The sequence below is a fragment of the Agelaius phoeniceus genome, chromosome 3, assembly GCF_051311805.1.
Source record: "Agelaius phoeniceus isolate bAgePho1 chromosome 3, bAgePho1.hap1, whole genome shotgun sequence".
Lineage (NCBI taxonomy): Eukaryota > Metazoa > Chordata > Aves > Passeriformes > Icteridae > Agelaius > Agelaius phoeniceus.
The window spans coordinates 90,421,372-90,565,550 of NC_135267.1; the positions used below are offsets into that span (position 1 = coordinate 90,421,372).

General features: G+C 40.0%; 4 protein-coding genes across 12 annotated transcripts in view; 1 reads left to right on the forward strand and 3 right to left on the reverse strand.

The window, feature by feature from the left end:
* The window catches only part of CAMKMT (calmodulin-lysine N-methyltransferase), a 212,623-nt gene extending 206,530 nt beyond the window's left edge, over positions 1-6,093 (reverse strand). For both annotated transcript variants that reach the window (XM_054629736.2, XM_077175840.1), the window contains exons 1-2: positions 5,962-6,093; positions 417-607 (exon numbers count right to left, since the gene is read on the reverse strand). In XM_054629736.2, the coding sequence (XP_054485711.1) occupies positions 417-607; positions 5,962-6,060 (290 nt within the window). In that variant the 5' untranslated portion in view covers positions 6,061-6,093. The remainder of the gene's footprint in view (positions 1-416; positions 608-5,961) is intronic.
* Positions 6,094-6,439: 346 nt separating this feature from the next.
* PREPL (prolyl endopeptidase like) lies at positions 6,440-27,862 on the forward strand. Of its 6 annotated transcripts, none has more exons than XM_077175838.1 (15): positions 6,440-6,568; positions 7,057-7,318; positions 9,910-10,110; positions 10,632-10,698; positions 11,354-11,557; positions 13,593-13,716; positions 16,001-16,217; positions 16,789-16,974; positions 18,483-18,686; positions 19,425-19,600; positions 20,996-21,212; positions 21,404-21,553; positions 22,500-22,626; positions 23,521-23,603; positions 24,484-27,862. In XM_077175838.1, exons 2-15 carry the CDS (start codon positions 7,100-7,102, stop codon positions 24,562-24,564), a joined length of 2,256 nt encoding a protein of 751 aa, XP_077031953.1. In that variant the 5' UTR covers positions 6,440-6,568; positions 7,057-7,099; the 3' UTR covers positions 24,565-27,862. The 6 variants fall into 6 exon arrangements, with proteins under 6 accessions (XP_077031953.1, XP_077031950.1, XP_077031952.1 ...); XM_077175835.1 differs by lacking the exon at positions 6,440-6,568 and adding an exon at positions 6,653-7,005 and having other exon boundaries at positions 7,087-7,318; XM_077175837.1 differs by lacking the exon at positions 6,440-6,568 and adding an exon at positions 6,653-7,001 and having other exon boundaries at positions 7,087-7,318.
* On the reverse strand, positions 26,076-38,804 carry SLC3A1 (solute carrier family 3 member 1). Its single transcript, XM_054630315.2, has 10 exons — positions 37,854-38,804; positions 36,974-37,153; positions 35,875-36,029; positions 34,702-34,827; positions 32,533-32,652; positions 31,694-31,818; positions 30,376-30,574; positions 29,515-29,661; positions 27,348-27,464; positions 26,076-26,516 (listed from the first exon to the last, which is right to left on the reverse strand). The coding sequence occupies exons 1-10, from the start codon at positions 38,248-38,250 to the stop codon at positions 26,076-26,078; spliced, it is 2,007 nt and encodes a 668-aa protein (XP_054486290.2). The 5' UTR covers positions 38,251-38,804.
* A 10,144-nt stretch (positions 38,805-48,948) lies between these two features.
* PPM1B (protein phosphatase, Mg2+/Mn2+ dependent 1B) lies at positions 48,949-110,979 on the reverse strand. Of its 3 annotated transcripts, none has more exons than XM_054628708.2 (7): positions 110,273-110,465; positions 85,315-85,459; positions 69,621-70,484; positions 67,635-67,752; positions 61,767-61,878; positions 58,511-58,568; positions 48,949-50,808 (listed from the first exon to the last, which is right to left on the reverse strand). In XM_054628708.2, the coding sequence occupies exons 3-7, from the start codon at positions 70,464-70,466 to the stop codon at positions 50,779-50,781; spliced, it is 1,164 nt and encodes a 387-aa protein (XP_054484683.1). In that variant the 5' UTR covers positions 70,467-70,484; positions 85,315-85,459; positions 110,273-110,465; the 3' UTR covers positions 48,949-50,778. The 3 variants fall into 3 exon arrangements, with proteins under 3 accessions (XP_054484683.1, XP_077031956.1, XP_054484682.1); XM_077175841.1 differs by lacking the exons at positions 48,949-50,808; positions 110,273-110,465 and adding exons at positions 51,397-52,591; positions 110,832-110,979; XM_054628707.2 differs by lacking the exon at positions 48,949-50,808 and adding an exon at positions 51,397-52,591 and having other exon boundaries at positions 110,273-110,468.
* Between the last annotated feature and the right edge of the window lie 33,200 nt (positions 110,980-144,179).

The window sequence follows — 144,179 nt, forward strand, 5'->3', positions numbered from 1 at the left end:
AAAAGCACTAAGAAGAAAACTGAATAAAATTACCAAAAACCTTTTAGAACATTATTAATAACATCATGTCATAAAAAATTTTAAGACCATAAATAACTATGTTCAAGTTTTTTATATCCTATGTATAGCTGAAGAATGTCAAAACAGGAAGCTGTTAAAATATAAAATACATGCTCATATTTGCATTCTGTTTTAGCTACAAGCATCAGTATTTTCAGTCAAGCTCTGCCACTTCAGTGAAATGTACCAGAAAGAAGAGTCAGACAAGCTGCTTACTGTAACAAACAACTAAAAATAACATTTACCAGTTTATTTGTAAACTATGCCCTAGTTACACAAAACGGTGGAAGAACGACTGATGAGTTTTATATTTGAAGACCATTCAAGATCTTACTTAAAATTTAAATTGTGGTTACCTTAAGGAGACACTGTACTTGGGATAAAAGATGCTTCTATACTGAACCCAGGTCCCAGTTTCCTCTTCTGTACTCTGGTCTTCTGGTCCTCTTCTTGTCTGGTCTTCTATTGAAAAGAGATTGAATGATGCAAACCTTCTGACAGATATTTGTTGGAGATGCACATCTTTCAAGTGCTTTTTCCTCAGAACCTTTGAAATGAAGAACAAGTTAAATATTAACAATAAAACAATAAAATAACAAACCCTTTTTGAGTGAAGAGGGAAACCATAATGGATATGCTATCAGCTAGTAGTTATGAATAACAAAGTAAGTCAAGCCTGAACAAAATACAGTGGTATTATTGGTAGAGTCAAGAGATTGAGTTATGAATTATGTATTCAGTAACTAAAGCAAATGTACTGTATTCAGAAGTTCACAAAGTTGATTTTTCAACTCAAGCTAAAGCAAACCCATGCAAAAATTAGAGGGCCAAACTGGGTTCTTCCCATCCTCTCATTTTACCAAGTTTCACAGCCCAAGCAGTGCTCTCCCCAAGCAATTTCTCTGCCACTCACTGTCCCTATAGAGGGGGGAAATAGGTCAACAACAATCTTTTTTAGAATTAAAATGACAAACCCAAAACGTGATCATCAGGTGCCAGAGTGCTGTGTGTTCCCCTGACAAGATTCCTTCCTAGCCTAGAAATCTTCTGCTGCACACTTGCAGAGATGCTGCCAAAGTTGCCTAAGCTGAGAAAATTGCTTCCTATCCCAGGCCCCAGACTTTCAGACACCACAACTGTATATTCCCCAACCAGGCCCCCACAAGGGGACTGACATATGAGCCAGACTTCAGGTGAGCCCCAAAACACTCTGAGAGCACCAAGTTCAGTGCTAAGAGACTGAAGAATTCAAGGCAGAGACAGAGACAGAATGTCATCAGCATTTCTTAAATGATTAAAACACTTGTTCAGGAAAGTGAAAACGTGGGCTCTCTGTCCTGCCTAGTCTGCTGCACTCAGCCATCTTCAGGGAGTGAGGTATCAACCCCTCTGTGTAGGAGAACCCAGCACTCAGCTGCTTGAGCTGTGCCATTGCTCAGAAGACAGCCAGCATTTCCCTGCCACACAAAAAGATTTATTTCTAAGGGCTGTGATGTGGAAGGAAAGGTGTCCTAGATTTAACTTCTTTCTCCTAACATTGGAGAGAATACATAAATAATTGCCATTGCATTTTTAAAATTAAGGTGCATATGCAGTCCCCATTGATGGATTAAAAACAAAACAAAACAAAAACAACAGAGCAGAAAATAACCTCATGCCTATAAATTGATAGGGGTGCAAGGAAGAGCTTCATTGAGTAGGACAGCAGTGCAATTTACAAGTTTTTGTCACCTAGAGATAAATCAAATGAGAAACTCTCCAGAATTATGAAACTTGAAATAGAAGCTTTGCATACAGGATGTGTACAAAAAAAAAAAGAGTCAGTGATTTTTTTGCTGTACCCAACCATGCTTTAACTGAAAATGTACTCATGTACTCCCATTTAAAAGCCTTACAGTTTGGGGCCATGACCAAACTGTCATTATTATTATTTTGCAGGATGTTTGGAAGTACTACATATGTGAGCAGAACAATTGTATTTGCTACACTTTTGGTACTTAACAGCAGGTCTGAGACATCAGGCTTACTGCTTTTGGAGCTATTTTCATTGGCAGGTCTCATCATATGAAAAGCACAGGCATTTTCCATGAAGTATTAAAAATGCCTGGGTGCTGTCCACACTACTTTGTAACACGTGAGAAAAATACACACATGAAGGAAAATGCAAAAATATTAAAGCAGAGAACAAAATTAAAAGACCAGCAAAATTAAGACCTTCATGTAATAGCTGTGTGCCTGAAAACAAAATAGACTATCTTGTCATCTAAAGAAAACCAGCAAGACCTAATATGCAGAAAAGTGTGTTGTTTGGGGACTTCTTTAAAGCAATAGCAAACCATTACTAACAGGAAAAAAAAATACAGTGGCAACAACATTTTCCTATTTTTAGTTTTTGTTGTACAGAGACATCTTATAGCCACTCTGTAAAATTAATTCTCTGGGTTAGCAGAAAATCTCATGAGCATTTGAATACTCAAAAGAACATTTCTCCCACAGCCTCAAACAAAAATCAAGTGGTCTAATATTTGAAAATTACAACAGCAGGTCAAATATTTTAAAACCCTACTTATAACTGAGAAAATAGCACAGATGGAAAATATGTTGCATCATTTATATCTAACTGTGTGTTTTTTACATATGGATCAAAGGGGGTGTTTTTCAAGTCTATTCCTAAAAGGACCACAGTTGTGTTAAATAGGGTACAAAGATAAATTGCTGCTATAGAATAACCCACTGATAAAAACAAAAGGTGACAAACCTATCTTAACTCATCACCAAAAATGTTCTACAAAGATTCTGGCAAAATATTACCACAGATCTCAATTTCAATCCCCTTGGTATTTAATCACAGTATTAGTACCATGTTTAGGACTTCCTATAAAACCTAAAACTGGTTGATATCTCTTAAAAAAAAAACCTCACCAAAAAAGAATCTCCCACAAACAACATGGAGAAAGGCAGCCACCTGAAATTCTCTGTACTTGTATATCCTTGTGTTAGGCCTAGTTGCACTAAGAGCCAAATTCAGTAACAGCTTATGGTCTACAGACCTCTGCCAGTTCTCTGGCAGTGACTGCAACATGGTATTTTGTACATGCAAGAAAGTTTCTATACAATCAGCTACAACATAACCTGTAACTGCACTCTAAATATCATCCATAGGACTATAGTATTTATTTTTATAAATAATTTATTTAGCAAATTGTTTTATCCAATTGTAAATAATTTACAAGCTCAAGACTAACAAAAACATGGAGAAGAGATCTGAAGCACAGGCACCCTTCACAGAGAGAAGAGCATGAAGAAATGAAAATTAGTTTTAGAAATGCTTCTCTTCAGGAAAAAAGTGTCACTGACCTGTCCTCACTTTAGCTTTTATTTTTGAATTCTGGAAGTTAAAGTACATTAGCAGGTGACAACATACTCCCAGGCATGTGGTGTGGCTCTTGGGGATGGCCCTGTGCAGGACCAGGAAATGAACTTGATGATCCTTGTGCCTCCTTTCCTGCTCAGCATTATCTGTGATTCTGAGACTTGTGTGAGAAGAGCAAGAGGAAGGTAACAGGCAGGATAAACAAAAAAAGCTTACAGATTTCATGAAACTTTCTCTAGGGAGCAAATGTACATATAGGGAGGAACCTAAAGCGTGCCTATTGCTCTAACTTCCCTGCTGAAAACCACTGACTGGATAATGCCTTCAGCCACAGAGCCTGGCAGAGCTCAAAACACAGGTTTAGAGAACTTATCCAGTCATTTACAAATGCACAGTAAATGGGTAACTTCCCTCAGCATTTTTTTAAATGCAAAAAATACTTTTCTTGATTCTGACAGACTAAGTTTAAAAATATTGTCAAACTTCAAACTCAGTACATACACAAAACATTTCATTGATAAAGAGCACACAAGTAATTATGCAAACCCCTGGTTCTTTATGCTAGCTTCATAGGATACCTCATAAAAGGGCTTTTTTTTCTTAATTAAATCAGCGAGCATGCACTCAAGCATCCTTACCATAGTAAATCAATTTGTGTGTGCATTGAATGAAAGCAAATTCAAGATATAAACACACCACAGAACTGATTTCATGTAAGGCATTATTATAAGCAGTATGAAAAGTGCTTTTAAAAGCACTGTAAGAAACACTTTGACAGTGCTCCTTTAAAAATGGATTTAAAGGGAGGTTGATACCTTCTTCCAATCCATAGATAGATCTGAGCACCACTGCAGCAAAGAGCACAGAACTGATTTTTACTTCAGATGTACCAGTAAGATTAAATTGATCCTTGCTCATTGTACCATATAAAAATCAACAGAAAAGCTAAAGAACATGGAAAAACCAAGAGAATCTGCAGAGGTAAAGGTCACAGATACATGTAGTTTGAGAAAAAAAGAGAAGCCTTCTCCCCAAATACCTACATGCACTCTTCCACAACCCCACTCTATTGTTAAGAGACAGGAATATGCCAAAGGCAGTATATGTTGAGAAGGAATAACAGCTAGTACAGCCACTGAGTGCAGGTTACATAGGCTGCTAGAGCAGAAACCTACAAAGACAAACCTGATATTCCTACCAGTAACTTGGACGTTTCCTGCTTTGGAATATAATAAAACAGAAGTTGGTCCTGTTGAACAGGACTGGCAAATTTTGAAACCAAAAGCACACACAAAGTGCAATATTGATGTCCCCAGGCCTCCCACCGTGACCCGGCTGCAGGTAGGTGCCCCTTCCAATCCGGCTGCCATCACTGACCCAGTGCCACCCCTCTGCCCTTTCAGGGACAGCTGTCCACAGGCAGCTCCAGATGTCCTCTGCACAGAAACAAACACTCAAGTGAGAGCTGTAAATTTCACATCCCATAACAAACAGCCATGAAAGAGACTAGAAGTTTTAAGCCTTTATGCCTACACTCGTCTGAAGAGGAATCCTCTCCAACCTTGCACTGCTCTGTAAGGGTCTAAAACAGTGTGGAGGGCTGCAGCTGAGGAGCTGCCGTTTACCACAGCACAGGTGTCACCACTTGCTCCTTCTTCCTCCTCACCTTCCTCCAGGCACAGCCCCTCAGCAAAATGCAGTTTTCACTGCCAGGTGAGCGGGGTCTCACCCCAGCTCCCCACCTAAGGCAGACTGGGGGAGTAGGGAGCAAAGAGTAGGAATGAGGTGGCAGCCACGACAACCAGCCCCAGCGGCATTGATGGAAGGTGTAAAACCATGGCCTGAAAATCCCAAGGTGCCCTCGGGCAGTGGGGGTGCCAGTGGGATGCTGATCCTCCTCCCTTAACACAGGCCATGGACAGTTTTGGGGATCTACTGGAGGCACACTTTGGAATCATAAAATCACAGAACAAGCTGAGTTGGAAGGGACCCATCAGGACCATCGAGTCCAGCTCCTGGCCCTGCACAGGACACTGCAAGAGTCACACTGTGTGCCCCAGAGCGTTGTCCAAACTCTATCAGGCTTCAACTCTTGTCAGGCTTGCCTGACACCGCTTCGCTGGGAAGCCTGTTCCAGTGCCCAGCCATCCTCTGGCTGAAAAACCTTTTTCTAACATCCCACCTAAACTTCCCCTGCACAACTTCAGGCCATTCCCTTAAGTTCTGCCACCGGGTCCGAGAGTAAAGTGATCAGTGCCTGCCCCTCCGCTTCCCCTATCTTTAGAGAGGGTCGGGTGCATATATATATATATATATATATGTACATATTTCTATTATCATATTTCCCAGGGAGAGTGCTGCAAGCCCCTTTACATGACCCCCCCACATGTGCCCGGGACCCGCCGCACCGCCGCTGGGGCACGGCCCGGCCCGAGGGAGCACGGAGAGCCCCCGCGCTCGCTGCCCTCACGCTGCGCCGCCGCCCGCCCGCCGCGCCATGCCGCCCCCCGCCCGCGGGCTCCCCCTACCTGTCCGAGCAGCCGCCAGCGGGCTCGGGCCGCCGCCGCGCCGCTCGCCCCGCACCTGCCCGCGGCGGGGCGGCGCGGGGAGCCGGCAGCCTCGGCCATGCGGCTGCGGGAGCGCTGGGAGCTGGCGCGGCGGGAGAGAGGGAGGGAGGCAGCGCTGTCTTGGGCGGCGGGGCCGCGCCGCTGAGCATCCAGCGGCTGCGGGACCGGCCGGGCTAGGGATGGAGCGGGAGGAGGGGCGCGGCCATCTTTGCTAAGGGCAGCGCCGAGCGACTCTCGGCGGCCGAGAGGAAGCGCGATGCTCTTCAGGCCCGGCACGGCGTGGGTGCGCCTCAAGACAAGTCGCCGGTGGCCACCGTGCCCGGGGACGGGACTGGGTGTGGCACGGCGGCCACCTGGGAAAGGCGCCCCAGGGAGCGTGCCCGCCCCGCTGTGGCTCCGCGTCCCGGCGCTGACATCAGCGGCGCTCGGCCGCCGCGGCTGCTGAAGCGCCCTGCCGCCATCTTAGTGACGGGCAGCGCCCCCGGGAGCGCTGCCGCCCGCCCGGCCGGTGTGTGATCCCGGGCAGCCCCGGCCCAGCGAGAACGGCGGGAGCGACGGCAGCGCCACGGCGAGTCCTTGCGCGGGCCGCGAGCGGACGGGCAGCGCCGGCGGGGAGCGGGCCCGTGCCGGGTCCGGCCGGACGCGTGGGGCCCGTCCCCTGCAGTGCTCCTGCGAACGGGGCTCAGCTGCTGCTGCCCAGGGAGCCTCGGGAGAGAGCGTGGGTTTGGTGTTACATGATGGGGAACTGAGGGGGGACGACTTCTCCAAACTTTCCCAGTGTTTTGTCCTTCAGCGTTTGGACGTGCGCGGTTGCAGCTCCCCTTCTCCTCATAGTTTCATTGGAGTTAAACTTTGGGCCGCCCGGAATGTTCAGGTTAAAATGTGGGTGCCAGTTGTAAACAAACAGACTAAGTCTTAATTATTTTCTTCTCATTTGATTTACCTAGTGAATCAATCACATTTCTTTGGAAGAGGAAGTTTACGCTGTGTCTATTTCCTCTGTATGTATGTATATTTACATCTGCTGTTTACTTTATGTATATTTCACACGCACAGTGTAAATGATCGGCAGTTCGGGATTTTCAGAATTTTTCACGAAATGAAGGCTAGAATGTGCTGCACTGCACTGCGGAATCTTCTCCAAGGGCTGAGCTTCAGTGCCAAGTACTACTCCAAGCATAACCCTCCTCAAACAGTGTGTCCTTTCAGTAAAATTGGACCAAAAAAGTGCCACATCCTGGGCTGTTCAAAAAGCACATGCACCCACAGGACTGCACCACCTGGAAGCATCCTGCCATGCAGATTCTTTTCCTGCAAGGTATGCTGTTAAATACAGACCTAATACCATCAACTACCTTGGCACATCTATAAGGGATCCAAGTCATACTTTTCACATGTTGAAGAAATATATATTTCCCAGAGGATTTTAAGCAGAGGAATAAAGTTCAGGATATCAGTTATGTTTAAGGACATGTACCATTGTTCAGCTTTCCTATGCTGTTTTGACATAAAGATTCAGGTAAAGTATCAGGAGAAAACTGCAGGGAGAGATCAGCTAGTGTAGAGGCAAAGTGACCAAACTGATTTTACCAGACTGTGAGCTGTCTCAAAAAACACTTGACTTTTCTGTGTTGACCAGTAAGGCCATGGTTTCCATCATATTAAAATACAACATGATGCTCACATGTTCTAAACTATATTTTAAAAGGTACTCGCATCGATTTCTGTAAATAAATATTGTGTAATTAGATGGCAGTAACTCTCATGCACAGAGTCAGAAAACAGTCTGAAATAATTTTAGGTCTTCTGTCTCAGTGTCTCTAATACAGATTTCGCTAGAGGTATTATAAAATTTACTGCAGTATGACAGCCTAGAAACTTATTTATATGCATAAGTATTGTTTAAAAAGATGCTTGTTTTGGTTTATTTGATCCTTAAACATGTTTTCTGATGGGTGCATGGTTGTCCTAAAATTGTTTCAAATTGACAGTGTTTCTTTAGAGGTGACACAAAGGTGGTCTTGTTGTAACTCTTTTATTTGTCACCCTGAAGTAAAGAGTTCCTAAATCTGTGTTGCAAATGTAAGCGAATGTTTCAAGGAGAGCACAGGAGGTCTGGAGGGATGAGAATGTGTGTTCAGTTTATTCAGTGGACCTTCACTTACACAATTGTTACAAATGCTGCTCTGTGTCACTGGTCCCAGGATGCAAACATGGTTTTCACCTGAAAGGAGGCTGTGCCTGTTTGCTTTGGAGCAAGTGTTTGCACACTAATTGTCACTGAGATCCTCTGCTATCCTGAAAATCTTTCAAGATTGCTGGATTTTCCCCAGGCAGGGAGGTGTACTGTACCTCTTAATACATCCCTACACTGTGACCACCAGCTGTGTATAATATTTCCAAATGAATACAATGAGTATTGCTGAAAACAAAAGGAGGGCAATCATCAAAAGATTCATAAAGTGTGGAACTTGTCAAAATAAGTTGTGGATGCTAAAATTTTACATAGGTGTAAGGGAAGACATATATGAGATATAGATATGTCATGTATGAGAGAGACGTTTTGAATATCCAGAAACCATATTCAGGTTAGGAAATTCCTGAGCTAAAATTGCTTAAGGCTGGGGAAAATCATGTGTCTTGTCCCATTATTATGCTTTCCTAAGTATCCATTTATGGCCACTGTGAGGTTTTATTTGGTTGCATTGTTTTTGGGGCATGGTGTTGTCTTACAACAGTTTTGCAGTGACTGGGGGTGAGGTGGTTCACCTTTGGTATCCAGCATTTTGTTTCTCCTGACCAGTCACTCACTTGCTCTAGAGCTTCTCTAAGAGCCTTCACAATTTCTTTGCCTTGTGCCAGGTGACAGGGAGGACTGGTCTGAGCCAGTGACAGACACTCTCAGCTCTCAGCAATGATGTGCTTTATGTTCATAGGGAGTTTGGTTACTGGAGCAGATGGTTTCCCTTCAGAGTCTACTTGGAACATTCACATTTGGTTCTTACGTGTCTCTGAAGACAAACTAGGAACAAACCAACATTCCTTAATGGAAAATGGGGACAGGATATGAAGCACAGGCTGCTTTTTAAGCTTAGACACATTCAAATCATACCTTGAATGTTATAAAATGCTACTTTGTATGATCTGTGCAGTATTAGGTAGTGTAATTAATATAAATTGTGAAGCTTACTACTTGATCAAGTGAGATTTCACAGCATGCAAGAGGAGGTAGCATTGTTCTAGCAGTTTTAACATGCTTTTAACATTTTTACAATAGAGGACAGCTTGTTGGCAGTGAGGTAGCAGTAATCTCACATTTCCTGGAAAACCAGATCCTTAAACTTATTCCTGTTAAAATTGTTGTGGAACCCATATCAGTTCACTTCATTCTGCACCTTATGAACATTTATATTAACACTTCTGAGGAGGTGGAACAAATCCTGAATGAGCTGCTGGGACCCTGAGGTACAGGGACAGAGGTGTGGATGCTGTTGTCTAGGAAAGGAAACGAGAAGTTACACTCTAAAGACAGGACATTATGAAAGAAAGCTGTGAAGAAGGAAAAATAATAGAATTCCATAAAAACTAAAACCTAGTTCTAGAACAGGAACAAACATATTTACTTATAATCAATTAAGAGCATATATTAATAGTATCCTAAATTTTGAAGAGAAGACCTCAATGTGTTAAGTAAAGCACATTTGACAGTGCCTCCCCAAAAGATCAGGAAGAGTTAAAATAAAACACATACCAACTACTGTTTGTTTTTTGTTTTTTTTTTTACTGTCATATACTTTTGTAATAACACAAAGGTGGTTTTGGGCCTGTGGCTCAGGGGATATACCTCAATATAGTCAGATTGGTGTGCAGAGTGCTGGCTTGTAGCCATTGTTGTCTTTCCTTACTTAGCAGGAAGGAAAAAAAGTCCTTTCCAAAAGGAAGCAAAACACATCCAGAGTAACTTCAAACCTTTTGCCCAAGAGCCTTCTGAAATCAGAGCAAAAAAAATGGAATAACATTTCACCAATATACGAAGCTATGACAAAGAGGATCAAAGAAAAACTGGAAGAATTGCACAACATGTATACACTCAATTCAAGAAGCCCAAGGGTAAGTGGCAAACAATACAAACATTTCCCATCACTGACTACAATAAAAGACAGTGAAGCTGTTCCTGCTATAAAATGCTAGTTTACTCATTTTTTTACAGTAGAAATTTTGAATATTTTAATAACTGTGCATAGTAACAGTTTGTGTTTAGAACAGCTTATACTTGTTATGACAGTGAATTTATCTTAATTTCTCCATAGGCAAAAGCATTTCTCCATAGGCAAAAGCAAGTAAAGATAAAATAATCATCTGACTTTTGGATAAAGAATACACAACATTGTAAGTTACAAGAGCAGTTGCAGGTGACCTGAGCCTTCTGTGAAATTTAGACCAGGTAGAGGTAGATTCAGTATCCTAACTGAAAAAACCTTTCTGATGTGTGCAATTCCTTCTTCAGTATGGAATATATGTTCTGTCATTTGTTACATTTGTTACACTTCTGCTGTACAGAAGAATTACTATATAGGGATTCAAAGGAAATAGTATGATGGACTTGAAATATTTTTCTTTATATTGAACAGATAAGGTTTGGAGAGAATGTGTACTTTGAAGAGAATGGCTGCATATTTATTGCAAAAGCAGATGATGGTAAGGGATTTCTCTTCCTAATATGGTAGGATTCTTTAAAAAGGTATACATGTATCACTTAGTGTTCTTTTCTTGCATTAATGTTTAACTTGTCTGTTTCTTAACTAAAAATACTTTTATACAATTCTGTACTAGAGTAATAATTTTAGAATCCTGAATCTGAAAAGGTGAGGTAAAGAGACTTAGAGAACAGTATATATTGATACTAAGGAAAGTTGTTGGAGAGGAAAGAGATAAGACATTTCTTTGCAGAGCCCTAACTTAACATTTTGAAGAAAGGAAAAGAACATCCATGCTTTTGTATTTCTGAGGGGGGGTGAAAGAATTTTTAATTTTATTTATTAGAAACAACCATGCTTTAGCTATCTGAGCTTTAAAATTCAATATGTTTATTAGAAGCCAAGATCTACACTTTTGAAATATTTTTAGTAATAACTACAGGACTTTTTTCTTTGGAACTGTAATTTTTTGTTTATTTTTACAAAATGCATTTGCAGATATCTTGCAAGACAGGTATTTGTTGCTGATAAATTCCAGTAGAATGTTTGTGAATATTGGAGACAGATTTGTTAAATACAGACATTAAAAATCACCATTCATTTTGACAGTGGTGTAATTATAGGATTTTTTGCTATCTCTTTTTCTTATGTAATAGGTGAAGGAAATGCTAAGATTTTATTCAGTGTTGAAGATCTTGGTTTTTCTGATGCCTTTATTCAACGCATCAGAATTTCACCAGATCAGAGATACATGGCCATCAGCTTAAAAAGTGAAAATTCTGAAGAGGCAACCTGCACTATTATGAAACTTGGTGATCTTCCTGTAGTGGAAAAAGTAATTCCAAGTGTATTTAGCTTTGGTAAGTCGTTTTTAAATATCCTGTGGATCACACAAGCTTTCAACACAACATTTTTCTTAGTTTAAAGATAATAAATTTTTTTTAATAAATGAAAGCAACATTTAATCCTTATAAATGTTGATTTTTTTTCTTATGGTTTCTTTAATGCTGCATGATTACAGGCACATACAGGCTGTCTGATATGGATGAAAGGGACTGCTTCCTGAATACAATTTGTCCTTCATTGCAAAAGCATTTATACACATTACAACAGTCATAATTTTTTCCATTGAATCCAATATGCTATATTCAAAATATAGTCATGTGACAGTTTGTCATATAAAGATGGTTTTGAGGGATGTTCTAGTTGGTAAACCCTTGCAGCTACAGCTGAAGTCACTGGTAGCTGTAGACAGTTAGCTCCGTTTGAAAAGTGTGGAAGTACTTCCTACCAGTGAGTATTGGCTGGAATTTCAACTGGAATCCACAATGTGGGTCACACCTCAGAGCCCAGTGAAGTCAGCCAGGCCTTGAATCAATTCTTTCGGAATAGATTACAGAGCTTTACATTGCTGTTAAAAGAAGCAGAGGAAATGGAAGTGAATGGGAAAACATTCTTTTTTTTATAGCCTGTAAAGAATATAGCAAAAAGAGTATAATAGTATGTACACAGTGTTCCACATCCTGTATTTTGGATTATATTGCTAGATGTCATCAGGTATATCTAGTGCAGTAAGCAATTTGCCTGGGCAGAGCAACAAACTAAAACTCTATGTAAAACTTCCTTGTTAAAAAAATGAGGAGTAGCAAGAATTTAGTGATGTGTTTCCACACTGAAGATTATAATACCTGTTGAAAAATAAACATGCAAAATCAACATACTTGATTTGAACGTCTATCTAGGTTGATCCAGAAGAATCAGGGCAGTTAAAAGACCAACATCCTGTTGCCTAGATAGGTGTGACAGATAATGAAAGTACAAAAGATGACTAACAGAATGGTAAACTCCGTAAAAAGTAAAGGTAAGGCAAGGTGTGTGTAAAGCTAAGTCAGGTGTTAGTGAGGTACAGCAGTAGTGCAATGAAGCACAGAGATGCCTCAGTCATGAGCAAAAGAATTAGGTCTTAAAACCCCTTGCAAAGTTTATGGGCTTGTATTGAGTGATATAAAATAGCAAGGAGACAGACAAAAGCTCCTGAAAATTTACACCTTGATTTTTCTGTAGGCTAGGCTATAGAAAAGTCTAGATTTGCCCTCCAAAGGCCTGTCTTCATAGTGGATCCTCAGCTACCTGTGCACTTTGGAGCCACATTGCTGTTCAGAAAGCAAAGTGTTTGTGTTATTTGGTGTTATGAATTCCTCGGGGTTTGTACTGAAAATCAGTATTTATGCATAAGACACATACAGCAGCTTTTAAAAGCACATGTGTTAAACATCATTCTGTTGGCTGTAGGAGCAGCAGAGATGGCAGGAATGTGGCTGGATCAGTCAGAATAACTTCAGAATAACAAGGTTCCTGTATTTATGCCTTTCTATGTTGGTGAACACATACACAAGCATAGAAAACTGGAGAATTTTTATCTCAGCAGTACCCATGGGGCACATGCATCATCTCTTTTCTCTAAATGGCTTGTGTGCAGTCACATGCAGCAGTGCAGAGCTTATGATGTCTTTATTATCTTGCTGACTTCATGTAAACCTTTTTCTCTGCTGTTTTAAACGGCCACGTCTCCTATTTTCCTATTACCTCCAGAACCCACACAGGGTCAACAGCTTCCTATTACTGGGCCCTGCAACGTTGACCTCTGCTTTTTTTTTTGCTTTTTTTTCAATGCATTATGAGATTCTTGTTCTGTGGTATTCAAAGAAAAAATTCATGGAAAAACCTTTTGGCTCTTACCTCAGTGCCCACAGGATGCAGAAGTGCTGTCCTCAGTTCCATACCACCTGCAACCCACCTTTTTCAGCACTGGGTCCAGGGTCCATGGAAGTCCCATCTTCTGTCAGTAATATTATCTTCTCTCTGAATTTGATATGCATTTGTCTTTTTTTCCAGAATGGGCTGCAAATGATGTTTTGTATTACACAGCTCAGAAGAACCTTAAATGCCAGAATGTATTCATGACCACTTTCACTTACCAGAAACGTACTAAGTTAGTTTATACAGAACAAGATGCAAGGTAATGCATACGTAAAATACAACAAGTCCTTTACATATTTTAGAGTATTTTATATGTAAAATATAGCTGGTTTGGAAAACAAAATGTTCCATATTATATTTCAAATAGTAAAATTCATTTTTGTGTTCTGTGGTCAGTAGTGCCTTATGCAGCCTGAGAATGTGCTCTGTTCTCCTTTTGATATGTGATCAACAGAGATTAAACTTTCCTCTCTTACCTCATGAGTTCAGCTGAGTTTATAAATGTCAAGGTCACTCTCGGGTCAGGGTGTCCTTTAATGAATGTGTGACAGTTTCATACAGGTAAATCAGACCGTGGACTTCATTTTGTTTTCTCTGCTATTGATGTCTGATCTTTTAAAAAAAATACATAAGTTCAGGCTAATCCTTGCTCTGGGTAATGGATGAGCAAAATCATTACAACATTCCAAGAGACAGAACTATTGTTGACTGAATACCCTCTCAATAACCTTTCTTTAAGCAGTGGTTTAGGAAGACAAGAAGGCTCTTTGCTAAATTGAGCACAGAACTAGCTTTTCAGCATTGTAGCACATGGTATATTTATACAGCATTGCATAAATATTTGTTATTATTCTTAATTCAAGTTACATATTCAGTAAAGAAATGCCTATTATACTTTCATCAGAAAAAAAAGAAAACAAAAAAATCTGCAACGGAGATGGAATAAATAAGATCTTTTTTTCCAGCTGCATTTGATGCATCGTTTTGGAAAATCAAGTTGCACTGACCTGGCACTTCCCCACAGGGAAACTGTTGGCATAATTCTGAAGGTCACAGTCATTACAGTAGATCTACTAGAAACTTACTCTAAAGGTTCATGTGCTATTGCAGCTCATAGCTGAACTCCTTCATCGGAGATGGCAAGACATTCTTTTGTATTGCCATTGAGCACTTCTGTTCTGCATCTCACCAGCTCTTCTAGTTGCAATCAAATCTTTTTTTAGAAGCTGAAAATTTATTGACTTTTTTTTTAAAGCTACAAAGAAAAAAAAAATGTAATATCAAGGTCATAATCCTTGGGGAGAAGTGTGACATGCATTTCAGCTCAACCCTCTTAGAGGCAGGATCAGCAGAGCTGAACTCTTGGAATCTCTGCTGAATGCAGTGCCACATTCTTGCCAAATTCATGGATATTAGACAGGCAGGAGGCTGATTTTTCTTGCAGACTTTAGCTCTCCCAGTGTGTGCCTGTCCTAAAGATGTCAAGAGGGTGCAATTAGAAAAAAATAATAGTACCAAAAAATTTGAGATCCTCCACCTGCAAATAATTAAAGGCACTGAAAATACTATCTAAAGCATATTTTTCTTCACCAGTCAAATACTCTGAATCCTAGAGAGATCATCATTGCAATCATGTATCTGATCTGTGTGATGCAGATTATGGTACTCAACCCAACATTTTCTTGATGGAATCTGGATCTTCGTGTTGGACAATTTTGCTATTAGAGACATCCAGTCTTAAGGGTTCAAAATGGCAAAGAGACTGTTCTGATCCAAGATGTGACATTCCACTTAATTTGGATGACTCACTGAAATTTTAATCTGAATTTCAGCCTGAACTTCTCTACTATTAGCATCCAGGCACTGGTTATCAGTCTGCTTTCTGTTTCTAGATTTCAGACAGATTTAAATCCAGTATGCAGTTCCTAGTTTCTTAGTTCCAAATTTTCCAGTTTCCAGTTTTATCACTTCAACACTGTCCTTCTTGCCTCATATAAGCCTCTGTGCTTTTTTTCTTTTTAAGTAGTACTTTTTGTCTTATTTGCTTCATTTGACAGTCAGGTCAGTAGCACATAGACATTTTATCAATTTATTATTTTAATAGCTCTTACTTTTGTTATTGCTGTTCTCACATGATGTCATTCCTTATTTTAACTATCCATTACTACTTTTTTATTTTAAATAGGGTTACAAGCTCAATAAAAAGTTCTACATTTTGCCCGAATTTTAAAGCCTGTATGCATAAACAAGCTTCCAGTCTAGCTCAATAATACAAAAACCTGGATTTAGTTGGGCAACAACTAAATTGCTTTCCTTGCAGATTTCAGGTTTCACACACAAGATTGAAGGGTTTTAAATACCAGGGTAAGTGCAGCAGAAGTGGGTCTGGGAGCCAAGTAGCCTGAAATTTCTCCGGTCTGCTTACAGAAATGTTGTTTCTTACCTTGAAGATGGAAGCCCATGATTCTGAAACAACTGATGTATTTTAAAATACTGATACAATTTAAGTTTTTCTTTTCTTTTTTTTCAATGATTCCCTACAGATTCTTTGTAGACCTTTATTGCACAAAAGACAGGCGTTTTCTCACTATCAACAGCAACAGCAAGACAACCTCAGAAGTTTGGCTGGTTGACTGCAGACATCCCTTTGAGTCACCTGCTCTTGTACAAGCACGAACCACGGGCCTCATTTACCACATTGAGCACAGGAAGGACCAGTTGTACATTCTTACTACATATGGAGAACCTGCAGAATATAAGGCAATCTTGACTGATAATTACATTCATAGGATTAATTTAGATGCCTATTGTAGTTCGTATAGAAATAGTAAGGTTGGCTTTGAATTCTGTTCATCATAGCTTACTGAAATAAATTAAGAGAGAGAACTGCATGGATTAAAAAGACTGATAGTGCTGCATGGAGTCTCACCTGTAGGAGGCCAGTTTGATCCTAACTCCTTTGACAGCAGCAAGAAGTTTCTATGCTTCAACAGTCTTTTCCCCTGTATCAAAAGTTGGTGATCTCACTTTGTGTAATCATACCCACCTACAACTGTGCTGGCCACACTGAAGGCGCTTTTTGCATTACAGTCTTCTGTAGAGTAATCTTTGAGACTTTGTCTTCTCCAAATGTTACTGCATTGTTCTTCCATTTTGCCTAAGTAAAGGGAGTTTAAAAATCTCCAGTTTTAGACAGTCAAACACCCCAAATACAAATAAGTATTTTTTTGCAAGAAAAATGTATGAGATCGCCTATAAGTCTGTACCTCTCATTTGTAACTCTTATTACATTTTAGTAATACAAGGTTGTTTGGTTTTGTTTTTTTTATAGTTGATGAAGGCACCAGTAGCTTCCAGTGGCAAGGAGAACTGGCAGTTAGTTTATGCACTGGAAAGGAAAACCAAGCTAGTAGACTTTGAGATGTTCAGTGATGACTGTATTATGTTCCTGAAGAACGCTGGTCATCTTTACTTAAATGTGATTTCTTTTGTTTCACATTCAGTTCAGTCAATAAAGGTATGTTTTAGCTTGGTTTAAGCAGCATAATATTTTTCCAGCTTCTTTTTTTTTTTTTTTTGGCATAACATACTGAAAGCAAAGATAAATTCCAAAAGCAAAAAGCAGTTTAGAAACTATTAATACTGGCAATTTCATCATTATGACTAATTGTACTACCTGTGGCTGTTCTTCAGGATTTGATGTGGTGGCTTATTGCAGCATTTAGAAAGTTAAAGAGCAGCTATCCTGTGAGCCACTTCTTTCTTCAACAGATTACAGTCAAGCTCTTGACAATACAGCTGATTCCTAATGTAAACAGGACTTAGTTCCCTAAATGCTCTACTTAGTTTTACTGAGCCTTTTTTTGCCTACACTCATTGGTGTAAGCAAGGCCCCTCCCACAGGAGAAAGAAATTGGAAATCATACTTGTTCAGAAAACAAGTATGGACACTGTCCCATAATAAATGGGAAGAGTTGATATTGCAGTACAATTGGTGCAAAGGATTTGCTTCCATTCTCTAGTTATTAAATACCTGTGGATTAAAAACAAAGTGACTTAAGCCAAATCCAATTTCTGAACATCATTCAGGTGAAATATTTAATTGATTTGTTTTCCTGAAAAATAACAGTCTGAACAACTCACAAGTTTATTGCAACAAGCTGCCAATGCTGCACTCTATAAAACTGCTACAGAAAAAGGTTTTTGACAAAGTACACTGTATGGTCTCCAAAATCTTCAATTTTTTAAAATGGCCATAGTTTATTTATTCAGAAAGGGCCTGTAGTTACTCAGGAGAACTTGGACTTCTGCTGCCTTTTCAGAAGCCTCTAGCAACCTAACCCAAGTAAGTAATGGTCTGGCAGAGGGTTTGGCTATGTCCCTGCTGCTCTCAAAGAATGAATCTTGATTTCTTTCATTCTTAGCAGAGTTAAAAACCTTAAATATAATAACAGTAAGTATCTGAGGGTGAATGTGCCAGGAAAAGGTTTTGTTCTTCACAATGGCTGGCACTAGGAACAAAGTTAAGAGGCAGGGGTTTTCAGTGGCTTAGCATTACTGAGCTAACTCACAGTAAAAGCATAATAGCTGACATGGACTTGGCTGTATAACGTGTTGAAGTAGAACTGGAAATGCAAGGAAAAATAGGATCTAAAAAATAAAACTGATGCAGAATAATTTCAAATGTTTTCTTTTAAAAAGTCTGCACTAATACCCATTTTGAACTGAATTTGAATTTATTTTTTGTTTTTAATTCATTGTCCAACTTTATCTAATGGTTTTGGGGGAAAAGTTCACCAGTCTTTCACTTCTTGACTGTTTTGTTACTGGATTTAAATGAAATACATACATACAAACTAAGATAATTAGTTAATATCCAAAGCTACACACAAACTAAGATAATTAGTGCTACATACAAACTAAGATAATTAGTTAATATCCAAAGCCTTTTACTCTGAAGGACATATTAAGCAAAATTTACAGAAGCAGTGTAAGGGTCTCACTTGAAATGCCATGTTTTCTCAGCTACCTACGTGGGCCTGTGAATTTGAATTGGAATCTCATCCTGAACATAGCACCAGCACCTGCTATTTTCAGCTCTCCTCCCCAGTACACCCCCCTAAGCGTTTTGCATATTCATTTAAAGAAAATAATCTCATTGAGCAAGCTGTGCAAGAGGTACCAATTATTACAAATTGTCACACTACACGTTTACTAGCTAAAAGCAAGGTAAGATTTTTCAGTCTTTTTCCCATTCCTTTTATTCTTTCCTTCCTCCCCACCCATTTAAAGAAAGTGCATTTGGCAGGGAACAGAGATTAAAAAATGTAAAGAGCAGTTGGTGCTATAGTTATTAAACAGTGGGTGTTTTCTTCAGTGCTACAGAGAAGAACAAGAAAGAGTCGTGATTTTTTTTTTCCATTAACCTGGGTATTCCACAGGAGATAACAGCACACGATGAGTCAAGAAGCTTAGTATAAGTGAGAATTGCTAGTTGATGTAATGGTATTGTACTCCACATGATAAATGAAAAAGGTGCCAGCTGTTGAAAAGAACACCCCACAACCAGCTGCACAGTGCAGATCAAGAAAGGAAAGTTTTAACAGCCTGAGTTTAAAAATTTGGAGATGTTAATAAAGAGTTTGTACTGTGGTAAGTGGTAAACTCTATTGATAATAACATATATTCTTGGTGTTAAAGGGGGAAGGAAGACTTGGGTACTTTGGTATTTTAAAAACTCCTCAGGTGTTGCACTTAAATGAATTTATACTCTGCATCTGTAAGCCCACACAGCAGAGGTTCAGTCTCAGGCTTTATTTTTCAAGAGTGCTTTGTACACTGTAAGTGAAAAAAAATTACTGTAATCAAAAAACCACATTTTAAAATAAATAATTGAAGTTTTCATTGCCATGTGTCATTGAGATTTCTGCAATGTCCCTTATTGTAAAACTACTCCTTCTTTTCCAGGATGAAACTTTGGTGCCAATTACAGTTTTTCATAATAAGAATTCTAAAGAACTACACAGGAGACCACTTCTAGTTCATGTATATGGAGCTTATGGCATAGATTTGAACATGAGCTTTAAAGAAGAGAAGCTGATGTTAATTGAAGAGGGTTGGATATTAGCATATTGCCATGTTAGGTAAGTCAAATATAAAATGGAAATAAGATTCTGTTTTGCAGGATACACAGGTACTTGTTCATGTACAACTGAAGATGCACCTTTTTTTTTTTTTTTGTGTACCTATACCTAATTATTCATATTTTCTTAGATTTTTTTATTTAGGTAGTTTTTAAATTTACCTCAGGGAAAAAAACCACAAAAGCACACTACATTTTAGGTTTCCTAAATCTACATGATGGCTGTATGTACCTTTTAATCTTTTCAAGTCTCATTACTTCTTGTCTCATCTTTGCTCAAGAAAAAATTTGGTTAGATGCTCAAATTGCCATGACATGTTATCTCCCTCTCCTTCTGAGAGCATTGTGTGCTAATGCTCAGTCTGTGTCTTCTGAAAGCGATTTACATTCCACAGCAACAACTTAGCATTTAACCTGCAGCCCTTATTCTTTTATTGGCTAAATCATCTGTCTCCAGTTTAGCTACAAATCTACCAGTTTTATCAAACTGCAGTGCACAACAGGCTTCAAATTTTTCTCAGTAGCTAGGGAAGATAACAAAAGAATCACTTTAGGGAGGGGAGGCAAGGGGAGGAATGAATAATTGTTGGAAATACCAGCCCCAAAACAAATTCAGCAAATATATTCAGTCTGCTGTACTCAGTGGCAAGCATTGTGCTGTTCTTCCTCACACCCCACTAAGAATCTTAAGATGCAGGTCAGTCCTACATGAAGATGGATTTGTCATCCAAAGATGGCATCAATCAAATCAAATAATCCATTTGAAACTTGAAACCAGAAGAAGAAGCCTCAGGTGGCTTAGAACCAAAATTGTGGTTGCATAGAAAGAGGTATAAATTATTTTTATAATTCTGTACTACAAAACATAACATTTCAAGTAGCATTTGAAATTCACAGATTAGGGGAGGAAAAAAACCCAAACCCAACTTTCTAAGAGTCTCAGAATTTAAGCTAAGTGGAAGACAATTCCTGAGAGTCTGGTGTGGAGCTCAGAAATACTATTCTACTGTTTTTAATAAGTAATAGTGTTAGTAATGGAAGTATTTGAAATATTTTTGTAGTTTCCTGTATAAAAAGATAATATTATCTGATTTTGTATTGCCTACAATGAAAATGTCATTTCCTAAAGTGTTGCTTTTCCTGTAGATTCCAGGACACAAGCACATGTGCCCTTCTACAGTTAGTATTTTCACCAGTCATCATGACTGGATTTATTTTGCCTTCATGTTTTCTCTTTTAGCCATAAAGAAGGGTAAAGGCAAAAATGGAGAAGAATTAATTGGGAAAGCAAACTGTGATGTGCCACTCTGTGGCTGCTGCTGTTCCTTGGTTTTCTGAAGCTATGCCATGTAATGTTTTCTGAAGAGACTCCAACTTGAATTGCATTAAATTTCAGGGGTGGAGGAGAGCAGGGCCTTAGCTGGCACAGAGATGGATGTCAGCATAATAAACTCAAAGGTCTCCATGACCTCAGGGCTTGCATCACGCTGCTGCACCAAGTGGGATTTTCTCAGCCCAAGCACACAGCCCTGGCAGCTGCCAGTGCTGGGGGAGTTCTCGCTGGAGCCCTGTGCAACACTGACCCAGCCCTGCTCAGAGCTATGGTTTTACAGGTGAGCTGCTGCAGACCTTGTACACATTATAACATTATACTGTGCTATCTCTGTTACTGTACCACTTTCAGAATTGGAAACATTCCAGTTCAAAGCTCACTCTCCTCATTTGTTTGAGAACATCTTGACTCAGATATTCAAGGTCCTCTGTCCTATTTGCCAACTTTTTTTTTTTTTTAATGACTTCTAAGGCTCCTTTCATAGATGTTCTAAATACAATGATGAAAACTCATCTCCCACTGACAATTGAGGAACAAGAAGAATGGGGAAATCCATTAGAAGATGAAAAATGTATGAAGTATATCAAAAGCTATTGCCCATACCAGAATATTAAGCCACAGGTAAAACTATGCTTTCTGTGCAGAATACTTCAGGCATAAAGTGTAGTGGTTTATAAGAAAACCAGAAGTAGATCACTGTTTTTTTTTAAAAAACTCCAATATAAATTATTTCAGTAATAATCTTAGCAATAGTTGGAGTCACGAGTGACTACTGAAATTAACCCAATGCCTTCTCCTAAATGATATGAATTTCTAAACTTGCTTTTGTTTTAGGACTTAGGAAGTAATAGATTATTGTGTAGCAAATATCAACATGCAAAATGCCTTCTTTTGTGGGGGAGTTTTGACATTCTACTGTGTTTTACTGGATTTTTTGCACACACAGGAGGAAGGAGGTTTCCACTGGAGGTATTTTCCACTGATGGAAACTACCTCCACCTGAGGTATTTTCCAGTGGAGGTGGGGGTATTTTCCACTGATTTAATACCTTTCTAGAGGTATTAAAACAAACACTTAAAGGGAAAAGGACCTATAGCTTTGACTTTGTCATCTCAAGGGAAATCTCTCTTTATTTGACAATGTGTTAGCTGGGTTGCACAGCTACCATAAGTAAAATTCTTACTATTTAAAAACCAACTTCTTGGCAGAAAGATTGCAAAAATAAACTTCCAACTATTGTTCTAAGGTAAACTATTACATGATTATTACTCCCTTTCTTCTTTTTTTGCAATCATCAGCAAGCAGACAGGCATCAGGCCTTTATCAGTGGGAAGAGGATGTTTTTATGACCTTTTGCAAGTGCATTATGCGTAACTGTGAAGTCATTTTTCAGACCAAAATACTTTTTGCAGTTAGAGTGATAAAACTCTTAGAAAACACTAAGTAATTATGAAATAGATGAGTTCTTAAATAAACCCTAACAAGTTGTATAGTAAGAGAAAAATGTGTTACTGTTTGAGAAAGACCAGTTGTCAAGTGTTTAACTGGTTTTGGTTTTTAATCTCAGTGCTATCCATCAGTTTTTATCACGGCGTATGAAAATGACGAACGGGTACCACTAACAGGAATTTTACAGTATGTTCAGAAACTCAGAAAGGCTGCACTAGATCATGCCAGCAGAACAAGTAAGAAAGGTAAGGATAAGAATATCACAGATAAATGGAGTTAACCAAAATCTTAATAGTCATGTAAATTAAAGACCACAGAGATTGACTCCTCCTTAAATGAATTCAAACACAATCCCATATCACCAGCTCCACAGCAGACTCAGAACACTCTCTGAGATGCAAAACCAAAGACTGGAAGCCTGTCAGGGGGCTCACTCTTTCCTAGGCCTCCACACAGGGCAGTTGTTGGATAGTGCAGAGTGAACCCACACTGTCACTCCAGCTGCTGACAGGGCCAGACTGCAGTTCTCAGCAACCCTTGGAGAAAAATCTTACTTTTGCTGCTATACAAAAACCTATTTTTCTCACTTTGCTAAAGCTGCAGGTCCTTAGTCCAAGCTAGAGTGACAACAAGGCCAAGGCACAGGTGCTTTTATACCTGAAATTTAACCCTTGCTTTGGGAGTTTCCAGCAAAAGGTACATTCAAGCTTGACAAATTTCTTGTACCATCCAGTCTGGGGAGAGGCTTTTACCATCATTACCAAAAGAGATCTTGAATAACCTTTTCTACATTTCATGATGCCCTGTCTCTGAGCAGCACAACTGCACTGGTTGAGAAATTGCAGCCAGTGCTGCAGTTGCTGTTGTGCTCTTTGTGCAGGAAGAAAAGAGCATGTCTTTCCAAAAATACTCAGAGAGAACAAACACACTAAATAGATTAATATTTTCCAAATATGCAGTTATTAGAAATACAAATAATTCATTCAGAAAGCCCCTCTACAATTCTCTTTTTCTTAAGGAATAATAGAAATTCTGTCAGGACAAGAAGGAGAATTAGCTATCCTTAAACAATTCACGTACCCACTTAATTTTTTCCTTGTCCATTCAATGTAAAGTGATCATCAGCTTCATTGTTCCAGGAAATTGGATTCCTAATATCATCCTAGATGTCCAGGCAGATGGCAGTCACTGTGATTCATCCTGGGAGCACTCACTGAATGAGGTATGGTCCCTTTACTGCACAGCTCCATAACATGGTGCAGGGGATATTTCCCCTCAAGGAATACTTCAGCCTCAGTAGTTGGGCAGACATTGAATGTATGTTTAAACTATAAAGAAAAACTGCTAGAGCAACTGCTGATTTTACCTATATATATATATATAATTTTAAAACCCAGCAATCTTTATATATAATTATATCTATTTTTATACATATATATATATACTTGTACAGATATAAAAGAGAGTGACAGAGTCAGATTACTGAAATAGCCTTAAAATAGTGTTCAATTCCCACTGTAATGTGCTAGGAGATTTGAATGAAAGGTTCCAAGTTGTGCAAAACATCGTTCCAGCAGGAAGAGTCTTGCTCTGTGGGGTATTAAGTGCTTAAAACTGTCATACTATTTACTCCTATCTTCCTCATTGTGTAAAACATACATGATGGGTTGGTTCTTTACATTTTGAAATGCATGATCTGTGCTATCAAAGCTGTTACAGTTAGCTTTCAAGAATTTGCACTTTTTACAAGCATGCTTGTTAAAAGCAAAATACTGCCAAGACCTAACATATTTTTACTGATGTCTCAGACTGTCACAGTTGGATACTAATTTTATTACTCTTAATTTTAACAAATCCTAGAAAATGTTAATTTGGTGATTGTGGCAGTTATTCCCAAGATGTATTCTTTCAGGAAAAGCTCCATGCTGTCTTAGGACAAGGTATTTCTAAGCATTAGTATAGAAAAGGAAGATTACTAGAATGGCTGCACAAGAGCCTGAATGTTTAGAGTGTGAAGAACTTTACCTTGTAATAAAATATTACCTTGTAATATTTTAATAATAAAATATTTACTTTGTAATAAAATATTTTCATTATTTTAGGTTGCAAGACACCTTGCTTTTCTGAACAGAGAACTTCAGGAAGTGTGCCATCCCCAACATCACAGCAGATCCTGCAAATAACTCCCAAACACACTGACCACCTGAGAAACTTACGGTCAGATTTGGATTTGTACAGAAAGCAAACACCTTCTCCAGAGGATCTCTCCTCTCAGATCCCTGCTTTATGGGCACAAGCACACAGAGCTGGGTGTGGCACTGCCTTACAAAAATACAGACCAAGAACTGGAATTCTGCCCTGCCAGGCTGTACAGAAGCAGCTGCCAGCAGAAATGAGTTTGTGCAGCAGCTCTGTTCACGTGAGCCAGCAGAGCAGCAGCACACAGAGCCCCACAGGAGAGCCACAGGCACTTGGCACAGGCAGCCTTCCTGTCCAAGGCACATCTCACACAAGGCAGCAGAACTCCTCCAAAGCATCTGACATTCAAGTCTCACTGCTTCCAGGACTAATCCCCATATGTAGGTGATGGGGGTTGCTGCCCTCTCTCTCTGCACAGCAGCCATGGTGTACTGACCATGTGGTGGGACTGACCAAACTGCAAAGAAAAGCACTCTCAAGAACAGGAATTTTAGCAGAACTCTGATCTGAATACATTAAAAATCTTTCAGTCCCTTACCTAGCATGGTAATCTTAAGAAGGAGGTGCCACATCTCTCAGGAGGACTAAATCAATGTGTCAGAAGATGCTGGAGTATCTCCAGAGGGTAAAACAAAAAGAATGCCCCCACTAGAGTAGCCTGATTCATAGCTTAGCTGCCCTCTGAGCAAGGCACGAATCTGCTGTGCTTTGCTTGTTAAAAGAGATATGTGGTGCACACCCAGGGCCACATCAGCCTCTGCAGGTGCAGTAAATGCAAATCAGAGCACCTGTACTGACATTCAGTAGGGTTGGTTCAGCTGCTTCCTCTGAACTAAAGTACACACCCCTCACCTCAGCCTTAGGGCAGGAAAAGAAATAAGAGAATGCAAACATATTCTAACTCAGCAGGGAAGGGGAGAATCAACTGGAAATGCAGTTATGAGTGTGGAATTAAATATTAGCTACATTTTGTTCTTTTTCTTTCTAACTTTGAGGACAATCAGAGTTATTAGATTTGACAGAAGAGGTGAAACATCACAACAATATACACTAGTCCTGCTTGTGTTCACCTGTTTTAGCAAATATAGAGCCACCCTTTTGGAATAATTTTTACAAATCTGCAGAATTCTAAAAAGTTACAATGAACTGCCACAGGCTTGGGATTCCACAGGAGCACTTACAGACTAGCAACCTCCAGGGTCAGCAGCCAGAAAGCAGCTGTTCTCTCTCCTCCCAAAAATACATGCATAACAGGACAGTTTTTAGAACAGGTTTACTTTTCTTCTCCACACATCCTAAGGGGGAGTTGATACCATTCTTTTTCCTTTTCATCACAAATACAGATACAAGACAATTATGTATCTGATTTTTCAGGACATTTATTCTGTACACAAATAACGTTTTAAAAGCTGAAGAAAATGGAGTATTTTTAGCATTTCCCTGAAGCTAATATCTTCTAAATTAACATGAAAGCACAGGTATTCTACTCCTCTACTTAACAGTTCACATAGAGTAAATTGAGGGCCTTGGAATAACAAGCTTTTTCTGCCACAAAACATTTCCCTTGAAAAGCTTCCATAGTATGAACAGGCTTTGCTGTTGTATATTCTAGGACCAGGCCTTCTCCCATTTCAGTTTTAATAAGTTTGGTATTGACCACTTTACCAGCATTGCTAAAATGAGTACTGAGTCTTACTACAGCTTCAGAGGGAAGGTTAGGAACTCTGGCCTGCAGGTCTGTTGCTGCCTCCTGGCCGAAGTTGAGCACCATCATGAAGACTCTGTCCAGCCCATCCAGCTCCCTGACGTACACGAACACGTTACTGTCATTCCAGACGTGGCACATCCACCCTCGGTTCATGGGGAGCTCCTCGTTCCGCAGCTGAGTCAGCGCTCTGTACAGAGCCAGGCTTGAGTTGGACCAGGCGCTCTGCATCTGCAAGAGTCAGCACCAGCAGGGTCAGCTCCTGGCTCTGCAGGGAGGAAACACAGCTCCCTTCTCACACCCACCCAGGCTGCTGGGAACGTGCCTGTCAGAATTCCGTGCTGACAGTGATCCCTCTTCAAATCTGTCTGCAAATTTCACTGAAAATCTGCTTTTTCTGTGCGCTTCTTGGCACGTGTGGAGTGGCAGTCACAGAGTTTATTGAGCATAACATTTCCCCAGCACTAAAGCGATTGCTTCCTCCCCCAGCTCCCTTTCAGTACTGGTGATTCAGGAGAAAGCCACAGCCATTCAAAGCTTGACACTGAATCTTTTTCATTGAGTCCAGTCTACTGCAGTCACTGGGTTTATTTCATGCTTTATATTTCTGCTATCTTAGCTTTTTTTTTTCTGCCTTCAATTTTGGGCAGCACTGTAGGTCAGCAAAATCTGTTTGATTCACTGCTCTACTTATGTTAGAGTCAGTCTATGTCAAGTTCTTGTTACAAAACCTGTGCTTTCTATAGCAATAGAAATGGGGGAAAAGAGACCAGTTTTCAATTTAATATCAAAAGGATTAAAAGGATGTTAAATAGCCAAATTGCAGCATCAACATCATAATTGTAGTTACTCTGCTTAAATGAATATAGATGAAGTAGGCTCCTTGTTGTGCAAGGATTTCCTTTTCTAATAAAACTTGTGAGGATTCAGTGTCTTTTTTTTCCCTTGAGTTTGTTCCTGCTACCAATGCTCACTACTACAAGGAAGCCAGAGCAAAATAGATACATTAAAATAATGAAAATATTTTGAGACCATTAGTTTGTTACACATGTAGATACCTACTTCCACATTTACACTTTGGTAGTCGGAGTTAACCGGTAACCAGCTGCTGTTCCCTTCAGTAAAACCAGCATTAACTTTTCCATCCCACTGCATGGGGGATTTCTCTGGGAGGGTTGCCTAGAAAATAGAAGTGGTGATTAGCATATTAAAAATTATTCTTTGAATAGCATGTTCTCACCTCTCCCAAATTATCTCTCTTTCAGTATTGCTTTCTTTGGTTTAAGTTAAAAATAATGAGGATGTAATTGTGGTCCAAATCTAAGGAGAAAATGAACCAAGACAGTTCCTGAAATGCAGGGGAGGGGATAATCTCAGATACAGCATTGCTGGGTAAAACGTGGAATTCCCAAATGACTCTTACTGGAGTTGCCATCCTTTGCAACAGATGGTTGAATAAAAGTTTACTGATGACAGCCAAGATATTCTGATAAATATCTAGACATGCAGAGAGTGAATATGTGAGGTAATGAGTCCTTAGAAGAGATGTCATTAAAATAACAGTAAACAACAAGTAATTGCTGTTCAGTGTCTGTTATTTTCTAAGTATTGCACTTTTCACCCCAGAACTCTTCAAGCTTACATTTGCAAGGGGTACAATTTTGACAGGACTGTTTGTGTTAGAAAGGTAAAATTATTATTTCCAAATGCAAAACTATTGAAAACTGGCTTTTAGCTGATTAAAAAGTGTCGATGTAGAAAAAGTCTGAAGTTCTCATTTTGAAGAATTCAGAAAAATTCTGAAAAAGCTTCTTCATTGTTACTGAAGAGCTGCCAAAAGATCTGACACTTAAATTTAATGATATAAGAGGGCATAAAATATTTTGCACATACTTTGAGTGTTTGTTTTCCATGAAAACTGTTTTTCATATAAAGGACACTTTTCAATACAATCTGTCAGAGCAGCAGCCTAACAAAAGAAATTGTCACTTTGCTTTGTGACATTATAAATAATGGGTTTCTCCTTTTTAGCATATTCTGAAAAGCAGGGAAAAAAATCCTAAGTTTTCAACACTGGTAACACTGCCTCTCATCTTTACCTCTTTCAATGTCTCCTGAAGTGTTTGAAATGCTGGGACTAAAGCCTGTATAATCCTGAGCAAATACTCTCCATTTTCCTAAGACACCCCATTAATCAGGGAGCCTTCCTCTCCAGCCTGGATGAAGGGTGGGTTTGCATTTGTTCCAAAGCCCTGAGCCACAGGGTAGCCACTAAAAGAGAGTGAACCCTGAGGAGCTCAGGGTGAGCCACTTTTCTTAAGAGAATCACTCTGTCAGCAGTAATCAGCAGCAGCAAGAAAATGCAGGAGATACTTTGACCTAGGGTTTTCTCAGAGGAAACGAGATTTCCTTTTAAATCAAAGAATCACTTCCCCATATCTGAATCAGACAAATCTGGAGATAATCCTGTGCTTTAAGTACTTCTTTCCCTTTGATACAAAGCTAGCCAATGCCATGTCTAACATTGCCAGCAGCTGCCTCATTCCCTAACAGGCTTTCCACAGGAAAAGCAGCATCTGCCGTAGGACCACGTTCTCATGGTGCTCAAATACAGTCAGGAGAGGCAGAGGTGAGCTGCTCCCTTTTGGCACAGACTATGCATGATGACCGAAAGCCACTTCTGCTTGCCACCAGGTAGCCTGCCCTTCGTGCAGATCCCTTTTTCTGAGCTTGGGCACACCCATGACAGCCATGGCTGGGACAGAATCAGAACCATGATTTCCTTTAAATAACAGCCAGGAAATAATGGACTCTGGCACGATGATGAGGGCACTTCCATGGGAGGAAGGAGATGGCTCTGTTATCTTCCCTCATGTGTCTGCAGCACAGCTCTCCTAACCCCTGGCCAGGCCCAGAGCTGGCACGTGCTGTTCCTTCTGCTGAAGCACCATTGCTGGAAACCATGCAAGACTGATCCAGAGAAAGACAGAAATCAGCATCCATAACTGAAGTCTACCAGTTCAGACACACATCCAGGCCTTGGTTCTTGTCTCTGGCCTGGCCATTTCCACATGCTGTACAGAGGTTTGCCATGAGGAACATGGAAAACCATTTAAGCAGTGAGAACGACTGTGTTTGGTTAGCGAAACAAAAGTTCTTGTGTTTTTGAGTGTTCTGTTACTTGGAACTAAACAACAGCAGGACCAGAGTTTACATGCTCTTCACTTACATTTTCTGATGCAATGTTCTCCATGCCTATTTCTTCACCATAGTAAGTTACAGGAGTGCCAGGGAGGGTTAAAAGCAGCATGTTCATGACGTTGATGTACTCCTTCCCAATCCGAGTTGAAATCCGATCAGCATTCGGACTTCCAACCTGAAGAAAATGTCATTCTGTTAAACACAGATTATAAAATTTCATGCATATGTGAAATTGATTAACTAATTTAACAAGGTAGTAAATGTTTTGGGGTTTTTTCTTTCCCTTCCAGGGCTCTGAGGTACCTTGATGCCATTACAAACTTCTGTTCCAAAAAATTTAATACACAGAAGTCCTGCCAGCAGCACATGAGGCAGAAGTGAGGAAGAGATGACAAATAACAACTGTCCCTGCTTACAGTTCTCTGCTATTTTCTCTGTTGTGTGAGGACTGCTCTGCTTGCTTTAAAAAGATCCTTTGCACATTCCAAACATGCTTCCTAGGAAAAAGAGGAGCAATGTTTTAAGTTAACTGCTCTCCACTGCCTGCTCTTCTCTGCCCTAGCCCTGGGCGAGTTCCAGAATCCATTGCAGTGAGTCAGATTATGGTAAAAGATAATTATCCCAATTCCATTCTCACTGGTGGTTTAGCCATTGGAGACACTGAGGGAGAGGCATGATCATAAATTCCCTTCTGTCATCCTTGCAAGGGGAGTGGAAGGGCAGCAGAGCTGGACAGTGTCAAGGACTCCAACTAGAGCAGCTGAGAGTTTTCACAAGCTCAGCCACAGGCCCAGGCTGCTGCTGATCCCACTGAAATCAGAGTGTGTGTGTGGTTTCTGTCCCCTACAGGAACAAGCCCTTCCTATGAGAGTTGGTCTAGAACTCTTACTGCCCAGTTTGGCCATTTTCCTGCAGGCATGTTTTTCATCCACGAGTTGACAGCTTCAGAAACACTGTTGCCTGATAGATTTTTCATGTTAATTAGGTTGAAATTGAAGGGAAAATCTGCTTCTTGGATAAAAGTCGTTCCATAATACATCATTGTTGCTTCAATATCTTCCTTTTCATCATCATCAGAACCCATAAATCTAAAAAGAAGTACACAAATAGCTTTTTTGGCTCATTTTTGGTTACACAGAACACAATAAAGCTAGAAATGGTTGGACACAGAGCATTAAGAATTATGGTCACTTCCCCCTCCCCATCTAAAAAAGATTAATACAGAGAAATGGTAAGGCAGACAAGGAATCAAGGAGCAGTACTCCTTGGAAATTGCTGGAGAAAAATCTACAGGAGTCAACACAATGCTAAAGTATCTGACTGAGGTTTTATCTTTTTGAATCCATGTCCACACACTCCATTCCAGCAATTTCCATGCTTTCCTTCACAGAAGAGGACCTGAAGGTCCCTCAAGCTGACCACGAGCCCCTGGGCTGCATTAGGGGAGCACTGCCAGAAGTGAGGACAGTAATCCTTCCCTTAGTCTGCCACTAGGGCCATTAGGGACTGAAACATCTCCCCAGGAGGAAAGGCTGGGGCTGATTAGCCTGGGGAAGGGAAACCTCAGCGGGATCTCATCCATGTACTGAAGGGAGGGTGCAGTGGTGACAGAGCCAGGCTCTTTTCAGTGGCGCCCAAAGCCAGGGCCAGAGGCAATGGGCACAAACTGAAACACAGGACAGGTGCTTCCCTATGAACATCAGGAAACTCCCACCAGCCAGGGTGGCTGAGCCCTGGCACTGGCTTTTCAGGGAGGATGTAGAGTCTCCATTACTGGAAATGTTCAAAAGCCATCTGGACAAGTTCCTGGACAACTGGCTCCAGGTGGCCCTAAAAACCAGGGGGTTTGGATCAGAGAACCTCAGGAGGTCCTTTCCAAATTCAACCTTTCTGTGATTTTAACACTCTCTGACTGTGTGTCTCACTTCAACTGCACCATTAAAACTAAAGAATAAATCAGTCACAGGGTTGATAAATTAGTACCTCTGACTAAAATGTTTTCTTTTTCTGCTCTACCCTTATACAGTCCACAGATGGAGCAGAGCTAACAGGGCCAATTCCTTTCTGCTTACACTGGGGAAGAGACAGTACAGCCTCTGCACTGGAGGATTTGCATTTCTGTGGTGTATTATGTTAGTAAAAAACCATTTTCTTGCTAGCAAGAGGGAGATGAATATTAGAAAGGACTGGCCAGCTGTGCTGGTTACCTGTATCTGCCAGGCTCTCTGCTGAACTCATCCATGGTGTGACGGAAGCTGCGGACGATGTCATGCAAACCAACTTGGGTGGTGGTGTAGTCATGGTAGAGCTGGGAATAGGCTGTGATACTCTCCTTAAAGCAGGGTATAGTACTTCACATTAGTTCACCAATGTTCTAGGTTTCACAGTTCTCCAAATTCTCCCCATTCTTTCCTGAGACAGTGCACCAGTCATGAATTTTTACTGAAATGAGTTCAGCATGCTAACACCAACAGCACAGAGCTGAACTGCACTTGAGGAACTCTGGAGTAGCAGAGGACTGATAATTCTGGATCCCATCCTTCAGCAGGGAAAGCCCAGCCACAGCACTAACCAACAGAGCCCATCTGGAGCAGTGAGCACAGCATGAGCTGTGGCCTCAGACCAGGCTGGAAAGATGGGCAGTGCCTTGACAGAGTAACACAACATCATCACCACCTTGGAGCTGGCCAGCTGCCTGTGACTCCCAGCTCCACAGGAGAACAGTCTCATGGTGCTGGCACTACCTGGCAACAACATCAAGTTCACTATCAGAGCAAAAGCAAGTAACATAAACAACAGTGAATGTGTTTAATCACCTCTCATTGCCACACATGGCCTATACCAGTGGTTTTTAGTTATGCTCCCGTTCTTACTGGGGCTTCCTGGCGGTGAGTGCTCTTTGTGCAGAGTGCCTGGGACCCACCCGCCTCCCAAGGCTGACCTGATTTTCCTACAGCCACAATTAAGACCCAAAAGAGTCAAAGCAGGCACTCTTGCCTCCATAGGAAAAGCAGGAAAGAAAGCAAAGACAGAACATAAACATTACTTCATTCTGAGACTTGTTCACTGGAGGCTCATCCCGGAGATGTGTTGCTTCTAAGAGAAATTTAACAGTGCCAAAACTAAGTCCATCAACTCCTTTGCCGAGCCAAAATTTGATAATATCCTAGATAAAAGCAAAAATTGAAAAGTCTGAGTAAGCCCACTCCATTTAAAATAGTATACTGTTAAAAAGAAAACTAAACTTGTAAGGAGGTGTTAATACATAACAATTCATTTTTTGATTTGTACTTCAAATTTTTCTAGAAGCTAAAGTGAATCATGTTGACCTAAGGTCAAATTAATAGCTAAATAAAGTATATCTTACTATTTCATTCATACAAAAAAAAAAAAGACTGGTCTCTAACTTCTCCCATAATTCAGGAGACCAAAGCCAGGGCATGACTCACTAAAAGCAGTTTCTAATCTCGTCCCTCAACACAACTGGGCTCATGCTAAGTGATGTTGTTGATGAACACTCATGTCATGGGTGCACAAAATTAGAACACATTGATTCAAATATGCAGGAATATGTTGTTCTGCACAAACCTTGTGCCACCAATTTTATTTTACACAATAGAGCTCTTAAAACATTTGTTCTTTCTTACTTGACTGATGTAATTTTGAAAATTTTTTTCAGACTTATTTGTTGATTCTCAGGAATATAAGAAATTATTATCCAACAATTACAAATGCTATTAATTTGAAATTTCACTATCAAATTCCAATGTTAGTCACTATTAGTAAAACTATATCCTACTTCACTAACTATATTAGTACAGTTTTAATTGCCCCAGTTTTAACAAAGTTCAGTGCCTCTTGAGTGGTTTCTGCAAATGTCCTTTCAGCTGTAATACTTGTCTTCATCAGAGGAAAAAATAAATTTTTATATATATTTTAAAAAGTCTATTGACTTGCCTTTTTAAAACATATGAAGTACATTTGTCTGAACAGGCTGGAGTAGAATTAGTGCACACTTAAGCTGTACAGATTTTTGTTTGGCAAATAAAGACTGCCTCACTGAGCTGCACTTTCTCATAGCACCATTCTGAAAGCAGCAGCTCTCAATATGGTGTCTGTCCAATACTGAATCTACCCAAAAATGTCCATGCTTAGACCTGTGCTCAGCACAAAGGCAAACCCGGGTATCAGCACTGCAAACACCAAGCACTGATGTGTTTCTCACTGGCACCAATCTACATCTATTTACACATGAAAGCCACAACATGCTGGTTACTGAGTGTGGCTGTTCTTGGGTGCCCTTGTGCTGCTGAACCAAAGACTTGAGTTTCTCTGCAGAAGTCCATTTGCTTCCTGCTCAGTTCCCTTAACCTTCTGGAACAGGATTCTGAATTAAAACACTAGATAAAAATTATTCTTTAACATGATGTTCATACACATTTACCAAAGGTTGGTGTTACCAGGACAAACTACCCAGCTCTCATGTTTTCTTTTTTTTTTTTTTTTTCTTTTTTTAATAGGAAATGCAGCATCTCTTTGCTACTGGAGTTTCGATAGTTCTCACTGTGTGCCCGAGTTAAAAGGTGTGACCAGAAGCGTTTTGTCTCTTCAAGCTCACACCCCGTGGTGAGGGGAGAGGCCCGCAGAGACCATCCCAGGAGGACTGGGCAGCTGTGAAGACCAGCGCCCAAGGAATGCACCACAATTCAACAGAACAAAGTGACAAACGCTTACAGATTCAATTAAACACATGACGTGGCTGTACTACCTGCTGAGGGATAACTTAGAGAAAGGGGAAAAAGAAGCAGCAGCTGTCCTGCTCCCCATATTTTAATGAATTCCACATTGTCAGCAAGGAAACAGTGCAAACAGGAATGAGATTCCATCGGAGCAGCACCATCAGCACCACTCTCACTGTGAAAACACTCATGTTCCCCCTAGAAAGTCATCAGACACGTGGACAGATCGAAACTCACTATCTCCCCCTTATCAACAAGCCCAGGCATTCCTTGTAATTCAAATCAGCATTGCCTCTGCTTTCCCGAAAATGCAAACATCTCTCTGCTAAACAAGGGCCATCCCTCCATTTGACTGGCTAATTAACAACTCTTTGTATCAACAGAGATAAAAAACTTCTCTGCACTTGCCATTCTACACAGGCTTCAGTGCAAGAGCTGCTCTGGGTTGGCTCAGCACCTGGGGGTTCCACACTTACATGGATTTCTTGTTGGACAGCAGCGTTGCGAAAATTTAAGTCTGGCTGTTCCTTCCCAAACTGATGGAAATAGCATTGTTTTCTCACATCGTCAAAATGCCAGCTGGAATTCCCAAAGACGCTCACCTGCTCAGCCAAGGGAGAGAGACAATCAGAACTACTAACTTAACAAACATTTCCTCCTGTGCACATATTAAACTGTGTGGCATTACAAGCACAGAATAAAGCACAAAATACCTAATCAGTGGGCCACATTTTGAACAGATTTTGGTAGCTATGATTTTCATTTCTTTTTGCCACCAGCTGCTCTCCCTTTAGTTGTGCTTTACCACACCTATTTCTTGTTCAGTATTATAGATTTTGAAAATTTTTTATTAAGTTAACTTTCATTAGGAAATATCTGGAATAGAGGGGAAAACATGCGTGGGAACATTTATTTTGGAATTACTTCTCCTAAAACTTATTTAAAATAGCTTTGGTTAACTTAGAGCTTTCTACAATTTAGTATTATCCCTTTGAAGGGCCAACAACAGTCAGCAAGTTAAAAATGTTAAACTTTATCACCATCTCTCTAATAAAAGATTCCAAAAGCTAAGAAAGTTCTTTAGACTCTTAAGTTTAAAGAGAAACTATACAAATTGGTACAAAGTATTAACTCCACCTGGAGTTTTTAGAATATACAAGTTCCTAATCATGCACCCACTGGTTCTAATCTAAAATAAATCTATTTGAAGTTGGCAACACACTTTCTGGCCTGAGCACTTTCCAGAAAAAAGGACAAAAGCCAAGACCACATTGTTTTGTTGTAACCAACCATGACTTCAGAATACCTGACACAGTTTCTAGAACAGAATACCCATACACAGAAGGAACAACTTGTGCCCAACCTTTTTTTTTTTTTTTTTGTGTGTGTGTGTTTGTTTAATGAACTAAGATTTAACACTGAGGAGAAGAAACAAAAGTAATTTTTAAAATTTCACTTTAAGTAAGAACTTTTCAAGTGATCTCCCAACCTGGTTTTAATCTTAATCTGCACTAACTCAAGTAGTAACATCAGTTTGTGCCTCTCACCAGTCACTTATAACCCCGTGTACACCAGGAGAATCATGTTACAGCTGATTCTGCCCTGTGGCACCCAGCTTGGGATGTGTGTGTGTCCCTTCCCGTGTTTACCCAGTTGTTGGGAGGGATGACTGAGCCAGCAGCCTGCCTGCAGTCCTGCCAGATGTAGTAGTCCGTGTACTTCCCTGTCCGATTGCGGCTCAGCTGAAACCACCGGTGTTTGTCACTTGTGTGGTTTGGTATTAAATCCATTATCACCTTTAGCCCTTAAAAATAAAAACAAAAACATAAAAAACCCCATCAACCCTCCCCCTGCACTACAACATTACATTTAGCCTTTTAAGACAACATTCGTATTTTTTCTAAATGCGGTATCAGCGGTATTTGGGCTTCCTCCACGCCAGAGGTCTGGTGAAGGACAGTGGCACAAAAACCCCACAAAAAGTACCAGACTACCAAAACAGTTAGACCTGACTGGTGTTTGCAAGTAGCTGGAACACAGCTTGGGAGGGAAAGGAGAGTGGAGAGAACAATCAGATTCCTGCAGTTATGAACCACTTTCACTACCTCTGACTTCAACATCTGTCTTGCACCTCCCAGGTGAGAAAGGCACTTCACCAGTTGGACTGAAACACACATTCTACAGTAATCACACATTCTTCATCACCCTTCCTAAATAACAGACATTTTATTGAAACCTCAAATATTTTCAGACTTGCAAACCATTTTCTGTTCAGTTCAGCAGCTGTAAGAAGAAACACCTGAGCAAACATTTGGTTTGAGGCATAAAAGCACCAAAGCAAGGATGTGAGGGCAGGAAAGAAGCATGTCTTCCCTCATGTTCAGTCAGACAGAAGTGCACTCAGCTTGATCCCAGCCTTCCAGTGCCCATAAGACAGGCCTCAGGGAGCATGGATGGCTGCCAGCCCACCACCCACAAACATCCTCCTTGCAGAGAGCATGCAGCCCCCTGTGCTGCTGCTGTAGCTCCCTGTGCCCTCTGTCCTGCTTTCAGCTCTGCCCCAGAGCCAAAGGGCAGGAGAAGGCAGCCACAGAGCTCACATGGCTGTGGAGCTGTCTTGTACCCTTTGCTGGCACCTCCATCTGCTCCTGATTAATGCCACCATGAAGGCAGTGCCAGGTGCACAACCTGAAGTCCCCATGAGTACCCATCTTTTTATCAGTTACTTTGCTTGGAGGTGCAGCTTACCTTTGTCATGTATGGCTGCAATCAGATTCTCAAAATCTGTCATTGATCCAAAAATGGGATCAATGTCATAGAAGTCTTCAGCTCCATATCCAAGGTCTTTTAAAGGGGACTTAAAGAAAGAGGTGATCCAGATGGTTTTAATATTCAAATATGTAATATGGTCCAGTTTTTCTTGAATACCTATTTAAAAAGAAAAGGACATCATCTGTTCAGGAAAGACAAAAGATTTTTGTTTGTACTCTGGTCCCTTTATCTTCCTGACATGTTACTATGGTATGCAGCTACAGGAACAGTTTCTGCCCTTCACCTGCCAGTACTGTACAGTGTGGCTATCACTCCTTGTTTATAAATGCACTGTCCATTTTGGTGCCAAGCCTCCCCTTTCTGCAAGGCAGTCTCAGCTCAGCTACTGATAAGTGCCATTGCTTCCTTGCTACCAGGTGCCCCATCTCCACGCATTTTTACCAGCTGATAACACCTAGAGCATGAAGAAAACAAGAAGTAACACATCTTTCTCCCCTCTTTGTCAGTTTTAGTTTTCCTTAGGAGGAGCAGCCAGCAAACATGACCAGGTGCTCAGCACCATTCATCCTCCTGATTTTGTGGAGGTGTCTGACTCTGGCAGCAGCTGTGCTGCTGCTTGCTCTCAGCACCATCTCTCGACTTCCTTTCTAATTCCACACTTAGACTTGACTTGAGCAAACAGCTCCTGGATTTATTCACAACAATGTGAGCTGCTATTAACGTTGCCTGACAACTTCTCTTACTTCTCTCCATTAAGGTGGCTTTGTCCATTGGACTGTACTTTTCCACTGGTTTTCCTTTTCATATAACACATACACACACAACTGCTACACAGCAAGAATGAAACCTGACTCACCTTTCAGATCCCCATTCCCATCCATGTTGCTGTCCCTGAAGGAGCGAGGATAGATCTGATAAATAGGACTGGCCTGCCACCAGTCCAGGCACTTTGGAGAGAGAGCAATGATGGCAATTGTGGCACACACCAGCACAATGGCACCAGCAATCACCAGCCAGAAGAGGATCTCCCTGGTGACTCTGTAGCGGGCCTGGCTGGAGAACTGCAGCAAGACCTCCTTTGGCATCCCAGCATAAGGCTTCAGCACTGTCTCCTCCACAGCCCCCGGGTCCACATCAACACTGCACGTCTTTGGCGTTTCTTCTTGGCTACCGGTGGCCGTTTCCTTGTCCTCAAAATCCTCATTTTGAACAAATCCATTGTTCTGCACGCCTCCCTTCTCACTCAGCTCCATAGGTAAGCTCCTAGCTCCCACCTCAGCTGTTTTACTTGACAGTTCTTGTCCTGGAGACTCTGGCCACAGCACCTTTGTTCAGTGAAATGGGAAACAGTGCAATTAGCTATTCTGGGTTGATAAACAATCCTGACCAACTGGTCAAAGTTCAAAAAGGGACAAAAAGGGCAAAGTGCTCACGATGTTCTGCATATTCGGCATCTTCAGCAAGATAACAAAATGCTAGGAGAAAGAGCAGTCCTCCTGGGAAGTGAAGCCTATTGTTGGTACCAGCTGAGCACAGTTATGTTTACTCTTGCTCTCTCCACACTTCTCTTCCTTTTGACAGCAAGGGGAAATTCAGGTTTTACCAGTATCAGATCTAGTAAATATGCAGCTTTCCAGACTGGTCATAGTCTCCCCTGCCTGAAGCAGTCTGAATATGGATAGTTTAAACACAGACAGCAAGAGACTGAAGTGTTGGCAACACTGGCCCGAATGCAACAACACAAACTAAGAAGAAAAGAGTCAAAGGCTGGTTGTGTATCTTTTTCACGGTTTAACTCAGCTGCCCCAGCCCACGCCCAAGCCTAAGCACTACCAATGCTGTGGTACATACCGATCCTGCGACTCACAGCCGGGTATGTGGGGTGGATGGCTACACCCAGAGCCAGCCCCGGGGCAGGACAGGATAGCTCTGCACAGGCAAAACTCAGGAGAAACACCCACTGCCCACTATTAAAATCAATCCCTCCATTAAAAGAAAAAAAAAATTAAAAATTAAAAAAAAAAGTAAGAAGTAAAAAAGGGGGGAAAATAAATGTGTATAAGAATCTTTCCCTTCTCCCTCTCTCCTCCCTTTTCTGCTACTCTAGGCAGGAAAAAGCACTGCCCAAAGTCTGCACAAACATGCACATCTGTACACATCTGTGTGCCCTAAGCCCCAGGTGCCTAAAGTCAACATCAAGATATCCCTTTCCACCAGCACCCCCTGCCCAGCATACCAAAGGACACACCAAGCAATACAGATTTGCCAAGGAGCTGCCTTATCACCTGTAAAACTCCTACCTCTGACCATAGGGTCAGGGTCCTAAGAAAACTCTTGGACAGTGCAGTGGAAACAAGGTTGGGTTGTGACTCAAAAGAAGTGTTTATTATGTTTGCCTCAAGCCATGAAAGAAGTTTATAAACTATGGACTGTAAGAAGTCCAGCATGCAATATTCAAATGACTCAAAAAAGTGTTATCTCTTCAGTAGCTGAGCTAACAACAGGTACTGGATGCCGACAGATTTAATCCTTCCTCTTCCTAGCAGCAGTACCTGGCAGTGTCAGGCAGCTGTGGGACCATCTGAGATAACAGCTGTAGTGCCAGTGCCTGTAATCCAGTAGTGCCAGGAGATCCAGAAGTGGGAAATGATTTGACACTGTTTCACTCCCATTTAATGACTCTACAGTCTTAACATCATCATATCAGTAAGCTGTAAAAGTTTCCAGAGAGGCACTGTGCACTCAGGGCGTGCACTTGTATTCAACACAATGCCAGTGACTCCTCACTCCATTTCAATTGTTTAATTTCAGTGTCTTAACTTGTAATGAAAGTACAAAATGTGCAAATACAGAATTTTTGTTAGACTGCATGAAATACACCTCAAGACCTGGTACTCCCCAGCTTGCTTTTTCCCCCAAACTCAGAGGAGTTTAAAAGCATAAGTATCTTCCTGCATACACAAAAGCTCCCTCAGTCACCCAAGCACAGCAAAGCAAGTCAGAGGCAAGAGCAAATGGTAGCCAAAATACAGTCATCTGCCACAGATGCATGGGTCTCATAAGCCGAGGAGACTGAGGACAGTCAGGTATAGAGTATTACACCCACCAGTACTGCTGGAATCAAAAAGAGGAAACTAGCTCCAAGTATTTCAGCTCCATCAGTAAGCCAATAAACTCTCTGATGATTATTGCCTGCATGGACAAGTTTATTTGATCTAAGGACACAGCTAGCTTACCCTTGACACACATACTTTTACAACTGCTAAAGGCCAACTGAGCATCTCACTGGTCAGAAGCTGCCACTGCTCTCTGTGTGCGTGGTTGGGAATCCATTCCCTTCCCCTTATTCGAGCATCTTGCAGGAGCAGCCTGCTTTGTGAATCCTGCTGTGCCAAAGCCGGGCCTTCAAAAGAGCCCCTCATGTCCTAATGTAATCCCCAAGTAACATTAAAGGCTTATTTATACCTTAAGTAGGGCAGATCGGGTCTTAATTGCCAAGCGTCTGGCTGAAAAGAGGAGGATTATAGTGCTCTGATAGATAAATGCAGCAGGCGGGAGGCGGAGGCCATGGATAGATGAATCCAGATGAGTCCATGTGGCTGCAGGGCACACAAAGCTCCAGCGACACGATCACCGTGAGGGTGAAACAGAGCATGAGCCACGCTGGAATGACCAAGTGGCAGTGCTGGTGAGCACACAGTCTGTAGAGCCGGGCTGAGCGGGCTCACAGCCGCACCACAGGCGCATCCCACACCAGCTCTGCCCTGCTCCACGAGAAGAGCTGAAGCGCAAGCAGGTACCAGCGGAACACAGGTACACTTAGGGTAGACACCCGGGCCTTAAATCCTAAAAATTCCTCCTGAAAGCTTGGAGAAAATATACAGCCAAGGAGCTTAAAATAGGTCTGGATGATCAGCTACCAAAGACCCAGGAGAACGAACACAAGAATCTGGGATTGTCTCCTGTATGATTTTCCTCACAGACTAAAAATAAAACCACACAGGTATTTTGTTGTTATTACAGACCTACTTTTTTTCCTCTCCTCATCCTGAGGAGTTGCTTGCCTTAAAATTATTTGATAAAGGAATAACGTAAACTTCATCTTAGAAAGGCAGATCACCAACAATTCCCACTGAGCTTTAACTTTTTCCTTTTAAAACATATTTTATGTATGCAGGCATTATGCATCTGGCTTGCTCTCAAGCAATTCTGAAATGGTTCCCTCCTGAGCTATTTTACAGTTTAGCGGGAGTAACTAGCCAGTGTAACTGTGTTAGCAGAATCCACTGAAAGGCATTAAGTAGTAAAGAAAACACTTCATATTCTGTGCCAGTTACTCTGTTTACCTCGGGGTTAGGTAGGGAAACAAAACCAATCTGTATGTGGGCAGTAATAGCTGCTATCTCCACACAGATTGCCATGGTTATTTCTGTAAGATGGAGGGGTTAATTTTCACAAGTATTTCTTATATATAATTATTTAGATGCACTGACTGACTTAGTCATCTACTGTTTGATGCTCTACAAATGCCAAGTAGCTTGCCAGTTCCTCAATACCACACATATTATGCCGAAAACCATGCAGAGGGGTGATTATGCACCCTAACGGGCTAAGTGTAGGAAGACATTTATTGTTAAAAAGTTCTCTTGCTTTATGCTTTTTCATTAAAAGGTTTGTTACCACTGGAACTCTTCTGACATAATGCACTTTAAATATAACCTCATTATTTACAGAACCAGGGCCAGATTTACAGGTATGTAAAAAAGGCAGACACCTCAGCAGCAGCTTTACCTCCCTCAGCAGCTCCCACAAGACTGATGGATAATCTGACCTTTAAAGCTACCTTTCACTCAGCACTAAGAAAATCCTCCCTTGACCTGGAGGGCAGCTGTTAAGAGAGAGAAGGACTAGGGAAACAAGTTTCTGACACAGTATCTTTTACCAGGAGCATGTCTGAAGTTTCTGCCATCAGCCTGAAGTCCTGGAGGTGGAAAAACGTAATTGCACAGGACACCTGTGACAGGCTTTGGTGGGGGTTTTGTTACTTTTTTAATGCTCTTAGTCCACTATGGACAATGTGATTAAAGGTTCATGTCATTATAAACGCTGTAATTAGCTACTGCTTGGCTCAGGGGATATTTCAGGGGTAGGTTTCAGGGGAAGGAGGCACCCAGCCCCTGCCCCCCAAGGCTGATCTGCAAGGCTGGCCTCTCCCACTATTTTTAATGAAAACAATTAACCACTAATTCCTGCTGTTATCATAGCTGCAAGAACAAGAGCACGCAGCACTGACTCCGGGATGCTTCCCCCAGAGGGTCAAACACTACATACAACCCACAGAAAAACAAACTCGAGGTTTGTTGCTTCTCCAGGAGGACGCTCACTCACATAAACTGTGCTCATTTCAATTTATACTCTTATCTTTGTGGCATTCATCTGCCCCATTTCTGTCCTAGAGGATGACAACTTCCAAAGGATTTTCTTTTCCAACCTACTCCTCAAACCTTTCCCAGCAAGAGACCCAGACCTTGCTCTTCCCCTTGAACGAGCTGGAGAGGTTCAGCATGGTACTAAATCATGGCAGCCTGTTGAAGTTTGGATGGCTGTAACTCAAGAGTGACCTTGTGTTACTGAAACAGCCCTGAAGTGGGAGATCTGCAATACAGACAGCACAGCCAGGCAGCCCAACAGGAAGCCAAGGAGAAGCTCAAAAAATAAAATGGCATTGCACTACATCATCACCACACCCATCCTTTGGGCTACCAAAAAGACAGCACCCCACATGCTGCATCTGCCTTTGCCAAGGCTTATCTCTGAGAACAATTCAAATCCACTGAACAGGAATCTGAGGAGCAGGTTTTGGTCTGCTGAGCACAAAGCACTTCTTCTTATGGAAGAATGAAGGATTTACTGGAAGGGGTTGTCAGGAACCAGCTGTCACTACATGAGCACACCTACTGCCACACTATACAAGATGCACAGCTTTTCACAGTGCCTCAGCTTCCCCACCTGCAGGAATCACACACACAGTATCAAAGATATATTTGGTTCTCCATATAAATTTACTCCTTTTCCCTTGTCTCTCTCAGTGCATCATGATAGGCCCTCCTGCAAACAATTTGCTTTTTCACAGGTATCAAATCAGTGGCAGGTATTCCATGATGAAATGTTCTCAGGTTGTGCTCCTGTGAAATAATTTCCTCCTGGAAGAGCTCAGTTCATATCAAAAATCTCCAGTCAGTACAGAAAGCTTCACTCTCCAGTACTGAATTGCACCCCAAGGTTCTTACAATGGCTGCTTCTGACCAACAGTTCACGGACTCCACACCAGACTATTCACAGTCTAGCAGCAGTAATGGGTGTCAAAAACAGAGTGAGCACTGGAAGTGAAACCAAAGGACTGAAAGCACACATTCTGTAAGAAAACCCCAAATCAACAAAAATCCTATTCTTCCATCCAGGACCTAGCATGCTGCACAGCAACAGCTGGCACATGCAAGGGTCTGTACTCAGGGAAGGGGCTCTCTGACCAGCACAGACTAGACCTCTGTATCAAGAATTAACATTCCATAACTACAAGAAGTATTTTCCAGATATACCATTCAGTGTGGACACAGGTAGCAGAACTTCACCTTAATTTCACATTCACCTGAATGTGCTACAACTGAATGAAGACAATCTTTACTTCTCTAAGTTGCAAGAACTGCTATAAACTCTAAGTACTACCCTCATAAACACTGCCTAAAACAAGTTTTGTTTTGGAACCATCTGGCATTCAGGATCCAGCCATGTGGGTGAAAGCACTGCTTGGTGCAAGGTGAAGAAAGCATCACCTGCAGCGAATACCAGCCTTTCCATTTTGAACTTCATGAGTCCATGGAACTGTGTGGGCTCTTCAGTGCCAGATCTCACACTGCTTATCTGCACAAAACAGCTCTGGCACCTCACTTGTTCATGCTGGTGAACCAGAGGCAAACAATCCCACATCCTGCAAGCACTCACATAGTGCATTTAAATGCCCACTCCATTCTCTCCACTCTAACAGAGAAGCAATTCAGCATCACACACACCCAATCCCCCCTCCAAGAATAATCAAAGTACATTTCTGCTCCTCATTCCACATCTATCATGGCAGTCTCTCACAGCTCTCATGCTGCTAGCTCTGCTATGCTCTTTGGGAGTCGGTTCTACCAAGTACAGGGGAGGAGTGCAAACTGGTTTTATCCTGAGTGGATGCCCTGCTTGCATTTCAAAGACACATCTTTCAAATATTTGAATACTGCAGGCTTAACTGGAAGACAGCTGTACATCTTCAAGTCAGTGATAACACAACACCCATTTGGTACATATTTTTCTCCTTTCCCTTCATTTAATACAAAATCTTTTTATTTAATGCAGTTCAAAGCATAGGGGCTACTAAGATCATATGAGAAGTCACATCTATAGTCACAAAGCTATAACTTTGTTGGGTTTTGCTGGATTTGGGGTTTGTTTTTTTTTTTTTTTTTTAGTTCACAGAAACAGCACTTGAAATATGGTAACAGCATGTAAAGAAGTTGCTGCAATCAATTACTCCCATGCTTGGACCTCTGGGTTTTTTTAATTATTGAATGTGAAGTTTAATGCAGTAACTGTAATCTCTGAAGCAGCAGCATGGAGCTTCCAACATATTTTTAAAGGTAAGGACAAATAGGAATGAAGAGATGAATGTAAAATAGATTTCACCATTTTAAAACTTCACAGCCAGCGTAACGTAAAAAGTACTAAGAGACTGAGAAGTTCTTGTAAAGCACCACACTTCCAAACACCTTGACACTGTTTGTGTTGGCAGTGTATTTCCAAAAACTATCTCCTTCCAAAGTAAATGCAGATTTATTGGAGCTGGAAAAAAAATTTTGGTTTCATTTCATACATTTTCTGCTCCCAGTGTTGAAATATTATTATTTAAAATACACTAGAAAAACATATCTGCTTTACATACCCAGGCCAAAATCCTTCCTATACCATGAAAATTAGATGCATTAACGAAGATGACCATTGGATAGAGGATTAAAAAAAACCCCTCATATCATGCAGTTTCCCCAAATAACAACAAGTTAAATAATGTAAATTATTTGACTATTAGGCAAGCATCCACCATTTTGCATCTGAATAACCCGCCAAACAAAATAAAAACAATATTCACAAAATGAATTTGATGGGAATGGTGTTAAGAAGCTTCCTTACAAAATTAATGGGAAATATCTCTTCATTAATGCAATTTAAATATGCATTTTACTTCAAAGTTAAAATGCATTTACTTCAAACCTTCCAACTAACTTCTAAATGTAAGATATTTACTAACCTACATGTTCACTCCCCACAGAAGTAGCTAAAATACTTCAGTATAGAATGGTGCATTTTCGCCACAGTTTCTCTTTTTGCAGTTTTTTAAAAAGACAATTCAGGGATTATTTGAGAAAATGTAAGTCTTGCAAGGAATGTAACATACACAAATATTTTTAGGTTCTCTTTGTAAGTCCTGGACACTAACTTCCAAAAGTAGGGTTTTATCTCACAAGAGAATTTTCCTTCTATGAATTCCTGCCCAATTTCTTTCACTTAAGCTTTGCAACTCTTTCAAAATGATAAAGGCAAAACACATTTGGTCATTTTCTGACAGAACCTTGCACGTAAGCTCTCTGAACAATGTTTGTTCCAAAATATCCTGTATCTACCAAACATATTCCAAAAGCCACCTGAAAAAGGTCAGAAAATCACTAATTCTGTATTTAAAGCTCAGAGAAACTTCCAACACCACCATCACACTTCCAACATCATCATTCAGGGGTCTCATGAATCTCATTCCAGCTTTTTAAAGGTCAAGGGCAGGGTCCTTACAACACTAAACACTACTGCACCATAGACTCAACTTCCCCACAACTCACCTTAGATTCCAGAAGTCTGAGAAAGCAGAAAACCAGGGTCAGAGTTATTTCTGAAGCAGACTTGACACAACAGGAAAAATTATATCCAACGAGACTGAATTATTTGCCACAAGTCTTTAGTATGTGTATTCATTCGTACTACAGTGTTTTTCATCCTTTACTGGGAAGGATAACTGCTTTCAGAGAAAGATTACCCAACTGATGGAGAATGTCCACTCTTTTCTCCTATCAGCCCATCCCCAGACCTGAAGCCTTATCAGTCTTTGTTAGGTTTAAAAGCAGGTGCTGATGCAATCATTAGTTGACGATTCAGCCATTAATCACAGCAACCACTGATCAGCACAGCAAGGATTTTTCTCTGAAAATTCCCAGTCAAGCTGCACATATACAAATAAGGAAATAAGGAAAGCCAAGAATCAGAAGGAAGATCTCAGTAACCTCAGTCAGTATTTAAATCCAGACATCACAGCAAAGGAGAACTTTTTAAGATTTTTGAAGACAGAAATGTAAAGTCTTTGGGAGAACATGACCTTTGAGACGTCCAAAGAGCCAAGCACAGCAGCACTGGTGAAGGGACAGAGTGAATGATGGAAATGAGAGATGAGCACCAGCAATGAGCTGAACACAAACAGGAGGCACAGGCATGCTAAAATGCAGAAGTTGCTCCTGTTTCGGTCAACAGAGAAGCAGCCAGGTACCAACATGAAACAGCACAAAACAAGCAGAGCTAAGTCAGGTCTGTACAGCAACAGCCCAAACAGAGACAGGACAAGTTCAGATTGGCACACAGAGAAAACAGGTCACAAAGATATGAGAGGTGGAGCCTCAGCTGCATAAATTGCATACTTACCTGGATTAGACTGCATAAATTCAGTGACTTTGGGTCCTTTCTTGTGGTTTTGTCAAATTGCCTTCATCTCTGGGAGTATCCCATGGAGTTGCTTACCTACACCAGTGCAGCTCCTTCCAACTTCATTTCCAGTTTAGAGCTAAAAAAGAACTATAAAGAGCCAAAAGCAACAAGTCTTCAGACAATCCTCAAGCCAACAACTGCAAATTAGGTGATAATTGAAAACTGCTTAGCATTGTGGCCTTTTTTTTTTCCATTATAGGCCTAGATCTAATGATAGGCAGCATTGCTTTTAGCTTCATCTTCCAGAGACAAAAGTTGCCTACTATAATTTAGTTCAATGCTGTAACTAATTTGGAGTTCCTATTGTTTTTGATTTCCACTCAAAGTGCCAAAGAAAAATGACTGGTTTTCTGGGGCTAATTTTACTATTTAAGATTTAAGCTAGTAATTATGGCTGATACAAAAGTTCAGAGATGAAGTGGCTGACTGAACTCCACTTTACACATGATACCAAGAAACTACTTAACCACTAACAGCCAGCCTCTGATGTGCTAAAAGAATCAACAACTTAACAGATTGTTTGGTTTCGTGGGTTTGGATTTTTTGTTGCTTTTGTGTTTTGGCTTGTTTTGCTTTAAACCACCCAAATAGCAAAATCAGCATCAGATTCACGTTTAGGGCCATGAAAAATATGGATATTTTGGCCAGGTCTTGCAAAGGTTTGCATGCAGGCTTGAATAACCACATGAAGATCCAGCCTATTAAGAGGAGACTGTCATAACATGAGACTTCTGAAGTCAGAGTGACATCATTTATATTTGCATCTACTTCATTACCCCCTATTCCATTTAAGATGTTAATAAGGAGCAGTTAAAACGGATCTTTATGCTGTTCAGAGAGCAGATTTGAGAACCAACATGGACTACTTTGCCTCTGTTACAGGAGGACATAAAAATAAAATCAAGCCGAATTTGATACAACAGAAAGACCCCAGGAGGAAGAGGTACTTCCCACTCTCAGTATTCTACATAACTATCTTTGTATTAGTTACCAGGTGGCAACAAAATTAAGAAAATATTATTTTAAATTGTGGACAAGCTATGGCAAATACAGGAAAAAATTTCATCATTCATTCAGATTCCTCACACTAAGAATACAAAGTCAAAAAGCAAAGTTTTTCCCAGGCTGCTGAAATTTACAAGTATTTAGATTAAACTAAAAACACGACTAGAATTCATAACCAAGTGGATGCATGAATGGCAAGTAGTGATAATTTAGGGGGGAAAAAGCTGTCTTGATTTACATTTTGTTGTAGCTTTTGTTGTGCAAGCCATTATCCTTCTCTCTGAAAAACCTGTGTGTATGCTGCACTTCAATACAAGGAAGCATCAACCCTTGTACTTGAGGGAGATTATCCCCTTAATGTAAAAAATCTACACAAAGTAGTGTTCATGGGACTGGAGCCCATGGAATACCAGAAGTCTCACCAGTGGAACAAGGCCTTAAAATTGTAGCTCATGAAGAAAGCACGCAAGGGTTATGCTGTACAAGCAAATCCAACAAGAAAGTTTTAAAGTTACAGATGTGTAGACTCAAAAATCTTCAGGTTGTTTGTAAAGATGTCCATTCTACAGTAACACTAACTATTCAGGCAGGTTATTACCCTGCAGTATCAATACCATGGAAGATTCCATTCGCCTTTTCAGCTGAAAAACTGTATTAGTAAGTTGGAAAAAAAAATCTGTAAAAGTTCTAACATTAAAGCATTAACATCAGAGAAATTTCTATTCAAAACTGTGCAACAGTGAAATGTCGTAGGTTTAAGCTCAGATCTTTAAGAAACTTCAAGAAATGAGTTGACCAAAAAGTCTAGTTGAATCTGAATTTTTAGTCTTTAAATGAATACTCTCCCATAGCTGGACTAAGACTCCAGCTAAACTTGGGATGGGGACTTGCCCTAGGAGCACTAAATGTTGTTCGCCCTTTCCTTAATCCCACAGAGAAGCCCACTTTGAGGCTTGTGCTTTTCTGGGATGAAGGGGCACATCTGCTACAGAATAACCAGAAATCCATCAACCAAGAGACCTCATAAATCTTACTGGGTTATCTTTTCATATGGAACACTTGCATCCTCTTAGTAAGTCCTTCCCAAGAAAATAGAAAGCATGTCACACTGTTTTAGCAATCCTTTATTGAAGATAACAAGTTGGTTATGTTCACTGTATTGTATGAAACATCACAATATCATACTGGGAAGGTACTATCAGTACAGGGTTGGACCAGAGCGGACAGTCTGAACAATAAACCATTTTGCATTCTTCATTCCCTACCTTGTAACAACCCCAAAAAAACCAGTAAAGGGACAAATACCTGTTAACATCATCATTTAAAACACTTTAACTTACAAGGCTAAAATCTAATGAATAAATAAAATATACTGTGGCAATAATCCTCTCTAGACAAAAAAAAAAATAATAAATCAGATACACAGTGAATCAAAATGACTGGAAAAGCTGGCCTTCGGCATCAGTATGAAAGAGCGTGTGGTTTTTACAGACTCACCATGGGGATAAAGTTACAGAAAAATACCATGAATTTAATTTCACACAAAACCAGTTGATGACTGTCATTAGCTTAAAACTACACACAAGGGCAATTACATCCTCGCTGAAACACAGTTTAAACAAATAGGAAAATGTTTACAAGGCATCCACAGCATGTAAATCATGTACAGATGGATACATTCATTGTTTCCCCTCCCCAATAGCTTTTATTTTAGATAAATACTTTACTCTTCCCCATTTTCAGCATTTACTGGACTCATTACATGCACAACTCAAAGAAGTCAGAAAAAAAGTCAAGGTTATTGCAAAAATAGAATTAAACTAAGAATCTTCAAGTACCTTACATGACAGCCACTCTGTACCATGCCCATTGCTTATAAAATGAAAGGTCATTGAACCCATGAAAATATCTCTAATATTTTCTTAATTTAAAATAGATAATTTTAAGTGTATTTATAGTAATCTCAAAGTGATAATTTGAACTTCGAAAATAATGCAAACAATTAAAAATTATACCCATATTACACAAGACTTCTGTCTGTATCTTAAGCTGAAAAAAAAATCAAAAAACTATAGAAAACCACATATAGAACAAAAAAAAATCACAATTTACATTATAATAAAGGCAAATTTTCAGCATTTTTAAAAAAAACTGCAGCTGTGAAAGATGTCAAAGCAAGTCACTACTAACTATAAATTCACCAGTTTGTTTTTTTTCAAAAAGATTTTCTCTAGCAAGAGTTGAAGGGTGTGTTGTACACATGCGTAAAATTCTTACTGGTTTTAGATGCCTAGAATCTTCATATATTATTGCCAAATAATACACTTATCTTCAAGCAAGCAGTAGGCAATGTATCACAATTTGGACACCGCAGGGAAACCTAACGGTCTGGTAATACAGGTAAAACTGGAAAATTTAAAAAAAAAACCCAAAAAACCAAAAAATACACATCTGATAGCGTATTGCCCAATTGAAATTACTTCCAAGCCACAGAGCTGCAAAGCCTTCCAACTTGGTAAAGTGAAATAAGAAACATCTCAAACAATTACTTGTACTCTCTCTCAAGCTTGTGTGTTGCATGTTTCATTTAGCCACAGTGTATCTTCAGAGTAGGCCTACAATCCCGTGCACCTCAGGTACACACACCGATCTGCTGAGAGAATATTCCTTCCTTCCTTCTTTATTAGGGCCAAAGTTCTTTACAGATGTAATCAGTATGCCTGAGGCTGGTAAAAATACTGTAGTACAGGCAATGCTAAGAGTGGCAATATCAGAGAACACAAAAATGAACAAATGATGGAAAATTCTATTATCTTTCTGCCCATTTCACAAAATGTTGGAAATCCACCAGAAATTTTCCCTTGTATTGAAGAGATCAGATTTAAAAGTTTTTTTCCCCCTTTCAGAATCAAAAGCATTTTAGCAGATTTGTAAGGCTACCACGGATCTTCTAGATCTCCAGAACCCTACAGGAAAAGAAGAGGAGAAACATTACTACTCACCAATACAAATGAAAACATTTTGTTGCACTTTGGATTTCAGTGGCATAATTAAGAAGAACACTAGCGTTAAGACAGAAAACATTTTCCTTGTTTTCCATACACAAATATTTCCTGTTTGTCAACATCATGATGGAATTTACTTTTATAAAACATGAATCCAGTAAAGCTCTTATAGCAGAATGACTCAAAACCAAGATTTACCTTACTAAATCACTACTATCAATACATACTATATCTGTGGACTACAAACTCAAAAAAAAGCTCTACAAAATACTATGGAACTCAGCTTGTCAGGTATTCCTGGTCCAAAAGAAATTCCTGCAGGGTCATTTTTTGTTAAGGCAGTGAAATTTGTACCTGTTTTGAACAATTATATTTTTCTGCATGTGTTATGTTATGAACTGACAGATGACACAAGCTTAGAGATTTCACTTATTAGCAGATGAGCTACCACTACTGCACAGTCCCAGTATTACCATCAACCTACCCAAATGGACATACGTGTATGTGCTGTACCCCAAGAGACAAGAAAAGATGTGGCAGAAGGCAAGCTTTAGAAGAATAGTTTATTCATTTATATGGCTGATGTTTAGCTTGAACCTGAGAAATGTTGCTCAATACAGTGGGCAATACAAATGCTCCAAACCCAAAATCACTCCAAGCTTTGTAGAAACTAATGAACACCATGAGTTCACATCAGAAGCTATGAAAAGTTTCAAGTCATGTCAGAGTGATAACACTTCAAAGAAAGTTTATTACTCACTTAAAAGAGTCAATATGCATACAGATATTATTCCACAGCATATTCTTTATTTTCACTTATTCACAAATTATTGTAACTTGACACTATGTACTAAATTTAAGTACATTTTCATTTCTGGATATATGCTATGCTACAACCTGAGAAGTAATAATACCGTTGTCTAGAAAATCAGTATATATGATGAACACTGGATACAATCTGAACTAAAAAGAAAAAAAAAATATCAAACATTTCTTAAGTGACAACCTAAAATAAAACAGCTTTTGTAATTTAGCTGTAATAGAAACTATATACAAACCAAACACAAACATGCAGTACATAATGCTGGGGGAAAAAAAAACCCTGAATAATTTGTATAATTCAATTAAATTGCACAAAAGATACAACTAAGATGCAAATTACTTTACAATGAACAAACATATACCATCAAAACTATTATTTAATAATGTTCTCAAAAGAAAAAGTTTTAAAACGCCTTTTTGTGTATCATGTTAGACTCCTGTTGTTGGTGACACAGGATTTGAAAAAAGAAGATCAAAATCTCAAAGGGGAAGTTAAATCTCGCTACACAACTTAGGATGCAATAACTGTAACATCCCCCAGCAGCTGAACTCGTAAGGAAGTACGAGCTCTGTATGAACAACCTGTCCACGTAACTAGAGTAAAGCCAACCAGTCTTCCAGGCTAGCAGTGCGGCGGTGCGATGCGAGCAGGGAAGCCGCGGCGGTGAAGCGCAGCGCTAGCTGGCCGCGGGTGTCACGAGTGCTGCTGCCCGCTGCGGTCGCTGCCCGGGGCCGGGGCCGGGCCGGGGCCGGGCGGGGGCGGTACCTGGCCGGCATCCGGTACCTGCAGCTGCGCCAGGCGGTACCCGGCCAGCATCTCCTCCAGCAGGTGGCGGTAGTTGCCCCTATGATTAATCCGCATCTGCCTCAGCGCCTCCACCAACCTCCCCTGCGATCCGCCTTCCTCGGCCGCGCCGGGCTCCTTCGGTTGAGATTCAACACCCCAAAAAGATCAGTAGTTAAACTAAAAGTTTTTCTAACCACATTTAAAAAAAAAAAAAAAAAGCAAACCGAAAAACCAATCTTTTTTTCAAACTGAGAAAGCAACTTTCTATTTGAATGTAAAACACCTCATTAGCAACATCCAACTTAGAACTATGCATTTCATTTTCATCCTTTTAAACAACATAATTTAAGAAATGATAACTATTAAACCAGCATTTTCAATAATTTCAATTCATTTTGAGCCAGTCAAAGTACCCCTGCCAATTAACTCCATCTTTATTTCAAATGTCTTAGATAAATACAGATGATACACGCCCACAACTTTTGGACACTTATCAGTGGAAAATTTTGAAAATTTAAGCTTCTTTAGCCACCAGGTCAATATATTTAATTGTGAATTTCTGCACAGCCAGTAGCAGCACAGTTCTGTGGAAAACTCAGAATAGCTAACTCTACTGATAGATAGTAGGTTAGTTGAAGCATCACATCAAAATAAAGGCTCAGTGTTTTAGTGAACACTCTGATTTTTGCATGCATGATGCCGCCAGAAAAGCAAGCAGCTACCCATGAGCGTGGGGAATGCTGGTATTTGAACAACATAAGACACACCTTTGGGCAGATTGTGTATTGCCTGGAAAAACTAGCAGGTAGAACAGTTGTTTAATGTCAAACCTAAGAACCTTCAGTACAAAATCTGATCGTTGAGTGCTGATTAAGGAATGGAAGTCTCCTCAGCAAATGATCTGCTTGGTTACAAGCCTTCAGTTGAAAAAATATTGTGCTTTTTGGTGATAGACTTACAGTGCTTTGACACTGATACTAGGTATTTTCACTTTCAAGTGCTAAAGCAGTACTGTTGCTTTAAGGGAACAGTACATTTTAAATTATTAATATCTAGCAACTTATCAATCTAGACAAATGAAACTATCTCTGGAAGCTGGCAGATTTTCAAGACATTAGAAGCACAATCCAGACTGCCTTGTTTTCATGCTGACCTCATTTTATTGTCATGTAATCCAAAAGCTTCCTAAGTACAAGTACTGCTGTCATTCATTTACAAGCTTAATAGCAGTATTGAGAAAATACCTTGGGATCAGTAAGATTCTGCATGCTCTATGTAATGTTGATGGAATAAAGGCCCCAAGACTGATTAGCACAGTCCAAGTCAAAATGGGGACAACTTTACCACAAAAAGGAGTATTACTGCATATAATAATCCCTCTAAGTTTAATTTGTTCAGGAAATACAAGACAGACTTTCACAGTGGTTTGCTGGTCTTAGTTTGAGATGTTTTGGCTCCCATGTACTAGAATTTTCACATTCAAATATGAAAATATTTAAGAGAATATTCAAGAATTCAGTACTCTCTTGTCTTCAAGAGAACAGAGAGAAGCAAGACAAAGGAGATAGTTTTAGTGCATGAAATGGGACTGCTTTAATACCTTACAAGCACAATGTCAGCAAAAACCCGGAGCACCAAGAAGAGGCTACAGATGTATCCTGTTTCTTGGTTTGACAAAAAAACCCCTGAGTTATGTATATACCTAGCTAATATTAAACAGGGCAACATAGCTGAAAGACTTCCAGTTTTTTAAAATTCAGGGAACATTTAAATTCCATATTTCATCTACTCCATCAGTTTTGCTCTGAGGTTGACATTAGCACACGTACACCCTGAAATTTCCACATTTCACAATACCAAGATCTTTAAAAATTCCTTTGGCAGACTGAAGTGAATAATTTTGCTCCATGCAACACTGAAGAGTAAAAGCAATAAGCAATATAATAGCAGCCCTGAGGCTCCTAAGCAATTCAAATGCTGGTAGGAGTTGAATTAGCAATGCTGTTAGCGTTTGATATTCAAACTCACATCCTGCATGGCATTGCACCCTATTTTACAGCAGGCTATTTCGTGCTTCCCTTGTGTCCCTCAGTGCTAACAGACAAGAAACCCCACATACAGTAGGACAGAAATTGCCTCTTTTATATATTATATGCTATATAGACAGAGATTTCTCTCTAATGATGTGTGGCTAGAACAGGTCCCTGAAAACTATGGTTATTGTGCAAGGTAGCATTTGCCCTCCTTCACATTTCAATTCAACTGAAGCGCTACTGACCATAAAATCAGGAATAAATTTGTGCTAGCTATATTCGACATGAACATTGACAATTTTTACACAAGTTTTGTGCTATTAAATTATGTGTATGAAAAGGGCCGCTATGTATTGAAGACTGGATTTATAATGTTGTGAGAATGATGTAAGAGTTGTGTCCATCTACATTTTTTTATGTGTAGCAGCCCTTAATGGCATATGATTTGGTTCAGCCAACTGCCAGAGTGTACTATTAGTAAAAACAAGAGAGAAATATGATTGATTTCAACTAAGACTCTCAAAGGCAGCTTTAAGCAAATGCCACTGAAACTATTAACACACTCACTGCAATTTTAACATTCTTTCTTGTGTTTAAGGATATATACATACAGTGAAGTAGCCTAATCAGATAGTAGTCTCCTAGTCTCACGAACACATCAAAAAGTAAAATGGTCAGAGTAGAGTCACAGAGAAAGAGTAGTACTTTAGCACAGGAAGTAAGAACAACTCTTCAGTGGTATTGTAACATCACAGCACTAACAATTATTTAGCTATGAAAACATTCTTTTGAATTCCCTTTAAAGATCTGAAAGCATCAGGCCCCAATACATAATAGATTTCTGTGCTTTCACTCATATTTGTAAAGGCACAAGATACCTCATTTGTAGCAGAAGTCTCTGCTCAAACAATGATAAAGTTGTTCATTGTGACCACAGTGCAGGGCTCTCTCCAGCCCTGGATTTATAAAATAATTGTAATCTGCTGAGATTGCTAGCAGAAATAACTTAGGACTGCTATACCCTCAAACCAGACTAGTGATCTCTGGATACTGCTGTAAGTAAGGATTCTTTTATTTCTCAGACTCTTGTTCTGCATGGCATCTCCTTACTTAGGCTCTATGTTAAAGTTTCTCAGGAAACAAGTGTGAAGAATAAAAATCTACTATCACTAGTTTGGATAACCAAAAAACAAAACCCAAGTGCAACACTACCTGAAACATTTACGGTGCTGAGTAAAACAAAGCTAACCTAGAAACAGATAAAATCAAGGTTTTCATTTATATACTAAGAACTAACTTGGAAAGCTATTATGATCCAGTTCACAGAAACTCATGGTAACTATTTTAAAATTGTTAGACACTAAAATGCATAGTCTTTAGAAGGAAACCATATTCTCAATTGTAAAAGTGAATCTGTTTGTGTTGTTGGGAGAGGTTTTTTTATCATTTGCATTAATATTTTAGCAACTAACAACATTACTATTTTGATATGATAAAAATTGCTTTAGTCTTACATACAACCATAAGATGGTAGAGGACTGCCACAGGCAGAGTTTCCAGTCAGTAACAGAAGTGTTCTCCACAACACCCACTCTCAGCAGACACGGGTGCACTGCTAACCACACTCAGAGAAGGATGCTCAAGTGCTAGGGTGCCTTTGTGCTCTGCAGACTCAGCATCCATGTCTCTAGCACCTCATTTTTCATATGAACATCTGCTCTAGCCTCATACTAGTTTAAACAGGAGCATCTTGGCCAGATTTCAATCTCACTTGGCAATGTCATCATTGGGATATAGTGTATGTTTCCTTCCTGCCTTTGCTTCCTGCTTAAATGTGAGATGTGTAGCAACATTATCACTGTGTGTAGACATTCTGAAGAGTCTGATGTTGAATAACTGAACAGCTTCCTTCCCTTTACATCTCTGACACTACAATATCCAGTTCAGAAGGCTACAGAGATCACCACACATACACCTGAAACTGAGTAAGACCAGCAAGAAGGTCATGTTTTCATTGTGTCAGATGAGGCACAGCAGATTCATCCACTTCAAGGACATTAAGATAACTTGCTGGGAAAATGCAACCAGGAATTGCATCCTTCACCAAAGGGGAGTTTATCCTCTCAAATTGCTCTGGGCTAGTACCACTTGGGGGGAAAAGAACAAAGATGCTGACTGGCAAATGACATGCTATCACAAGCTCAAACGAGAATTTAAACCACTCTATTTAAAACACATATCTGAGATTTGCACGTCTATATCAACATAAGAAAAATTTAGGAAGCAGACTGCAGTCTACTGTTCAAATCTCTTTTTAAAGAAACCAAATTAAAAGTAAACCAGCTACTCAGGGATTTTAATGGCAACAAAGGTCAAAGCTGTTAATGGTATATTCTCTTATGAGCAAAATGCATATTCAAGTTAGCTAACTCATTTTATTAAATTAAAATGGATGATGCACAAACATTTCCTGAAAGGAGCCAATAGACAAACAGATGCTGTACTACATATTAGAAATTTCAGCAAACTTGCACAGCTATTGAGAAGTAAATCTAGACTTAGAACAGGTGCATCATAAATACAACTATGGCATATAATACTTCTAAAATGTAACCATTAGACAAACATTCAGGGTTTTTTCTCAAAATACCAATTAATTTGAAAAACCTATGCTGTTTTTGGTTTTTTTTTTAATTTTTAAAGAAGCCAAATATACCAGAAACTTTTCCCCAAAAAGCAGGGGAAGTTCTGGCTAAACACAAAAAGTAGTAGCAGGCTGATAGAAGTGCAGAGTTTCCTGAAGGACTAAAGAAGCTGAAAAGAGGAAAATTTTGTGTATCTTGGTTTGGGGTACTGTGCACACTTTCTTGAAAGTGAAATGAAAAAAGCATATCCTATGACTTTCAAACTAGACAAAGGAACAAATCCTAAAAAATTAACAAGTTGAAAGATTTCCTCTCCATTTGTACACTAACAGAAAAGTGGCCCCTTCCACCCACACAAGCTTTCTGACTGAAGATAATAAATCAAATCTAGGCAGATAAGAAAAGAGGACAATGGAAAAGACACAGTAACAATTGTGGTGAGACTGTGTATTTACTATCTCAAGGTGTGCAATTGATAATTTCAAGGTATTTCAAGTGCAACACCATTCACTGTAATAACTACCTGACTGAGGGCCTTGTAGCCATCTCAGAAGAAAAAAACATTACAAAGGATTGACTAGAATAGGAACGGTATTTCCACAAAACAGTTCACATAAACTGCACAGGAAATGACAATATGTACAAGCACTGATGTTTTTTATCAGTTCTTCAGTTTTCCAGTTTTTAAACAAATTTAACCACAATTGATAGAAACACCAGTTATTACTTACACTAATATTAAGAGCTACCTAATAATCAGGTTTAGGGGTACAATAAACCAGATTTCAACATACAATTCAAAATTCAGCTTCGCAGGAAATGGGAAGAAGAATGTAAGCCATTTTAGAAATCATAACTGAAGTAATCTAAAATTACTTTTCCTTAGACCAGTAGAGATGGGACACGAAAAGATAGTGTAAATGCTATGAAAATAGTCAATATTAGTTTTGTAGTCTTTTATATTCAGTGTACCAAGGCCTTCTTATAGAAGACAACAGGAAGTGTGTTTGCCCCTCTTGTACTACATTTCTGGACAGTAGATATAACAGCCAGTTGGGTAATGGATTTGCTGACTACTAATTTTTTACAATTATAAACCACAGTTTAGAAAAACCCTGCACTGTTGCCTCACAGGTTTGACTGAGAAAGTGGTAGTCATTTAGATGTTTAAAAAGTCTTTCAGAATTAGGTGTCAGTTTTCTGTCTTTTAAAGGAAGAACTTCTATATCAAATCCATCCAAAGCAAGGTAAAAATCAGAGGTCTGTTACAATATGTATCTTGTATTTCTAATATTTTATTCCCAGTGACAAACACTTTTGCTTAATGTATGACAACTTTGATGTTCACATTAAAAAAGAGCAAAATGGGAACTTACCCCCTCATTGTCTCTGTGTGGATTCAGCCTAGTATACACACTTTCAATAATATTACGCCTAAAAAGAGAAGTTTTTAAAAAAATTAAGCAAAACAAAGGATTTCAAAACATTGAGAAAAGTTTGATCAGAGTAGGCATTTTGAAGTGTTTAAGGTATTTTTCTTTTAATCTGCCTTTTAAAAAGATGAAACCCACTCTGTGTCTTTACTCACTTTCAATAAAAATTTGGGGATCTAGCAACAGGTTAAGATTTGTAAAGACTCAGCAGAGTAAAACCATTTTCTTACCTTACCCTCTGTATGATCCACCTCTTTTTAGAGCTGCACACTCAGATTTTGTCAAGAGTAGCAGTTAAATCTGTATTTTGCTTGTTATGAAAAAATTCTTCCAGTTTGCTGGTTTTCTTGCCTTATTTCTGGATGTGGAACTTCAAGACAGTTCAGTTTTCCCCCATCTTTATTACATATATGCAGGTTACAACCCATCTACAAAATGTTGAAGTGTGGTATGCAGCATATATGACCCCTGAGATGTGCTTTCTATTGTCTAGTCACACTAGAAATTAAAACACAAAAGCCACTAGCTAGACTTCTTTTGTAGCAGTGCCATTTAAGGCCACACTTTCACAGGCAGTCAAAATAAGCACAAAGAACTTCACAAAAAATAAAACCCATCATATAAACAGACTTCTGATGCAAAAAAGGTTATGTACTCACATTTCAAATCAAAGTTACAAGTGGCAAACATTCAGACAGTTATAATAAATATGATCAAAGTTATTGACAGCTTCAACAAAAATGAACTGCTACATGGACTAAGACTTAAGTCTGGAAGTGACCAAGATCTCTAAAAATTTTGTCTTACAGAATGAGGGGCCCCAACTGTTGACTCCTCTAAAGAGCACAAAGGCATCAGATGCCAAAACAGCAGCAAATGTCTCAAATACACATGGCTCTCAATGCAACAGAATTTTCTGCCCCAGAATACTGAGGATGCTATAAGTTTGATGAGGCTCCTTTTGAACATATTTCAGAAATCTGTAAAGGCTGCATATTTGAGGCAGTATGGGATCCATTGGAATTGATGGAGGGTCTTCCTAAGGAAAAGAAACTGAATCTTTGTGCCAATGCTAGAGGAAAGGGCTCTCTCTATTTAGTTCCAAATTTCGTGAGAGAGGAATGGCACAATTGCGACTAAATGTCTGCACTACATAAAGCAAAGGCACCTTCAATGTAACAGAAAACACCTGGACAGTCCAAGCAAGACTGCTACATGGGTTTAAAAAGACATGAAAACAAGCTACTTGGGAATTCTCCAATTTTTTAATTCACTTTTCTTTCTTTCACCAATGTATTTCTCTGTGCTTTTCTTTGATGGGAAAACTCAGGGGGAAGATTTTGAGTGGAACTACTAAGGCCCAGGTGCTAGAGTAGCTCAGGGCTTTTGTTTACTTCAGCAACAAAACTCCATTCTTGAGGCAGCATTTGAAATCACAAGGGGATTGGAGTCAAGCCAGAAAACAGTCTTTGGAGAGTAAGATTTTCTAGGATAAAACAGCACCATCAGCTGACCCATACATCTCCTGTCTCAAAGAGTGGGCCAGCAGGGGCTTCTACATAAGTGAGAAGCTTGAAGGAAGCAATTATACAGTGCCAATATAAATGGAGCTACTTAAGGGGTTCCTAAGGTTTGCAAACACACTCTAGTCATAGTAACACTGAATTGCAATTCTCCAGCTCAGATATGCTAGAATTTGGGAACAACTTTCACTGATGCTAAAACTGTGGATTACAGCCACAGAAAAGATCTGGTTGCATTGCAACCTGTTTGAGCAAGGTCTTGGGAGTTCAAACACACGGACAAAGTGTAACCTCTTTGTGATCTGGTAACACCACAGGACAAGGACCTCAAGAAAAAGAATATCCTCTTGTTAGGACAAAAGTTTTAAGTTACACAGTACGTTGATTTGGCTTGTGCAGAAGTATTTTTTTCCAATACTTCTATTAATTTCCTGCAAGTAAAATGAACTTACATATTGTCTGTCTTTGTCCCAAGTTCAGAGGCCAAGAACAAGTTACCTAATACTTAATAACATTAAGTTACTTAACATTTTCTTGAAAGAAACTGCAGGTACACTCCTGAAGTCAGGGGACTTTAAAAGTCAAGATGAAGAGAAAGGCACCAAAATGCAAATTGTGAACCAAGTCTATGAAAAACAAAACCTGGTTCACAACAAATTAAAACAGAATTTATATGTCAGGCGTCCAGAATAGTGCAGCAGTACGTGATGTAGTTATTAATGAGCAAAACAACAAAACACAGTAGTTGGGAGGCACCAAGAAGAACAGGCAAACCAAAACTTCTCTGAATGCCTGGAATGTACACAAGTGGAGAAAAAGACCCAGAATGATACTTCCAAGGCCAGAGAGATATAATCATGGCAAACAGTGCTCATTAACAAGTACATGCAATCAAAATAGATGTACACATACACAAATGCTCAGAGGGCAGGACTTCGTATTTTGTAAAATACGAATATTCCAGAAACAACATGCTCTATGCCAGGGAACAATGATCAGTCCTACTGTCTGGGGAATTCCAGATTAACAATTGTTAATGCAATCCTGAATTCTTTTCATTAAAATCCTCAAGTTATAGGTTGCCAGAACATCACCACTGGGCTCCCCACAAAGCCAATGTAATTGCTGAAGGTTTATTCCTGTTGAGTTTTAAGATGCATATTCTAGTTCAATATTCTCAGTTATCTACCATTCAGTTTCAGACTAAACAAATAAAAACAATTTTCTCATGAGAATGTTTGCTGAGCAAATAAGTACTGTTCCAAGCTTATAATGGACATTTCCACAACCATGTGGTTGGGAAAACATGACATCAGGAAAACTGATCTCCTGGCATTTTTGATATTCATTTTGATATGTCTGATAGCTCTTAACAAATGTAGTAAAGCAGTAAAAAGCCAAGAATATATATATTTTTCTTTTAAATGGCCACATGGAAATAATAAATTGTTAGGTATAAATTAATATGTTGTGTATAATACGATTATGTGTTTCCTCTTTACCATTCTAGAATGGGAACAATGACACAAAAGTCTATATACTGCAAAAGGTAAAACTAAGTTCAAACATAAAAAACTTGATTTGAGTATAGCTATTACAATAAGAAAACTTTAAAACATTAAATGAAAGCATGTCAGTGAATTTAACAGTTCAAGAAATTCTAGTACTGTACTCACTTGCCAGCTAAACCACCTCCTGGTGGTAAATTAGGGATATTCTCTGCAGTTAAAATACGAATAACATGAGCAAGATCAGGCATTCCTTCTTCACCTGCTTTTTCCATAATTTCTAATTTAAAAACACAAGAAATCCTGAATTAATACCACCCATTGGCTAAGACACTGAAATATAAGATATTATCACTTTTTAACAGAGGCATTATGGAAAAAGTTACACGTAAACAGGAAAACATTGTTTGCATTTTAGGTTAACAATCTTTGCACGATAGAACAGAGCTTAAATTCATAGTCTGTCATTCCAGTATGCATCAAGCCTTACTCTCTAAGAGAAATTCAGAAGGAGACTGAGAACTGAATGAAATACCCTGGAGATAGCAGCCTGTTCTCTCTGAAAAAGACAGAACAGCAGCTGGGAGTCTGTTTCAGTTAGCTTCCCTTTGCAGTGCAACACATTGCATGCCATAAAGCCAGTGCTTCCCACGATTCTGGCACGCTTCCTTGTCAGTAACACCTTGGATCCTCAAAGGCTCAATCTCCAGTGCACAAACACTGGGACCACCAAGCAATCCAGAGGATACATAATGGATAGATAATATTAGCACTCAAGTGGCCCAAACGGAATATGGAACTGATGAGGAATAATTAAAAATACTTATTTTTATAATAATTTTAAGTTATAATCCATTTTCAAAGTTGACATAAGTCAAGTCCAGTGCTTCTAGCCTCTAAGTTCTCCTAGCTTGGAAAAGAACTACCTGAAGTGAAGTAAATCTTCACATATTGTCTTTCATCAGGGTTGCTATTAAGATGAATGTATAATATCTGTATATACACTCACACAGGTGTAATGCTACCAGCTTCCAGTCATCAGCCTCTACTCATTCAACCATGGCATAAAAAGGTTTCGAGTTGTATGCACAAGTCTTCTATTTTTAAGAGAGAACATTTTTTCTGAAAATCAACTAAATTAAGGAATGGAGTGCTATTTCCTGTTGACATTGTTCTAGATAAAATTCTCTTTAAGAAGAATTAAGAATGAACCCTCTCAAGTATCATCCTAAAAAAACTTCAGTCATTCCGTATCTTGGCTACTATCCAAAGATAAGAAACAAATAATTTCATTTCTTACAATTGACTATATTCTGGATGACTGACATGGAGCCTGCAGTTTATGAGTTTCTTAAGTTAGCAGAAAAGCACACCACCTACCTACCTCAAACCCTTCATCCTGAGTTTCCTAGTATTTAAATCTTTATTGATGTCTATCACTTTTTAAAGAAGCAAGTGGCATTCAGGCTTCTCTCAGGACTACCAAGGTGAACAAAGTGCTCGGCAGGTACTCACCCACTTTGTATGGGGCACATCTGTAACCCCTCAAAGCAATCACTTGTAGGATAATTACATTACCTTCTAACAAATAAGGCACTATTAAGCCTCTGTGTCCCAATTTTAAGCCAGCACCATACAATTTTTGCAAAGAATAAGATAACTGCACTACTACTAGAAGTGATTAAAATTAAAGACTGTTCCATGAAACTTGGATGTGTATTATCATCCATCCATCCATCCATTAAGGATAAATCATGGCTAGCAAAGGAAGTGATAGCTGAGTAAGTATGCCAAAATCTTAGGATTTTGATCACTTCTTCCACACATGCTCACACAAATTAGCCACAACTCCTCTTATAAACTGCATCCTTTTGTTCAGTTCTACTTAGTTAGAAGTAATTGTACTGTTATAATATAATTTTGCTGAGATACATTTGACAGGAAACATTTCTAATGAAAATATGCTTTTTATACCAAGAACAAATCTGGTTCTATACACAGGAAAAGTAGACAAATAGCAAAAATTAGTAATAAGAAAAACTAAAAATCCAAGAAATTTCTAAATATTTATCGCAAGCATAAGGGTTTTATATCTTCTTAAAAAGGAATGACACAGCTAAAGATTGCTGTATGTTTCTTGGTGCTAGAAACATATACATTTATGCTGCATAACAACTTCTCAGGGAGCGCTGAACTGAACCATAAGCATTTCTCTCCATTTCTACAAGGTGGCAAACCAAGAATTCTGGATGAACTAATCATTATCTTTTTATTTTCCTGGTATTAGAGTGAGTAATTTTATCCAGAACTTGGTTCCTCTCTTAAAAAATAAAAAAGCTTCCTAACAGAAAATTGAGAATAAAGCAAATGAGCATGCATGACCCACTGTCATTACACATCAGTTAGCAGGTACACACTGTGTGTGTGCTTGACAAAGGACACCAGAGAAAGAAACCAAATTTTTTCAGAAACAGATTTATGGCTATTTACAATTTTCAGCTTAACCTCTGTGATGTTAAGAGTAACCTTACAGTTAGCCTTGCATTGCTAATATAATTCAGATACTTAAAGAATAATTCCTGATATTATTAAATATGAATATTCATCAAAGTCCACATCAAAGTCTACTACTTCATCTCTGAAGCACTTTTCACTAAAAGCCTAACACTTCATTCACAGATAGGCATTACAAGTTCTCCATGTAGAAGCACCTCCTTTCATGCCCAGCTATCAGATTATGACAAATGAGTTTTATATACAGTATATTCCACATATGTAAAATGCATCATCCAACTTAGGGGATAAACTGAGTATATCAGTGAGACTGTTTAAGCCTACACAGATCATGTGCTCCTACTTATGATTTGTGGGGTTAATGGTTTCTTGGGTTTCGTGGAGTTCTGTGGTTTGTCTGTTATTAACTGCAATTCTGATAACACCCTTTCAAATAAACTGAAACATATCAGAGAACTGAACTGACTTCTGTACCTGGTTTTCACTTTGTGGGACCAAACTTTGGATCTCTTAAAAAGAGAGCAGAAAGTATTTGCAAGCGGCAGTAAGAAAAAAGTGACCTAGCATAACCTCACAACTGCCCCAAACACCTGTGGAAGGTGCCCCATCCAGGGCAGAGCCACTGGAACTAGATGATCTTTAAAGTCCCTTTCAACCCAAACCAGCCTGTAATTCTGTGACTGTGCTTTAGAGATGGATCAATTAAATGACTCAAATGAGAAACAGGGCTGTGCTCAGAGTCATAAATGACTCAGGCACAAGCTTAACCTCATTAAGCATTTCAGTATAGCCTACAAGTGGCAGCTTTGGAATGCAGTCATTCACATTCCGTCAACCTCAAAACCCCAACTAGCAACAGAGCACGGGTACATATTTCTTCCACTGGAAATCTCTGTAAACAATGACTTGCTGAGCTTGTTTTTAATCAATCTGTTAAAATAAAAAAGTATCTCGAGGTATTAAGACAATAATTCTCTTTTAAGAACTCTGGAAAGATTTTGGGGAACTACTAACTCAGCTCATTATACAAATATACAAAATGTCAGCATTCCACTTACAGAATGTACAGAGCACAAATGTTACATGTGCAAGTATTAAACTAATTTTCAACTTTTTTTCTACTTTTTTAAATCTAACAAAAGCATGCCTTAAACACTGCTATTCTCCCTGAGCCAGAGCTTAAAATGCCCAAGTATAGTAGTGAAAAAACCCTGTTGCCTAAAATGTTTGACGGGTTTGTACAGTCAGCCTGATATTTAAGGCCCACAAGAGAGCAGAAACAGAACAGTGTGTATTCATTAAGAACAAACACCAGTGATCAAACTAAAATTACTTCAGGAAGTCCCAGAGGACTCTATACTAAGTTCTAAGGTTGCCCTGATTTGTATTAGTCACTTAGTCAAAGTGGAGGGTATCCAAGAGAACTCATAGTTTACATTTTTGACAACATCTATCTTTGCAGCTTGGTAGTTCCAAGACAAACTTATATTTTTCAGAATGCTTTTACTACAGGTATAAATATAATTGTTACTGGCTATCAGCCAACTGCATATAACTTGTGAGCTGCTAACTCATTAATAAATTTTTTAAATTTTGTTCTTGTTAAATTGTGCTCAAACACCATTATTTGCTTTTTGAGAGGAATAGTCAGCCTCTAAAAAGGCATTTTAAACAAATCCATATTATCAGTGTCACAACATATCAATCAGGCTTTATGTTTTTAGAGTTGCAGACAGTTTAAAACTTTCAGGCACAATTCCTTTATACACTATTTTCTACACTAAGTTAAAAGATAAAAACAAAACTGATTAAGGCAATTGTCTTAACCAAAAAGAAACTCCACCTTCCAAAATTTTTACCAACTCCAACACTTGAGAGGATACTCTTGTCCTCATGGGGTTTTTTAAAGTCAAAAGTATTCCTGCTCACTACTTAAACCTTTAAATCAGATACTGTTTTTAAAAATTCCAACATATTTCTAAACAATTTTCCTCATGCTGCTTAGTGGTTTGAAACATTTTGCTAAGGCCTTTATTCTTTCTGAACTAATAATATTCAAGGCATGTGTAAGGTAAACTGCAGCCCCACAATTTTTTTTTCCTTTTAATTAAGGAGACTGTATCAAAATTACAATTTCATAGAATGTATGAATGCAAAAACTTGTTAAAAATCAGATAGATATTTCAAGTTCTTCTGAAGTCTGTTACATTTACTTTCTCCACTCCTTGTCAGAATTTCTCAAACATGCTAACTGTCATTTCTTGCTAAATACTTGCCTTTTAAAGGCCTTGAACTCCCTCCAATTAGCAAAACAAAGAATGACACAGGGAACTCAAGCAGGGAAAAAAATCTAGACCTGAAGCAACAGAAGTTCAAGCTTTGGAGCAATTAATTTCTCTGTGGCACTTAAGCTAAACAATCATTTTGAGTTATATTTGAAATGACCCCACATCACTTTGGACTACAAACTCTCAACTCTTTTTTTTTGTATATCTATTATTTAGTTAAATGTGATAACAGAGCTAAAAATCAGTTAATGATTAGTTAATCCAGACACTCTGATCACAAGTTATTTGACAGCTTTTCTATTAATCTTAACATTCACTTATAAAAACAATAAAATCCACTGCAGTTCCATATATTTTTCACCTATTTGCTAACAGAGAGCAGCCACCAAGCAGCTGGGAATACTAACCTGTAACCACTGTGCACACCTGACTGCTGCCAGTGAAGGCAACTGCTCCTGGCTCTCTCCCAGAGCCTATTAACAGCTCATGTACTCTACTCTGACACAGAAGATAACAGGTATTTATCTTAACTAGTGTCATCTAGGAAACCTGGGATGGAAGCCAAATTCCAAGAAACAGGCCTAGAGTTAGCATTTAGAGTGACCACTAGGGCTCTCTAATCTCAGGAGAAATTACAAATATACAACCCAGTTCAATTTAGATCCCATTTAAACAAGAGGAAAAGACACCACACACAACAGCTGTGTGCTCAGAGATAACTCATACCTGAAGACCATCATGCATACATATTAAAATTTAGGGTGGCTACACCAAGTATTTGGATTACTGGGACACTGACACAAAAACCAAATACAGCTTTTTCTTTCTGTCAAAAACTTGCACAGAAAAGGGGAAGAAATAGTACAAACAGTACATTCCTTTTAATATTTCATAAGCAGGACAATAGCAAGATCACAATTTACTGAGCTGATACAACACTCTGCAAGATCAGTAGTTGCATTTTAACTTACAAAGACAGCACTAAAAACTTAGAGCTCACATTAAGAAAATGTTTGCAGAATACCAGGATAAACTAAGCACATGGTCTAAAACATTCTTCCTGACATACATAAGTTCAAAGTTATAACCAGGTCTGAATTTAACCTAACATAAAAGTGGCATAATGTCTTTCATGGTTTTTGTCTTCATGCTCAAGATAGTTATGACACTGTGCTCACTATGACAATCAAACTGAGATTTGTTCACTATCTAGTGAACTAAGCAGATTTCTTACCTTCAACCCGTGATTCCAAGTACTTATCCAACTCAGCATCTTTTTTCACTGCCTCCTCTGAGACCTTAGGAGCATTTGAAAAACAAACTAATACAATACTCATGTTATCACGACTCCCCTATATGACAAAAAAGAAAGAGAAATTAGTATCTTTAGTCTTATTCTTCATCTTTCTACTCTAATCACATTTGTACTTTTTCCAAATATAGTGCTACAGACAAACCTGGAAAAAAACACCCTGAAAAAATCCTGTATTTTCATCAATAAGAACCTCTCAGTGTCCCAACCACACCTCTCACTAGAATTAATTTGACTGATTTTGACTGTATATTCTTAGTATTCAAATCTAAATAATTAATGGACTTATCTACATGTCAGCCATTTAAAAATAGTATCAATAAAACAGGCCAGAAATTAGATACTTGTATAATGTTACCTTAAGCCAAATTGTAAAACAACTCCTGCTGCAAAATGAAACACAGAATGCTCCCCTATACCATTAGCATAGCTTAGCTCAAGCAATTAATTTTTAGTTGCAGGGTATTCATGTAAGCCATTACATGCATTACAAGTCTGTTTATTAGAATGCACCTGTGTCACACAGCACCTTGAAGCAAGTATAAAACATAATTGTTCTGTATGGCCAAGCTGACCTTACAGATTATCACGTGCTCAGAAATACCACTCAATGGCTTTTTTAGATACTAATTTAATGCCAGTTCTTTACCAGCACACTGATACCATTCTCCTGCACATATTAAATTTTCAAAATTGTAATTCACAGCCAAATTTAAAAACACAATTCTAAGTCTCTTACAAGGGGATCCAGTAGAATCATAATTTAAACCACTGGTTGGTTTGAAAATCAAATCTCAACTTCACTTTTTTTGTGTAGAATATTAAGTGCCATTAGTCACTGCATACTGTTGCTGTGTTCACCCAAGCTACTGGATAGTTCTAATCATCTATCACAACAAATCCTTCTCCTGAAACAATTAAGAATTTGACATTAGAATGCATTCCTTTAGAAATACTGCTTAGGAGTTAGCCTATATTCCCTTTTGTACCAAGCATATGAGGACACCTATCACTTAGTATTATGTGGTATAATCCACAGCCTGGTTGTTAGAGATCCAGGATCTGACTTTGGAAAATAAACATGTGGCCAGCACTCAGTTTTACGGAAAGAATCTGAGAGTGACCACCCTTTAACAAGGCTGGTTGAGTTCTTGGTCAGAAAATCAATTTAAACCAATTTAAACAGCATTTAAACCAATCATACACTGTGTGGTATATGCCAGAATACAACCCTATTTCTGGAAAAAACACACAACTTACCCTTCAGAGTTACAGTTGTGAATTTCAGTATATTCCTCAAAATTGCATGTTTAGTCTGTGGCTTAACAAAGGAACTCTGTTTGTACTAGCAGGAGTTGCACTTTTCACGGAATGTTGGAAATGGAGTACCTATTTAACATATGTAGACCACTAGTACTTGCTCCAAACAAACTAAATTTGAGGAGTGGAAGCAAGCTCAGATGCAAAGGTGGTGTTACTCCATCTAAGCTACAATAAGTTGAGGGCACAGGTGACAGACAAACAACACCTTGAAGAGGAGATGGTGCCAACACTGGTTTTATGCAAAGGATACAAACACTACCCATCTTCAAAGAACAAAAAACCCCACAAAGTATCTTGCTCAGAATAGATTAATTTTACAAATTTTGTATTTAGAATCAATGTTTAGAACTGGAACTATATGCAAGCATTACCTGGGGGAAAAAACAGCCTTTATTTTTGCAATTGCTATCACCTTTCTAAGCATATACGGTGAGGCTGTATATTCTTCTATACAGTCAAATGAGTACAGAACTTTGAGGAAAAAGTTGGAGAAGGGCAACAGTAGGCCAGGAACAGCTGTTAACACTGTACCCATCTAACCAGAAGATGATTTTAGACAGCTGTTTGGAGAAAACACTTACATACCTTATGTAAACAAGTGTCCACTACCCAATTGCACACTGTTTCCAGGTCATCTGATACTTCAAGTCTAGACTTTACATATTCACAGAGCTCTTCATTGCTCATTACATCCCAGATGCCATCACAAGCCAGGATGATAAACTCATCTTCTTCTGCCCTTAAAATTTCACACACCTCAGGCTCTGGAGAAACAAGTTGTTCTGTGGGGCCTTTACCGTCAACACATTTGTAGTCATAGTCCCCCAGTGCTCGAGAAACTGCCAACGAACCATTAACACGCTGAATCATTACACTGCCTCCTGCATTCTGGATTCTCTCTTTCTCCCTTGGGTTGCAAGGTTTGTGATCCTGTGTTGAAAAACAGACTTGTCCATTCCTATAGAGAACAGCACGTGAATCACCACAGTTGATAAAGTATACATGCTCAGGTGAAATCATAACTCCCACTGCTGTTGAGCCACTTCTGTCCATGCCATTTCTGAGGTCTGCGAAATTGCGCATATACTCATCAATTTTCAAAAAGCCAGTTCTGATTCCACTCTTGACATTTTCCACTGAAGGTTCAAGAGCAGATCCAGGTTTTTCTGTTGCCCTAAAGTCTTCATTGTTAGTGATGTGTTCTAATAAGTGTGTGGAGCAGTAATTTGCAACACGAGATCCCGCGTGACCATCATAGACAGCAAAAAAGGACCAGTCCTCCAAGCCATGGGGAATACCCACAACAGCTGTGTGAGCATCTTCCATTTCCACTCTCCATCCCTGCATACTGCTGAGGCCGTAACGCAAGCCATTCCCTGCACCATGAGCATTGTGTTTTTCAGTTTTTGGTTTATCCAAAAATGCACCCATGTTTATGCAATATTGAACCTGGAAAACAGAGAGAAGAAGTCTTATTTATAAAACCACCATTCCATAAAAGGTTTGTTGTCCACTTCCTGTGTTTCTTCTTCATAAAAGAAGTGATAAAGCATGCATGCATGCAAAAGTCAACAACTATATTGGAGGAAAAAAAAAATCAATACATGACAATGAATGAAGTGTGAATTTACAAACCTCTGTATGCATTTTTAGCATTTTTTGTTGGGGTGCTGTCTTTTTTGAAGAGCTACTTCATAAAAATTAAACAATCCTCATACGGAGGCAGAGTAGTTCACATACCTTTGCAGCCCTGCTGATTTTGTCATCCTCTGCAGAGACAAATTTATGATGGAAAAACAACAACTATATCAACTCCTACTTTCTAGTTTTACTGTGGCATGAAGAAAATCAATTCATGTTCATAAATCAGAATGGACTGGTCTTGCTAGCTTTGCATGTGCCATGCTACTTCTGTACTCTTGTAAGGCATGGTAAAAGTGACCATAGGGGAACAAAGACCATCTGCCAAAGGAATCAAGGCAGTAATTCCCACTTAAATACAAGAAAACCTCTCACAGCAATCTTTCAACAAATTAACAACATAAAACAACATTTCAATATTTACTAGAGAATCACAGAATGGTTTGAACTGGAAAAAACTTTAAAGATCATCTTCTTCCAACCCCTCTCCCCATGGGCAAGGACAGCTTCCACTAGACCAGACTGCACAAAGCTCCCTCCAACCTGGCCTTGAACACTTCCAGGGATGGGGCATCTACAGCTTCTCTGGGCAACATCTTCCAATGTCTCACACTCACAGTAAAGAATTAATTAATCTCAAATCCAAACCTACCCTCTTACAGTTTGAAGCCATTTCCCTTGTCCTATCACGATACTTGGCCAACAGGCCCTCTGCAGCCTTCTTGTATGCTGTCTTAAGGGACTTAAAGGCCTCTATAAGATCTGCCCAGGCTTCTCCAGGCTGAACAACCTCAACTCTCAGCCATCCCTGAAAGACTTTTATGTGCTTACATGAGATTTTAAGTTCAGAATTTATTCCAATAAACTTAAATTCACAAACTTAATCAATTACAAATTTTACTCAATTACAAGAGATATGAGCTAAGGGAAGTTAACAACCCACAGGAAGTTAGAAGTTCTTCAGTATTTGGAGACTATCTCCTGAATAGAAGCTCACAGGTAAAATGTGGTAAAATAATCTACATTGAAGCTTTAGAATACTTCTGATTTCCTCTCCTGTACTAGACTCAAGTGTCCTACATAGACCTGAAAAAAATTAACTTGCCCTTTACAAAGTCAGTAGAGAATACAGTCTTTAATCTCAGAAACTCACATATCACAACTTCAGACCACGATAAAAGTCGTCACCCTATGAAATCCTTAAATTATTAAGGATTTAAATTGTGAAAATTACAGCAAATTTCATCCAAAAAGAATTGGCAAGAATTCTGCCATGACTGATCCTGAACAATCATTCATCTCTGACACAGTAGTACCCACCTACAGAATCTACAGAGTGATGATAAACTTAAACTAACTCTAGTTTAAGAATTTGTTGCCAGGCCAGGAAGAGATTAATTAATCCTTACTCCCACCATTCTCCTCACCTAAACAAGTATACAGCGGACCACACACAGATAAACCAAACTTCATACTACCTCTCTGCTACAATGATCTCCATGCAATGCTGAAGATCCCAACAGCTTGCTCAGCAGTTTTTTGTAACACTGTGAATCAATGGAAAGGACACACCAAGTGTATCCATATCACTGCAATACCTACTCAAAACTCTGCACAACCTCTTCTCTCAGAACATCTGATTTTGCTTTGAAAACAAACAAAATTAATGTGTGTCAGAGGGTAAACAAGAGAGTGCAACATACCACCACAAAACAGAGTTCTCAGCAACCAATATTCTCAGTTAAGAGCTGAACAAGTTCCAGATAGTTTAATAGTGCAAGTAACATCAGTAAAAGAGACTTGTGAAAGGATTCTTGTATCTCACAATCACTTATTCACAATTACACACAATATAAAACTATTTTAAAAACACACAAAACATTCTTACCAGTAAAACTGTCATACAGGACTGAAATGCTGCCAAAATGCCAGATACTCTCCAATACTTCACACCTTCTATGAAATTCCTTTTATTGTATTAAGTATGTCATTGCATTTTTACCATCAAAAATGTGGAAGACATAATGTGACTGAGTGAGAAAAAAGATCAAAACCTATGTACTTGCAAAGGCCTGTGAGCTCAGTATTGTGTTGTGTTTTATAGCTGTAAAACAAAACACAATTTAAAAAAACCACCACCAAAGGCAAGTGTCACACCTTAGTTTTACTTGCTTCATAAGTAGGTTCACTTTTTTACAAGTTATAACAAACCAGAAAATAAGAAAACCACACTACTCAAGACTAGGATCTTAATATTCTAAATATCCCATTTAATATTGCAAATAAAGGATGCAGAGATTGACTTGCTATCAGTAAGTCTGGGAATCAACTTGTGTCCTTTGACTCACAGGCTTTCACCACACATCTCCTGGAGGAACACCGCGTTACCTTCTCTATCCCTCCCATGAGGTTGCAACTTCAGAGAAATTGTTGGAAGACAGCTTGGCCTTTCCCCCTCCACACTGAACAAACTCCTATCTCCCCCTTCTCACCCATCATGGGCTCTGGCCCCCAGTAACAGAGTGCTTCTCCATGTCTGTGCCTTTCTTGTACTGGGAGGTGAGCAGCCCACGCTGCGTTCCCAACGCAGCCTCATGAGCTCCGAATAGAGGAGAACCATCACTTCTCCCAGAATGCTGATACACCTTTTCTGACAGGTACCAAACTTTCCCCCCTTCAGACACACTGCTCTCTAATGTTCAACACATTTGTCCTGCTTCACCATCAGGACCCATCCCTGGGCTCTCTTTGGCAAAGCTCATTCCTTGATAGTCATCAGCCTGGCTGTATAGAGGGACAAGGTGACTTTATTCCAGTGTCCTAGGTTACAATATAAAGATGTATTCTATTCCCATCCTCAAGAGCTGCTGAAAACCAGGAGGGGCTCATCTTCCTTATCTGCTGTTAATGGGCCCATCAATGCCTTTCCCCATGACTCAGAGATAACTCCCTTCAGGGGCCATTTCTGTTTAATGGACTCACCACATGACTCGCAGAATGATAACAGCCAATTGTGAGATGCTCCACCCAGAGGGGAGGAGCTAAGAATCCCCACCTGGATATAACCTAAGGTTTGGGACACAACAGTCAGTCTTTCCACTGGATTCCCAGATGAATGGGTATCTTTTCCACTGGATCTTCAGAGGAAGATTACACCCTTTCTACAGGACCACTGCTCCAACAGAACCACATTTGCCACTCCAGGAGGACTGCAGCCACCAATCCAACTGGACTGCCACCAACACCCTGACCAACGGGGTGTCAGGTTGTATTCTGACTTTGTCAGTGTTTTTTGCTTTTGTATTATTGCATGTATTTTGGTTTTCTTTTCCCTTTTCCTAATAAATTGTATTTGACTTGGAGTCTCTCACTGGTTTTGCTTTCAAACCAGAACACCCAGGTACTGGATTACACCTCCTGTGGTTACATCACAACACTGGTCCAGCCTACCAGGATCCATCTACTGCTAAGGCCTGCCCTTGGGCTAACTGACCACTCACTCCTATCACAAATTTTAAGCATGTACACCCTTCCACTGCTCAAGTTTTTAACTAAGACTTCGTCGTCCTTCCTCTTAGTCAAACCATCTCAACATTTCTGAGGGAGTTAAGGCATTAAGCCCCAAACATCTTTGTGGAGAAAGATTTAGTCTCAAGATAAAACACAGTCAGCAGAACAGATGAAGCACCCACCTGCAAGACAGTAATTCAGTCATGGCTTTAATCAGCATAAACTCAAAAATTCAGAACCCTTCAGTCTTGAGATTTATTTTCCAAAGATCTCATTTTTGTATGAAATTTAATTGAATAACAGATTAGTTTGAGAAAACATTAATTTCCTTGTGGTGAAAATATTTACCCCACATAAAATTATTAGTTGAAACTCTCAAAATCAGGAAGACCGTGTCTATTTTAATTCCCAAAATTTTCTTGAAAATGGAGAAAGCCTTAGTTCTTGCCCATGCTCCACAGACCATTCTTTAAAACACCATATATTACTCAGACCAAACCCTAGAATTCTCTTCTCCTTGTAGTCTTTCCAACCCTGGAAAAGGCTGGAACAAAAGAAAGCAATAATAATCAATTTTTTTTTTAAAAATCTACTGCCTGGCAGGACCAATAATCACCAAGGCTCAAAGGCTTTTGGAATGCCTTTACAGAGGAGAAATTTCTTTATAGGAAGAAATTACTGGCCTTTGCCCCTCTCTGGCAAAGAAGAAGTTGAATCTGAGCAATACACTACCAAAGCAGAGACTCCAACTATCTCTCCAGTGCACATTGTTCATCTCTAGTCTTAGATCAATAGCTGAGTCATTTTCAAGAGAGTTCAGGGAAACAAGTCTCCAACAAAAGCTGACATTCCAGAGCAAAAATTCAGCCCAAAGCTTACTTCTCTGAAGTTACAACCTGTATTTTTCTCTAATGTTTTCTACAAGAGTGAAATCTTACTTGAAGTCCTTATCTCATATACAGGCAACAATTCAGACTCAGGAAACCAAAAACATCTATCCTTTTGAGGTATAGAGGAATGAAGGCAAAAGTCATGTCCTCTGACGTGCAAGAAAAACTCATGCTCAATATCCTTTCTGCCCCAGCTACACAGTGAAGACTCTTCAGTATTAGATAAGCCATATAGGAAAGAGCTTTAAATTTAGCTGTGCACAAGCTTGTGTTTGCATTTAAAAGACAAACAACTCCAACTGCTGATTTTCTCCAAAGATCTACTTAAAAATTGACAAATAGTTCTTGCTCAGGTATAGATATTCATTGTTTTGTACTGTATCATAAAGGGGAAATAGGCAGCTACTTTACATGAAATGCATGCTCCTCTTAATTTAGATTTACATTTAGCAGGCAGAAATATTTATTTAATGACTGTCATAAAGGTCAGAGCTGTCCTGACTTGAGCTGGGATAGAGTTAATTGTCTTCCTAGTAGCTGGTTCAGAGTTGTGGTTTGGATACAGTATGAGAGTAATGTTGATAACTCACTGAGGTTTTTAGCTGTTGCTAAGTACTGTTAGCTATACTAAGTCAAGGATTTGACAGCTCTCATACTCTGCCAGGAGGTGGGAGGGGCACAAGAAGTCGTGAGGGACACAGCCAGGACAGCTGGCCCAAACTAGCCAAAGGGATATTCCATACTATATGACATCATGCTTAATATATAAACTGGGAGGAAAGCTGGCCAGGGCTACCACTTGGGAACTGGCTGGGCATTGGTCAGCAAGTCATAAGCAACTACATTGTGCCTCAGTTCTTTTTAATTCTTTCATTATTATGATTTTCTTCCTTTTCTGTCCCTTTAAACTGTCTTTATCAGAACCCTTAAGTTTTCTCACTTTTATTCTTCTGAATTCTCTCCTCCATCAGACTGGGTCAGGGTAGTGAGTGAGCAGCTGTGTGGCACACAGTTGCTGGATGGGGTTAAATCATGACATATTTCTGGTGCCCAACACAGGGCACAATGGGTTGAGATAATGACAAATCTGACTAGAACATATCAGAAGAAATTTCTTGTAAGTACTCATTACATTAATCACGGGTCACAGTGGTGATGTATTTGCTCCCCAAGTTGGTGTGGTGTCCCTGTTTGTAAAGTTGCATTCTAAAATACTTGATTTGTACATATTGCTCCCTTGAGCTATTTGTCACCCATGGGAACAGGGTAAGGTTATGTTGTTGTACTCTGTAACGCGGTCTCATAATATGACAGAATTGCCACTCGTGAAACTGATCTGGTATTTGTACTCAGCACTGCCCACATCTCCAGACTTTGGGAGCCATCTATAGGAAACTACTAATAATTACAACTTTTAACTCTTCTCAGAGACCCAATCCATGAGGGAGACAGATATTCTCCTCTAGGCCAATTAAAACAGCACTTGGGAATTTTTAATATCCTTGGGATGTTCAAACCAGCATTCTTATTGCTGTGTCTTCTGAATGTGTTCAAGGTCTTGTTATAGGATCAACAATTCTTTCAGAATGCCACCCACAGGGATCTGCTCTGAGGCAGGATAGTGATAAGTGGCAAGGTGTGGGGGATAGTATGGGCAAGTGCCTAGGACAATGGGTATCTCCAGTGCTTTGGAACTTCAGCCCTGAACAAGTACAAAATCTGGAAAGACTAGTTAAATATTGGGAGAAACTACGCTGCCACCTTGGAAATTCCAGAGATGCAAAACCCATAGCACCGTGCTGCAGCCTGACCCAGGCCTACTGAGCCATGCTCAGGACTGTACAGTACCCCTGAGGGAAAAAAAGGCCTCTGGATGTGATGGGAAAATGATGGGCACAGGGGCTACTCCAACCCCAGAGACAGGCACTGTGGTTGAACCAAAGCACCAAATCGTGCCTGTATCAGCCCCTGCTATACATAAGGAGAGAGATATGCAAAGGTGAGCTCATTTAGTGAGGGATGAAGCAGCAGGGCTATAATGAGAAGAGGTAGGGGAAGAGGCCACAAACAAATAAAAGATATAGTTAATCATCTGATCCCTATCTTTGAGTAAGCTGTGACATATGCAAAAAGATTCCAACCATCATCCAGGCAAGGGTATCACCTGGTTGCTCCAATGCTGAAATAACAGGCCCAGTAAACTGGAATTAGAGGATAGAGAAGCCAAACAGCTGGCATCCCATTCTACAGAGGTAGGCATTAACCAAGGAACTGGAAAAGGGGCACAAGCCCTCAGCCTCTGGAAGTGACTCCAGGTATGAAGGAAAGTTATTCCTTTAAGGAACACATTATGCCACCCAGGCAAGTGGACTGTCATGGATAGAGGTCCATGGTCCAGTATCTGAGGCAATTAGACGTGCTGGAGAAGATTTATGATGATATGGATTTATGATGATTTACGGTGGTGTGGATGATAACAACAAGCAGTTATCCAAAGACCCAGATGAAGACAAGTGTACACAACCCATGTGGTGGAATGGGATGCACCATTATCATACACCAGCTCATTGGCAGTAATGACCTGGAAAGATTGAGAGGGACAAATGGCGGACAAATTGGCCAACTCCCATAATACAAACAAAATGCCCCTTCCTCACTACAGGCCTGTATCTTGGCTGTGGACAAGGAAGGCTTTATGCATCCTATTCCCCACCTACATGGACCAGTGTTCCAACTATTAGAAGTAAGCATAAACAGCACAGGCCACCCTGTGTGACCACAGAGGACATGAGGAAGTGGGATGGAAAGATCAACCTTGACCCTAGAGGCATGAGTAGGGAAATAGCAAGGAAACTCATAAGAGAGGATTATTGCAGAACATTGCTGCTCCAGTCTCTAGTGGACAGTTCCCCAGAGCAGAGGGGCTACTCTTACTCCTGATCTTCAAGAGACTCTGATTCACATTTACAAGAAGTGAATAAACAGTGAATACACAGAATCACACCAAATCACTAGGTTGGAAGAGACCTTTAAGATCATCAAGTCTACCCCAGACTGTACCACCTCAACTAGACCATTGCACCAAGTGCCACATCCAGTCTTTTTTTAAACCCGTCCAGGGATGGACTCTACCACCTTCCCAGGCAGACCATTCCAGTACTTGATCACCCTTTCTGTAAAAAACTTTTTCCTAATATCCAATCTATATTTCCCCTGGCTCAGCTTAAGGCTGCGTCCTTTCATTTTGAGTTGCTGCCCTGTGAAAGAGACCAATGCCCACCTGACTACAACCACCTTTCAGGAAGTTGTAGAGAGTGCTAAGGTCACCTCTGAGTCTCCTTTTCTCCAGGCTAAACAACCCCAGCTCCCTCAGTTGTTCCTCACAGGGCTTGTGTTCCAAGCCCCTCACCAGCCTTGTTGCCCCCCTCCAGACCCGCTCAAGCATCTCAATGTCCTTTTCAAACTGAGTGGCCTAGAACTGGAGACTACAACCAGGACTGGAGGGGCCCTGCCTCCAGCCAGGTGGAGGAAAGAAACAGCTGGGTTTAGTGGACTGTGTGGATTGGATGACCTTGCACAGCAGAGCCACAGGAGTCAAAGGCTCCAGCAAACACTGCTGCACAGGGGCAGGCACCATCTCTGTTTCTGGAGTGGCAGGGCAATCCCAAACAGCTAACTCTGTTGGAGGTGAAAGTGAGCCCGACAGGGAACAAGTGGCAAAAGCACTCCATTGTGACTGGCCCTGAGGCTCCAGAGCATCCTTTGCCTAGACTGCCTCACAAGGGTGTGCTTCCAAGGACTCAAAAGGTACTGCTGGGCTTTTGCTATAGCTGCCTTGGAGACAGTAGAAATGAAACAGCTATCTACCTCATCCCATCTCCCGGAGGACACTTCTGGTGTGGTCAAAGAACAACAGGTGCCATCATAATGGTGCACTGGACACGGAATCACACCAACCAAGACACCCTGACACCATCCATAAGTTGATCTGCCATATGGAGAGCCAAGGAGCAATCAGCAGGAATCACTCACCCTCTAACAGTCCCATATGGCCAGTGTAGACTAACGGTACGCTGTCGTGGCCTGGACAAAGCCGTGCCACCTCTGAGTCCAGCTGTGCCAGACCTGCTGGAACTTCAATACAAACTGGAGTCAGGCAGCCAAGCACAATTGATACTGCTAGTGCAGTTTTCTCAAGCCACTGGCAATAGAGTGCAGGCCCATCCAGCACACCTGGAATTCCAGGGGTGGAAACACAGACCTACTATTAGCCATGGAGTGATCTAAACAGTATTTGAAACAAAGCAAAGCTCTAGAACATTTAATACATTGATGGCAATATTGTGTGAGGCAATACAATAATAGAAGTTCTTGAGAGAAGGAAAAGTGGTTCAAATCCTTCTGTAAACTGGTTTTGCCATAGAATTAAAAAGGTAAAGAACCTGAACGGGAGACCCAGCGATCATCCACAGGATTGCATTTGCTCAAGGAGTGGGTGCACTTGGTGGGTAACACAGAAGGATAGGGAAGTCTTATGGGTACCTCCAGGGAATTTGATTCTGGGTAAGAACAGTGAATGATTTGAACTGTATTATGTTGTTTGCTATAAAATACTGTAGGTCATCACTTCCACTGCTGTTGAATGCCATATCAAGGGTATTGTAATAGCATTACCCAGCCTAATGAAGAATGGAATTTTGATGATAGAACCAGACATGCATAGCAGTGATGGAACTAGTGCCGGCTTCAGCATAAAACAATCCAACACTACACACATTCTCTCCCGCCCTGAAGGACTACTACAACAGACAAAGCCAAAACTCATGGACTAAAACTCAACAAACATTCTGAAGGGATGGCCCATACAGTATGGGAATGGTATCTCTGTGTATATATCAAAATATAGGAAAGGTGATAGTGATTACTTGGGTGTATTGGAAGGTGTGGGACCTGCTAGGATGCAAATGGATATAGCCCTGCTTTCAGGTGGGATAGAGTTAATTAACTGTCTTCCTCATAGCTGGTATAGAGCTGTGGTTTGGATACAGTATGAGAATAAAGTTGATAGCAACAACTAAAAATATCAGTGTGTTATGTAGTGTTTATATTAGTCAAGGACTTTCTTGCTTCTCATATCCTGCCAAAGGAGAAGGCCAGAGTGGCACAAGTAGTTGGGAGGGGACACAGCCATGACAGCTGGCCCAAAGTGGCCAGAGATACTCCAAAATCTGTGACATCATGCTCAATGTATAAACTGGGGACGAATCTGGCCAGGGGCTACTGCTCACATTGGTTGGCAAATGGTAAGCAATTGCATTGTGAATCACTTGTTTTGCATATTTTAATTATTTTTCTTCCTTCCCTGTCCTATTAAGAAGCCTGTGTCTCAACCATGAATTTTCTGATTTTTATGATTCTCTTTCCCATCCCACTGGGAAGAGAGGGGGTGGAGTGAACAAGCAGCTGTGCAGTGCTTAGTTGCTGGCTAGGGTTAAACCATGACAGCAACCAACACATAATTAGATTACAAAGGTCTAAAAGCCATAATCAAAGTTTCTGTAGATACTATAAAATAATTTTCCCGTCGCATGTCAGTTTCATAAAAAACATCAGAACTAAACTAATACCACCTTGATGGCTAACAGTCCCAAAGGCAATACTGTATCTTTTCATAAAATGAGAATGGTCCAACATAAATCTTTTGGGCTTAGGTCATAAAAGTGTACTGTAAAATGTTTCTTCCTCAGAAGGATTCACTCAACAGGCTAGTCATTTCTAATAAGTCAGTGCTGTGGAAAAGAAACAGTGCCAGAGTTTCCTGTTACAAAGCACATGTGCTCCACTATAAAAAAAGAATGACATTTCAAAAGAAAAAATGATGCACTAGATATTAAAGATGTAAAGGACAAATAAATAATCAAAGTATCCGGGATGAACAATTTCAAAACTTATGGAAAGTGCAGGAAATAACTTCTCTGGTTTAAGTAAAAAAAATTTTAAAAATCCAAGTTTAGTCCTGGTAGAAAGCTCCTCTGTATCCACACTGCACTCTCTCTCTAGTGTGTGTTATGTGGACATATAGACTTTACACAGTACATCTGTCTACACACACTGCAGATAGTTTTGATTTTTGATCCCAGAAAACTTAGTCTTTCTTCTAACTTACTGACCTTAAAAATACTGGCACTACATGAATTTACATTAGGCCAATATTGTTGGAGGTTGGCTGTAACAGCTACTCTAACTACGTAGCCACAAATACTGCCAAACAAATTATTGCAAGAGTAAGATCTGAATATTTTATTTTCACTTAAAAATGAACTACACAGAAGAGCAGTTTTTACCATTCCTGGGTTTTATCTGGAGGATTTGGGTTTGGTTTTAGGTGATCTGTGGCCATGGGTGTTGGCTTTAGGAAGGATGTCAGGTGACCAGAGATACTGACAGAAAGAAAATAAGTATCAACATAAAATGCCAATACAGAGCTTCCTACGAAAAACTTTTCCTGCCAGGATGTTGAGAAAGAAGCCAAAGAGACTTCTAAACCAGGAATTCAAAAAAATTTTGCAGGCCATCCCTAGTACCAGGTAGCATACATGCCTAGGAGCTACAACTGTAATTTTTATATTAAATTCACCACAACATTGTTACAACAGTTGGGGAAAAGAACAAATAACAAAGATAAACAAAATACTACGTTCCCCCACCACACTACTTTTAAACCAGCAAGTTACAAAGAAGATTTCAGAATGAACTTCAGCTATTTCAAATTGGTCTGGAGGCACAAAACAATCACAGGCATAATTTAATGCTCTATATTCACACCTATTTTCAATGTCAGTAGCAGGATCTGAAAACATGAACGCTTCTGCTCTGCCTCAGCTACTCATCACTACTACATTGTGCCAGCAATTTCTTTTCTTTCAGAACTGCTGGCTGAGGTGTTTTTGCCCTTACTCTTTGAACTGTTTCACTGAAGAAGTGCAAAGTTAGCTTTAGTATTTTGAAACTTTGCGACTTTGACTGCAGTGGGTTTGGAAGCCAGCAGCTTAGACAGCAGATCCAAGGGGGCTGTAACCTTCAACAGAAAAGACAAATAAATAGAAAGGAGCACCAGGAGCTAGGTTAAGGGCTATAACCTTTCTAGCTATGTTAACACAAGAAAAACATGCTTGTGGTCCTTTCAGAGATTAGTTTTATAGTCTGCTTTCTTGAACTTTACTAAAATATGGATGATGCTACTTAACTACAGATTTTTCAGCTCAGCTTATGTGGCAACCATCTGTCTCCCAGGGGCAAACTGCATACTTTATGCTGAGGCTTCTTATTTTCCTGGAATGCAGCTCAACAGCTACAAAGTTAGAGATCATACCTCAGATATTCAAGATGAACTTCACAGAAACCTTGAAAGTGGACTCTGCATCTAGCTTTCTAATTACCACACTTAATACAAGATCATCAGTGCCCAGGTTGCTGTATTTTTTACTCCCAGACCCTTTATATTGCAACTTCTTTTTTATTTAAGTTGCAGAAGTCAATTTGACACAGTTCTGTGGCCAAATGAGAACTTTAAAAAACATGTAGTGCTTTTCTTAGCTACACAGAATTGCATGTTTGCCAGTGTGACTTCTGATTACCAGCAGCCCTTAGCTCAGATTAGCACCACTGCTAGGCACTTAACTGAAGAAGTATGCAGTGTCATTCTCAGTAAGAAAGAGACTACTCTTGTCAATGTCTTAATGTCACTCATCTTAGGTTTTCAGGTTACATATTCAGCTTTTCTTTACCAAAACTTACTCCAAACACTAAGGAGACTGGGAAATTCAATCCCATTTGTTACCTGCAAATGGTTTATCTGAAGTACAGAGTAACTACACAAAAAGTAGCACATAACAATAGGCAAATATCCAGGCTGGTTCAGTAAACACAACAAGGCTAGGCCCAGACAGTGCAAAGCAGACTCCTGCTGCCAGCACCTGCCCAGGAACAGGATGGAAGCTGAAGTCTAGAAGTAAAGACAGCTCAGCCTAAGTCAGCATTCATGCTCTTGTACCATTTTCTTGGAACAGAAATTTGGTGCACTGGCACTGCAATGAAATAGGCCTACCTGTTTAATTCAAATATTGCCTGTGCAGGCTTATCATCCTTGAAATCACATTTTGTCCTTAACTCAAACCCTGCAACTCAGTGTGCCTTTATTATAGCACGTGGAAGTCTGCACTGTACTGCTGCCTATCCCTACTGACCACACTATGACAAGACTCATATACCATGATAATTGGTGAAATTCCTTGTCCATACTTGCTCATATTTCCCATAACCAATGAGCAGGTTCTCACTTCTTTACTGGGCTGTTCAAAACAGATGCACAGGTGGCACTTGGATACTACAAAGAATTAGCTTAGCATAAAAGTGATCTTTCACAAATAAAGTTTTCAATTATTTCTATGCAGAACTGCTGTTTTAGTTCTCTAAATTCAATAAAGGACCAAGTACTTAGAGTTAAATTTAGTTTGCTCCTTTTCCATCATCAATCTAACAAACAGCAGCCAGGTTTTTACTACAGAAACGGCACCTCACATTTTGAAGAAAAAGAACCAAAATTTACCCACTACACTAATGGTATTAAAACTGAAGAATTTTACATGTGTAAATGTGTCATTAGCATGACACTTTATGTCACTGGGAGTGAGTTCTCCCCTGCTCTAAATTTAGGCATTTAAGACAACTTTTCTCACCTTTTTCAAAGTCTGTTTACAAAGTTTCAGATACACTTTTGTGAGAATAGGGCAGCAATGAATCGCTTCTTCATATCACCTGTGAATTATTCCTAAACAGGTCTGAAACACCAGAATAAGTGTTCTGCAGCAGGTCTGCAAAACCACAGTAAAGCAATACACCTTTATTTACAGAATTGAGGGCTGGTTTCTTGATTCACACAAAAATCTGAGGAAGCCAGACACAAGGGTTGGGCTGGATGAGTGCTAAAGGTCCATTCAAATAAAGTGTGACTTGCACAGTCAGTATAAAAGGTTGTGCCTTTTTTCAACATGTTACATCACTGCAAAATAAGTACAAACATTCATTCAACACAACACTAACAAAAACCTTCAAAACAAACCACACTGGAACCTCTCTTTCATTTTAGCAGCAGAAAAACCCACACCACTTCCTTGGCACAAACCTGTCACTGATTTACAACCTATCCATTATTGAACTTCAGAGTAAGACAGACAGGACTGCTTCAGACCAACAGTCCAGACTCCTGCCTGCCACTACTGAAAAGATAACTCTTCCTGTCAAAGACACTAAAATGTGTAATCAAGACTCAAAAACCTTCATTTGATCATAATCCTGAAGACAGATGCATGTAATAAACCCATTTCAAGGATAGTCTTCAAAACAAATAGTCCCAGTTTAAAAACAGATCTAAACCTTTCAGAAACATACAACCCAAAATATGCAATCTCTATCACAGGTATTTGTAGTGATATGGAATTTTTCCCCATTACTATGGTCTTACAGCATTGTATTTATACTTTTTTAAAAAAGGATTCAAAGAACATTGACTCTTAGTTCCCTCTACATGAGTTCAGAAGAAGGTGACAGTGTGACAAGAGTTCTCAGTCATCGTCAGATAAAGTTAATGACAGAAAACCAGCAGCCAAAACATTTTCATTGACCTGGAAAAAGCCATCTACCTTTAACCTTGAAAAGGTGGTTCAAAAGCTGAAGCTTCAGGGAACCTTGGAAGGGAAATTTTCTGTAACTGATTAAAACAGGTAATTTAAGTAGCACTGCTGCTGTTAGTGCATTTAAGGAAATACAGACCTTGTAGGGAAAAAAGCCACATGCAGACAGTAAACTGATCTCAACACATAGTGGGCAAAACACTTCATGACTTTTACTGACACATTACAGTCTTCAGTGTGAGAACATCATTTCTCCAAAATGTGGTCAGCAGACATTTTAGGTGGTGAAAAATTACAATTCCCTGTCCCCCATTTATTAACACTGTTTTGTATTGTAACAGAAAGAAGCTGTACTTGAAATTGTATTTTCTCCCTATAAAAAATAACAGTAAGCAAAATTCAAATACATTTAAAGTAGAAAAAATATCATTTTACCCAATCTCAAATTTCCATTAAATCCGTGTCAATTACAAACTGCAAATTAAAAACACAGTCAAAGGAATAACATATTCCCATAAATATCCAAGTGGCAGAATTCCTTCTTACCTGTAATTTTAACCTTGTCAAGGTTCTAGTTCAGTGCTGAAAGAATTAGTTTACATTCCTGCTGCCAAGAAGCACGTAACAGAATGACTTGCAAAACCTTGAGATAACAGTACAGGACACAACATCTGCTTTATTTTGGTATTTCCTAGAAAGAAACAAAGGAAGTAGTTAGCTACTCCAGATGGCGTACAACAGATTTGTACATTAATTTTTTCATGAATACAACTTTTTCCTAAATAGAAGTGTTTGAACTAAAGTCATGCCTGGATGTGCAAAGACCTTTTAGCAAACTCTCTAAACACCATATTCAAGATTTATGCTAACAAAGAATCAGATTAATATTTTTCTCTATTTCCCTCACCAACACTGACAAGCACTTAAAAAGTCATCAGCCTATTACCTGCCATTCAAGTCCCTAAATTCAGTAACAGAAGGAATAGCTTTTGCATACCTGCTAGCATCACTGTGCTGTCTTAATTTTATTCACCTACTCAGATGACAGAGTACACTCCTTGAGTGTTTGACATGACTTAAACCCACCATGTGCAGCATGTGTAATTTGTGAGCTCTTTATTCTGCTTCCTTAGATGTAAAAATGCACAAGAGTTTAAAACAAAAGCAATAAGCTTCAACTGCAAAAGTACTTCAGATCCTCTGTAATACAAATCATTGCATTTCTTCAAAAATAGTTTCTATAAAATTAACTAGAAATTCACCTTAAAATGTAAAAATAGCGAATAACCAACAGTTCAGATATGTGGATCAACAACAGCATCTACGCATTGTTTTGAACAGGATGCAACCACCCAAAATCCTCCATGGATCAGGGACTACATATTTAAGCTTATAAACCACTGCATTTTACAGAATTGGCTTAAGAATACACTGGTAGAAGGAACTATCATAGGAAAAATTCTGGATAACAGCCAGCTTTCTCTGGGACAGGAGGGAAATAGAAGTTTCAGAGTGATAGTGAAGATTTTAAACTGATAACAGCACTCTGGATGAGCTGAGTGATAAAGGAGACTTACTGCTGACCTTGACTTTAAGCCCACTGATGGAGGAGTGGAGCTACGACAACATTTCATTATGGCTTGCCTCTTCCAAACACTACATAGTGCTTCTCAACTACTAACAAGAGTCATAGGCACAAAATTGCTCAAAAGGACTACTTTACCCCTTTTGAAGAATTGCAGGAGTTCAGTAAGTTCCATGCCTGTAGCTCTACACTATTGCAGGCCCCGAGTTTTCCCCAGAATTCTCTCTTCTTACGCACCACAATAGGATGGAATGTTCAAGGAACCAAACTAATCCAGAAAAAGTCAATTATCTTCTGTCACTTGAGGTCTCCAAAGCAGCTTAGGAAATGCTTGATCAGACAAGTGCCCGCCAGAAATGCAGAACTGGGACCTGCTGCCAATCCATATTTGTTCCAAGTATTGTATAACTACACCTTAAGCAGCATCCACTAAACCATTAATGAACTCTGACAAAGTATCCTAAATCACTGTATTGAACTACAAGGCAAAAGCCCTCCCCAGAAGGTAAAAAAGATTCAGTAAAAAAGTTGGTTACACATCAAGGAACTTCAGGGAGTAAAATGGAACACACCTGGTGCAAAATCACAAAGTTGTGTAGAACAGCTCTACTTCAACACACAAGGTTTTATGGCACAGACAAAAAGCACGTGGCCAGGACACAGCTCCCTCCATGCACTGTCTCCCACTTTCAGCACATGCCCCCAGCTGGGAGCATCACAAGGTGCTTGCACCAAGTGCTCAGCAGCCTCAGTGCTTCTGTGGCCAGTGGCCTTTAAAAGCAGCCAACTCACAAAAGCAGCCCTGGAAGATGAGCATTCTGTTTTTCAGAAACAAGAGCCTTGAGCCCTCCCAGATTCCACTCTACAGAGGATGTGAAAGCATTCCTTAGACCAGGATGACTTTATGCTGAAGGCTGCTTACAATACAGCAGATTCCAAAATAGATATTTTGGGCTAAGAGCATTTTACCTCAGAGTATGATTGCATTTATACAAATTCTAAGAACACTATCTCACTTCTCAGAAGTGAGGAATACAGTATTCAGTGTCCCAAAACACAAAAGCACCTTAAGACATAGCCTCCACCATTGAATATGGCACAACAAAGAAGGGACACTACTTCTATCTCATTTGCACAGTAGTGACTCTTACCTCTCCAAGTAAGCTGCATGGCTTGTTTGCTCTCAGTATGAAAAGACATTTAGATTCATGATACAGCTTTGGGATAACAAACCATTATGTCCAGCTCCTAACAATATGAATGCCAAAAATGCTCACAACACACAGATGTAAATGTCTTGTACAGATTGCTCATCATAAATTACATCACAAGAATAAAGCTGAATGCTTCCTATTAAAGGCTTAACAAAATTACAAGATGTATTAAACATTTTATTTGAGCTACTTAAGGCTTCATACTATGTAAATGTGTAATATTTTAGTAGGACTAAGTTAGTTCAGTAAACTCTTCTGCTACTATACACCTGCACCCTACAGTAGGATAGTTTTTAATCGAGAAAAACTTAAATTTTCCTGGGCTAATAAAGCATTTCAATTTGACCATGTTTACAGGATTTTCTTCAGAAGGTAAGACTAAACAGACAAAGCCATCATAAGTAATTCACTGCTAAAGAACTCACTATTCAAAAATAAGATCATTAAGAAAAAAAATTACACAGTCCAGAGAAATTTGAAGAACCCTATCATGTTATTTTACAGAGTGTAGGCACCAAATGCTGGTTTTCCTGATGATTAAATACATACTTAATAATGCTGGTTGCAAAGCACTAATGTTCCTCAAGCTGAATCCAAATGTTTGAAACAAACAAATCCACTACAACACCCAGTCCTTTGCAAGTTTCCAAACTCTGGCCAGAGAAGTACCAGAAAAAAACTGTGTTTATTCTGCCTCACAACCAGCTAGACCTGGACTCTGACCTTTCATTGATAATCAAATCACAGCTGCTTTAAAATAAGCAAACAAACAAATCAACTCATTGACTGAGCATCAACAGAAAGAGCTATAATCTGGTGTGCCCTGATCCACCCTATGACAGCACAATACCACCACTGCCAATACTGTCCCCCAGAACTGTAAGCTGGGTCCCACACATAGGAAGATTTTGCAAAAGAGACAGAAGGAGAGGGAAAGAAAAGAGCAGCAGTGTATCCACAGGTTAGCTAGTAAACTCAACCTACCTCAAGGATATGCTTCCAACATACAGTAAACCTAAGGTAACATCCCTTTCTTAAAGAGCTTTTCACTGGGATACTTGACTTTTTGGGGAAAGTGAGAGCACAGGGGAATGCACAAGTGCTGCAAATTCATGCAGTAACTCTTCCTTATTGTACCTATATGACAAAGTCAAAACTAAACAAGGAATTATTTTCTGCTTGCTTACTTGATACAATGCACAACTTCCATCCTACAGAGAGAGTTCTTCATCCATCTCTACATTTGCTAAGTGGTTCTTCATTCTATACAGAACCAAGACTGAACAAAGTCTTGATTTGTGGATTTGCAGGCGTGGGGGCTTTTGGTGAACTCTTTCCCCCCCTTTTCAAACATGGAAGCTGCACTAAAACATTCATATTAATCAGTTAAACTAAGGAGAAGTAACCGAAGTTCAAAACTAAGAACTCTATGAAGAAATGTAGGGTGCCTTATCCTTTTTGAAGCACTTAATACAATATTATGCTTTTGAAAAATCTGCAAAAGTATCTTTCCGCTGTGTTTTAGAAGAAAAACCCAGAACTTCCTGAAAAGCTAAATGCCTTGAAATAAATTTGCTTGGGGTTCCAGTCAGAGTTAAGCAAGTTGAAGTTTGCAGTTAAAAGTTCTATAGCCAATTAGTAATTTAGACTGTAAAATGATGAATTTCCAACAGGAGTATGCTGTTAGACCAGTATTTCCCACTTACCTAGAAGCTTGAAAATGCCATGAGTTTAGCATTCTAATTAGGCCCATACTTTTAAACATTACCTCACAAATGATGGACATAAGTTACAGCATCAGAAAGCTGCTTTTTGATACATCTTACAAAAGGGATTCTGAACCTTCATCCCGCAGACCTGTCTTTAATACATATTTGCACTTTTGTAATTCCTAAATTGACTGTGACTCACCTTCAGGTGAGCTTTAGATAAGTAAATTCATATTATGGCTGTGTGGGTATCTTGGCAGCAATGGTAGCTTAAGTGATATTTGCTCTCAGCAGCCCTTTCCTGTTCCGTGCTCTGTGGCTGAGCAGACATACAGACAGCTACAATGGTACATGTGAATGCCTGAAGCAGAGACTGCTCATCTGGCTGATGGGGAAATCAAACTTTGTTGTATTATACAAGCAGAAGATGAAGGAAGACCACAAAAGCCAGCCTTACTGGAATTCAGAACGTGTGTATTCCATCTGCATTTGCCTACTGGGAGATCCTTGGCAAGCACTTACTTCTCTATTCTGTAACAGATCAGAGTTATACTCAGCACAAGTCAAGCAGAGAAATGTGGAATCATCTCTCCATCTGTTATGCTGGGCAGCTTTGCAAACAGCCAGCTTTAGGAAGAGAGGAGGTTGAAGAGCACAGCCATCTAACATGCTTCAATAAAAACCCCTAAGTACAAAACTCTTTCATTTTCAGTTATTTGATCTTTAGCTGAACTAAGGAGAAGGAAGTACCTTCAACAGTTAAAATATATTCCATGTATATGTTAGTTTTCTTCCAAAAAAAACCCCTCAACTGAAGCAACAGAGCATTGTAAACAGAGGACTTTAACTCTCAACAAACACGTTTATTGGGGCTGCTAGGACTTTCTAGAGAAAAGCTTGCAAAAGTGTCTAACCAGCTTTTATCTTACCTTACACAACAGCTGTAGTGGAAGTCAAGTTCTAGATACATATTACACCTTCCACAGTAATCCAGGAGTCACAAATTGAGAAAGATGTGTTTGTATTCTGTATGGGTTTGTGGTTTTCCTTGATGCAAAGGGCAGAGTCTACAATCATTCATCTCCTTGATGGGAACTCAAAATTCCAGCTCAGACACATTGAAGTGATATGCATGGGCAACCTAAGATCATATTTATTATTACTGCAGTGCCTATCATTTGAGCACATTCTTACACTGCTTCTCCATGAGGCAAATTTAATATCACATAACTAGCTAGTATACCTGGGTAGCAGTACTAGATGTGTCAGCTGGAAAATATCTGTCCTTTGCTGTCTTTGTTAACATCTGGCCTTCAAACTGATGTTTGAATTGCTTAGATTTTTGAAATGTCCACAAAACCAGCCTGAGCACTGGTCAGATGTTCTGAGAAAAAATCCACCACACCTGTCACCTAATAATATTATAATTAATAATAATAATTTTTCTGAAGTCCTCTGGGACAAAACAGCTAAATGGTGTCCCTAAACCACACCTCAGTCTCATCCATTCTATCTACTATAGCACTATTAATGAGCATCCAGAGTCTGTCACTCCTTTGCCTAGAAAAAGTATTAGTAAACTATAATATTATTCAAGCTCAGAAGAAATCTCGAAAATAAAAATCCTCTGTTGATTATGCAATACAAAAAGCTTAGCCCTTTCTAGTTAAGCCATTCAAAGAAGGCATCTTAAGCATAAAACCATAAAAAACTCCTGCAGCAAAACTGTCAGCAAAATCAGAGAAAGCAACAAAGTTCAGATCAGTTAATTCAGTAGCAAGTACATGCTTTTGGATAATAAAGTCCATTGTTACAAACCTCATTGCACTGTAGGATACAGAGTTAAGAAAATTGACAGAATTGTACAATTTCATTACTAAGACAGCAAAGGTGACTGAGCTACAAAGTTTTAAGATGCTTTAGCTGTAGATTACAGTCCAAGTCTGATAGTTTTCAAAAGATTAATATTCTTCTGAGTGTCTTGTATGAAATGTTCTGAAGAAGAAAGAACAGATAATCTATAGATGGCTACCTTGACGAATTCCTCTGTGACCAGTATTCAATGATTTTTTAAGCCAGAGTCCTCAAAAATTAATATTTATCTGGGTAGAGAACTTTATCCTAGCTCCTAATGGTTACCAATGCATTTAGAACAGGTCAGTTTTTGAATCAAGTCTTGCTGCTATCATTGAAGCCAATTAGGAATTTTTTATCCTCAACACTGTATCTTAAATTTCTGCTGTTTCTGACACTAAAAAAAACCCCAAAAAACCCAAAAAACCCTTAAACCTGGTTTATATATGTCTTTCTGCACAGATCCTGTATTTAGGACTAATATCCCACAGAAGATTCTCAAAGGCACAACAGCATCACATTTTGTATATTAGGGGAATAAAGCCATTACAATACACGCATGCCAACTAATCACGTTTTTCTGTCTTACAAATATAACACAACCCTAAGCGTGACCACAAGTATACCCAAAATTTAGAAGGAATTTAAACTCCACCAAGTGGGGTGAAAAACAAAAAGTATCAAAGTAATAGTACCTCAGTTAGGACCAGGTACAAAAAATACAAGAAGAATTCACTAATGCTGGTATGTTTGACAATAACAGAAATCAAGATGTATCAAATTTAAAAGGGATAATAAGAATAGGGTTTTATTGCTTTATATATGATACCAATGACCAGAGGAAGGACTTCCCCTCTTGAATAAGGCTCCTCTTCAACTTCTAATGTAAGCCTTCAGGTATAAATGCACTAAAACTGAGCCATCACAGCAGATTAAAAAAAAAAAACAAACAACAACTTGGCCACTACTGATGTGCAGACAGTTACAGAAGGCATAAATTCTCTGCCACACTACTTAGACACTTGGATCTATTTGTAGCTTTTTTTAGCCATGTTATCACTTGCTAAATTTATATACCTCAGGAGTTAAATTAAATGCAAAAAAGGTCATTCAACACCACAATAAAATCACCAGCAAGTTTAAATTGGTAACATAAGAAAACCAGTAGCATGAGCTGCCAAATATTAAGAGTTAGGATGCTATAGGCAGTTTAATGTTTACTGCCAAGCATGCAGCTTGGAAGGAGAGAATTCAGGCATCTGTTATGTCAACTCACAGCCTACACACACAGTCTTTCAAAAGAAGTAATTTAAGTAATACAGGAACTGAAGGCTCCAAATAGGAATTGTTAAAACACATAGTTATTATTATATCTCAATTACAGTTTTAGAACATTCTTTCCCTTCGTCTCTTCCAGATTAAGATGTTTCTTCTAATTACTAGCAAAGTTACTTCAGTAACAACACTGTTAACCATTAACAGAATCAGCATGTAGAAATGTAAAGACTATTAAAATTTTTAAGAGGGTCCATTTGTTTAGAAAGTCATTTCCTTATTGCTAACAGAGATTTATCACCTGACTAAATCAGCCTGATTTGATTCATTTCAGATAAGACATATCTCAAAGCATTTTTAAGGCAGTTATAATCAATGTGGAAGAGAAGCAGCTGATCCTGATATGTACTCCCATACTGTAACAGAATCAATACACTTGTAGTCAAATTATATTGAATCCATAAAATGGTACAGAAAGTCATGTTTCAGAACACAATGCCTTGTCCAGACTATTTCAAAAACACACTACTCTCCTTTTACAGGATGCTCAACTTCTCCATCAGGTTAGAGAAACTTTTTAAGAAGAAGTCTAATTAAAAGAATTACTATCTCTAGGAACTGCAGAGTGAAGCAAACTTCCATTAGCCTTTTTTTCTGGCAGCAGACTCCAGTATCATTGCCTGGACACACGGAGTCTTTTTCAGGTGTCTGCATTGAGGCTATCTGAACTGTTTCACTTGTCATCTACACAAGAGTACTTGGCAAGAAGCAGCCACTTGGCAACTTGGAAGCATAAAAACTCAAAGTTTTTATGTCCAATTCATTCTGCAACTTCAATTCCACAATAAGTCACTTAGACTCACTTTTAATCAATAGTTTAAATTCTCGATTTGCAATATATTTCAATGCTGAAGTTTCAGATATCTCTATTGAGTAAAATCTGTTTTAATTTTGCCACTGCGCCAGTATCACAATACACGTTGAACTATACCTGCAAAAATTAAAAGGGGAATTCTCTTAGTAAGAATGTTAAAACTAACTTACAAGCTGATCATGTCAATTTTCAAGAAATCAATTATTAGAGAAGGTGCTTAAGGGCATGACAGGCAGTCAGTGACATAATGATAGACATGACAGCCAAAATGATTCCAGGAAAGTTAGCATGTTAATAATTCAACATTCACTTTATGCTACTCCTCATTTCAGACATCAGCTGCAGGCAAACTTGGATAACACAGATTAAGACACCATCTACAGCTCCACCAAAGGTTACTACTTCTCCTGTACACTGCTGGCTGCAAGATAGGCCCTTGCTGGACTGAATGGTGATGGAAACACCTTAGCACAAAGACACACTTAAAAAAACCTCATTAATCGTAGCAAGGCGGCAAACACCACATTCTGGCATCCCATTTATATGACACCTTGTCAAGATATTTTAAAATTATTTCTATATTCCAAAGCTCACATATGAGCCTTACCACTTTACTACCATAAAGTTTAACCTGCATGTATTCTATGCTAGTGTAACAAACTATCTGGATCAAACTAGGAATCCATAAAATAATCATGGCACACAAAGGAATACTCTTAAATATTCTGGCATTTGCAGAATGCCAACTGAAAGAATCAGATGAATTTAGCAGTTTAAAAGAAAAGCAGACAATTAGCTGGGGGATTACACAAATAATTCAGTAAAACCTACTACATAAAAAGCAGACCCCCAGCCACAAAAAATCAGAAATAGGTATGTGAATAGAAGACTGCTGACCTGAGCTTTCAAAGAGATGCTGAATGCAGCACAACAAGTGCCAATTTCAGTAAGTTTCCATGCCTCTGAAACTGAAGAGCTGGCATTAGGCAGCCAGCTGCCTATATAAAGTGCTACTTACACATTAGTCCCCAAAACATCTCCCACTCCTTCTGAGTGCCTCCAACATCACTGCTATGACTTGAGACCATGGCCTTGTACTCTCTCTTCTATGCAAACACCTGCCCTGTAAAGCAATAGCTATGTGCTTCTCAGATCTTCAGAGTGGTTTGGGTTGGAAATGACATTAAAGATCACCGTGTTCCAATCCACCTGCCACAAGCAGGGACACCTCTTACTGCACCAGGTTGCTCAAAGCTCCATCCAGCCTGGCCATGGACACTGCAAGGGACAGAACATGCACAATTCCTCTGGGCAACTGATTCCAGTGCCTCACTACGCTCACAGTAAGAATTTCTTCCTAACATTCAATCTAAACCTACCCTCTTGCAGTTTAAAGCCATTATCCCTTGTCCCATTAAAGCACACTCTTGTCAAAAGTCCCACTCCAGTTTTCTTGTAGGCACCTAGCCTGGAAAACCTCAACTCTATCAGCTTTTCCACACAGGAGAGGTGCTCCAGCCCTCTAATCAGCTTCACAGCCCCATATATATATATATATGATTAACATTTTGTTAAAAACATGATTAACATTTTGTTAAACTATGCATGTAAGCTGAAGGCAATGGCATCACTGCTGAACAGCACTAATGGCTCCTACTACTCGATTGTGCTCTAACTCGCAGCAAGGCGACAATGGTGCAGGTGCTTGAAGGTATGGCTTGATTAAAAGAAATGAATCTGCCATTTCCTCCAAAATGCAGCAAACCTGCCCTATTTCCTGATATTTTGAAAGCAACTGAAATATTACTCAAAAGGGTGTTCACTCTCTGCATTCACAGAGAATTACAATAATAAGCTCATCATGGGACCACAAAGTAAACAAAAGACTTACTAAGACACTACCAATTTAGTACAACATTCCATATCATGGAACTTAGTCTGCCAGTTTTATAATTAGCAACACCTATACTACTCAAAAGACACAGGTGCAATAAACATTAGCTACAAACACTACTTGACTTTTAGTAAAGGAACACAGACACAGCTAGCTCATATACCTCTCATCATTAGTGCATTTCAACAGAAATATGCAGAAATATTTATTAGTTAGTAAAGAGTGATAACATTCTGCAGGAATAGTATCATATGCAAGCCAAGAACTAAGAAACAGTACCATTTTTCCAAGTCTCAGTATTAATGCTTTGTGTCCTCTGATCATGGACAATTTCCAAAGTGTTATCTTCAACTCAGTACAAAAATAAAAGTTTTTCCAGATCTTCGTCTTTCTGATTAAGATTCACTTCAGAGACTCTTCCTTGTATATTGGGGTGAATAAAGCAAAAGAGTCTGAGTCTGAAAGTAGTAATATGGAAGAATTGACCAACTTCTCTCCTAGTTCACCACAACATTCAATAAAATCTCTAACTCAAACACTTAATAGTAACAGCTGAACTGAAACTAATAAACTCCTTGAACCACTGGAAGAGGCCAAGCTAGACAAGAAGTTCCTACTTGTCTATGGCAATGCAGCCAAACATCAAGTGACTGCTTTTCACTTGTTAAAGATGAGCATATGAAGTGATCTAAGGTACCAACCATTTGATGGCCATTACTTGCCCAAAAACTCCCACTTTCAGTATGTACCACCTTTACAGATGACATGTAAGCAAATTGATTTCCAAGGCAGGAATATTCAAACCCTGTGACAGGAGAACCTGCATACAATGACGTGTGTGTATGCACATTTCAGCACGGACAGAACGGAGAAGTCTGGCATACAAATGCAGTTGTTTACAGTAACACATCCACATCCTGGATGCAAAGGAAAAGACAGACTAAAAGCTGAGATTCTGACTTATCTTCAAGTACAGAAACCACGACAAAGAAGACTGTTACTGGCCAATACAGATCTCTTTAAAAACACAAGCATCAACACACCTAAGCGCTCTTGGTTACAAGAAAGAAACGAAGTTGCATTTCCCCCAAACCCATCAGAAGGGCTATCACAATTAAACCTCCCCACCCCTGGACAGACCAGAATACTGTTTCTGCAGCAAGACTCTGCCTCAAGCATTGCCTGTTCTGGAGATTGGCTACTTCTAGCATACAAGATGACAGGTCACTTCCCTCTTTATCCAGGCTTGTGAAAAGAAAATAGCTTCACAAAAGCTGAGATTTAGTTTCACTATGCAGCATCCTGCTTACCCCTCCCTTCCCAGTAACTTCAAATGCTCTACAAATCGCTTTGTTTTTCCTCAGGGTTCAGAATACCAAAGGCAAGCGAGAGACAAGACATATTGATAGCTATAATGTTCTAAAACTTCATTTTTGACACTAAAAAAAAGAGTATTTTTCCTTTCTTAGATTACATGTTCATTCAATGAACATACCTTGCTTATTCCAAGCCCACTCAATGGGCAGATTCTAACTAACTACTGCTTAATACCAAAAACAGTCAACAAGAATGGTTATGTTAAACTATTTTATTTAGTAGCCAGTAGACCCTTGTGGAGCTCTAGGTGTAACTGCTGTTCAGAAAGAGCATGAACCATTGACCAGCCACCCTTTAAAATTACTCCTCAACCAGTTTTCATTTGTCTAGTCATCCTCCCATTGAGACTGTAAATAGGAGTATGCAAAGGGACACCAAAACATCTTGCTAAGGTCAAAATAAAAAAAAAATTCTCTAAAGCTCTATCCTCAGCTGAAGACCTAATAATTTGACAGAAGGCAGTCAGGTCAGTCAAGCACAACTGACCCCTGGTAAAGTCAGGCAGACTGAAAATAGTCACCTTTTTAAAAAATGTTTTTCTACAGATATATATATAAACTACTTATTGATAGTGCTATCCAAATAAAGCAGTATTTAACATTTTTATTAAGTGAAATGGAAAGCTTTCTTTATTGTATAACATAGCAGGATGCCTGAAACAGTGAACAGGAACCACCTCTTATGGTTCAACAATTTGCGGAATTCAAATGTTCCAAAGCCTAGATACAAGAACTCTGTGCATTAAAAAAACAAAAAAAAAAAAAAAAAAAACCCCAAAAAACCAAAAAAAAAAAAAAAAAAAACCAAAACAAAAAAAAAAAAAAAAAAAAAAAAAAAAAACAAAAAAAAAACCAAAAAAAACCCAACCCAGGTCTCAACATGTGAAACACAGACATCAAACAACTCAGTTTCTGGCTGGTTTTCAAGGTATCTGGCTACAAGACAGTAAACAGCAGAGGTTATAAAAGGGAAAACTTGGTCCTTGTAACAGTATGTAAAATTTATTACAGACATGGATGGCTGAGAAAGAGAAGGGAAAGAAGTGGAAAAGAACAGCAAATGACCAAGAAAACTCAAACATGTTTAATTGCAAAGAACTTCCAGAATTCAGATTGCTTCCATCTTTTCAGACAGCTCGAATTTCTTCCCAATCTTACTGCAAGAGACCTCCAACACTGAACGAATACAGAAACTCCTGGACACAGAATCAGCCAGTGCCTGACAAACAACTGCAAACTCTATTCTTTACTAGTGATGACATTACTCATGTTTCACCCAAAATAGTTCAGTCCCTCTGCAGTTCATCAAAACCTAGGCTTGAAACAGGCAGTGGGTAAGATACTCTAACCACACATTAAGTGATGACAAACACCACAGTGGATGAGCTGAGGCAGTCCTCCTACCCCTAAGGAAATCTGCAAATGTGACAAAAAGCACAGAAAAACAGCCTGACTTGCTCAGAAACTTTCTGACAAACTCCTTACCATGACCTTTGCTATGCAAAGTTTTGGTTTCTGCTGCTTTCTCATGTACCTACAGATACTCTTGTCAGCAAGTGCTGGTATTTAATTAAACTGGAATGACTACTATGAAGGGAGTCATAAAAACATCTGTTGCAGGCTATGCATTTGGGGAAAATCCAAAAGAGGGGATGGACCTTCCTCATTTAGTTATAATAAATGTTTTAATGTCAACATTTAATTCCATGCTCTTTTACTTTAGGACTGCAACATGACTGGTGACACTGCTAACACAGTTATGTGACTTCTCTGTAGTCTTCATCAGCAGTAACATTCCAAGTAAATACAGAACTTCCATTCACAAGATAGGTCATCAGGCATCAAAACCACCAGTGTCAAGAACCAATGTTAGTAACTACACAAGAACCTCATTTGAAACACCTCAGCATGCAGTCCTACAGTAAGTGAGGCTATGCTGAACTGATAACTGCTGTAACACCACCTCCTGTCATGAGTAGTTTCAAACCCAGCTTTGGCACCAGTAGCTGCTCTCACATCCTCATGCAGCAAGCTGATTCAAGAAGATAAACTAGAAGAAAATTCATCTCAGCAATATGTACCAAACATATGCACATTACCCACCTCTTACCCCAAGATGAGACACAGCCAAGTATCAACATGAGAAGGAAGAGGATCCTGCACATGGTCAGAAGCAGAAAACTGCAGAAATACAGCAGCACTAACATACTTAGGTAACTATACTATACAAGAACTTCTTCCTTAAAGAAAGTCAGGATTATGAGTGGGTTCCAGAAGCAAATGCCTGAGTGTGTGCAAAGGCCTAGCAAAAACTCTTTTCTGGACTGTATAAACACTGAAAAGTGGTGAAAAAAAACCAAAGTATTCTAAGGACTTTTCACCTTTAAAAAGAGGAATACCAGGTACTCACGAACTGGGCAGCACGCAGCAAAAATCTGTTTGGGTAGAGGGTACGAACTCCCCATAATGGGAGACAAAACCAAAGCTGCATTATGTACAGTAAGCGACTCAGCTTCCAAGAAGGTGCTATACCCATTGTTTTTAAACAGCTACAAAAACATAACAGTGGTGCCTGGCTGACAAAGAAGTTGATGTATCTAGTGCCCAGCACTCTCACCAAGGTAGCATAAGATTTAATGCCTAGAAACCAACACAGGAGAAGCTAAGCTTCAAGTGAATTACATGCTAGCTACATGAACTCTCTTGTCTATAGAATTTTGAAGACGCTAGATTTTGGCAGTTGGACCTAATAAGCTGTATTGCTTTTCTCCCTCTTAATGTAAAAATTAATCTGGGGTCATATCAGCTCACTCTTACTTTCCTTCTCTGAACAAAGCATTTCAAAATACATCTTCTCAGTCATCCAAAGACCTTAAAAGAATTTTTGCTTCTTCAGCAACAGTGACGCAAGTCTACCAATTCCATGACACCTTAAATCCCTAAAGCACTAAGTTTTCCACTGACTGAAGAATTTCTTACACAATTCAGGGTGAATAAACCCAATAACTTGCACAGTTCAGGAAAAAGCACTATAGACTAAATCTTCTCTCACTACCCCTAGTCCTTCTCAAGAGTGGATTCAACAGGAGAAAATGAGCCCAAAGAAACCAAACACAAACAAAAATAAGGACAGAGAAAGACTAATAGCAAATCCCCATCTCACTCAGCAGTGTCAGTGGTCAATTTTTACTTGTTGGGTTTTACTCATGCCAGTATCAAAAGGAGTCAGGATACTGCTGCAAGGCAAGCAGAGGTAGCAGCAGGCAGCAGAACTTGGTAATAAAAGGCAGTGCAGTGTACGTGCTGATAAAAATCTTTAAAATGAGGTACAGACAAATGAACAAAAAACAGATCCCCATGACGAGAGCAAGAAGGAATACTCCTTGATGAATTCTGTGTTCTGCCTACTCAAGTATTCTCTGGATTAGCTGAAGTTATCAGTGAATTTATGCAGTAAGTTTTTCAGAAAGCACTGCAGTTTTCTTCCATACTAAGAACACTGCTTTTCATGTCCTCTCCTCACTTATTTCAGTTTCTCCCTTGCAGTAACAGCATCAGACTTCAACTCAGGGAAAGAAAAGGATAAACACTGACTGGAAAAAAACCAACTTAAACAAATGAACTGTGCAGGAGAAAGGCTGCTCATAGGTAGGCCTGGTTCACCAGTTATTGTACTAATAGTAGCTTAAGATGGCAGCTACTAAAAAGAAAATAAATAGCAGAAAAGGATGATGGAGTTTCCAATACAGTGTTCTAGGACCATTAATTGACGTTAGGACAGTGCCATAAACACCATCTGAAAACTCATGACAGATCTAAGTCTCACATGTGCTTTGTATGCAAGAGCTTGTTTTAATCAGTGCTTCAATAGGCAAACAAACAAGACCTTTGGAAGAAGGGACAATAGGGAGAGACCTTTAACAAGTTTTCCACATTAGCTTCCTGCTCTTTGTCAAACTCGACAACATAATCAGGTTTCAAGTCTCAACAAACCTTAAGACACAGACACCTTTCCAAAAAATTCGTTACTTCAGTTAATGACATTGCTACCCCAAGTTTTTGTTTATACAAAAGACATCTGAATTTGCTAAGCCTGAACAAAACAGTACAGTGAAAAAAGATGAATTCCAGCAGTAACTGAGCCCTACATTCCCTCTCTACATATGCAGAAATAAAGAAAACTTCAGACTGAAAATAGTGTGGTTGTTAAATACATTTGTGAATAAATGCTATTTTTTCAAGGAATTGTTTTTTCCAAATATGAATTAATAAAGTACAATTGCAGAGTACCTTCCATAGTGACCTTTTTCTAACCATGCTAAATTCTGTTTCCTGCCATTGGCAACAGCAGCACACAAGCTAATTTCAGGAATCCTGAACTATCCTGGAATTGTATTTATTCCCTTCTGACTCCAGAAGTACCGCACTTCACATTTCACTTCAGGTTAAAAATCATGAGAAACTGTTTCAACTGTTTGTAACCTTATCCCCTTCCCTCCACAAGTCAGATATGCTAAGTTGACAGCATTCCTTTTTTTCTTTAAATTAAAATAATACTGTAACAATAGTCAAAATCACAAAATAAGCTGTTTTGTTTAACAACAGCTACAATACTTGAGTTCATTAAATATTTTAGAGAAGTTCTCTGGCCTAGAAATCCTTGTGTTTGGTATGTTCTAGTTAAGAAATTGAGATATCATCCAATTTGATTTAATGTTACAAACTAGCTATTGATCTTCAACAACCCTTAACCTCCATTATTTTCACACTCAAATACTGTAAGAAGACATAATAGTACAGACATGGCTCAGCGTAAGACAAACTAAAGGCCAAACAAAAGCAAAATAAATTTATTGTTTACTGTGATATAAAAGCAGGATATGAAAGACCGCTGGCACTACAGCAGAGTCCTAACTATCCTTTCCTTCCACATCACAAGCCTAATTAATTTCTCAATTTTAAAACATAGGAAAATGCTAAACTATCACTTGTACCACTTATGGAAAAACAGATGAGCTCTTAAGGCCTGGCTGCAGAGGAGGCTATTTAACTCTAGCAAACACTGTGAAACATCTCTTTCCAATGTAATCACCCACAAAAGTAGTATGCTTGTCTTTTCCCTGATCCCACAAATTGCTTGTAAGAGACAGACACACTGAACTGCTTCCAGTTTCTTTACACTGCAAGAAATGCACAGAATCTAAAAGAGGGCTGGCTGGAAAACCTCACACAAAGCAAACAACTCCTATTATGAATGCATTTTTTTAAGCTACTGAATGCTTATGAACTGGAGGTTATCTTTTGAACAGCAGTTTGAATTGCAGTGCACTTACAGAGGATTTACAGAACAGGTTTCACACTCCCCTCTTCCTCCCAGCTCTAGCTATTGTTTTCACAACATTGCTTTCATCTCGTTTATGTATAAAACATCCATTATTTGAAGTCTTGTGCACAACCTGCTACTTGTTTAGATAACTGCTCCTCAGAGTAACACAATCAGACACAACCTAGACTTTGGATGAGTCCAATAAGTTCATCCATCAGGGTAAGCAATCAGCAAAGAAAAGAGCAGAAAAGACATTATCTCAGAGAAAAGGAAAAGTGAAACAAAAAAACTCTTGCTGTAATATGTCTCCTGGAAAAGTGATAAAGGCACAGAAAACACAACAAGCTAACAAATGGATAAACATCCCATCTGAGGAGTCCATTTGATACATGTACAGGCAGCAGTCCCACAATTACTGAATAACACTCATTGAGTGTAAATCCCACCTGTAATTAGACATTGTTAATGACCTCCTTAGAGGCGTCACTTCAGTTCCTGCTGACAACACCCAAAGTGAGGCATTTGTGAGCCTTAACAGCCTGTACTGTGCTCTGGAGCTCTCTTGAGCTACATGGAGCTGCTTTACTTTCCAAGGTGAGGGACTGAACACTACCTGGGGGAGTCAAGGGACTACCTCTGCTAGATCTGAATTCAAGTTCTACAACAGCTGAAATAAAAAAAGAACTTAATGTTTCCTTTGAACACGAACACTCAAAAAAAAAAAAGTACCCTTTTACTAAAAAGCCAGCTATAAGCAATTTCTATCAAATGTTCCAGAGAACCAAGCTTCATGTCAGACGTGAGAAACCAGTGCCTGCAACTACTATCATATCTGAAGAGAGATCTTATGCACAAGCTGGTATGCAGAGTACCTTTTGACCAGGATAAGATTTTCCTGTTGGGAACCAGAACAAGTAGTGCAGACACATTTTACTACTACACTAGGTAAAGAGAGCAGGAGAAGAAAGGACACAGAAAAAACCCTGAGTAATATCTGTGCTACATTCCCCTTTCATATCTTTACAGCTCTCTGAAGGCAGTGCTTTGAGTACAGACCCACTTCAACAGAAGCAAAAGGAACAATTTCTTCAGCTTTATACACTGAAGACAGAACTCTCAAAACAGCCCACAGTGCCACATGTTTCAGTACAGTACTTCTCATCTGAAAAGTTTCAAAGCACATGACAGTTTCAGCAGTTTTTCAAGGTCACAAGGGCAATCACAAACACAAGTCCCTGCCCCCTCCAACTGCTAATCCACCACCGTCTAAATCCAGTCTAGCTGTACTCCAGAGACTTATGCAATGTGAAAACCCTCATTCACTTCCCTCCTAGAATCATGGTCCAAAACTACTGTATGTGGCACCATATATACAGCTGCAATATACAAAGGCACCTGTACACCTGTTGACATTCATTTGGATGTGGTTTAACAAGCATGTTGAATATGCTGAAGAATTTTATCTAATTTATGAAGAAAAGATTTTCAGCTTCCCTTAAGAAGCTGACATGAAGAACACAATTTCCTACTTCTAAATATGTTCTCCAAAATGTTGAGTGGAATATACTTTTTAACTCTTTTGGAAGAAACTTCAGACAATGGTAATTATTTTTTAAAAAAACATACAACCAACCACACATACAAACAGTAAAACAAGAAATAACATCAGTGGAAAATAAAATAAAACCCCAAGCCAAGCTACAGTGCGTGTTGTCTACGTCCCCACAGTTTCACTGAAACACAACTCAAAATTTACACAAGGGTAAATATTTCACAAATAATCAGGTCCTATGAATTTTGTGGAATAAACAGTCACATCAAGGAGAGACATCCAAACTAGTGCCCCTTGAGGACAAGTGCAGCAGAAGCTCAGCTGTGTAACCAAAGCCATCATCCTATACAGGATAAACAAATGTGCCCCAAACAAATGAGAATACTTACAGAACTCACAGTACCCTATACCCAACCACAAGACACAAAGCCACAGGAAGTCAGGCTTCAGAACTTGCTGCTCACACAGTTTCATTCTTGATTAACTGAAGAAAAACCATGAAACAACTACTCTCCAGAATTTGTTGTAGTTTTAACACCAGTCTTTTTCACACAAGATTTTAAAATTAGGGACAATAACTTGGGAACAGATATGTAGTTACCAGTCACGATAAACAAGCAATCCTTAGATAGCAGCAGCACAGTTTCTGCAGGCCTGGCAACACTTAGGAAGCAGCAGAGGGGAGAACCCACTCCCCCTGCATAGCTCAGCACCCTCTGCAGTGCTCTAACGTGCTTTTTAGTGGGCACAGCTGTACTGACATGTCAGTTTGAATTAGGAGCATGCTTTTGAAGTAAATCTGTCACCCACTTCCTGTATTTTAGTTCACATCTCATAGAAGTTTCTGAACAAATGATCTGAACATCTCCAAGACTGACCTACATCAAAACTCTGGGAAAGCTTGGAACAGACTCAGTCCACAGAGCCAGACTACAATTAGTCTGAAATAAACCCCACGAAGTGCACACACTGGGGACACTGACTCTACCTTACAGCTCCACTCCACAACCTTCTCCAGCTGCAGCACTGCTTGCTAATGTAAATATAATCAATGTGACAGGTACTGTCCATTCATTTATGAGAGCCTCAAGCAGCAGGAAGTAAACCCACAGGTTTAAGCTGCCAACATGCACCTTAAAAGCCCTAGAAAGGAGGCCTGTACAGGCTGCTCCTTTTCCTGGAGTAATGATAGCAGCAGTGTACCACCACTCATCCACTTTTGTTTCCACCCCTTTACAGGTTAGGAGTTTCAAAAGCTAGTGGGATACTCTAGAAAAGTTTTCTGAATAAAGAAAAAAATAGCCCACCAAAGATTGACATACTTCATGCATCACCTATGATTACTGTTTGAAAAGACAACTCAATCAGTGGTTCCATTGGAGGTGGTGATAGCAAAGGAAGAGCAGCATGTACTCAATAATGCTTTTTATGACTTGCATATCAGCTCAACCAACAAAGCCACCCAGAACAGAGGTTTTTTGTTTTTTAATAAACCACTATAACATTCGTTATTCCACTTGAATCAAAACATCATTTCTTTACAAATAGTTCCATCACTGAGATGTTCTTTCCTGTTACCAATTTTTTTTCTATAAAATTTTAAATAGAAGATCATGAGTTTCAAACATATACCTGCCTTTAGCAGGACCAACAAGCTGGTGAGACCAGACCAAAGCAGTACTGCATGAAAAACTTCCAATAACATGTTACCTCCTCTGCTCAACAAATCCTTACCATCTTTACTTCATTACCTCCTTGATAAAAACAATTCATTCATATGCTAACAATGCAGAGCCATGTTTGCTCTACATTCAGTAAAGGTCAAGTTCCTATACCGAGGTGCAGACACAAAAGTAGGATTATTGAAGATGACATTTTCTGTTAACACATTAATCCCATGAAAACTGAAAGAACTAATGACACTTTCCTTTGTGATTTAACTGGAAGTTTGTGGTTCTTGACATGTCATTACCATACTCACTAAAAAGCCATTTTAAATTCTCCAGCAGCCCAGTTTGAAACATCCTTAAGCTATGTTTTTCTGATCTGTTTCGTGTTAACTCTTGTGAAAACAGACTTAAGCACCTAGTAGCATTATTTGTTTGAAAGAAAACTCAATGAAAACTCAACTCATCCCATCAAAGACGAAGAGAATCTATGCCAGGAGATAGTAATGTAGTGACATCATAAAATGACACACTGAAGTAATGTTAATGAGAAACTAATGGTGCACAGGGAAGAAAAGAATTGTGGGTAACATTTTCATAGCAGAACAAAAATACCTGGGCCTGAGTAATTTCCTTCAAAATTATAAGAAAGGCTGCTGTCTGCTGAGACACCTAATTTCCCCTTTTGGCATCATTCTCTACACGAAAACATCTCTGTGCTTTCCCTCCCAACACAGGGTTTTCCAAAAGCCAGAAGACTAATTTAACCTACACTCACTGGCAACCCTTATGTCTCAACATGCCAATAATGTCTCAAGAAAGTGAGATGAGTTGAACTGCTCATCTCTAGAAACTAGAGATGAGCTACCCCAGCTCGGTAATTTCTTACCATCTCATGAAGATTTTCAGACCAGTTTTCTTCTGGAGTGACACTCATAAAGTCTTCCAAATATTTATCTGACTTTATCATACGATACAAATATAAATTTGTACAACGCTTGAGCAAATGATAAGCAGTTTGAACAAAGTTTCCCACACTAGACATCTGTCTAAGGCTGAAAAACATCCAAACAGCTAAGGAGTTTGCAAAGTTGTCTGTTAAGTAAAAGCAGTACTGATAATCTTTCTGGAAACTCTGCATCCTTGTTCTTACATCAGGGATCATCTTTCAGTTTCTCCTTTCTCAGCTTCTCTAGTCAGAGGTCATTCTATTTGGGTAGTTTGTTTTTTATTAAGAAGCTGCAATTACTGGTCCAGATTTTGACATTAAATTCCCTGAACATTTTATGTATACATGATATGCTGGAGGTTGGGGCTAAACTTGACTCCTGTAAGATGCATAAAACATTTATGCTGCCTTCACACTGCTAACAGACAGTGAGAAAGAAGAAGTTACAATTCACACTCTGTACAGCTATAAGTCAAATCATGAAGACCATCAAGCATAAACTGAAGCACAGAATTTAAAAAGTAATACACAGGGAAGGAACCAAGACAGCAAAGTTTTTATTTCAACTGTTTTCCAAAGAAATTACCACTGCTCTCCTCCAATTTACTGAGAAGAACAATACTCAGATTGAATCACTTCAGTTACTAAAAGGCCCAAGATCTGAAGAATGCTCCTTTTTTACAGGGCAGGGAAGTGCGGCACTGAATTCAGAGAGATCAGTGGACAGGTGACAAGAACTAAAAAAACAAACCCCTAACAAAATAGAGCATATTTGATTAAGGTAGTGGGCAGAAAGAATCAATACTAGGAAGAAAAACAAACATCTACGGACACAAAGATATGCATGGCCTGTCACAGTAAACACTCTCCACAGTTGAAACAGAGTCTGGAGCTTGGATTCTTTCACCAAGGCTTTCCCATTCACTTGGAAGAGACCATGCTTGTAAAAACCAATGGTTAGCTAATTATCTTCCAGTGCTGACTGGAAAAGAACAGCCATTTCCCACTTCCTAAGCTACAGCAGTAAACCTATATGGCAGATTTAAGCATTCTTATTGGACTGATGATGCAAGGCACTACCAAATGATCAATTTTCATTTTCAGTGGTTTTTTTTGAAAAGAAACAAAAAAAAAAAAAGTCAACAACCCAAGACCAAACCAAGCAACAGAAACCACACTGACAAGCCAAGATCACCCCTGCCCTGCTGAACACTGCAGCAGCATTCAGTAAGATGTGCTGCAGCCTGCTCCATTTAAGGAGGACATTCAATACTCACTGAACACTGTTCTGTGCACATCCCCATCCCTTGCAGTCTAAATAAGCCCTGCTCCAAAGAGTAATACAAATACTTCATAAACACAGATTTTTACATCTACTACTAAGAGCAGATTTTAGTGCCTTCCCTTTTGTAATACAGAAGCAACACCTTAATGTAAGAAATACTCTCTACTCTCCATTGGACCCCTGAGAGCAGTAGTTTTTGACAGTGAGCACATGAAACTATTGTTCAACACACACATTTCACAGGCTTGAATTTCAATTGACATAGGTTTTTATTTCTTGAGACAAGTTTACTAAATCAGAAGCACACCTAAGTGATTATCACTGGAAAAGTTTAGGAGAGCAGTGCACACCAGAGACAAGAAGAGAACTGGATTGTCCAGGATAACTACAAGACTACTCATTTCTTTCTCTTGTTCCTTACATCACTGACTGATCACCTCATGGCTACCACTATAAAAGAAAAATGGGTTCTCTATGCAGCCCTCTCCACACTACATTAATTACATTTCCCTCATCCTGCTGTTGTGTGCCTTAATTAAATCACTGCCCTATGTAAGAGCCTCCTCTAAAGATCTGCAGAACAAGAGATGAGGGCCTATGCAAATAAATAGAATCTACTATCCCAAACTTCAGAACATAGGATACACACATAATTAGTCCTCATTTCCAACTGATCCAAGCAGCTTTCCATTCTAAATGGATTGTCTCTTAACAAATCTCTGACCCTCAAGTGTTGATGCACTCTATCAAACACAAGTCCAGTACAGAAGATTTCATACACTCTGGATATGCAAACTCATAGTTAAGTGTTAAGGTACAGAAAATGCATGTAATAAACACATATAATGGATGTACTGGAGCCCGAGCCCACACATACACACGGGAGCTTGTCTACACCACATTAAGTGCTTTTAGTTAGCTGCTGACCTGTCAACATCATGATGAGTGCTAGTTTCAGCAGAAGTTTACCTTTAAAGTTAATGGTCAATTTATCCAGTGAAACAAACAGAACAAAATAAACAAACAAAAAAAGCACTTTACCAGAAACCCCTTGACTGTACTGTAACCTCCTTTAATCCAGTAATATTAGTAACAGTACTAAATTGCCTCATCATCTTTATTCCCTTTTTTCATTTTCACCGGGTGTCATAACTATAAAATACTTCTCTCCATATATAAGCAGCACAGAATCCCCACAGCCTCCAACCTGTACAGGACCCTGGAGCCAGTTCACCATCCCTCCCCCACACCATTTCAACTTTTCACAGCCTCAGCCAAAAACGCCTGCCTCCTCTCTCTATGCACAGACTAACTAACTCAGCAATACGAAAACTCCAGTTTCCCTTTTGCACAAATACCATTCCCCTGATACACACATGTATACATATCCTAACATAATCTTCACCCTGTGTGCAAATTTATCCTTCCCCCCATTTTCAACCATACCCAAACATCCACCCAAAGCCCCCTCACTTTCCTGGAGTCCACAGTCATCCTCAAAAATTTACCTACAGGAAGACAGCATTGATGACTTAATAGACAGAAATTCAGAGTGCCTGATGCCTGTCAAAAACATATATAACTATAGTTCTACAGATCCCTAGCACATGCACAGACTTTACTCCAAAAAGTACTATCATGATCCCAACACTGGGCATTTGCTACACGTTTCCCCATTTGTATTCCATGAGCCAAACAACAAATGTCCAGCCTTTCCTTTCATTTCATTACAGGTGAAACATCAACTCACGTTTCCTCTCAAGTTTCCAGGACACAGACCACGTTGCTTTCTGCTCTAGCCCATCTCCACACAACAGACAGAGAACTTTCCCAGCTGGTGACAGCCAGGCATCTCTCTCAGCTCCCAGAGTGAGCAGCAGACAAACTAAAGCACAGCAGTAGGAACACGCATGACTTGCTGTCCACATACCAGCTCATATTACACACGAAGGTCTCGCACATTAAGTCTAACCACAGTGGCCACGAAACAAAACAAGTCCAGAACCTTGTAGCAACCTGTTACCACTGTGTCTGTAACTTGTACACAGGCTTCCCTAACACCCAAAGCCTCCCTCCTCCATAGCCTTTAGACGCCTTTCAACGTACCACCCTACTTCTCGCAACACACAGAAGCCTGTTTACCTATTACTCCTAAATTCACAGGCCTTCCTGTACCACCACTCCCAAACACGTGTGCTTTCACCCACCACCTGCATCCCCACGGTATAAACACATCCCTCAACCTACCGCAGCACACAAAACGAGATAGGTACAGATTTTATTAGCTGCCTCCAACTAAATTCATCAAAATGACGCCCTCCTTCCGAGAGAGATAGTATTGTAAATTATAGTAAAAGTATATCCACTGGGTTGGCAGAGCCAGCAAGCTCCAAACTACGAGTAAGAACTGCTTTCAAATCCTTTCGCCTAAAGGCTCCCAGGCACTGCCCATCTGCCCGTGATTCCATCCCCAGCTCGTCACGAGCACCCAGCCCTCACAGCAGCTTGTCCCCCGGCACCGGGGCCGTGCCGGCCGCTGCCCCCTGCCCGCCCCGCCCGCCCCGTCGGTATCACGGGCCCGGCCCGGCCCGGCGCTCCCCAGGGCCCGGCCCGTGCACGTGCGCGAGCCCGGCCCGCCGGCCGCCCCCCGCTCTGCTCCGGCCGCAGCCGCCGGCACACGCCGGACCCCTCCGGCGCCTTCCCCGGTGCCACCCCCGCGAGGCCGGGCCTGCCGGCTCCCCGGCCCCGGGGCCGTGCGGGGCCTGGGCCGTGTCAGCGCGGCCCCGGCCCTCCCTTCTCCCGCGGCGGGAGGAAAAGGCGGCCGGGCCTCGCGGCGCCCGCTCGCTCCCCGGGGACGCACCCGCCGCACGCCGTGTTCGCTGCCTCCCCCGGCGCCGCGGCCCCGGCCCCGGCCCGGCCGCTCAGCCCCGGCCGCCCTCTCTACCTGTGTGCCCCGCGTTCCCCGGCGCCCGGCGGCGCTGCGGGGCCCGGCGCGGGTGCGGGCGGTGCTGGCTCGGGCTCAGGTGCGCGCCGCCCCGCGCTGGCCGCCGCCGGCCGCCGCCGCCGCCCGGTCGCGCACTCGGAGCGCCGCCAGCAGCGCGGACATGTTGGAGCCGCCGTCCCCCGGCCCGCGTCACCGCGCTCGGGAGAGCTGGGCGGGGCCAGGCTCACCCCGCCCGCCCCATCCCGCCGCCCATTGGCCGCCGAACCCGTCGGCACAGCCCTTCCTCGCTGTCATTGGTAGATGCGGTCGCCGCTCACACCCAGGCCCCGCCCAAAAGCTTTTCTCTGATTGGGTCTCCCCCGCCTGCTTTGGTAACTATTGGCTGCGGCTCTCGTCAGTCAAGACGACAGCGCACGGACTCCGTCTTTCTCCGCACTTTTTTTTTTCCGGCCTCGCGGCCTCGGGGAGGACTGACGGAAGCGGCTGTCAGCGAGCGCCCTCGCCCCTCCCAGCCTCCCTCCCGCCGCCACATCCCCTCCCTCCCGGCGGCGCGGTTTGCCTGCAGGCTATTGGCTCCCAGCGCCGCCACTCCCGCAGCCTCTCTCGCCCTGGCCGCCGCTTCGCCAAGGGGGCGTGAACCGCGGGGCCCTTTTCGTCATTGGTCGCTGCTCCTGCCAATCAAGCGCGGCCGGCGGGGCAGCGGAGCGCGGTCCGGCCCGCGCGCCGAGCCGCTCCGCACGGCGATTGGTCGCGGGGCGGGCGAGGGGCGCGCGACCTCCCCCGTGCCCCACGGGGGGCAGTGGGGAGTACCCGTATGTGCGCGCGATTACATCACCACCAGCCAATCAGAGCGCGCGGGGGCAGGTGTCCCGCCCGAGGGGGGCGGGGCCTGGCGCCCCAGGCGGGAGCCGCTGCACCTCGCACGGCCCGGGGGGGCGGGAGCCGGGATCTCGGGCTGCCGTCGCTGCCGGTCGGGGCTGCTGGTGTTACCGCACCAAAGAGCGAGGCTGGAGGTGTCTCGGTCCTCTGCGTTCCCATCTGCCCGCGGGGCTCGAGTGCCGTGTCCTGGCTCAGGGATACTGGGGCCGCGGCCCCACTCGTGTGGTCGAGTGAGTGGTCTCGGGGTCGCCCCTGGTACCCCACCGAGCCCTGCTGACACCGGGGCCGCCTGAAGAGTAGAATCACTGAATCACAGAATCGATCAGGTTGGAAAAGACTCCTGAGCTCATCGAGTCCAAGCCGTGACCGATCACCTCCATGTAACTAGAGCGTGGCGCCGAGTGCCACATCCAGGCTTTCCTTAAACACCTCCAGAGATGGTGACTCCACCATCACTTCCCTGGGCGGCCCATTCCAATGTCTAATCTCCCTTTCTCCGAAGAAACTCTTCCTGATGCTCAGCCTAAACCTCCCCTGGCAAAACTTGGGGCTAATTCCTCTCGTCCTGTCACTCGCTACTTGCCTGGGAGAAGAGGCCGACCCCCACCACCTCCTTTCGGTGCTTGTAGAAGGTGATAAGGTGACCCCTAAATCTCCCCCTAGCCCCGATTCACGGCAGGTGGGAAGCGCAGGAACGGGCAGCCGCTCCCGCCGCCGCCGCTCCGGCCGCAGCCACAGCCTCGCCGCGGGAGGCCGGAATGAACACCCGGCGGGGGCTCGCCTGCCCTTCGGCTGCTGTCTTGCCCCAAAGCAAAACTGTTTATTCAGGAAAGAACATGAAAATCTGTCTGATCCCTCGTAATCCCGTGCTATTCCCACCTTTCTCAGTCAATGGCTGGCTGAAGCCAGCTGCCGTTCACCTCGCTGGAGAGGGACCCCACTCGTGCCCCTACAGCTCTGTATGGCTGTTCAGCTGCTGCAGTCATACCCTATAGGCTTTCCTGGAAAGCTGGAAGGGATATCCTTGCCTTACACTCCCGAGAACCCAAACTTTAATGTGCTGTCTGTAGAAATGGCATAATAATTCCCACACCGTAGTTTGCTGACGCCTCTGTCCCTTTCCTTACTTTGAGGTGTTTCCTCCCCACACACTGAATCCATCGGCGTGAGTGAACGCCGGTCACATGCAGGACTTGACACCACGGCTCAAAACACTGTTTGTAAAGCATTTTTATTTAGTCTTCTATTCATTTTCTGGAGTGTTTACAAAAGGAACTGACCCTGAAAAAGATGAGAGCTTTTCTATCTAGAGTTGAAATTCTCTCCCAGTCTTCCACACGATGGGATTATTTTCCCAGGGCCTCCGGAGTTATGGCCACAGTGCAGAAAACACTGTGCAACTTTTACCTCCAAGGTCATGGGCACCATCACTCACGGTAGAAAATCCTTGCACAGAGCTCTGAGGGTGTGACTGATGCAGCTGCCTCTCTAAGAGCCGATGCTTTGCTCTCTGTGGGTTCAAATGCATCCATTCCACACTGAGAAGTTGGGATAGTCCATCCCTGTGTGCCAGGGCTGCTTCCCAGAGCTCCCTACCAGTTGATAGAGCTGAATGAGAATGAAACTTCGATTGCCTCAGCACAGGCACTCGTGAGCCAGTTCAGAAAGAGCCAGAATGCTGAGACTGCGGTTCCCCTTCTGTCATAGAAAACTTGCTCACAGACCAGCTAATTTGAGTGCCCAGACCCAGCTGCCAATCAACCTCGTTAACTTTGCAGTGTCCACATGATCTGGGACTCAAGATACTTTTATATAGCTAGGGATCTTTTTTCTTTTTTTTTTCCTTTCCTCAGGCTTATATCTCATAGTCATTTAAATATAATTCATGTATTATTAAAGCAATGACAAATCTGCCTAAAAATTGCTATATCTTAGGGTTGATTAATGCAAAATTTATTTAGCCTAGATATTTCTTGGAGTTTTGAAACTGTTTTTTATTTCAAGAGATTCACCAAGAATTTTTTGAGAGCTTGACACTTTTTAAAGTAATGGTATATCCTGCACAGATTTCAGCAGGTATAGAACTGGGCTGTAATTTTATCAGGTCCCTGTTTGCATCCTCTACTTTGCTTCTTGGGTACCTGCCAGAGAGATACCCTGGGTAGCATTAGATAATTTTGCTGAGTATGTACATTGTATACTCAGCTACTACTGACTCTTCCCTCCAATTTACTGTAGCAGCCACTCTTTCTCCAGTGATGACTAAAACAAAAATCTACAGAAATTCTGCAAGAAATCACAAATTAGACTTTGAGTTGTCATTCAAACCTCTGACCCTGCCTTTCTCCTCACTTCTAGGTTTTACAAGGGTTCTGATCCCCTTCCTTTCACCTACAGCTCTAATTTCATATATGGTTTTATAACAAGTTTGGAAAAAGTAAAATACTCACTTTCCATATCATCTCAATAGGTGTACAACCTTTACAATTCTTTGGGAAGAATGGACTCCCCAAAATAATAAATATTACCCTACATTTTCTCTAAAGTAATAAGTGATATCCCCTACTGCTTTTCAAACATGACCTGCTTAAATGTTAGTGATTAACTGAAAACCTACACTGTGCCCACGAGTCCATAGCCCAGTGTAAACAGCACATTCCTAATCAGTAGAAAATGTGCATATCTGGCTGGTTTCTGTGGGGTAAAACTCAACGCTGGCATTGCTCAAGAGGTGTGTGTGGCAAGAAGCAAGCAGCAGTGACAGGCAGCAGGGGCGGGCAGTGAAGTAATAAGTAGGTGAAATAATGGTTTGTATGTGGCAATGTGGAGTTAATGGCTAATCCAGGGATTTTGTGCCATTTCATGGCTGGCTCCAGTTAAGCTTTGTTTAAGATTACCAAGGCAGGATATTTGTGGGAATACTTGTGTGTTGGATCAACGGTGATGTGTGCACGCCTGAAAGAGTCGGCATTTTTTAATACATGCAATGCCCATTTTATTCTTAGTGGTGGTGAAAATAACTATGCACTACAGAAATGGTGATAAATAGGAAATAGATAGTATGGGACAAAGGTAATTTGCAAACAGCTTTGATACTGCACTAAAGAGGAATGAAGGTGAGTTCTTCTACAGGGTTTTTAAAATTCCCATTTTTGAATTTTCTATTGTTACTGGTGGGGCGATTTGTCCTTTTAGCAGTAGCTGTTGACAAATCTCGATAATTACATTTGTTTAATGTTCAAATTAATGAGCTGTAAATCAGGTCCTGCCAAAAATCAGTACCTTTGGGAAGCTACTTGATCTGACAGTGTTTTCATGCAATTTTCTCAGCTTTTACCTCTGTTTTTTAAACGTTAGCTGGTTGTCTGAAGCATGTCTACATCTAATGTTTTAGCTGGCCTTCGGACTAGTTTGACAAATGGTGGCTGCTCTGGTTTCACAAGAAGGCATTCTCAGACACTGACAATATTTATGGTACATGGTTACTTTTTTATCTGCAAAGCAAACAAACTCTTTCATTTTCAGCTGAGTAAACTTCCCATGGAAACTAATTCACTTAACAACAGTAGTTAGTTCTTCACCACTTGCCTGGGTACCCCTTCTAGATTACACCATCTGTGAAGAAAGGAAGGAAATCACCACAGATAATAAAGTCATCTTCACATTAAGAAATGAACAGGGAAAATTTTGAAAGTTTCATGTAACATATTGCCTTGGTTTTGCTCAACAAGAGGAAGACTAAATGTTAATACAGCAATGGGGAATAGAAAGAATGTAGGATGGGTAGCAAAGAAAAAAGGACATATACAGACAAAGTCAAAAAAGTAAGTTACTGTGTCAAAATGAAATAATTGAGAAGTGGATATACTATTTCCAGTATTTTGGGGAAAAAAAAAACATACATGGAGGAATTTTAGAAAACAGTTCAGGACGCCCTCCTTGTGATAAAAGAACACTCAGTTCCTAACCAGAACATGTGGATTAGTGGATTAGAGGGAATTTGTGGTTGAGCAAACACAGAAGTAAAAAGTGTGTAGTAATATTCTATGTCAAAGAAGTGATGTTTTGCAAATAAAAGGTGAATAATAAAGCAACTCAAAATTCAGTTCTGATATATTTTTGGAAAAGATGGTTGCAGATTTTACTGAGAGAAGAGGGCCTTAAGATCATTCCAGACTCCAGGTGGAAAGTTTGGAAGTAATTAGAAAACTCCATGTTGCTGAAGAGATGGTACTGCTTGGTTCAAAGAAGTAGCCAGTGAGATTTCCAATTCTCATTTAATAATTTGGGGAATACATGCTACTCATAGATGGGACCAGACATTCTGGACTGTGGTAGTAAATTAAATTTTTCTCCAAACTGTCACTGAGCCTGTAAATAGTATTGCTTTTGGGTGGTTCAGGAATATGCCCTCAAAGGCCTGATGGTAAGTAATAACCCTGGAGTCAGTGATCACAACTTGTGTGATGAAAGGTAAGGGTGAAAGAAAATAGAACATTCTCAACTTCAGAAAGAGAAACTGTGATAAGTGAAGGGACCTGGCAACAAAATCATCTTGTATAATGAAAACTTGAACATGGGAGAAACCTTAGGTACCTTGAAACCAAATGACTGGGATCCTGTATCTCATAGAAGGCAAAATGGCTTTGAGGTAGAAGCCTCAAACATAAGTAGAAAAGAAGTGGCATCAAGGGAGGGGTAAGAATTACAAGCAGAGAGCATTAAACAGAAAAAAGGTCTGGTTCAGGAAGGATCTCAAACATCAATAAGTGGGAGGATTTATCTGGAAAATCAGGCTGATTTATGAAAAAAACCAGCATCTTAAAAAACAGCAAGATATTAAGATATTATCCAGCTGTGATATAATAGTGTAAGAAGGAAGTGATGTTGCTTTCCGTTGAGGAAGAAGTGGAGTTTAGAAATAGTCTACATCTGCTTCTAAAACTAAATGCATATTTTTGCCTCAATTTTCAGTAAATATGGTGATCTTGAACATGGGGTTGGAGGGCAGGATGGCTAATAGCTAGGAGGAAAAGGAAATTGCTAGTATTATATATAAGATCAAAGTAAAACACAGTCTACAGCTTCTGGGCAGAAAGAACAGATAATGCCCATTCCAGAAGTCAGAAAATCGCATCAAATGAAATCACTTGTCTGGTAGTAAGCTTTTTAAAGTAAGTATATCAGGAAATGAGAAAGTGTAATGTTTGTTTACTAAAGGTGGGCTTTACCAGATTAACCTAAGATCTTCCTTTGATAATATCTTTCAACTTCTAGATAAAGGAGGAGATGGCAGGAATTAGCAGAGCAGTACCAGAGACTACTGGAGGTGATGGAGTGTCCATAGAGGATAAAGCAAAATCTAATGATCAGAAATGAAGTGTCTGAGTAAAGGTGGTTCTCTTTTCTTCCTACCACCACAACCCCCCACACTCCCCCAGTGCCCAGGATGTTTTGGGCTTAAACCTACTGGATATATTCTTTAATGATGCTGATGCAAGAAAGTGGTGGGGGGTAAATTTGTAAATGACCCAGTGCTTAGGGGTACCAACAGTAAAGATAACTAGGAAAACACATACATTAAAACTAATGGAGAAATAGAAATGCGGTTAACTTGAAGAGTATAAAAGCAAGACCTTAGTATAAGAAATTTTCACCAGCTGCTGGGAGCTCATCATTTCAAAAAGATGACAAAGAAGGACAGAATATGGAAGTTTATCACAGCATGATATGAAATGTCATTCAGCTTCAGCATTAGAATGACAAATGCAGTCTTAAGCGTGGCTGGGCAACAGGTTAAGTGCCTTCACACAGGCATTTAATTGGCAGTGTGGAAGTACTTATTCGGAGATGCACACAAGCAGCCATGAGCTGGCTTTGAGATGTAACAAACTGGAGGGGTTGTTGTGCCATGATTATTTCTGTTGCCTTCATTTCAGCTTTGTTCATGTTGTTAAATTGGGTAGGGACAGACAGCCACAAGCTGTCAAGCCAGTTTGTAATTAAGCCATGACTTAGCATGGCTTAATAAGTTACTACACCACAGACAAGCTGTAATAGCTGCCTCTGTGTGTGTGTGCTCCCAGCTCACCCAGCTGCCGAAGGAAAACATGTTCATTTCAGCTATGACAGGCTGCCATAGCACCCTAGCTGATAAGGAATAATTTGCCTGGCTAACTCAGTAACTTGTGTTCACACTTTTCCTCTCTGCCTCTGGGAAGCTCAGAACTCAGTGCAGTATTGTGGTAGCGCAGGACACAGATCAGAAATGTCAGTTTTGTTAATTTCTTGCTGTCTCCTGTTCCAGTCTAAAATATTGCTAAACATATTGCTTTGGTGTTAGAATACCACCTTTTGCTTAGACTACTCTCATCCATCATCCCTAATGTGTCTTCATCTTTATTACTGCCCTAGTTTGTTCTTCACTGACTATCTGGACTTTAGAATAATCTTTTCTACCTTTGACTGAAGTATTTTAAGAGAACTTAGTATGTTTTAAGATAGTCTGTCACTGACATATTTTATGAAAAATACTTTAGTTAGGATCTTTTCTCCTGAGAAGCTTCAGCTTCTCCATGTTTTGCTGCTTTGGAATGTGATTTGGAGAATTGTTTACCCAGCATGTGAAATTGTTTCTACTTGATGACCAATGACGGCCACCTGTGTTGAGGCTGTGAGCAGTCACAAGATTTTCTTATCATTCCTTTCTATTCCTTGCTAGCCTTCTGATGAAATCCTTTCTTCTATTCTTTTAGAATAGTTTTAATACATCATTGTCTTTTAATATAATATATATTATAAAATAATAAGTCTGCCTTCTGAAACATGGAGTCAAGCTTCTCATCTCTTCCCTTGTTGGGGTAGCCTGAAAATTCCACAATAGTCCAAATTAAGCATGCCAACTGTAAAATATTTATGTTCTTATAGTCTTTTAACCTTATGTTATTGAAGAAGTCGGTCAAGTTTCCCTAACAAGCTTGCTTTTAAGCTCCATAAAATAGATGAATTCTGGTAACAATATCCTCTCAATTTTCAAACATCTTTCAAATGCTGCATAGACACAAAGTTTTATAGCTGAGACCATTCTAATGAAAATTTAAAAGTAAGCATGAGAGTAAAAACAAAAATAAGCTTGAAGAGTTTATCCTTGAAATATGTAAATATTAAATGAGATCTCTTACTGTCAATGCAATTCCATTGCTACTTTTTGCTGCCCACTTACACTTCTTTCCTAATCATAATCTCCAATAGCAATTTAATGACAAGTTAACAGCTTCTTATTTAATCTTTGTGATAGTTCCTAATTCATTTGGAATTATCATTACTGTTAATTCAATTAATTCATTACTGTTAATTATCAATGCTGTTAATATTTTACCTTTCCTTACAGTAACTATGATAAGTAATTACCTGGGAGAGTGGCAAAGGTTAATTCATAAAATCAGTGGCACTTTAAAAATACCTTCCCACGTTTCCATTCACTGTCATCTCTCTTTATCCCCATTGCTGAGGAAGAATAAGAGCTTGAGGACCCCAGTGAGAGCAGGGGCTTGTAGCACACACTGTTCTCATGGGTAAGTGAAGCTGCCTGGAATGGGGCAACACATCAGGCAGGAGCAATCTGATCTATGTGAGTGGTCTGTATTATTCAAGGATGTTTCTGCTGAGGGCATTCTGTTAAGATCAGAGGAGCTGTTAAACTGGAATAGATGTGACTCACCATCCTTCTGAGGGGAAAAGCACCAGCAACCGAACTGTGCAGTGTGAAGGGCAGCCCTAATACACATTTGAAACATTAACAATGAACAAAACAGGTCCTGAGGAGTTTTTTTTCTTCAAGACAAAGGGGGTAAAAAGGTCTTCTCACAGAAACTTCATGCATGTCCAGTAGAGCACTGAACCTTTTCCTGAAGCTTCTGCTGAACTGCAGCTGGGGCTGCTGAGTAATTTACACATGCATGCAACTGATGAATACCAGTTTAAGTAGAAAGGAAAAGTGGCCAGAAATTAATCAAACTAAGGAAATTCAGCTTGTGGCAAGGGAAGGGTCCCTTTTTCTTAAATCTCATAACACCTAAGCACTGCTGCTGGTATCCATGCCAGTGGTGCATAACCCCAGAGGAAGTGGCCCAGCAGGCCAGAGCTGCAGATGGGACTGTTGTGAACTTGTTAATGGAAACACTTGGTGGTGACTCAGTTAAAGGGTTGCCAACAGCCAACTCTTCCAGTGAGATCAACAGGCTGCACACCAGCTTGGGAGGTAAAGGTAATGAGTAGGATTGACAAGAAGGGTAACACTGACTGCAAATGGACCCCCTCATTCAAGGAAAAAAAGAATTAATTATTCCTTTTCTGCATTTTTCTAGGGTAGTTTGATGGGTGCTGTCCCCGACCATCAAAGCTGCCCATGTCAGACACTGTCACATTACAGCTATTTCAATTTTAAGCTCTGAACAAAAAGCTTTGCTTTCCACATGCAAAATCCATGTATGTCCCATGTTGTCTTGCACAGTTCATTAACACTCCTAATTTTAAAACATATTAGCATATAATGAATCTTCACAAAGAAAAACAAAACAATGTAGGCCAGGTTCCATGTTGTTGCTTATTACCCTTTTTTTTCAATTAATGGTGTTTGGGGTTTTTTTTCCAACTATACACCAACAAAACAACTGTTTTAAGATTTTAAAATTATCATCAAATCCTTTGTCTAGGTATTAAATCCCTCCTAAAAAAGAAAATGTGTGTGTTTCTTGCTAGCATATCTGCATGAATATAATTCATGACAAGGGTAATAATTTATATAAGCTATTCTGGATTCTAGAAATTATATTAGTGTCTGGACAGGGAAAAAAACCTAACACTCAGATACATTCTCACCATGGTGACCTACGAGAGACCTGTCACAACAGAAGCTGCTGTTGCCACTACAATTTCCAGAGCTCCTGCTGTTCGTGTTGCTGCCGAAGAGAAAATCCACTGCCCTTTGCTGCACTTAAAGCTCAGTAAGATCAGATTGCAGCTCAAAGATAATGTTCACACTTTACTGTACATCAGTATCAAAGAGAAAATGAGATGATCAAAATATGCCAGCCATAATAACAGTGTCAACATGAAGTGTGCTGTTTATTTCCTTTGAGGTACCGAGCGCTCTGACTCCCTCCTGTTTCAGCAAAGACAAACCAGCATCATGATCACAGCCTTTGGGGTCAGCTCTGCTCAGGCCAGAGGACCACCAGTCTTAGCAGGAATACAAGGCAGGTAAAAAGTAGAGGAATGATTCCCCCTCAAAGGAAAAAGAAAATCATAATGTTTTTGAAACAGAAAAATAAAATAGTAGTTACAGTTATATGAGAGAAAATATAAAATAAGAACAGTCTTGTTGACTCTCTGCACAATGATGGTTACAAACTCCGTTCCCACACTCCACCAAAGGACTGTCAGTTACTATAAGCACATTGGGAAAGCCCTTTTTGCCAGCTAGAGAACCGCTAGGTCAGAGAAATGTGTAAAGCACACCTTTTTAACAGGCTACTGATCCCCCAACTAAATAAGCGTGTTTCAAATTATTGGTCTATTTTCTAATATTTTCTAATTTTGAAGATTATCAAAAGCTAGTAACAAGGGGACATCAGAATTTAAATGTGAATGTTCCACTTTGCAGAAATGAGCAGTTTCATGAATTTTATACTCTGCAGTACAAAAATGAAACAAAACCAACAAAGCCTTGATGATAGGACTTGACATTTTAAAAGCAGTATTTCTGAAAGTGAAAGGGCCCCCAGAAGACCTCTGATTAGCCTGCTCATGATCAAGAAACTCTGGAATAAATAACTCTGCAACTGCCAGGGTATCTATAATTAACTACGGTTAAGGGAATTAGAGTTGGAAGTTACTGTGATAGTTGCAAAGTTTCTGATATAATAAAGTGAAGAAGTAAGGGGAATGAAATTATTTGAGGCTATACTCCAGACTCTAAACTAATCATCATTATTAGTGGCATCTCATGTCTGAGCCCTATGAATAAAGCAATCCATTATTCACAAGCTATGAGGTTAGGATGTGATGTACAGTTGATAGGTTTATTATATGTAATTTAGGAGATCTTAAAAAGGCATAAAAAAAAGTTCATGAAAGAAGTTGCACTGCCTGGGAAATGGAGACCCAAATCAAGTTGTAATTCAACTGACTTTCCAAGCAGGAAGGTAAACCTACATTTGGAAATCACGTGTCAAAGTATCACTGTGTCTCAGAGATTATTCCATTTGAGGCAAGAGAAAACAGGTTTCATTTGCATTCACCTAAACAACTCTGGTTGGTCAAAACTGACATACTTTATATTGGAATCGCCTCAAAATTGAAGGAAGCAAGGGAAGGGCAATGGTCCAAAGAAATGTTCTGAGGTTTAGCCTCTCTTGCAGTTGGGAATTCCCTCATGCTTTGGGCGGAGGCAGGAAAAACCCAGCAGAGAAGCAGATCCTGATCCTGATCCTGATCCTGTACTGGTTCCTTGATTCCCAGAGGCAAGCTATGAGTGACTGCCAGAACTATGTAGGTATTGAAATTGGATTTTCTTGTTTCTTTGCTTTTTGTTTGTGTGTTTGTTTCCATGTTTTAATCAGAACCTTAACCCTTGCTTTACTAGTATAGCTTTTTCCCTTATTGAGCTTTACTTTGTTATAACAGTGATTTCAAAAAAGAGTGGCAAGCACAAGCAATGTTATTTCTAAAGAAGCATCATGTCCAAATAAATGACTTGGCTCACAAACCTTTAGGATACCCATAACCTGGGAGACATTTGAAAAATCAAAGTATTTCTTAAGAAATAGCAAGTCAGTGTTACACTGTGGGAGAAGCCTTTCCAGTGAGGCATTTATTGAACACATGAGATTGCGCAATTGCAGGTGCTCGACTGAGATTAAATCTTCTGGAAGTTACACGGTGCTGTAGCTCTGCCATGGATGCAACAAATCACAGGGAAGGAGGGGCAAGGCAGAAGAACAGGTGGAACTCCAAGACAGTCAAATGAGAGTGCCACAGGGAGCCACAGAGTGTACAGCTGCCAGGAGAAGCCAAGTGAGAATCTTACATGTCTAAAAAGATTCGAGAAATGTAAACATTACAGTCCGTTCCAAAAGGGTCTAATAACAGTAAAATTCTAAAAGCTGGAAAAGAAAGAATAACAACATAATAACCAGAGAGGACTACTTCACAAAGCTCTGACATGTTAATAAGGTCAGCTTTTTCATAAAGTGTTTGAAATAAAAATAATTAAGAGAGGCTCCACAGCTGAAGCATAATAAGCACAGAGGTAAGTACATAGTGGACACTGCCAAACACACTGCTGGCACTTCCATATCACAGTATGGTACTAAGAACTGGATGCTAGCTCTGAATAAGCCACAGAGGTACAGAAAATCTCAGTGCTCCTTTATTGGGCTAGAGAGGGACCTTTGGATACAGGCTTTGCAATCATGTATGTTTACCTAAGATAGGCCAGTATTAGCTTAAACACCATAAACTGCTTATTTGCATTTCTAGAGAGGGCTTGGGAATTTTCACTCCTTGAAAAAAAATGTTGCTTTTTTTCAATTACCAGCACATCACTTTCACATTGTCATTATATTTTTTGCAAATCAGGAGTAAAAGAAAGGCAGATACAATATGTGCAGAGACATCAAATAGAGCTGGAGCATCCAGTGGCTATGACCTCTAGGTTTATTTATTCAGTCTGTGGCTCTCTGGAACAGGCTGTAGGCAAGATGACTTTCTCTGGTACTGGCAGTAGCTTATTTCTTACACCATTCTTTCTAGAAGCCCTTTCCCTCCCAGTAATAAAACACAGGAAGGACCAAGCCCCTTGAGAAAGAGGGCTTTTAAAAATGAGCTACTGTCAGAACAATTAATCCAGTAATCACTCTTTTCTCCTCACAGGTCTGTGTAGCACTTCTTGGAAAGCAGGAGACTAGCAGTGAGATAGATGTCTGAATTACTTGGAGACACTAATCTACTTTCACTGCAATATTTCTTAGGCACTCATCTCTTTAATGCGGGGAAGTTGCTGCAAGCAACCTGTTGGATATATTCAGTAATTATGGCACTTTCAGGAAATTGCTGTGTCCTGCAGCAGAGGATGGAGAGCAGTATATGGGCCTCTCCTTTCTTTTGAGAACATTGTAGCATGTCAAAAGTGGGCAGCTCTACTGCAGAGCATCCCTCTCACAGGCGTACAGCAGAGCTGAGTCCTTTGTGCTTGTTTGGTAGAAATTGTGGATGGTCTCAGACCAAATGACACTGTGAGTGGCAGTGCAACAGCAAGAGAAGGAATGTTAGTGACCAGAACATGTGGGGACTCAGGGAGAAGCACATACTTCAACTTCCATTCAAACCTTGTCATACAGCTGTGTGGTTCTTCTTGTATCATGTTCCATTACATACAAAATCTTAATGATCACTGAAGTTTGAAGTAACAAAAAGAAGTTATATTCTATTTTCAAACACATTTATCTCAAAGGGCAAACCCAACAGCTTCTGAATTCTAGTGACAGAATTACAAGAAAGCCCTGTGTGAACAATGATGCAGGCAGGAAGGTATGACTAAAGACAAATTGTGGGGGTTTTGTTCTCCAAAAGCAGAACAAAGGACTGCACACTCAAAGTACAAGGAAGTCAGTGAAGCTGAAACCACTGGGGATGAAGTGTCCACTCATCCAGCATTTTCAGATTTAGAGGACAGGGCAATTTAGTAAACTCCAGAGATGAGAAGACAGACTCATAGATGAATTCTTGCAGATTAGGAATCATGCCTGACTGACTGCAGGAGCAAGAGAAGTAAAACACACAGCCCCAAAACACTGTCAAAGCTGACATACTTTTGAGAAGTGACATAAAATCCCAGAGAAAGAGGGAAGGGTATGTGGCTTGGGGGAATCAACTGTTCTTTCAGAATATTGGAAAGGTGGAGAAAAGTCTTGAGACCTCGATCAACTTACTGAAGCATTTGATAACTTTTAGTTGGGGAGGATACATGCATCTAATTTTCTGTTGCTTGAACATTTGTCATTTGTCAGAAGAGTTTAAAAAGCAAATTATGCAGAAGTAGTCCAAGCAAAATATTTTTTCATCTCCATTAGCTTCTGTGGTGGGTAAAGAATCCTGGAGTAGGAATGAGACTATCATAAATCCTGACTTAACAAAACATAGGAGTCTTCATCAAAGAGTATGAGATTGAAGAGAAGCTTTTATTTGGTTCCAAGAGAGAATCTCACTGGGGTAGTTGTCTCCTCAGTCACTACAGCCTATACTGTAACAACAGGAAAATTACTTTTAAGGCTGCTACACCATAGCAGATTTTGACCAGAATTTGGAGAGAGACAAATAATGGGACTGATCATATTCCCATTAAAATCTTCCATATAATTTCTACTATTTCAAAAAAAGTAAAATCACTCTGAAGACATCTGTAGTAGCATTTAAAGGATTGCTTTCACACCCAGTTCTATATCATTTAATTCTGTTGATTGCAGTGGGGCAATATACGTTTTTCAGTCTTAAAAATAAAAACAGAATCAGGTCAACTTGTCTTTTTTAAATTAATTATTCACTGCCTTTGCCTAGGGACTTACCATAGTTGAGGCCCACAAGCAGTGCTGCTACAGCCACAGCAGAGAGGCAGTAACTATGTATTAGGCCTTTAGGTCCATGGCATCAGTAGATTATCAATGCTTCTACCTCCAGTGCTTTCAGACAGACATTCATCTCTGGAAAGCACAGTTGCACTTATCCACATTATTTTCAAAATTGATTTCAAAGGATTCTGCAAAACATAATCTGAACACACATTTAATAAGACATAAAAACAAATTAAGGCAGCTATTGAAGAAGCATATCTGTCTCTGTAGTTAAAGCCTACTAAATTAAATTTTAAAGAATTCACTCAGACTGGAAATCATATCACTGTGTGTGGGCACAGAAGAAGGCTCAGTAAATTCTGGCTCAGTGGGTGAGTCAGCATGAGTCATCAGCAGACATACCATCCTATGGTTATATGAATCCACAAGGTACATTTAGAAACATGTCACAGTAACAAAATAACACCATCCTCCTGCTTTTTGTCTAGATGACAATAATGACAGCCCCGACTTTCCTAAAATATTGTAGGAGTTCTCAGCTCAACATGTGGGGTTAGAAAAAAAAAATCCCTCTGTTTTGCTATTTTCATTAAGCAAAGCTAACACAGATATGATAAGCTGGTAGGAAAGCCTCAGGTTGTAAATAAAATCATTTAGGTAGTTGCATTACACTGACAAACAACTGAGCAACATCTGCTTATCAGGTGGATTTCTCATCACTTGATTGAAACATGAGGAGGTTTTTTTGCTCTTCCAACCTTAATTGTTTCCATCACTCAGAATTTCAAGTGGGTAATAAGATGCTATGACAAATGAAGTTATGTAGCTGACATCACCATCTGTGTAATAAGCAAAATCATGTCAATTTTGTTCTGAAGGAGTTTTTAATTGTAGCATTCACTGAAAGACTCTGAATGCAAACTAGATGAGCATTTATAAGGCTGAAACTATTGCTGTTTTCTTGTCTTCTACTTTTCCTAATTTCCAGGGAAAAGTTAAATTGTATACTCTATATTTCATTTTCCTATGAAACAGATTTCATTTTCTTCTAGCCTGTCATTTCATATAGGATTTATAATTACCCAAAATACCCCAACTTGTACAGCAATACAGGAAAAGCACATTTCACTCCTTCTCATATGAATTTTTGGAGCTTTAATAGATAGATTGTCTTTAATTTTGCTAAAGATCAGGGAAATCTCACCAGTCCTATGTCTGCACTTAGGATGTAGTGAATGGACTAGAATTGCTCATGGGCATATCTATACACAGCTCTTTGACTGCCTGACCACCTCAGCCCAGTCTGGAAACCCAATTCCCTGCCACGATTAGTCATCCTCTTGGATCCCACTTACTGCAGTGATGCCACACAGATGCAGCCAGATTCACATCAGCTAATCTAGTTACAAAACAGAGGCCCTGGTTCTATCAGATATGTTAAAATCTGTGTAAATACAAATGGCCTAACCTTTTAGTTTAGGCTGCAGACCCTTGTTTCTCACTCTCCCAACAGCGTGGTAAATGCATTCTGAATTTGTTCATTCATTATTCTGAAGTGAAGGATGTTTCCTGGATTTATTCCTGTTATGTTTTGGTCTACCAGCTAACTCCTTTCCAGGGTTATAGTTGTCTCTACATCATGTACTTACTATCTCAGGCAATTAGGGCTGCTCTTCTTTTGCTATTGCTATGTTCTAGTAAGCTTAGCTAAAACTTGAGTTTGTTTGGATGTTTTTTAATTCTGTGAATTACATATTAACTCCATACACTGCATAAAGGAGGGTACCCTTGGCAGTGCTTTTGACTCTGCCTGTTTTTATAAGGCTTCAGCCACAGCTGGAGCTTCTCAGCCTGCTGAATGGAGGAGCGAACATCGGTGTCATTAGAACAGGTAACCTTCAGGCACACCTTGCAAAAGAACACAGGCCCCTTGAAGGTTTTGCAAGAAGCTCTGAAGGCAGAGTGGTTTTTGAGTGTCAAAGGCACCATAATGTTGGACTTGGCCTTCCAGGCTGTAAGTGCAACCACAAGGACAAAGTCAGAGTCCCATTTACCAAACATCAGTGCTGTTTACTCACTGGGCAGGCAGGGTTGCCAAATCCCCATGCACAGCCCAAAGATTTCAGCACTTAACCCAGGCTGTAAATGAGATCAGTTAGCAACATATCTGTTAATGTCTAGCATGTCTCAAAAAAAGCTCACAAAGGATATCAAAAATACTTTTCTTCAAGCATGGTCAGTCAATAATACTATTTAGTAATAGCTTTACCACAAACATTTTACTCAAAATCAAAATTTTCAGGACATTGCTGATTTTTGACTGTAAATAGGGGAGAGTGGAAAACATTTTCTCTCATAAAACCCATTATCATACATTATATATATATATATATACATATATATATATATATATGAAACATGCCTTTATGCACATGCATACATGTATCTTTTTTGGAATATATACTCAGCATGTAGTCTTTCCACAGGGAGTAAATATTCAATATGCTTCATATATTTCAAACTGTATTTTATACAAAAATGTAAAGTAGTGTCTATTTTAGTAAACTCATTATCAAATGTTGCTGGAAGCAACACTCTGTCTTCTGATAGATTGCTCTTTCTTCAGTTTTCCTTACAGTTAAAGTGGGTTGATTAACACTAAATTAAATTATCAAAAATGAGGCAAAATCCTCATTTCCTTATGCTTTCTATCAGCTATTAAAATTAACATATTCTGTAATTTTGGGGGAGTTTATTTCCAAACTTGCTATGAGTAGGAGAAATCCACTTTGGTAACCATACAACAGATTCAGAACAAAGGATTTTTCAAACATTATTTGATATTTAAGTGCAGGAAATGGCATAACAAGCAATAATTCTTGAGTTACCTTTGAAAAAGGATCTCTCTGCCAGCACAGGCCACCAGAACCTAGAGGAGGCACATGGAATTTCCTTTTCTTTCACCACAAGCTCTCCAGGAGAAACATCAAAACTGGAGTTCACAGGCTCACACCTAAAATCTTCCAGTCATATCTCCAGAGATAGAGCCCTTGTGAGTGAGTAATCCAGTGAGTAGGTCTACAGGAGGGAAAACCACAAGTTTATTTATCTCCTTGGTGCATTTAAGAGCAAATGCCTGGGCCACGTGGAACAGCCACTGTCCCAGCTCAGCACCTCACCTGCCCAGGCAGTGGAGACCCCCAAGTGCTCTGACAATCTCTGCTCACTCCCATGGAGGCTGCCTGGAAGGGTGGGATGGCTTCATGTCCAGGTTTTTGATATGTCTTGGGGTAAGAGCTGCTCCTCACTTCAGCTCCAGTGCCATGGAATGTATCTGACCTGAAAAAGCATCTCAGTCTCCCCCCTTGAGACCACACACAGGGGCCTGAACAGGGAAACTCCAGCTGCCGTGACTGACTAGCAGCATGACAGTGGAAGTGTTCAAGAAGGCCTACTCCAAGGGGTTGGAATGCTTTTTCTTACAATTCTTTATAGCCTGTGTAGTGTTTTTCTGATTAAGTAACTCCTAAATGCACTACTGATGTCACTCTCTGTCTAAACAGACAGTGGATGACTTCAGCTAAGGAAAGGCGTGCTTGTTCTGTATCCTTGTATTCTGTGTTCTTGCTGGAAAGGGACTAGTAAAGGCTTTTTCTATTCTAGCAACAGGCAGGTTTCCTAAAAGGAAACTGCTGAGTAATCTTGGTAATTTTCCAGTACATGCTGTTTCATTTAATATAGTTTAGGACCTCTTTTTCATGGCTGTAGCATTTAGGTAATCATTAGCTAAGAGTTACTGATAGCATCAAACACTGTGAGCTGTGCCATGCAAACCTACATTTGATAAATTGGTTGTCAAGATCAGGCACAAATGCTGGTATTTCAAATAAAAAGAAGGAAAGAAGGAACAAATGGAAGAAGGAAGGAAAGAAGCAAATAAGCACCAGAGGAAATGATTGGACTAAAGTGTGTCAATAATCAATTTGTTACATATAATGGCTTTTATCAAACACAGAAATATGTTAAATTATTTTTCAGCATTCTTTAATTTTCCTACTTTGTTGATCAAAAATAAAATAAAAGTTCTAAAAATAAAGCCGGAGTATGACAGAATCAAATTATGTTTGTTCATTGACAGTGACCCACATACTCTGGCAATGCTCAATGCTACTTCAAGTTCTTTGCACAAATATATTAAGAATCTATCTTATAGCTCTCTATAATTTGTTGACTATATGTATGTTTACATAATATTTATTTCTATTCATCTATTACATATTTATGTAATTGTGATGAAAATTTATGCAATTGTGCTAAAAAATTATGTAATTGTGATAAATATCACAGATTTGAATTAAAACCAGTCAATGCTACTTGAGTTGATTTGTATGTATACTTTTTTTGAGTTCATTTCTATGTATACTTTTCCCCTTAAACCTATGGAAGTAGCCACTGCTTAGCTCAGGCTGCTGCAGCCACAGGCAGAGAGTGTGGAGGGCTGGAGTTGTCAGGGCACCAGAGATTCGGACACGAGACAGAAGTGCGTGGGAGATGATGAGTCCCACAGCTCTGCAAGCCAAAAATAGCTAAATAAATGCCAGTTGTTTCATTTTCTCTTTCTGCACACAATATATAGACTGACTGTGGGCAGTGCTACTATCTGAAAAAAAACCTTTGCAAGTGGCTGAGCTAGCTTTTATTGGGTAGGGAAGTGGGAGGCAGTGAGGAGGCAGCAGTAGAAATTGTGGATTTTCCACACTTTGGAAAAAAACCACATCAAATGTGTGTGTGAAAGCTGTTGGGTGACACAGTGCATAGTGCTGAGGCAACATTGTTCTGCTTTCTGAACTGATTGATGAGCAGATTTGATATCTAGCAGTGCCGGCCATATAACATGGTGAGCAACTTTAGCACAAAAAAAAATCTAGTGGGGCAGGGGAAAAGGAAATACTGGCTGCTCAGCATGGTCAAGATAAGGCTCTGGCTCAGTCAAAGACACAACTCTGTTCTTCTCCCACTGAGAGCCTGACAGGGAATTGCTCTGTGGTGTAAGCACCATCCTTCTTTAGATGTTACTAATGGTGCAAGCCAGCTAATGAAAGACCGGTGTGTGCTGCAATTTTTGCTTGGAAAGTGCAAGGGCATGGGAAAGAAGAGGAAGAGGGTACCTGAGGGGCTTGTGACAATGGTCACATTGGGACAATGAGGTGCATGGGGTGGCAAAATTGCTTGCAGGACTGTCCTGCACTGCGCTGCTGGAGTTGAGCAGCCCTGAGACTTCCCCTGAGTGTGCCAATGCAAAGGATCTCCCACTGAGGGCTTGGAAGCCAGGAGAGGGTGGGCAGCCATGTAGCAGAGCTGGGGAGAAGGACTCTTATGGAATTGCTGACAAAAGACAGTGCAGTGGAAACCAATGCATGTAAAACTGCTTAATTATACAGTGCTTAATTATATATATTATACCTAAAAGTAGAGAACAATGAGTAGGAGTAGCCCATATGAGTTGGTTGCCTGCAAAGTAAAAAATTCCCTAGGTACTGTAGTTGGGTAAGAGAATTTCATCTTAGTTGTTTGTTTCTTCTTTTTCTTTTTTTGGAAACCTGAAAAGCTTCTCTGGTGAATTTGCATAGCCGTCAACTTGCTGAGGGTAACGCTACTAACTATGCTGCCGAGAGAAGTCCTCCCAAAAGACTAAAACCTGTGGGCTTTCTTTCTTTTCACATTACTGATTCATCGCTTGCTCTCCTCCCTCAAGACTTACCGTACGTCACGACCTGACTGGAGGAGCTGCCTGTCATACTCCAGCTAATCAATGACCTACTTTATCCTTGCATGGGCTCAAAGAGAGACTTTCTGCATCGACTGGAGACCTGATCAATGACGGACATGAGGGACACGGCAGGGAACAGGATTGTGGGAGAGTGAATAATTTTTACCAAATGTCATTTCATGGTACCTCCTCTTACTAGTCTTGTCTATTTTAGGTACAACAGGATGAGGATGTCATCATTCTGGTTATTCTTGCAAATACAGATGTACAGATTGTGGAAATATGCTAAGCACTGAACTAGGAGCCTTTCAAACAAATATTAGCACATCAGAAGGAAACACAACGAATTTTATCTTCATTCCATGACATTTAATTGTGTGTATCTTCTTTTAGATAATGGCAAGGACAATGCAACTCAGCTGGCCTCAGAAACCTAAGAGGAAGAGTGAGTTGAAAAACAACTTTTCAGACTGGACTAACAAAGGGGAACCCTTTTATGAAATTGTTTTGTAAGATTATGATCGCTTTTGGAAACAGACCTATTTGTGTGTTCTGTATCACAAACATGTAATTTCATTACAGAAAATACCACTTTTTACTTTTTAAGCCCCTCTGCAAAACTGCCAAGAATAGAAGAAAAATTAATTGGGTTCTGCTTTATCTCATATATCACCAAGGGGATTACTATTATGTATCTATTACTTATATTATGAATAGCATACATATATATATATAATAGATAGATGATGATAGATAGATAGATAGATAGATAGATAGATAGATAGATAGATAGATAGATAGATGGATAGATAGAGTGAGTTATGCTTCTAAAACCTTATTTAGCCAGTAGACTCTGTGGAATATCACCAAGACCATAACCACCCCTGCACAGGCACAGCTGAATAACAATTTGACAGAGTTTCTGTTGTCACTGTCAGGACAAGGGTTGAAAAGATCTTGAGTTTGAAATCTGGACTGAATTTGGATGTTTCATAACTGAATAATGTCTTAGGTCTCAATTACTCTCACCTGGATGTAGGCAACTGTCTGAATTGATCAGAAGGGTAAGCAGTAACTCTGAATTCTGCATAGGGATAGTCACAAGAGATGGACTGAGTCAGTGCAGCTAAGATTCACTTCCTGAAATATTCTTCCTAATATCATTCATCTTTCTCCTAATATCCATATTTAGGCAGGGTAACAGCCTGCCACAGGTGACAGAAAAATACAGGTAATACCTGTAAAACAATGCATCAAAGTTTTGTATATTAAGACAAGCGCTAATACCTTAGGCTAAGATCCTAAATGAGCATCTCAGTTTCAAGTTCTTGCCAGCAATGGGACATTGCAGAGTAATATTTCACAATGAATGTATTGGTATATAAGTAGGGGTTTTAAATGCCACATTTTAAGTGATAAGAGGAAAGCATAAGAGTACAGTAGAGGAGTGGTTAGAAGGGGTTGCTACTATGTTACAAGGATGACTGAGATTGTTCCAAAAGAATGGCTCCTCTCAAAACTGTAATCATGAAGTTGGGTTGAAGAGTTAAAAGCAGATAAATTAGATGTTAGCTACATGGCTCTCTAGTGTGACAGAAGTTGATGTATTTTAACTGTTGTAGCTCAAAGGGCTCCAAAGATCAGACAGGCCAAGGATGCTGATTATAATTCAATTTGTAAGATAAGACTATGCTGAAAGAAAGCCTATTTATTTAGTTGCAAACTGAATAATTAGATATGGAAATTAGTAGCCATGGGTCACATAACACCATCATTTTGAGAATAACCTCATTGAAAGAGCTGATCTGAACTAAAAAATGCAAGGAACTGCTGAACAGAACATAACAGATTTAAGAAATAAAATTATATTGGAATGGCCACATTCCGGGGAAATTAAAATCTGCTCCCACACTCTCTTTGTTCAGACTCTCATAAACTAAATCTCCCTGATTTTTCCTGGACCTTTAAGATAGTTGAACTTCCACATTGCTAGCCCTTCTTCTGTCACTGCTGCACAGAGCAGAGCTACTGATGGCGGCTTCATTCACCCTGAGTGTGGAAATACTTGCAGGAATGGAATACACAGCTCATTCCAAAGAAAGCAAACTTATTAGTTGGTTCCTTAGTTAAGTGTAACCTAGTGGGCCTTTTTGCCCCCATTTTTACCCATCTTCAAACAACTGTCCTGTTCTGTGAATGAGGTGTTTTGCACTGAAGTCATGCAACCCCCAAAAAGCAAGGTCTTGTTTCCTGTTCCTATTCCCTGTCTCAGTGAGACACAGACCCTGCAACCCCCAAGCACCTCTGAAGCCTTTCAGTCTGGTGTTCGTGTCCCTGAGTCTCAACCTCCTCCCTCTTGCACTTCTTGCTCTTCAAATGATTCTCACCCTTACAAGCAGAAGGACATGTGCCTGAAAAGTCCTGTGTTAGCAACCAGACCTTCAAGTTTCTAACAGCTCCTAAAGTGCTGAATATGCTGAGCACTCACTGGAAATGGAAGCCCCTCTGCATTTCTACAGCCAGCACCCATGACCACCACAGGGAACTGAGATCCATGCCTCAGTGTGCCCATGGGGAAGAGGGAGGAATGGAACTGCCTTCTGCGTTGCTGGTGGCTGGAGATGGCATTGCTGAGCTGCCTCAGACTCAAGTTGCTCTCCCTGTACCAAAAGCCTCCATGACCAGCTCAGAACAGGGATTGTGCAGCAGTGGGGAAAACATTCAGTCAGTGAGGAGTATGAAGTTCTTCTGGGACTGCAGTTCATATGCTCGGGGTATCTCACAGTACTTGCCAGTGCTTTTCTGGACCATGGCATCCAGAATCCCTCACCAGACATGTGGCCACAACTGACCCAGTTCAAGCTGAAAATCTGTCAAAAATTTAGTAAAGACATCACCTTTTCTTGGTGCTTGTGTCAGATTCTGCATGAGCCAAGGGCTGAATCTCCACTATGAGGATTTGCCTCCATTTTCCATGGCAGTGATGTTAATCCAAATGGTTCCTTGTATTCACACAAAGCTGATAAGTTACTCTGTTGTAATATTAAGCTAAAAGATCCACTGGAAATGCACCAATAAAAATTACAACAAAGGACAATTAGGTTATTTCTTCTCTTATTCACACAAAGAACATCTTAAAAGGCGAATTGCTGACTGAGGCACCACTCCAGCTGGGATGAGGATAATTTGGGGCTGGTAGCTGTAACAGCTTCTAAGAGAAATTAATTTGCTGCCAGTAGTGCAGCTCTAACTGATTTTCATCTGCACTTTTATTAAAGCAATTACAAACAAGGTAGTCTCTGGTATATGAAAGCATCCAAAGCTGTGACAGGAGCTCAGAACATAACAAGGCAAGGTACCTACGGCTTGGATAAAATTCAGAGGTCCCAAGATTAGAAATGTTAAGGGCTTGTCTTACCTATAACTGGCTGGGTATTCCAGTGGGTACAGTGGCCTGCTACAAAGCCCACCCTGCACTTGAGTCACTCCAGAGCCTGGGAGCCAGCTCTAGCTCATGTCCAGGTCTTCCCAGCACTGCCAACACTTTTACAGAAGTGCCAGAAGTAGGACTGTGGCAGCCATTTCCCAGCGATGTAGCTCACCAAAAAGAGTGAGCTTGTGATGAGGGAAATCTTTTGCTGTTGACAGGATTTAGTGATTCAAGACTAGATCTAATATTTGAGCTGAGACTCCCAGTGTCTCAGAAAGGCTGAAAAATCTGATTACAGCTGAGATGGAATGGGAAAAGATTTTGAATCTCCTTGCAGATGTCAGGAATGTTTTGTTGATCAGAAAAAGCTACTTCAGCCATCCACAATTCCATAAAGGATAATAACTTATAAGGAGGAAAAATAGGTTATAAGGAAGGCATAAACAAATTGTCACTCAGGAAGTTTCTTTTGTCAGTAAACATTTCTGGAGAGGTCTTTGCTTGTAATAAACTGAAGATCTTGGAATACCCTTGCACTATTTCATAAAATGTGCATTCACTTATTTACAGTGTAAATAAGAAGCACAGAATGGTTTGAATTGGAAGGGACCTTAAAGATCACCTTTTTCCAATCCCTCTGCCATGGGCAGGGACACCTATTACACCAGGCTGCTCACAGTCCACTCCAGCCTTAAACACTTCCAGGGATAGAGCATCCACAGCTTCTCTGTGCAGGGTGTTCCAGTGCCTCGCCATCCTCACAGTAAAGAATTTCTTCCTAAACATAGAATATCTAATCTAAACCTTTCCTCTGTCAGTTTCCAGCCATTTCCTCTCATCCTATCACTACCTGCCCATGTAAAAAGCCCCTCTCCACATCTCTTGTAACCTCCTTTTGGTAGTGGAAGCCCCTATAAGTTCTCCCTGGAGCCATCTCTTCTCCAGGCTGAGCAAACCCAGCTCTCTCAGCCTCATAGGAGATGTGCTCCAATATTGAGAAATTTTGCTGTGCTATAGAGTACTTATTTGTACAAGCATCTTACTTGCTTTATGCAAAATTTTTAGCTAAACTCATTGGGTTTTGCAGAGCATTTAAAATACTTGAATGTCAGTGAGTCAGAAGTGAAGACCATTTGATGTTAGTTTTATCCAGTGTTCTTTCTCTACATATTTTAGTCATGTAATATACATGTCAAAGAATAAAATTAACTGGCATTGCTTTCCTTAAGACAAGTAAGTCCTCTTTCCAGCAGCTCTCAATGTGGCCCTGCAGCTTTGGCTGTCTGCCAGACAAGTTAGTGCTGGTATCATGTAGGCTAATGTAACTCTTGAATCACTGACTATATTTAGATGCTTGTCTCAGAATTGTGTCCAAACATTTAAATAGACCTCACAAATATGCTTTTCAGGTTTTGTGGGGTTTTGTTTTTTAAGTCAGGCACATGCTTTAATTTGGCTTTTAAAATTTCTTCAGTAAAATTGAATTAATATTCATAGTTACTCATGCAAAAAAAAAATTCTAAATAATGCTTTCCTAGCATGTGTGCATTCAGCAATGTAGATGTTTGAGTGCCTGGGTGCAGGAGCAACAGGCAGAGCCACTGTTTCTGGCAGCCCCCAGCAGAAACATGCACAACAAAAGCTGTGCAACTCAGCATTACCTGGCCCCAAACACAATGGCTGTGGGGGTATTGTCTCTTCAGGGCACACGTCCAGAGCTGCTCATCAGGAAAGAGACCTCAGACCAGAGGGAAATCAAAGGCACCCATCTGTGTTATCTTCTCCCTATCCTTCCCTCCCTCAAGGTGAAGGATGTGTGGGAAGCAGGAAGAGTCCAGCAAAGCAGGTTTGCAGTCAGGTCTCACCACCCTTTTCAGTGACCCCACACTTGGTGTTTGAGCTGCCTTTCTGAGTAGTTGATGGTATGGTTGTGTTATGGTTGTGTTATGTGTTATGTGATGAGCCATAACTGTGGACAAGTCAGCCCTGAGGAGTGGATCCCTGGCAGAAATGTGCCAATTCCCTTTTAGGTGGCAGTCAGGTCCAGTGACACATCTGACAAGCAGAGATTGAAGCTTGATTGGCACAACCCACTCACTGTTGGGAAACTGTAGGCTCACAGAAAGTCCAAAAGAGTCATAAGAAACACCAGGAATATGACTCCAAGGTATTCCTGAGCCTCTAGGTAGGAAATCCCATTTTCTTAGCTGAATCCCACACCAGTGATTTTTCTTTAAAGGATATGAAAGAAAGCTGTCCAACAGAGGATAAGCTTATGGATGTTTTGGAGTTCATTATACACTGTAAATATTGGTACCTGATTGTCAGTGCATAGAAACTCCCCTGCTGCAGAGCTTCAGAAACTGAAAGCAAAGGCTATAACTGTTGTGTTTGAGAAACACCACAGAGAAGAATTGGGTAAGCAACCAGTCAAACAAGATTTATGAGAATATATATGAACACTTCAGTTGTAAACAGCTGAGACAAACAACCTCACAGTTTAATTAGTGTCAGGGATGTGCAGTCCCTGCTGCCATACTGAAGAAAACTATGTGTTTGTGTGAGAAGCAGAAAGTTTGGAGTGAGCTGGAGACTGTGGTGACCTCCTCACACTCCATACATCACTCGGGGTGGTAACAGCTGACTCCACTCATGTTTTGTCTTCTTACAATGGATGGTTAATATTCACTCAGTAACTGTGGCAGCTAAGTTTGGTTTATTCCATATAATTAACGAGTTTGTTCCAGAAATACATACTGTAGCATCCTTTAAATTTTTCTCTGAAGCATCTGATATTGGCCAGGGTCAGATCCTAGATTATTTTGGACCAGCTTGGAAATTCTTCCTTGTTTTATTAAACAAAGTCATAACATTTTCCTTGCATATGGCAAATAGCCATATTTGAAGCTTAGAAAACAGTATGCTAGCAGCATCTACTCCAAAAGAATCTGAACAAGCTGGATCATATAATTGTACATATACATACAGATGTGTATGTATATACATATACAACTATGTATGTAAAGATATACATATCAATATGTACATAAATATATATCTACAGGCAACACTGTCTGAAATACTGCCTGAGATCCCTAAGGAAAAGCATAGCAGTTGTCTGGTGCTGAACTCACTCCGTAGCAGCAGAGGGAAGGGGAATTTTGACAAACTGCTACAAAACCAGGGTTCCCATTGGTAGCTCCCATGCACAGCACTGCATCAGGCCCCAGCTGAGGGTGTGCAGCACTCCACAGGGCAGCACTCCTGAGTGCCTTGGAGTTGAGAAGGACTGAATTTGCACCAGAAGACTGAAGTGTTCATTCAATGTCAGAAGACACAGAAAGTTTGCAATGAAAGGTGTCCAGTGGAAGACGCAGCTAGAGAAGCAAGGGATTGCTGAGTCCAAAAGGACAAAACTAAGCCCAGAGTTATCTGTGAAACTGATGTCTCAAATCTGCTGAGTCCATCAGTGCAAAGTCTGGGCTTTCTGGGTACTGACAAGGTCTCAGTGACGTAGCATGTTTGAGGAAAGGGAGGTGAAATGGGCTGCTCAGGATAAAGCACTGGGTTTGACAGTGACCAGAGCATTCAGGCACCTTGTGTGAAAACAGCCAGAACTTCAAAGAGAGTTACAGTCAGTGGCTGACTCTGTTTAACTCTATTAATTCTTTAATTACATAATTCACTATCTTCCTCCTTTCAGGAAGGGAGGGCATTTAGCTATAGTTGAATGTGAACTTGCACCTAATTTTGAAAATATATTTTACCATAAAGTGTTAATTTCAGTTTGGATCTCAATTTTACTTCTGATCACTTTAGCATTTAAAAATATTTATCTGGAAGAAAGTTCTTCACAACTGAGAATGTTTACCTGTGCATTTGAATTTAAAACCAAAGCTGATGTGACCCCATAGTATGGGGTACACTCCACATGTACACTCCACACAATTACACTTTCAGAGAGATATACACTTTCATTTCCCCATGTGGCCTGTGCCCAAGATTACAGCAAAATATTTTCCACATGCCAGAACTAAATTGTCAGCTTTAATAGTAATTTCACCAGCAAAATCATCACATTGGCCAATGTCATTCATGGTTACTTTTTACCATGACATTCTGTCTCAGATTGAAGTTGATTACCTCCAGCTTTGTCGACAAAGGGAAAAAAAAAACCACTCTTAGGAAATACTGCAATCTCAATGCTTGCTGAAACACAGTAATTTTTGTTCTTCCTGTGAAGTCCACCTCTTTCAGTACCATAAATATCCTTATAGCATGGTTTGAGATTATCTGTATCAGCCAAAGTCACTCTTGAAATTAGCCTTTATTCAGTCAGTGTCAGGGGGCATTCAATTCTAATTTTAATACCCTTCATCTTTATGCCACAGAGACAGCCAAAGAAGTCCAAAGAATGTCCTAAAAATCCTTGTTTCAGAGGTGAGAAGGATTCCTGCTGAGCAGGAACTGGAGGAACTACAGTAGGTGTTGTTTGGTGACCTTTACAAAGCCGTCAGTAGAAGGCATGGAATTGCACTGCTGATGATTGGAGACAGGCTTATTACTCTAATTAAGCTGCTTTGCTGGCAGTAGCCCAAAGTTAAGAGGGCATAAAGTTGGAATTCTGGCAAAGCAAGGTAGAAATGAGACAAAAAATCCTTTATGATACACTTACCCTTTAAGAACAATTGCAATTAACTAAAGAGGAGAGCAAGAGACTAGACACATTCTTTAAATTTGAGTGCATTTCCTCACAATATTTTTTCTATTGGACTTCATTCTCCCCTACTCATAAGCCAGGAAACAGAGTTCTCCTCATAGACCTTTCTTAGTATCAGTTTCCAGGGAGTGGCTCAGCCCATGAGCTATTATTCCACTCTGCACTGCCATTTGCTGTCCTTTCCTTGAAGATTAGTCAAAACACCTGCCCTAGCAGTTTGAATTACCTGACTTTAGAAGATACTGCTGTGTACACAGCATCAAGTTCCCCCTCTGGAGAGCACATTGAGAATGAAAAACTCACTATCTCACTTGCAGACTGTGATGCACAGGCCAGTTATTGTTGGTGAAGAGATCTCACAATTTTTCTTTTCAATGGCAGAGTGTTTCAAGGGAAGATTGAAAGAGATGAATGGTCCTTACAATCTGCAAAGTAGCAGCCTGTTCTCAGCAGAAGTGTGATATGAAAAGAAGTGCAAGTCACAAGTGGGAGAAGATGACAAAAGAAGTAGGCAGCAGAAAATGCAGGAACAGATCAGGACTGACTCACACAGCTTTCAAGTCTGTGTATCTCTTTGGAGGACTACTAGAAATCTACTTGCCTCACAGACAACTGCTGTACACAGCCTTGCTTTCTGGTTTTCTGCCATTCTGTAGGCATAAACCCCCTTCCCCATAGGCAAGCCCTATAGAACAAGCTGAGAATGTGAGGGGAAGGAAAAAGGTATTTTGTTACTTCCCTGACCTGCAGGAAATTGGAATCAACCACTCCACCCTTGTACTTCTCTATCCTTTAACCGTATTGATGTCAGTGTTCTCCTGACCTTTCCAGTATTTCTTTGCTACTGAGAATGAAGTTCCTAGAGCATGCAGAGCTGCCTGGATCCATGTAAAAGAAGCAGGGAAATGACAACCCTCTGCATTTTAGAGCCTTTCAGGGACAACTTCTCATCAAACACATGCTGGAAAAACAGATATCTTAGATGCCTCTAAGATATCACACGGAGAAAGTGTGGGTAGAGTTCTGGACTTAGGTAGCCAAAAGCAAAAAGAGCTTTCAGGAGAGCACTTAGACTAAACTTTTTACAGCCTGGAAACTTTGACATCTGCAGAATGCAATGCTTAGTTATTCAGCCTCTGTTTACATCTCCTTCAGATCAAGCCATCTGCTACACTTCAGCTGTTGTGTTTTGATGCCAACCTCTCTGTAAGCAGGCTTGCATTGATTGGATTCCATCTAGCAGTGGAGCTGCTTCTCTGAGAAAGCCTAGCTTAGTAGTGCCTTTATTACTTCAGCTTGTTCATGAGAATATTGCTTTCTCATCAGAATCAAGCTGACATATCATACATCTACTATTTGCCCACATCCATTCTTGCAAGTCCACTCATTCACCGGAAATTCCTACAATGTTACTTCACATTGCACTGCTGTAGAGGATGAAAGTAGAGGCATTCCGTACATGAATGGATATGACAGATTTAGCAGTTAGATGTTCACTTTCTTGCACCTTTCACTGGCAGCAATCACATCCTAAGCAAAAGGAACTGTTCAATATATTAAGAGAAGCTAATTTTTAGAGGCTGAGTTGGCTGAGATGCAAAGATTTACTCACACCTTATTTTTTTTCTCTGCTATTATACTATTTCTTCCTCTGCTTTTTTACTTTTTGTTATCCTTAAATCTGAGAATAATTTGAAGTAATATTTACCAAATGCATGGATAGTGGAGGAACCATTCAGTAAGCTACTAAATCATAGCCATGCAATGGAGTCTGAGGAGTGGGAAGAGAAGGGATAGAAAACCCCAAAAAACCTGAGACAAATATAATAGGTATAGATCAGTGGGAGTGAAAATTTTGTCAATCTAAGACAGTAATGACACCTTCAGAAAGTAATTTTTTAAAGTGAGGTTCTGAGTTTCTTACTGCATACCTAGAAACTGTTATTCTTTCATACAGTCAGAAACATTCTGCAATTGTTTCCCTGTCTGCCAGAGCAAAAGGAAAAGCAGGTATTGGAAAATTAGAAGTGTGTCTAGCTTTATTTTCACATTTTATCTGCCTTCCTCCCTTACCCTTCATCCCCCCTTTCATACTTTTTCCAACCGTCACACTTTGTAGAAGGGGCTGTGCCTTCTAAGGGCAGCATTTAGGACGCTGTGAGCACACAAGAAACATCAGCAATCAATAATAATTCTACCACTGAGCAGTCAATCAGCAAAGTATGTCCTGCAGCTCAGCCACAGTAGACATAGAATCTTAATTCTGAAAATATTTCCACAAAGTTGTTTACATAAATCAGACAGAGAGTCCATGTTGTGAAGTGCAGCACATGAATATGGGCTTTTGGGATTAAGACCCAGGAAGCAACAGAAATTTTTCATAGAAGGAGAAAGACAAAAGGATTTATTCAGGTGATTTCCTTTACAAAAAGTTATAATGTATTTTTTTAACATTGTGATTGGAGTCTGGGCTTTTGTTATAAAGCAAATGCAGTTCAATGTGCACTTCTTCCTCCATCTTCCAAAAAAGCTTGTTGGATGAACCAATCAATCAAACTTTCTGTTAAACGTACAATGGATAATTCCCAAGTAACTTCACTAGATTCTGAAAACACCATTTTATATTATGTGGAGAGTGAAACCCATGGTATTAATTTGGGGATTTGTACTATTGCACAGTGATTCTCAGTGAGTACAGAATTTAACCCTCCAGCATCCTGGGTGGCAATCCCTTCTCATGGATTCTCTCAGGTATCATTGTTCAAGGCAGAGGTCCTACATCCTGTCTTTGTATTACTTCTCTCAACTGTTCTGTCACAGTTCATGCTAAATTATTATTTTTCAGCATTACACCATTTGTAGAAGTATCCAGTGTTGTCTAAGGAACCTTTATTTAAATTGGACTTTTTCAGCTCAGGGTAGGCAAAATTTTCCCCTGTTTACCTGCAGTGAAGAGTTTTGGCCACCTCTTATTGCAACATCACATGCAGACAGGAAGCTCCTCTCACTGTAATTTGAGATCTCTGCAATTGCACCTTTGAGAAGGCAACATTTTTGAGGGAGAGGTGATATACCTTATCAAACCAAGCAGACCAGGTTTTGGTTCCACAGGGCCTGATCCCACAAGTCTCATATGGATAGAATAAATTTTGTGCTAAACACAGATTAAGCTATATCAGTGCCATGTAACAGGGAGGGCAAACACAAATTTGTACATTTCTTGCAGATTACTACAGCTTAAAAAAAAAAAGAAAAAAACTAATAATTTTTTATGCATAAAACCCCAGATTTCTATGTGGAGGAGACATTAAAGAGTTACAAAACACAAGATATTTTGAACTGAATATGGCTTATGATGCTACCCATCTTTCAGTGTGAAACATTTTTCCTAGTTCTGTGTTACTCAGATTGTTTCACATCATTCATAGGTACACAGATGAAGTTTTGCTATGATGCATCAGCTACTCAAGGCAGAGCATAGTTTTGGCATAGCATAGTCAGGTTCTTTGGTCCTGCAATGAGGATAATTTCATTTAATCTCCTACAACACTTGAATGAAGTATAACCATATTCTTTCCTGTGGTTTATAAAGTTATTGCCAATGCAAATTATATTATCTCAGTTTCTTCCTACAGTTCATTGATATTCTCAATTTCTTTCTATAGTTCATTGAAACAGATCAGTGAGGTGCTCCTTGATGTCTTCTCCCAAACTATATAGAAATATTTAGTTGGAGAGACTATATATTTCTATATAGTTTCCCTGGAGAACTCCCTTCAGAAAAATATTTCTTTACAACATTGTCAAGAAAAGCTGACCTCTCAGAGGGAAGGATTTTGAGGACAACCACGGAAAGTCAGAAAAGGAAACACCAAGGAAGGCATCTATTTTCTACACACTGCCTCTGCTGATCATAGTACAGAATTTCTTTGCAATGAAGCTTCCAGTCTGGAAGACTGTGTGGATATGCAAAGGTCAGGACAGCAAGGGGAAGGTTTGAGGTATGTTTCTTGCCAAGTTTATGATCAGAGAAGAATAATGACATTGGTCTATGCCTTTCACCTCTAGATGCTGTATGACCTCTGACTTCTTTGATGACACTTTCAAGATACTCTAATAGGGTGATGGAAAGGGAAGTTTTCCTGCTTATGAGTGGTGATAGATAGAAATGTGCAGGGACTTAGGACTCCCTCTATTTGCAACTTCTGGAAAAATAAATCCCTTGCATTCTCACCCTTACTTTGTATTGACCTTCTCAATTCACATGTTAAGGCAAGATCCAAAGCCTCCACCAACAAGAGAATAGGCCCTGTAAATCTCATGTACACAAGTCTGGTAGCAGATTTCAGAGTGGTCTATGGTTTCCCAGGCAGACCAAAAAGCATAATTCTGCCTATTTTTTAAAAAGTATTCCCTGACTACAAGTCTATTGAGAGAGCCTTCAAAAAATACTGCCTTTAAATGTCTGTGCTTAGACAAAAAAAGAGGCATTTTGCCAAAATGAAAATGAAAATCATTGGCCAAATTAGCATCGTGTGATCTTAGTTTAAAATGACCCTGATGTTGTATAAACAAGATTACATAAGGGTTGAGAGGTATGTGAAGCAGTTCAGTAGTGCCATCTTGAGGGGAGCTCCTTGATGTTATGTATAATTCCAGGTCTCAGATCATCAGCATTTGCCTGTGTTTTATTAGTTGGAAATAAGTTAATGAACTATCTCAGAAGGATGAAGTATAATAGATTCAGAAATGCATTAAAACATGCCCTTATTAGCAAAAGAGAAGTCAAAGCCAGGACTAATGCATTTTTATTGCTGCAGAAAATTATAGTCTGGGAAATAAAATTGTAATGTTTTCCACTTTTGGCTGTTTATTGCAAAGACACTTAGTAATACGAATAAAGCCCGGCAAAACATTAACACTAATTTAGACCATAAATACCTTTGTGTCAGAAGGGAACCAGTGGAAGCAAAGAGTTGATGCCAGAGTCTCACAGAATTCTGTTTATTTTTTTAATCATTATTTTCATCTGGGATGCAGACCAGCATCTGTTTATTCTAGCCTGACTTTATCAGTAGAGTTAGAACCATACATCGGAAATCAGATTGATTAATTTATGAAGTGGCAAATGGTCAGAATTATAAAAGAGGATGCTTACAATTACGATCTGCTTTGTTTTCCATCCATTCCTATCTTCCCCGTCACATTGGTCTGGAAGTGCCATGCACCATCTGGTAGCATAAAATCAGTAAATGTCAAAAGTGGTTTTCATTTTTCAGATCTGTCAGCTGGTGACAAGTAGGGCAGTTTAGAGATCATGCAGATTTTTATTTTCCTTTTACTTGTGAGGGATCTGTTCTTATCCATAAACATTTTGCATTTCCTGGCCAAAGTCAGAAATAGCAGCAAATTATGGAATTTCTTCCCTCCCCCCATTTCCTTCTTTTAGCAAGAGCAGATTTCCACCACAAAAGCAA

Bases quoted from the DNA above. Each gene is read 5' to 3' on its own strand.
- PREPL (XM_054630316.2), top strand. From the start codon at position 7,004: ATGTATGTATATTTACATCTGCTGTTTACTTTATGTATATTTCACACG. The intron at 11,558-13,592 runs GTAAGTCGTTTT...CTTTTTTTCCAG, and splicing joins TCCAAGTGTATTTAGCTTTG to AATGGGCTGCAAATGATGTT. The intron at 22,627-23,520 runs GTAAGGATAAGA...TCATTGTTCCAG, and splicing joins CAGCAGAACAAGTAAGAAAG to GAAATTGGATTCCTAATATC.
- SLC3A1 (XM_054630315.2), bottom strand. From the start codon at position 38,250: ATGGAGCTGAGTGAGAAGGGAGGCGTGCAGAACAATGGATTTGTTCAA. The intron at 31,819-32,532 runs GTAATGTTTATG...CCCTGCTTTAAG, and splicing joins TGAACAAGTCTCAGAATGAA to GAGAGTATCACAGCCTATTC. The intron at 27,465-29,514 runs GTAAGTGAAGAG...TCTATTTTCTAG, and splicing joins AGAACATTGCATCAGAAAAT to GCAACCCTCCCAGAGAAATC.
- PPM1B (XM_077175841.1), bottom strand. From the start codon at position 70,466: ATGGGTGCATTTTTGGATAAACCAAAAACTGAAAAACACAATGCTCAT. The intron at 58,569-61,766 runs GTGAGTACAGTA...TTCTCTTTTTAG, and splicing joins GGAGGTGGTTTAGCTGGCAA to GCGTAATATTATTGAAAGTG. The intron at 52,592-58,510 runs GTAAGTTCCCAT...TCTCAACCGAAG, and splicing joins CACACAGAGACAATGAGGGG to GAGCCCGGCGCGGCCGAGGA.